General features: G+C 46.4%; 6 protein-coding genes and 4 long non-coding RNA genes across 14 annotated transcripts in view; 7 read left to right on the top strand and 3 right to left on the bottom strand.

Annotated features, from left to right (window-relative positions):
- LOC118160305 (cell surface glycoprotein CD200 receptor 1-A-like) overlaps positions 1-3,660 on the bottom strand; it is a 21,292-nt gene extending 17,632 nt beyond the window's left edge. Inside the window, exon 1 of the mRNA XM_035314908.1 lies at positions 3,313-3,660. Within this exon, the coding sequence (XP_035170799.1) occupies positions 3,313-3,400 (88 nt within the window). The 5' untranslated portion in view covers positions 3,401-3,660. The remainder of the gene's footprint in view (positions 1-3,312) is intronic.
- A 13,319-nt stretch (positions 3,661-16,979) lies between these two features.
- LOC118160309 lies at positions 16,980-36,877 on the top strand. Its single transcript, XR_004747413.1, has 3 exons — positions 16,980-16,991; positions 18,715-18,717; positions 36,358-36,877. It is a non-coding gene; the product is annotated as an uncharacterized LOC118160309 (long non-coding RNA).
- LOC118160308 lies at positions 23,654-35,197 on the top strand. 2 transcript variants are annotated; one of them, XR_004747412.1, is made up of 3 exons: positions 23,654-23,899; positions 32,957-33,055; positions 34,561-35,197. It is a non-coding gene; the product is annotated as an uncharacterized LOC118160308 (long non-coding RNA). The 2 variants fall into 2 exon arrangements; XR_004747411.1 differs by lacking the exon at positions 34,561-35,197 and adding an exon at positions 33,142-33,183.
- On the bottom strand, positions 32,726-37,351 carry LOC118160306 (cell surface glycoprotein CD200 receptor 1-B-like). The gene is made up of 6 exons (XM_035314909.1): positions 37,213-37,351; positions 36,460-36,667; positions 35,237-35,542; positions 34,235-34,483; positions 33,765-33,867; positions 32,726-33,032 (listed from the first exon to the last, which is right to left on the bottom strand). Exons 1-6 carry the CDS (start codon positions 37,252-37,254, stop codon positions 33,017-33,019), a joined length of 924 nt encoding a protein of 307 aa, XP_035170800.1. The 5' UTR covers positions 37,255-37,351; the 3' UTR covers positions 32,726-33,016.
- Positions 37,352-40,336: 2,985 nt separating this feature from the next.
- Positions 40,337-43,851, top strand: GTPBP8 (GTP binding protein 8 (putative)). The gene is made up of 7 exons (XM_035314911.1): positions 40,337-40,666; positions 40,755-40,853; positions 41,343-41,473; positions 41,735-41,834; positions 42,273-42,391; positions 42,813-42,937; positions 43,550-43,851. Exons 1-6 carry the CDS (start codon positions 40,337-40,339, stop codon positions 42,895-42,897), a joined length of 864 nt encoding a protein of 287 aa, XP_035170802.1. The 3' UTR covers positions 42,898-42,937; positions 43,550-43,851.
- A 2,433-nt stretch (positions 43,852-46,284) lies between these two features.
- Positions 46,285-48,217, top strand: TAF13 (TATA-box binding protein associated factor 13). The gene is made up of 4 exons (XM_035314907.1): positions 46,285-46,380; positions 46,479-46,557; positions 46,680-46,777; positions 47,602-48,217. Exons 1-4 carry the CDS (start codon positions 46,354-46,356, stop codon positions 47,770-47,772), a joined length of 375 nt encoding a protein of 124 aa, XP_035170798.1. The 5' UTR covers positions 46,285-46,353; the 3' UTR covers positions 47,773-48,217.
- A 125-nt stretch (positions 48,218-48,342) lies between these two features.
- Positions 48,343-53,866, bottom strand: NEPRO (nucleolus and neural progenitor protein). 3 transcript variants are annotated; one of them, XM_035314904.1, is made up of 9 exons: positions 53,614-53,866; positions 53,373-53,575; positions 52,354-52,430; positions 52,113-52,244; positions 51,690-51,767; positions 50,690-51,045; positions 50,356-50,417; positions 50,003-50,253; positions 48,343-49,554 (listed from the first exon to the last, which is right to left on the bottom strand). In XM_035314904.1, exons 1-9 carry the CDS (start codon positions 53,726-53,728, stop codon positions 49,176-49,178), a joined length of 1,653 nt encoding a protein of 550 aa, XP_035170795.1. In that variant the 5' UTR covers positions 53,729-53,866; the 3' UTR covers positions 48,343-49,175. The 3 variants fall into 3 exon arrangements, with proteins under 3 accessions (XP_035170795.1, XP_035170796.1, XP_035170797.1); XM_035314905.1 differs by having other exon boundaries at positions 53,373-53,527; positions 53,638-53,866; XM_035314906.1 differs by lacking the exon at positions 53,614-53,866 and having other exon boundaries at positions 53,373-53,527; positions 53,561-53,574.
- A 146-nt stretch (positions 53,867-54,012) lies between these two features.
- Positions 54,013-70,669, top strand: LOC118160718 (protein spire homolog 1-like). Of its 2 annotated transcripts, XM_035315650.1 has the most exons (16): positions 54,013-54,336; positions 55,130-55,161; positions 55,646-55,810; positions 56,564-56,689; positions 56,972-57,037; positions 59,706-59,867; positions 61,529-61,597; positions 62,124-62,253; positions 62,662-62,786; positions 64,075-64,150; positions 64,706-64,857; positions 65,889-66,020; positions 67,192-67,256; positions 68,060-68,087; positions 68,494-68,636; positions 69,793-70,669. In XM_035315650.1, exons 1-16 carry the CDS (start codon positions 54,096-54,098, stop codon positions 69,977-69,979), a joined length of 1,899 nt encoding a protein of 632 aa, XP_035171541.1. In that variant the 5' UTR covers positions 54,013-54,095; the 3' UTR covers positions 69,980-70,669. The 2 variants fall into 2 exon arrangements, 1 of the variants encoding a protein (XP_035171541.1); XR_004747644.1 differs by lacking the exon at positions 68,060-68,087 and having other exon boundaries at positions 69,793-69,931.
- Positions 70,670-89,905: 19,236 nt separating this feature from the next.
- Positions 89,906-91,350, top strand: LOC118160928. The gene is made up of 3 exons (XR_004747765.1): positions 89,906-89,953; positions 90,073-90,153; positions 90,271-91,350. It is a non-coding gene; the product is annotated as an uncharacterized LOC118160928 (long non-coding RNA).
- Positions 91,351-115,691: 24,341 nt separating this feature from the next.
- Positions 115,692-117,222, top strand: LOC118155797. Its single transcript, XR_004746029.1, has 3 exons — positions 115,692-115,731; positions 116,339-116,574; positions 116,680-117,222. It is a non-coding gene; the product is annotated as an uncharacterized LOC118155797 (long non-coding RNA).
- Positions 117,223-117,239: the final 17 nt, after the last annotated feature.

The following is a 117,239-nucleotide window of genomic DNA, read 5'->3' as shown; positions in this document are numbered from 1 at the left end:
TTTTAACTTTTAACTTTTTAACTTTTCTAACGATAGAAAAGTTAGAATCTTGAGCTGATGGATTTCAACGGACACAGCCACACCTTGCTTAGTGTTCAGCTTTAGCGTTGTAATTTTTTTTCTAACATTTTCTTACTCAATAGAAAGATAAGGCAGCATAAGAAGATTCCCTATGCTTTATACTTATGCAAGATTGTACCTCTATATACAAAATATATCAGCTGTATTAAGTAGAATGTACATCTGTAAGTGCATTACCAATTAAAGAAAATCTGCTTTATAGTCATAGAGTATGCGGTGTACTTGCAAAACTGAACTTCCCCGTTTCTGGGGTTTTGAAACTAGACACCTTTAGACATCGTGTTTGGACCATATCAAAGTAAAATGTTATGTCACATGAACATGCTTTGAAGATTGTATTAGGGCAATTTAGATGACTTCTGATTTTTTTATTATTATTATTATTTTTTTTTTTTTTGCTTAATTTAATAATATGGAGTTCTGTTTTAAGCGTTTGTGTAAGAAAAACAGGCTGTTGTGATTCAGGTGTTTTTAGTATAAAAGGAGACAAAATAATTCTAGCACGTAGAACCAAAGGAGCAGCAGAGCAATAGTGAAATAGAGACAAATGTATATTTATCAAAATTGTTTTTAGCCTATCATTTTTGTATCAGGAGCAAGATTACAGAGTAAACTAGAATAGGAGGCAACAGAGACAAGAGCACTAAAACACCCAAAGATAGCGGAAATGAGAAGGCAGTAAAACACACTAGTCTACTAACACTAGTGAAGGAGAAATTAAAAGTTTGTTGTTGTTGTTTGTTTTGTTTTGTTTCATTTTTTTTAAGGGAAGAAGCTAAGTGAAAGCAGTTGCATTCAAAAAAGTTAGGTATCTGGTTGAAATTGTACTATAGACAGGTTGCTCTGAAGTTCTAATTCACTGTTACTCACCTCATACACTCTAATTTCAGCATTGAGGCAATGCCATTGTTTTCAGTTTTTTACTCTTGGTAAAATTGAGCTAACATAGAAAATCGCATCTCATTATTGACATCAGATTTCTTTGTGCTTCCTCTGAAGCACACTGTCATATCTGTTGTCACGGGATAGTACTACAGATCCAGGACTTACACAGCTGAACATTGCAAATGTTACTCCGATAAAAAGAGTTTAATTGTATGAACCTCATATGGAAAAACTTGCCCTCCCTTATCCTCCTTCCTTTGGAGCATGTACACAACCACGAGGTGTCTTATTTGTTTAGTTAAACTAAGAAAAGTCTTCAAAGTTTTACCTAAAAAAAATAATTCTGAGTCTTTTCCACTGCTGCTCCTATGAGGATTCTTATAGAAGGGTTGGTAGTGCAGATCATGCACCAGCAGCTTCGATAGCATGCTACCCAGCTCTGCTTGGGGACAGATCTAGACACGACAGTCATGAAGTTGCTGCTCCTTCCTCAGTCGTAAAAACTGACCAAGGCACATGAGGCAACATATTAAAAATATGTTAAGGAAAACATTAACACAGGTAAAGCCTGGTTATGCACAAGAGTTTTTGCATGACCTTATTTCATTTAGGGTAGCTTGCTCTGGTCTTCAGAAGGGGAGCATAGTTCCTTCGAGCTTCATACAGCATTAAACTTCTCTGGATAGAGAACACACGCTAACTAGATCATCTTAACACATTTGGCCTGTGATCTCTAAGGGAAAAACCTCGTCACTACACCTTGCTGAGAACCGTCACAATAATATTGAAGGAAACATGTTTAAAAACAGCCTTATCTAAGAACTTCCCATCAAAACTATGCTGTTTGTTTTGGAGGGGGGAGGTTCAGACATGAAGTTAGATTTTAATGCATCTTTTTTGTGTGTTCTTTGAAGGGGAATATCATTGATTCAAGACACCAAGAGGTTAAAATCCAGTTGTCTTCTGGATGAAAAAGAGAACTTTTTTGGCATTAGATTTTTGTAATATTTCCAGCAAAGTCCCATTTTAAAAAGAAATTTTACCAGTAGGATTCTCCTTTGTCTCCCCGATTTTCTTCAACATTTTGTGACATGTCCATACTCGTTTACTTTTTGAGCGGCTGTACTCAAAAGCATAGACTGTCTCTGACGCTACCATAACCTGTGTGTATGACCTTGAGATGGTTCCTCAGTATTCTTCTGAGATAATTTCTTTACTGGAAGAATGGGGACATGGGAAGGGAATGTTTATTTGTTTGTTTTAACCTCGAATGTGCCTGTTGTGGGTTTACTAATGCAGAGTTTAATAAAAGTGTGTGAAGATTTCAATTTTTTTTCAGTGGGTGGCACTGAGGTTATCATTTTGGATCCCTCGTTTGATCTGCCAAACGCACTACAGGCAGGTGTTCCCTCACTGACAACAATAACTGTATCCATTTTGCTTTAAAATATCTGTATCTTTTAATATCTTTAAGGATAGTATCTTCTTTTCTGGCCAAGTGGAATGTAATATACATGTCCGTGCAGCTTAAATCTACCTGTCCGTAATAGTAATGGACATAAGCACGTTACATGTTATTCAGAGATATCCCTAGCTGGCAGTTTAGGTTTCTGGAACTGCTGCTCAAATTACTGAGCAAGTCCCTGGACTGCTGCATGGCATCTGAAAGAGCACAAGCTCTAGAAATGCAAATGAACAATATCTAGGAGACGTTAACTGTCATAGCTAGAATGTATTAAAACCAAGTCAACTACACTAATATAGAGAGTTAGAAAGGGTTAGGAATGTCACTATCTTTGGCACCAAAGCCCTGCCCATGCTTGATAGCAATCATTCCCATTAGCCTCAGAATGAAATTGCAGAAACTGCTCCTGGCTGTCAGCACACCAGTGATCTTCCACTCCTAAGAAAGACACAAGAGATCCCTGCCCTATTCCATAGTGCACCTCTCCTCAGCAGAAACCTCATGGCCAAAAGCTTCACGTTCACAAACACTTTCCTGGGCATATTTTTAATAGGTCAAATAGATCAGTTTCTCAGAGGATGTGGATTTAGTGTTCTTAGTAAAAAGGCTATCTGTGACTAGCGGTACATTATAGCTACGAGTCACTAAATAATTGCTTGTATGGAAGTCACGGGGATAATGACTGGCAGCCTTGTGACCACTGAGAAAAGAAAAGCAGGAGTAGATATTTGGGAAGCATGTTTTAATTGTGCTCCATAATTTTTAACAACTAAAGAAAGTCATAACATGACACATAGCCCTTACGGGAAGAAAAGATCTGTGCACATTTCCCTTTCTTCCACCCTGACCACTGATCAGTCCCAGAGAACAGTTAGACTCACCCGTTATTCTTGTGAGCTTGGTAATGGTGAGCAGCACGAAAATACACGCAGCCTTTCCAGCAATCTTCATGTCAGCTCCTTTTTTCATGGTTCAGTCGGCTCCGTCACTCCATCCGTCCCACTGCCAACCTAGTTGTGGTCATGGGGCATATTTCTTGCCTGCCAGTGCATCCTCAGCAGCCACGACGAGTGTTTTCTCTTCCCCCCCTTCCCCACACTTCTCCTGACTGCCTGGCTCCTCAAAGCTGGAGAGGTTCCTCCTTCTGACTTTTGAGAGCACTAGGCTTCCTGTGCTGAGAGCCTAGGCGAACGCTGAGGAAACAGACTGAACAGCTCTGCCTTCCGTTCATTGGCTCTCCTCAGGAGGCTGATGAGTGAAGATAAGCCCTGCAGCACAGCTGAGATGGGGTAGCAGTGGAGAAGATTATTTAAGCCTGAGTTTAATATCAAAAAGAAAATCTTCATTTTGTGGTGCTAGAGAGAAACTTTTTCTTCATCCTTGCCACTACTGCTATTCTGCATCTTCAGCACTTCTTTGTCACTACCTCAAAGAAAAATCCTTCCTCCTGTCTTAATGATTTTTCCCTTCAGGAGCTACTGACAGCTTTGCTTCCACCTTGAACACCAAAGCTTTCCAGACCCTGGGAAGAGAGACTGAGTGAGAGAAAAGAAATACTATTTTACATACTTTTCAGCAGAAATCATAGAAAATCAAGCTGGCCCACATCTTTCAATTAAAACTTTTTTTCTTCAGGATACTGTGGTTATTTGGTTTTGTTGTTAGTTTTTTGTTGTTAGTTTTTGTTGTTGTTGTTGTTGTTGTTGTTAGCACTGTACCTGTTTCTCTACTTCCTCACTTTAGTCTTTTCAGATTCAGAGCTTTCTTTTCCTTTCTTAAGCCACAGCACTTCCCTGGCACAATTTTGTGGGCCAGCAGTAGAGGTGGTTTCAGCTGTTAAAAGCTAAAAATCAGAATAATTACCACCAAGGACAGAGACAAAAACAGTAAAGACAGAAAACAGATCAAAGTCAACAAGAAATGGAGGTGTTCAGGAGCTAGGACAGCACAGCACATTTAGACATCGACAGGCTGCAGTGATGACAGTAGTCTGATGTTCTGGTAATTTTGTTGGATCAGACTAGTGTTCAAAAACGGTCTGCATTAATGTTCACTGGAGCAAGGGAATATGAATTAAGGTCTCATGTAAATAAGTAAAAAGACTGATAAGGAACATATAAAGAAAATCAGGCAAGGCAGAAAGAAATTCAATCTTCTTGGTCCTAGAGTCTTATTATTGACTGCAGTTTTGTGTGGAGAGGAGTACTGTACATTTGTCCCACTTAATTTTTAAGTTAAGTTTAACGTTTTGATGCTTCTCAGCAGTATTCTGAGGTTTTCAGTGTGCTATCCACAGTAACATTCTGGTTTATTTTTTGAGTAATTACTGTTGATCTAGGAATTAGTGATGTGTGTGAATAGATAACAGGTGTATTTTAGACAAGGACGTGAAGAGGAAAAAGTGTTTGTGTAAAGGAAAGAATTAGGCAACGTGTAAGCAGTATGAGGCCTTGGATGTGTAAGAAATGGTGCTCAGACTTGACACAAAGGCCAAATGAAACTAAGTGGGTGTAAATGTGCAGATATTTGGCAGACTGGGTGATTGCTGCATGAACTAAGAGTCTTGAAAAACTGAAGATGCAATGGGGTAGAAGAGATTTAAGAAGAGATATTATTATCTTGTTAATAATAAAAATGCTACTTTAAATTGTCAGAATTACAGGTGTCTGACATTCCTACAGGAATTCCTTCAGAACCAGAAACTGGACAGCAGGATTCTTTTGCTAGGCAAATCTCATTTAAGATGTTATTAAGAAGCCTTGTGAGCAACTTACGACTTGAAGCCTGGGTGTCCAGAAAAAAGGGGGCTCATATAAGAAGGTAGGACAGAAATCTGAGGATGCCTGAGAATGGGAAGTACTGCCACAGTGCTTCTTTTTACCTTTTTGAAAATACTACTACAGACAATGGAATTTAGGAAGCGAGACATGCAGTCTGTGGCGGGACATTACTGAAAACATAAATTTACCACAAGTAGTAGTGAATCTTTGTTTCTTCTTCCTGTCCTCTCAGTTACACATTGAGAACCAGGATCCCATAACAGAGGAACTGACCCTGAGAAAGGCCAGATTGTGACAGAGGATGACCTAGATGGAGAAATAATGCATGGAGACGGGAAAGGTGTCAGGGTTTGCTGCCTGCATCAGTCAGAAATGTGATGTGCATTTGGTGGAAATGAGGAGAAAGAGAAGGATAAACTGATTGTGAGAGCTGAGTCTGTAAGCCTGAGACATAGCTGAGGAAGAAGAAGTTGCCAACAAGGTGCAATTAAAGGCATTTTCAGTGAGTGCATATTTCTACACAGCAGCAGAGAAAACCCAAAGCCATTGCCATCTTTCTGGAGCCTGAACTTTCCCTGTCTTCTGTGTACAGAGAGCACAGATCTGGGCTTTGCCTGTGGTTTTCAGTGTGGGTGATTGCAGACCCATTTCATGTTAATTATCATAATGTCATCAGATATTATTTGACAAAGACACAGTCTGTGATCTGCTCTGTTTGAAGTGGTTTTACTCAGCCTTAAAGTCCTTGCTGACAGCAGATTCCATGCTAATAACTTGTTCAATAAGAAGTGAAGGAGTATAAGGCTGGCTTTTAACTACCAAGGTGCAGACAGAAATTATTTTTCTTCAGGAACTTCATTTCCAATGATTACATAAATAGCAGCGTGCTGTAACCTCAGCTGGTATAAACTCATAACCTCGCCTGAGTCTGTTGACTTCTCACAGAGCTGCCATGATTTTGTCCACATGAGAATCCTCCCTGCTGTGTCTCATTCTGTGTCAGCTGAGGACCCTAAATCTTGGGACCATACACCTAGCAGAACAGGCTGCACATCTATGAGAAAATCCAATTATCTCTGGAGCTGAGAATGGTTCTGGAAAAGTGTTGTGATTCTCTGTGCTACTGAGAGATGTGTTTTACTCACAGAATAAGTGCACACCCTAGTAATGAAATAAATAAATTGGCAGGTAAATGGAATTAAGGCTGGATTACATTATTTAACAGTCTTGCCCGATGTATAGAGCATTAAAAACACTTGAATTCTTTCAGAGACAGTGGTGTGTGTCACACTTGTAAGTGAATTTCCTGCCTTGTGATCTTAGAGCCAAGAACTTGTTACATTCACAGTGAAGGAAAAATAATTTCATAAGTTTTATTTGCATCCTTTGTAACAAAATACATTAATTTTGCATATGGGGGTACGTGACAGAGAAAGCAAAAGTACTGAATAGCCTCACTTCTTGTGTGGGCAGATGCAAAACTTCTCCTACATCTACCTTGCAAACACACTTTACTGTGACTGGCTGTTCCTCCTACTGTTTTAGTTCAGAACTGTAACAGAGTTCATCCAGTCTCCCTGGAAAATGACTGACAGGTCTGCCCAAAATATGATTGTCTGAATGTTTGCAGTTGCAGGCTCTGTAATTTCAGCTCTTGCTTTCAGCATGCCGTGAAGGACAGGGCACAGCAGACATTTCTTGGCCCGTCACATGGCAAGTCCCCTAGCAGAATGGCACAATGTGGTAGGCTGGCTCTGGAGATAAAATTTATAAACTTTGCAGCAGTAAAGTGGCATGATATGCTTATAAAGCCGCTTCCTGGTTGTTCTGTGGTTGAGTGTTGTTTATTCCTGGAAACACCCACACACCTGAAAGTCCTGATGCGAATACGGTTTCTTTCACCTAACTCCTACTGGAGGGTAGGTAAGCCTGAGGTGAAGCCCACATTCCCAGAGTCCTTCTCCCTTCAGGGAAGCTTGCGTTTAATAGCAAGACTGAAACAGGAGGACCTGACTTTGGGTTCAGAGCTGTTGTGCACCTTTTATTGACGTGTAGGTAAATAAAATACCTGTGTTTCAAAGTATTCCTGGGGGGGTGTTGTGTGGTAGGCTTAATGCACTAAACATTTCCCTGCGTCGTAGTCTGAAATTCTGCTCCCCATGCCTCCTTGGATTCCTGCCTCAAAACCTTCTGCAGGCCGTGTCCATGCTGTGCAGTTGCTGAGAGTGCAAAGCTCCCCGAGCTGGCTTTGAGCTAGCTTCAGAAATGGCAGTGGTATGCTCAGAACAGCACAGCACAGCACCTAGCCAGGGCATAGCAGCCTGTTTGTGCACCTAACTGCTGCCCTGTGGGGATGAACGTTTCCACCCAGTACAACGCAATGGCATATCGGCTTACTTGGAGCTAGTTCTGAAGTCACTAACATAGGCGAAAGGCACAGTTTCTGCTGGTATGAAATGGTGTGGCTCTTTCAAAATCAGCCTTAACATCACTAAAACGCGTGATGTTGGCCTGCTCTGAGCTCCTGCATTGGCCACAAAACTTAGGAGTTACACCCTGTGATATGCTGTGTTTATGTTCTAGCCTACCTCCCAGTAAGGCTTCCCTTGAACCATGCTCCAGATTGTGCAAAAAAGACTGGGCTTACTTGGAGAAGTGCACTGAGGGCGTATGATGAAAAGTGGGGAGGAAGTGACTCAGAGCACCGGATGAGCTGAGACAGATGTTTGGTGAGAGGGAAGGAGTGGGAACTTGCAGATGAGCCCTAGCTCCCCTCCGTGCTGGAGTTCCAAAGTGTTGGAGTCAGCCCTTCTTTGCTTTGGTCAGGAGGAAAATCTTGCAAGACGTTGCACTGAAATAAGTAATTGTTAAGGCTCTGCTTTCTCAATAGGAAGATGTTTCACTTCTCTGATTCCTTAAAGTGCTGAAATCCTTGGTTTGATGGAAGCAACAGGATATAGAGACATTTCCAGGGTGTTTTCTTACTTCAGCAATAGCTGTTAGGTACAGAGGCCCACAGCCCGCCCATATATGCAGTGAATGAAGTTACTTCATTTTCTTAGCTTGAAGTTGGTATGAGAAATGGTCAAGCCTCCTGCCATTCTTGCATTATAGAATGATGAAACTAATTTCTAGTCCTAATAATATTTATTAATTATTCTTATTAATTATTAATTAGTTAGTTAATAGGACTAATTAATAATAATAATTAGCTAACCAAGCTTGGCTTCTAATCCTTCTGCCTTTCTAAAAACTGTATGGTTGTTTTTTTCCAGGCTACATTTCACTTCACCTTCAATTTCCATTTTTCCCTCTCTGATTACCTATTTGAATCAGGGCTTCATCCTCAATGTCACAAAAATTGCAGGCCTCTGATGAACTTGTGGAATTGCCTCCTGTCTGAAGAGGTTTTGGTACAGCAAGATGTTTTGCTTGTCTGCCACAACCTTTTGCCACAATAAGAGCCCCCTTTAGAACTAAGAGCTTTTTGGGGGGTGAGGCATGTCTGAAGGGCAAGTTGGTCAAACCGCTACAGTGTGGGTTTTTTTTTCTATTTAGTGCAGCTGCTGAGATTCACATTCTGTCTGTACCTTGGTTTCCATCTGTTAAATGAGAATGGCAACAGTCAGTCACCTGTTTCACAGGGAAGCTCGGTGGGTGCCATGATGACAATCCTACCCTCAGGCAAATGAGGCTGCTGTCACCAGATAGCCGTCTTTTTAAGAAAATCCTGCATGCAGGCAGGATATGAGTTTCTGTGTAATCCTGTGGTGGACAGAGTGATGAAAAGTAAATATTACAGTCGTGTGGTTGCAGTGTGGGAAGTCTTTGATTAAAGGTGTGATCATGGGGAGAATGACACTTGATGTTTTCTGTTCCTTAGGTGAGAAAAACGTAAGAGGCAATTTCTGGATTTCTCACAGGTAGTTTTCCTACTGCTCTTTAATTTGCAAGCCACTTTATTAAAACCTGTTTTGGAATCCAGAAATCCACATACACAAAGCATGAAAAATATCTGGTTGTTAACTTCTTAACACAGGAAAACTGAGGGCAGGCATGTGTTCTTTATCTCCCTCCAGCTGCAGAAGGGCTAGTGTTGGAGGTTGTAGTAAGAGAAGCATAGATCAGAGATCAACAGATTGAAGAAAGAGACAAATGCCATGGTCTGGTAGATTCTGGCATGTTAATTTGAAGCTGTAGTCTCTGTGAGAGTGATGAGATCAATGGCCACATAAATAAAGTGGGGAAAGGTGACCAAAAGGTGCCAATTGTTTTTCAGTCTTGCACTTCCTCTAGATTCATCAAGAGAGCTTGCCAAAGACAGCTCTACTGCCACAGAGAGTTAGCAAGACTCAGGTTTGCCATTTGGAATGGTTGCCACAGAACAAGATGAAAGAGAGTGAGGGAGAGATGGCATCCCAATTCCACAGCTGGGATATTGAGGTGAGAGACAAGAGAGGATGAGTGGAGCACATGGTGAGCCACTGTGCGCAGAGCAAGGCACCAAGACAGAGTTGTAGGTACTGTGACACTGCATTAATGTCAGCAGCTAACAGGTGTAACTGGGACATAGTTGTACTGTGCACCTGTTTGCCAACAGTATCATGTGTAGTTTTCTGGAATTTGGTGGAGTGGTTGGACTAGCAATGGGAAAGAAAGCCTTTCTTTATAGGATCACCACCATCAAATTAACCAATAGCGTTCATTGATATTTCTCATCCTGAAAAGGCCAAACTTCACAAGCTATACAGGAACAATTTCATCAGTTTTAGTGGAATTTTTGTCTAAGGTTTGAAGCAAACTCTGTGAAATAAACTGACAGGTTATTTTGGCTTGTACACTTCCATATCCTCAAATAAGAAATGCCTATCAGGAAGCTCTAATCCTTTAGTTAGATAGCTATAACAGCTAAAAACATATAAATGGAAACACAGGAGATTAAGATGTGGTCTGATCACAACATGCAAATATGTGGGAAACATGCACAAAGGAAAATGCAGGTGGTAAAGGACCTTTTCACTGACTGAAAAAGATGCAACACCCACCAAGTTACAGCAAGTCTAATTTAAACTGTAAATCAGGCATGTATTTTTAACAGTGAACATGACCAAGTGTTTGAACAAAGTACCATAGGAAGTGATGATTACCATGTCTTGATGCCATCAGATTAAAAACTAGCAGCCTTCTTAGAAAAGTCCTCTACTCAACCCTGGGTTTTCTCACAAGAGAATGTGTACTAGCGGTACCTCTATTGCGATGAAGAATAGGCTAAATGTGACATTTGAAACACCTATTCGCTCCACTTTAACACCCTAGTAAACTGTATATCAGTGATGAACCTAATCTGTAAATAATTAAGGGAAGGTATGTGTTGTCAGCTTTAGGTTTTTACCCTGCACTATTCTTCATTTTCCAGTGAAAGACAAAGAGCTATAGTGGGAAAGAAAGACTGCATTTAAAAATAATAAGAAACTCATGATTTCTTCAAGGCTATGAAAGACCTGAATTAGGATATCATCACTGAATCTTGTCCCATGCTTTTCCTCACCTCATCTCTGGGTGTCTCTTTCTCAAGGGTGCTGGTACAAGTAACCCACTATAAACTGAAACAGAGGACAGTATCCATTGTCTCTGTTGCAGCAGAGTACATATTACTTTCTGAATAAAATGTTATTCCATGCAATAGGGTTTTTCTAGCAAAGGATGTACGTTGTGATCCAGGTCACACTGAAATTAGTATCTTCAGATTCAGTTGTCAGCCACAGATCTGGGAGGTCTGGAAACTTTACATTATTCAGATATGTTATTCAGAAGTATTATTCAGATAATGTCTGTGCCTTCTTTTATCTCTAATATGATCAGCTCCTGTGTCACCTACACTTTCAGAAAAAGGACACAATTTATACTTCATACTTAAAATTGTGATCTGGCTGAAAAATATTCAGTATTTGAGGAGCTCCCCCGAATCGGAATTTTCCTTATTTTTCAATACTGGGTGTAAGTGGCAAGGTTTGGTAGTGGGGGTGCTACAGGGGTGGACTCTGTGAGAAGAGGCCAGGGGCTTTCCTGTGCCATACACAGCCAGCTCCAGATGGGACCAAAATGCAGCAGAGGAATTGCTGGGTACCAACTGTAACCTTGCATCCCCCTGGGCCTCTGTGGGAGGCAGAGGTATTGGGAATGAAGTTGAGCATAGGAAAGTGGGGAGGAAAGTTGTTATTTAATGTCTGTCTTCTTGTTTCCCACTACACAAATAACTAATTAAATGGTTCTTTTAATTGTTAATGAATTATTTTTGCCCAAGTCGAGTCTGTTTTGTCCACGATGATAATTGGTATGCAGTCACTTTGTTTCTATCTTGACTCATGAGATTTCTTGTTCTTTCCAGTTTCTCCCCCTGTCCCACATAGGCTGAGGGGACTAGGTAAGCAGCCGGGTAGGCATTTATTAGTTAGCCAAGTCTAATCCACAACAGTTGTGTTATAGGCATAAAATAATTCAGTTATAATTGGTTTAATTAAGATGTGCAGACTCTAAATGAGTCTCTGTTGTAACTCCAGAAAGACCAGTTTATTTATTTATTGAATGATTTTTCTTGATAATATCAATGTTTTTAGTTTGTAGGATGGAATTTCCTGATTTCAATGTGCTGTTCCTTACACTTTCTGAGAAAGGGAAGAGACTTGATCTGGGGGGATTGGACAGGCAGGAATTAAAGATGTTTTTTCCAGTTCTGGCACTGGTTAATTCTGGTTCTTTTCTTTTTAGAAGTGAATTTTTAAAATGACTTGTGTCAGCAGAGAAGCTCAACTCCCCAGGCTACATGTGTTGTATGCATATCATGCTTATGTAGTGATGTGAATGCATGTACTGGAAATCTACAACAAGTGGGCTTCTTTTATGTAAGCAGACTTGCTAAACTAAAGAATTATTTTTTTTTTCTGATACAGATATATGACTAGGAATCAGCCCTGCTCCTTAGACCGGAACAAACAAGGCCTGTCTGGCATGGGGAAATAACAGCCTACGGCTGTTAGCAATATAGGGCTAAGAGCACAAGGGGTACATCATCTGTATGAATCTGGAAGAGAAAGTTCTGCCAGTCCTGAAGACTGAAAAATCATTTCTCAACCCATTGGCCACAAATCATATGACTACAAAAGAAATGCATTTGCTTCGGTGTTTTTGCTCTGTAACAATAATGGCTAGAATATGACATTTTAAAGAACTGTGTGATTCCAAAAGCTGAGGCAGAAGTACTATAAACATCACTTAATTTGGGAACTTGGCAATACTGAGAACACTTCCAGTGAAGAAAACAACAAGATGGAAAAATTCTGGTAGTAACAATGCAATTGGCTTTTTATGTTTTAATCAGGCCAGATTTTCTAAACTACATACTGGTGAATATAAGTGGTGACTTGAAATTTGAATCTCTCCAGTGCTGGGCAAGCTTGTCTGAGCAGCAACAAGAAAGAAGCAGTGAGTTAAAAGCTCAAAAATAGTAATTTGTGCACTAGCAATGACATGTTTTCTCACACAGCTCTGTTCTTTAGAAACTGCTGCTGCAGCTACTTAGGATGAAAATGCTAAAATCCTTACGTAGAATGAAACAGCGCTAAAATCCAGGAAATACTGCAACTTCAATTTTGATGAGACAAAAGGGTGGTATTTAGCTTCCCACTTTGGGATTGTTTTTGAAACCTTGTGCTCTTTGATTATGATAGCAAATTATGTCTGAAACTCTGAAAAGAGCAGCTGTTTACCCTGATAAAAGCTATAAATTCCAACAGCAGCTTACTAATGAATGTGTTACATTAGTCAGTAAGGGTGCAGCAGAAGTACAGCAGTTTTCTTCCCAAAAAATCATTTTGTTTATATATTGTTGTGATTCAAATCACTGCTTAAACTGAGTAAAACTTTAGATTAAATCTTCTGTGATTAAATATTCTGCTTGTTTTCAAGGTAGGTTGGATGCACATACTGTTTACGTCATTATTTAGAATACCTGAAGTTTCCTAATTCTCTCTGCAGTGACTTGTTTCAATACTACTGTCTAGAACTAAAATGGTATATACAGCTAATGCCTTGAATCACAGAGGCTTTTTAGCATAGGTTAATGTTTGATTTCTGTGAGAATCAAAATCTACATCTAAATCCAGAAGGATCTGCATTAATGTTCAGAACAAACTAAAAAAGGCAATGGAGAACACTGCAATGTGGAGTTCAGCCCAGGTTCTGCACCCTACATATATCTCAGATCTTTTCACTGGTATTGTCTTTATGTGTAAAAATAATTATCTGAGAACTCAAATCTTGTGACCACTTTGAAAATAACTATCCATCAGATAGCAGAAGTAACTAAGATTTCCTGCATTGCTATCCACATTCAGCATGGACTTTTTACCTGATAGAGTTGGCCATCCATACCATCTGTGAGAATAATTCTTCTGCAAACCTACCAGCCTTCTTTTCTCCCTGGCTTGGTTTCTCTACACGTAAACATGTCACAAGGTCCTGTTTCACCAAAAATACTGAAAGACCAGAAGTGACTTTACAAGGAATACCTCATATGTGGTATCTACTGTATCTACTTATATTCCACCCTACTTTTTCAGCTACCTTGGCAGTAAGATCTAAAAGACTGGTGTTATATCTACTCCTGCGGAGAAAACTGTCTCTTTTTCTCCATTCTACCCCAAAGGTTTATTTAGAATTCACAGCGAGCTGGATCGTTGTTTTATCTCTTTCCTAGATGTCTCAAAACATAGCATCAGATAGTCCTATTTGTTTTTCTCATTGTCCAGTCTGTAAAACTAGACAATTTTGATACTGTACATTTGACCTGTGGGTAACTTCAATAGATTAAAAACACTCTAACAGAAAACACTCTAATTGCGCTTTCATTTTTACCTTGTGGTCAAACAAGATGATACTTCTCTCTTTCAGAAATACATTTTAGGATGGGATGAAACATGTTATTCAACCCAAAGTAAAAGATTAAATTTGTTCAAGGGAGTGGGATTTGTATTTTTAAAAGTATTTTTGAAGGTCTACTTTCTGTGAAACTTTAGGAGAAAGTCTGCACTAGTGTATGATTTTTTATTGAATGTAATGACTTGAACAGATATAGCATAATGATTGGTCATCATTATTTTAGGTTTATTTAAAAATATTTCAATCAAAAAGTTTAATTTAGACTGCTGCATTTAAGACTCCTGCAAAGATTCATCTTTGTCTAAGAAATGTAATATCATTCTTCTATATATTTGACAACAAGATAAACAGAAAAAAAAATCCTCATTAAATGGAAAAAGAAAATTAACATGATGAAAATTGCTGCTTGTTCCCATGGCACAAAACATGAAATAAGCAGAACTGAGTTCCCTGCAAGGATGTACTTGTATTACCTTGAAAGTACTTGACAGCTGTGATTTAACTCCCTATTCTCAAAGATGACAGTAGACTAAGTTTGCAGTTGCTCTCAATGCAGTGTGTACAAATGGGCCGTGTGTTTACCCAGTTCTATGGAATAGTAAGACATTTTCTTGCTCAGGTGGTTTGTAGCCCATGTGCCAGTGAATATGAGCAATCCTGACACTGTATTTGTCTCCCTGTCTGTAATTTCTTGCTCTACTCAGTACAGTGATCCTGAAAAGAACCAAAGCTATTTGTCTGGAGTAAAATGCATGAGGTTATGATAACTAGGCAGTGAAGCTCCTCAAATGGTGAACAGTAGGCTGCTGATAGATCACAGAAAGTGAGCAGGTGGAAAAGCCTTACCAATACCTATTTTACACATAATCTTACATTGCTTTTTATGGGCTCTCAACATTTCACATTCAAGTTCTTCCCACACATTTTTCTTTCTCTTGCAAAGATACTCTCATACACATACACTGAAAACCCATGTGGTTTTCAAGTCCATCTCTGAGGCACAGCTTTTACTGTGACATTGTATTCATAGAAGTTTCATAGAAGTTACATAATTATGTATTTGTCTGGGTGTAATGGGCTACCCCCTTGCAAAACTTGAGATTCACTGGTTTAGAGGGTTGTTTGTACTTGTCCTGTCTCATAACGTGTTCCATTTTGATGACACTATCAGCAATATATGAAATGAACAAATTCTTCGTGATGCAGTTTAAGATAACCTTCTGATGCACAGATTTTAAGCAAATCACTTAATAGGAAAAAGTTAGTATGCATGAGTGGAAATACCACATGAGTAAAAATTAGCAAGGGCTGTCCAGTCTTTTGATGGAAGACAGATAGTAGTAAGTGAAGATTAGGCAGGCCCTACTTATTTTTCCATAGTTACACTGGCTGCATTGTGAATATTTGCAACTTCGTCCTGCAGATTTGCCACTGGACAGTCCCCCATCGCTGAAATCATGCCAGCTAGGTGGTCCTTTTGCACTGTTGATCAGATTAGAAGTTGTAGATTTTGAATTCCTTCTGCACAGAGATGTGTAGGGATCTCTCCAGGCTCATTGTTATCTATAGTGAAGGACAAATGAGTACATGCAAGAACCAATTTTGGTTGTGAATGAAGGTCTGGATGCAAGCAAACTGTAGATGAAGCATTATGTTCAGTTTAAGCACGACCATCCAGACCAAGGTGTTTTTGCTCAGTGGTAGTTACAAGTGACATACAACCTGTTTTACAGTCCTACAAGAAGCAATCAATTTTGTGGCTACTGCAGTGATGCAGGACTCACACCATCTACTCTCTTCCCTGCCTGTAGATATGCCCGCCCTTAGCTCCTCCCAGTTGTGCCTGCGCAATGTAGCCTGGTGGTCGCGGGAAGGGGTCTTTCAGGATGAATGCAATGAGGAAGAGAAGGTTAAACTTTTTACCTTTCTGGACTTCCACCTTCTGTTGGACAGTATTTAGGAGTTTTTTGCTTATCTCTGACTTGTTTCCTGCCAACAAGTTGTTCATCCTTCCCTAACAAGTTCTTCTTCATTTCCTCATCCTTGAGCAATATCTTCCTTTTTACACCTGCTTCTCATAAGGTTCTCATCTACGTCCCCAAAAATTAAGATATTTTTAGGTTCTCATCTACATCCCCGATAATTAGGATATTTTACCATATACGTAGCTAAATGTTAATTCAGATAAGTTTTAGTATCTTCCATATCTGATCAGGACCAGACTTATCACCGTGAACTTGATGATCTGGGCTCTTGGCTACTGTCCCCAGGACTGCTCTGCTCACCTCACTCAGGTAGTGTGGGATGGGCCCTGGCTTTTGCTCTGCCAGCCTCACTGTCCTTCTGTCTCCCTGTCCCTTGGGGAGCAGCTGACTCTTGTTGCTCTGTGACACCTCTGCTCTTTAAATTCCTTGTCCTCAGCCAGCACAGGGATCCCACAGTATAGTGGCAGGCAGAGTTTTTTCCTGAATTCCTCAGTCTCTTTTCATTCTTCAGAAGGTGATGTGACCAATTGCCCTAATTTAAAATAATCATGATTTTATTTCCTTGAATGTGCAAATATCTATTTTGTGGAGTGTTATTTTTTATTTTTGGCAATATACTCCCTTGCCTCAAGAGAAATGAAACTGTATCTCTCTCCCCTTATGGTGATTTATTGGTATATTTCAGCATGCTCTGAATATCATACTCCATAGCAATCTGTATGTCAATATACCTGGTATATATTTCAACATGTTTCATATTTATTTTATCCTCAAATGACAATAGTAAACATAATCCATTAGTAGCCTTGAGTGAGGTTAAAATCTAGTTAACAATTGCTCCTCAACTTCCTTCTCCTAGTCATCCAATAGAACTGGTGGTTCTCTCTAGAGCAACATTTCCAGGATTCCTGGGATGTCTGATCAAATGACAACATTCAGTGCCATATTTATGAAATCTCTATTGTAGGGAAGCATTTCAAGGGGGTTGTTCAGTATACCATGTATCTTGTTTCCCCCTGTTCCCTTAAAAAATGGAAGGAAACACAACATATTGAGATAAATACTAAATTCCTTAATATATTCTTTTGGGAAAGGAGGAGAAATAAACATAGGTCATGAAGAAGAGAGTGAGAAAATGGTTGAGGTATTTTCTGTCCACATCCAATGTACTGTTCTATGTTGGCCCTCAACTCTGCAGTGTCAGGTAGGTATGAAGTCAATCCCACGGGGAAAGGAAGGAGTAACATTGCAGAACATATCTGACTACTGCAGTCCACCCCTGATGCTGCATAGCACTTATTGGGTAAAGAAGCTGACATATCTCATTCTCACAGGAAATTGTCTTTGCTGTTTCCCCTGCCAGTTTCCCGTCATACTTTATTCATGCCTCCTGTCTGTGGTGTTACTTCGTATGTTCTAGCAGCTTGGCAGAATTTGGAGTGTGTCACAGCAGAATGCCATAAACGCCCTTCCCTCCAGGCAGAGTAATGTGGGGGGGCTGACAGGGACACTTACTGCAGGATCATCTCTTGGACAGATTAGGGTGGTTCAGTCTTTCTAGTCCACCTCAGCTCATAGCCATGAAAGTAATATATTTAAGCATTAGTCAAATTGAAAAAGTGGTTATTTTTCCATGTAAAATGTAGGAGGAATTCTGCTCTTTTGCTTTGCTCTATGTAGGAACTCTGACTCCAACAGTGCTATCGGGTTTGCAATCTCATAACTGAGAGAAATCTGAAAGAAGGCATGTCTGCAAACCCTGGTAGATACCTCATAACCATATGTTTGTCTTGCTCATCTGAACATTAGAAAAAATATCTTTTTACTGATACTGTAATCTTCATTGATGACGGGAAGCATTTTTATATCATGATTTCCTTAGCATAACTTTTTATTGCATCTAAATCACTGATAATACAAGAGCAAGTTCAGTATTCTGCACCTGGGACAGGGCAACCTGGGCTATGCGTTCAGACTGGGGGTGAGAGGCTAGGGAGCAGCCTCGCAGAAAGGAATTTGAGAGTTCTGGCTGATAGCATGCTGAATATAAGCCAGCAGTGTGCACGGGCAGCCAGGAGGGCCAGCCCTACCCTGGGGTGCATCAGGCATAGCACTGCTAGCGGGTTGAGGGAAGGGATTGTCCCACTCTGCTCTGGTGTGGCCTCACCTCAAGCACTGTATGCAGTTCTGGGTACCACAATATAAGAATGACATAAAACTGTCAGTGTCCAAAGGAGGGCTACAAAGATGGTGAGGGGTACAGAGGGAAAAACATATGAGGAGCGGCTGAAATAACTTGGTTATATAATAATAACATTGCTGAGTGATGTTGTCTATTTGTGTATAAATATTATATTCAGAAAAACTTGTAACATATTCAGCACTGAACAGAAGAGATATTCCAAAAGGATGCAGAAAAATTGCCTGCATGCTTTGGAATATTTAGTTGGTATTTAGTTTTCATAAGTTTGATATTTTGTTCATAAGTTTTGTAAGTTTGATACTTATTTTTCATACTATTTTTCTCCTCCCTGAAAGTTTGTTACGTTAATGTCAGCAAGAGGATGGCTAAATTCCAGAGGACGTAGGTCTCTGGGCAGCTTTTCCTGGCATACCATCCAATTATCCTGGAGCACATTTAGCCTCGGAAGAGTGGTTCTGCATTGTGACTACTGTCAATAATATATCGGGTTAATGCAGCACATATTCCGATGTGAATCAGAACAGACATTTCAGCTGTGTCATTTCAGAAAGTAATGTGACTCTTCTTCAACTGCCCTCCACAATTTCCGCTTCCCTTCCTACATCTTGATGCCTCATTTGAACACCTGGGATTCTGACCTGTTCTCTGATGTAATCTGGTGTCTGGCCAAGACCATGGCAAAGTTAGAAAGAAACAGCCTGGGCACAGAGCCCTGGCCCTGGTGTGTAAAAGCACTGTTCTCCAAAGAACAGTCTGATCCATCCCTTGCACACATGGTTTGTTCACACAAGGCACGGGCAGTTCTTGCAGCAGTATTTGAGCCCACTCTTGCCTCAGTGTCTCAGGTTTTCTGTTCACTCTGGCTTGTGCCAGACTCCTGTTGTGTCAGTACATTTTCCGCAGAGTTACTGCTCCCTCTTCACTTCTGTGCCGTGCTGTGACTCCCCAGGCTTCTGGTGGACCAGGTCCTTGAAGCTGGAGGGCTTCCACCCTCTGCCTTTTTAAAGAGCTGGGTTTCCTGTACCTTGGCTCTGCCTTTCCTCACGGGGCTGATTTGCAGCTGATAAACCCCACAGCAGATGGGGTAGGAGTCTTTTCTTGTATATTTCCTATCAGAGAGAATTACTGTTCTGAACTAGTGGAAGAAACAAGTTCCTCATTTAGCAATAAAAAAGCTCAATTTTTACCAGCCCCTCCCCAAGCATTCTGCAAAGTGCTAACAATATGAGCCTTTCTACGTTTGCATTGCTGATGCGTTTTCCAGTGCAGAGGTGCTCAGCCTGGGGAGTAGCTAGCAAGTATTGATGATTAGAGTAGTAATAATGAATGAGTCTGTAGTCAGGTGTTTGCTGTTTCCTAGGTAAATCTATTTGTGTTCATGTAAGTCTTGAAACTTGTTGACTAGACATTTTTGGTAGGGGAAAACTTAAGGCAATTTCTGGATCTCTCAGGGAAAAGTCTGCTATTCATTTCTCTTACAGCTTGTCTAGACACCATTTTAACCAATTTCAGGAAACCTAAGTAGTAAATAGAATGAACATAAAAAACAACACTAGTGGCTAAAATCCAAATATGGCTGGTACTCGGAGGAAGTTGCTGACAAAGTATCTCTCTGAAAGTAAAATATATTTCTCTGATAATATCTGAAACCATGGCAAGGCCCACAGTCTCATGAGTGAGGATGCTGAAGAATGATATCCACAAAATATGCAGTATACCCTTTGTACCCCCAGAGTACTAGTTTTGTAACTTGTCTCAGAGAGGCGTAAGTAGGTCTTGAAGCATAAACTGCTTCTGTTACCAGGGAATGGCTCCCCCTCTGCATGAGCAATGCTAGGTGTGCATCTGCTGCGTGAGTGAATGTGAGCTCAGGTCGTTCTGATGAAAAAAAAAAAAAAAAAAAAAAAAGAAAAGAAAAGAAAAAAAAAAGGATCTGTAATCTGTAATAACCAAGCACGTTTCAACTGCAGCAGGATCACTTTGATGGCATGAACTTGATTTTCATGATAATATAAAATATATATTCAGGCTAGTGTAGCTTTCTGCTGCTGAATTCTTTGTGGCTTTCAGTTATGCAGTTATATTACCACAAGAACTAATATCAACCCCAGTTTAGTCATGTGAAGTGCTTATTGTGCTGCTTCTCACTTTTCAGCACAAAAGGAAAAAGTTTTTTCGGACCAGTGGCTTATTTACACTATATTTTTGCTTTGTATAAAGACCATGTAGAAACTGTACTGCCTACAGAGGCACACACAAATAAACTTGTATGTCTAGGTACCTCTCAGTAGGTTTAACTTATTTTTCTTAAAAAAAAAAAAAAGTGGACATGGCTTTTGTCTGTTCAAAACTTATGGTCAAAATTACTGACTTATGAGGTTGAAATCTGACTCATACCTATGTTCTCCAGCTAAACTGCTGACAAGAGAGTGGCTGTGAGGGAAAGAGAGCATGAGAAAATGTTTGGAGGACAGAGAATATCAGAACCTTCAAAATCAGACCAAATTCTTTAAGCCTCTACCTCTTGCTGGTCATGGTCATGGACAATGATCATTCTCCTGCCCATTAGAGGATAAGAGCTTGGTATGTCAGAGCATATGACTATACTGGGCAAAGAGAACAAAACAAACGTTTTTATCTAGAGCAGCCATATAACAGTTTATGTGGAAATTCCCAACACTGTTTGCAACGTCACGCATCTCAATGGTGTTCAACAGAATACAAGTGGGAAGAAACCTCTCCATGCTCTAACTTTTCCCATACCTGTAGTATCTGCTTGTTCCCAAATAATATATTAATTTACTTATGTCCCAGAGGAATGAACAACTGTGGAATTTCTCTGTAGAATACCTCTTTACAATTTCTCCCTTCTGGAAGGACTTACTGTGACTGATATAAGGCCTCCCAGACACTGAAGAAAATACTACATACTTAAGAAAATGGAATTATTTTCTATTTTGCACGCAGGTAATTCCAGCTCTGAACCTGGCAGTAGCTGCGTCTGCTACATAGTGGTGTTGATGTAGCTAGAGCTGAAAAGGAGAAAGGCTGGTCCATGACTTTGTTCTTCAGTCACTGGCTCTGCTGTCTTTGGCCCATTTTCTGAGCGATCTCTGTACCTGGATTGCTTCTGTAAATGGAACCCAAGGATTCAGGTCCCACAGAGGACAGTTATTCACCCACACAGGGCAGCCAAAAGTTAGGCTTGGTTATCGCAGTGCTTCACCCTTCTGATCTTCATGGTTTACAGTTTTATCTTTCAGCGTAGGATGAAGTACTAAAAGATTTTTCAGACAGGTTTCTAAACCAAGCTCTTTCTTAGAAACTTCATAGAGAATAGAGACTAAGGTGACTTGTCTATCATCCTCAGTTTCCTTGTCCCTCCTCAGCAGTCATTTGAATTTGGATTGGTCATGGTTATAGGTTTCTTTTTTAGGTCATTTCTCGTCTGCTGGACTTTTCCTCTGAACCCCAGAGACTTACCGCATTTTCCTGTCATGATAACTCTAGCAATCCTAAATCCCCCTGACTTAAATACAAAAACTGTTCCTCTCTGTCCAGATTTACAAAGGGCTGTGTTACACTCACTCCATTTCCCTTTTCTGAAACAGCAGGCCCAGCCCTTTTTTATTCTGTTCATACTTGTAAGATTAGAATTGTTTTGAATTCATACAGATACATTCACCTGTCTTTAGAAATACTGTTTCAAAATATATAATTTTCCTTTGCAAGGCCTTTAGGGTCTGGGCTTGCACTCACATTTTTTGTGAATAAAGACTTGCAGCGGCACTGGGCTGCACTTTCATCCTCTGGAACTCCTACATGTTCATTTGGGATTAAAGAGTCAGTGAACAGAGCAGTGCACGTATGAATTGTACATTTACAAAGTCTAGTCCCATGATTAATTTGGACCAGGCCTTTGTAGGACTCAGCGCTGCACGTCATTAACAGAAAGGTAAATGCTGACATGTATTTACCCCCTGATCTAAATCACTGCTACAGCTTTTTCAAATAAAAGCCTGTCCACACTTTCTGGTATGAGCAAAAGGTTCTTGGAGGTTATTGACCTAAGCTAAAAAGTAAAGGAATAAAATCAAATATCATGCTGAGGCAGACATCTACCACAGATAATTCAGCATAAACGTTTAGCAATATAATAAACTGTAGGAAACATTCTTATAATGGAACTGTCACACATTCTTAAGGGCTGACCTTATCACTCCTGCTTACAAGCACCCACACATCCTTCTGCACAGTACTTGTGTTAAAGATTACTTGTAAAAAAATAATAAAAACCACAACAGCAAAGACAAACAAACACAACAATATAGTTAGTTCAAAGTAAAAAGCTTTGCCGACTACTCATATTTCAGGAGGTTCATTTTTTGATAAATGATTAAATTCTATTTTGCCTCTTCTTTTTATCTAATCCTTTGCCAAAGTGAGACCTTAGCAGAATGTCCCTAAGCCATTTCATTGCCTTCCACTAGTCATATTTCATGAAAGAAGAGGCCTAGGGACCAAGGTACCATGCTCTCTGTAGCATAACCTCAGCTCAGCTTTGTTCCAGACTTCAGACTTCCTGTTTGCTGTTGAGCAGGTAACTGCTTGTAATTTCCTAGCTATAAGCACATACATATTCACAGGGCTGTTGTGTGAGTAAACACGTGGAAGATGAAGGGGTGCTTACGTAGCAAGGTACTGCTAACTTGAGATAGGTAGAACCGAGGTCACGGGGGAGCTCACATGCTGAGAAGATGTAGGTGGATTTTCATAATCCTCTGATGGACAGATACACTGAGTAAAAAATAAAGAATGTGTGGTCACAGATTTGCTGTTTTGCAACTAAGCATGTGTGGCAGAGGAAGACTTGAAACTTACTGATCTCAGTTTGTTTTGGTAATGGAAAGTTAGAAGTAATGGTTGGTTTTCTCACAAAAAGCTCTTCCCACTTCTTGCTCACTTTATAGCACTAACATAAATATATTACATCAAGAAGTAAAGCAGATAGAAAAAGGGCAAAAAAAAATAAATAAAAATGAAAATTATGTTTAAAACACATTATTAGGGGCTTGAAAACTAAGCAAATGGAAGATGTAAGAAAAGGTCCAAACAATCTACAAATGTAGCATATGTGCATTATTTTACAGTCTGTAATTCATGACAATGTGACATGAACACGGACCAAAGGGAAAGGCTATCCAGAAGCAATTAATGAGGGGTGTCATTATTTTGCTCAGCTGTGGCTGGGCAGTTGCTTGCATGGATGACAGCTGAGATTAATTGGGTCTGTAGGAGAGAAGAAACTGTGGGGGGAACAACTTTGTTAGAAGTGCTGGTGATAGCTTTCTAGGGTTGTTTGTTGTTCCTTGCTTGATGCTAGAGGCACTTTGCTGGAACTCAGAGTGGCATCTGTTGCTCTGGATTCTGCTCTTTTTTTCTCCTCCAAAATGAGTTCAAGTGTGAATTATCTGCAAGTTGTGGGAACTTCTGTTTTGCTTGTGGTATCCAGAATGCAATGCTGAGTCTGGTTAGCCCTGAGGGGAGTGAAACCTGTGGCTGGGTATGTAGAAAGAAAATGTTAAATGAGATGCTGACTCTTTCTTTTCTGTTGTGCTCTGGCTGGACTCCTGTAAAAGTATAGTAAGGTTACTGCTTCAATATAGCCTGGCAGGAAGTGGTGGAGAGTTATCAGAGCAACTTTATTGTGGCACTTAAGAAATTTTGACCCAACCTAGCGGTGATACCTGGCTGTAGAGTCTTGCTTGGTCTCATAAAGTTGACTGAGACCTAAGTATGCCTGTTGGTGAGGTATGTCCTGACAAGTGCATGCAAAGCTCACCTGATTCAGGTCAGCTGAGTGCCTTCCATTGTAGCCAGCTTGTTTTATTGTGGCACCTTGCTCACTAGCGTGAGAACAAACGTGAGCTGGGTCAGTGTGGTTTTCTGTGCCTAGGTGTCTTGCAGCTTTCAGCAATACAGGTTGCTTATCGTGACACAATAACAGAACCATAAGAGACGTTTGAAATTAAGTCATTTTTTATGCCTATGGTTTATTTGCATGTTTTTCCCGATCCATAAGATTGAAATGATTTGATGGTTCAAGTAACTTTGCCCAAGTATACAACACAGAAATCCATGTTCACAGTCAGTCTTAAGTTGTACAAGTCTAATGAGGGATTTTCTGGTGCTAAATACAACAAGTTTTTGTGGAGACCAGTAGAGTTGTGGGATATAGAACTTTTCTTCCCCTGATAACTGCTTCCAACTCAACCCATCTCAGAAACAGCTATTTGAAGAAAAACTTTCTGCTAGCGTGAGTGAGAATAAAGGTGTTCTCCCCAGTGAAGTGCAACTTGTTAGAAAAAGTTTAGTGCTGAAATTTTGAAGGTCCGTTTATGAATAAAAGGTGCATGTCTTCACCTCATTCCTAATTCCATCATGGCTGGGCACTGGTTTAATTCCTTTGCTCTGTTGAAAAGTTCATGTCTGAAAACTAGTTCTTTTGACAAAGATTTAATTATTTAAAATCTATCAAAGCCCTCTAAGATGAAATACTAGGTGCTGAAGGAGTCTTCTCTGAGAAATATATACTGTCCATTAATGTCAGGAAGTCGTAGCCAAGCAAATTCTAACAGGAAAACAGGTACAGATTTATTTTCCCTAAAGCTTGCTCTAATAGTAATTTTTGCCAACACACCTGCTCTTATGGGGAGGATTGTTCCTACTGAATCTCTCTGAAGAAGATAGGTTTGGTCGTCTCCTGTCATGAAGGATAATGGCTGCTATCCCTACTACAGGAGGATCTGAGGCAAAACCCATACTTTTCTTTCAGGACAATGTTTCCAAAAGACATGCTAATGAAGAATTACAGTTAAAATGCATTGTAGTAGGAGAAACTTACTTACCTTCTAGCACATGAGCCATGGTTTCTTTTATTTCTGCAAATAAGTGTGAAGAAAGACTTGGGTTATATGAAGAGACAAAAAGCAAAGACTGATTAAAATCAGCTCTCAGATTCTGGAGTTACGTGGCAACGTCAGGTGCCTCAGGTCTCAGAGGCTATACTGTTCTTCAGAGCTTCGGAAATGACTACAGACCTAGAGCAGTAATTCACACAGGACTCTGTTCACCAGCATAATGCCCGATGTTACGTTAATACAATGCCTTACTGCTATGTCATGAGCAGATGTGCAGAATAATTAAACATCTAGGTGAATGTGAAGGGAGCAGGGGAGAACCTGTCCTCTTCAGCTCCAGCTTTTTGGCTGAGGGTGCAGGACCATGTGCAGGCAACTCTAATACCTGACTGTGGTGTTTGCCTCCCAGGTCTCATCCTCAAGGTGTTATTGCGCTTGTATAAATGTGGACTGCTATGAAAATGCTATTTTTTTCATACATTCCCATGTGAATACACTTCTTGATATACCTCCAGATATTTTTAAATCTATATTTTTTTCCTTCATATCTCGGAAAGATATACTTTCTGATGTGTAATTTCTAATATACTTTCTCATGTACTTGTTTTGTGTAAAACCAAGGTAACAGTTCCAAAATATACTATCTGCTCTTTAATCTCCATCTTACACATCAAGCAAGTAGTAAAACTTAACTTTTAGGGTAGAATAAGAGTTTTCACTGAGCCAAAACAGCACTTGATTCATTGTGAGGATTTCCTGTGCATCTTTTTTGGTTGTTGTTAAATATCAGTCATGACTTAGTTTTCTACACATCAAATCTAAATGTTTAATTCTGAGGCTTTTTTGGCTGAAACAAATTGAAGTATTCAGAAATTCAACAACCATCATAAATATATTCCCAGCTCTGTCTTTGGTACAGAATTCTTCTCCAAACTCTTCTGCGCTGTTTTCTATTTGTGTTTTTCCTTTAATTTTAACTCAGAATGGATTTTCAGTGGGCAAATATCTGCTTTATCTGGTGCCCTGAGGTTTTTGTGCATGGATGGAGCATTGCAACAGATGTATAAGCATAGCTGTGGAAACCACAGTGCGCACACAGTTTCTCATTAGCTATTCCCCTCCAAACACAGGAGCAATCTAACTGCTAGATATGTGGGGTTCAGTGGTTTTCTTCTGTGATGTTGTTGTTTGGCAATCATGATGACAAGTGCTGTTTTAAGTGCTTTAAGGAAGGTAGCAAGCACAATTGTCTTTACTTAACGTGTTTGTTTTCCTAACCCAGAAAGTGTTTGTCCTGGATAATGTCCAGTTCTGGTACGCCTCATGAAGGGACCTTGGTGGCTATGCCTCGGCCTGTGCCTTGATGGGCCGGGCAGCCACTTGTATCTGCTGTCTACTCCAAGACAACCTCCTGTTGTCAGTCTTACGTGTCACAAAAAAGCATGCGTTGATGCATACTCCTCTGAGTAGGTTCAATAGTGAGTTACCATCAAAGGATTTTCCCTTAAAAATCTGTCTGAAGTGTTTTGAAGAGAGCCTGAACCCAGGGGAAATACCAGTTTGTATCAACCAACAAAAAGCCCTGTGAAAGCCACTGGCATGTGTTGATGTATAGTTTGGAATCTCTAGATTGGGATTTTTTTTTCCTGACAAAAGTTAAACATCTATGTTGTTCCCTGCCTCCTCTCTCCCACACATGCCCCCCAACCCCTCAAAACCCACCAAAGCTCACTACCTTCACCATTTCCTCCCTCTCTGTCCAGCAGCAGACCAGGAAAGGCCATTTGGATGCTTTCTCAGCTGTGAGTTTGCTGTGTGGCCTCATGACAAGGAAACTTGGGGAGCACACTTGCTTGGTCCCATTTTTCTGAAAGACTTCCTGCTGGGGGGGGGGAGACACAAGGTACTGCATTTATATTGTAGCTCCTGCAGTGAATTATCTTCTGTCCTTTTTCCATCCAGCTGCTGATCAGTACCCTGTTCCTGATGTGAGCATGCTATCTAGCCATGGGTGCAAAGCTAAGGAGCAATTGGTGCACGTTCTCCTGAGCTCCAGCATCAATAACTGCTTGCACCTGAAGGCAGTCTGCCTTGGTTGTTGCTCCAGTAGCAAGCAGTGTCAAGGCTCAGGCAATCTTCCAACAGAACTCCTGCCAACAAACTTTGCTCTCAGTGCTCAAGTGGATGAGTTGCTCAGCTGAGTAGGAAGACCTTGTTGCTGTGCTCTCAGTAGTCAGCATTGCTATTTGCTGTGCCAGATCACCCAGACCAGGCTGCTCCCAAATGATCTGCTTATTGGAGCTGGAGATTCCTCTTCACAGCACCAAGCTTCCTGTGCTGACAGTCTGGGAAGGCATGTGGAAATAGATATAGTGACTGTGACTTATGTTTGTCCCCCCTTCTCACACAGCCGGGTGAAGATAAATTTTGCATTAAATATCACAGAGCTGGAGGAAACCAGCTTTTCCTTACAGTGTGATCTTCTGCCAGTGCCTGAACATGTCCAAAGACAGAAAAGTAGTGACAGAGTTTTCAAAACCACTTTTGGAGAAGGTGGCTGTGCCAGAATGGGGGAGACTGACTAGCAGGGTTAAGTAGAAATGTCTGTTGTTTATCCATCTTTAGGCACAATAAGATTTCTTTAAAATGAGTAGCCATGTCTTCCCTTTCAGTCTGCTTTGCAGTTTCTTTACCTCTGTAGAGATATTGCCTCTAACTGGAACAACAATTTCACTCTTGTGCTGGAGCACCACCAGTGTTTGAGAGGACTAAGCAGCTGCTGCTGTTTAAGCAGATGTCTTCACCTGCCCTGCCACCTCCCTTATGGCAGTCTTGGGGTAGATCAGACCTCAAAGCTGGCTCGTTTTTGCCTGCTGAGTTGCCTAACTGTTCATTGATGAGATACATAAGCTGGTACCATTTTCAGTGAAGGGACACTGGAGATGGGAATAAGCTGCTAGCAGTAGGGTGGGTGGGGGAATTTGGGGACCATTTTCTTATGGCATACAACCAAGGAGCAACAGTGTTTTGCACCTATCCTGTCAATACTACAAATCTTAGATCAAAAGAGGGGGCTGGGATGTCTCTTGCTTTAATCTCTAGCTCTGGCTCCTTTAGTACCTTTTTCCTTTTGAGTTGCTTTCTTGGCTTAAAGTGAGGATTTCTGGCAGCCACCCCAAAAACACCTGGAAGGAGAGGCCTATTTTTCCCAGTGTTCTGTCAATTTGGTCACTCTTGCACCCAGGTTACTTCTACGCAGATCTGGGAGATGGAAGCAGGGATACAAAAGCTTCATAAGATTTTCTGAAGTAATCCAATCTTACACTACTTGCAATGAGAAACACGTGCCATTTTCTGTATCATTGTTCACATATTTATACATGAAATGGGAAGTCGCTGTGAGAATCACACTTTTCTGTTCATTTTATCTTGCTTTTTTCCAGCTGTACAAATCATAGCAGGTAGAAGAAAAGCAGGGTAGTCTACAGGTTGGTGTGAGAGCTCGTCAGGGGACTGACATGGGTGCGTATGCTTGTACCGAGCTTCAGAAATACTCTGTGGAAGTGAGAACGTCTTTCAGTCTCTGTGTTCCTGTTTACTGTGCTCAGACAGCACTGGGGGGATATGAGGAGAATTGTACTAGGGATTTGTGACTACTAATGTGGAAGAGATGCAGCTGGCAATGCTGGAGAGCTCTGAGTGAATTCCGCAAAAGAACAGGATGTGAGAGGGGTTTTATGTAATACTCTGGGGCAAGCTCACCAAGCAACAAAAAAAATAAGACTCTGTGGTCTCTCAGTTGTGCGAACATGATGGCAAAGGACTGAAACTTAGAGAAGTCAGTTCTTACTTAGGGGTGGAGGTGGGGGAGAAAAACTGGTGCAGTCTGAGTTTGTTAGAACTTTTTCCTCCTTTGTTTTTTTTGTTTGCTTGTTTTTTTTTGAGGAGGGCAAGAATAGTGTAAAACTGATATATTAAAATAACCCAATGAAAGCTAAAAAAAGAAAAAGACAAGCAATCTTTTCCTGCCAAAGCTCTTTATGCAGTGAACACACTGAGAGGATGGGGCATCCAGTGAGAGAAAGGAAGAAGCATTCTCAGTTGCTCCTGTAGTTGCCCAGGAGACTGGGCTGAAACTCAGACTGTAGAAAGCCTAGGTTGCTTTATCCTCTGTCCTGCAGAAGGATTTGTGATGGCTTTGAGAGTAAATAGACCAAGGAATAGGGGCAAGGCTGGTCACACAATCATGTGGACTCTGCTGTGCGAGTTTGATCTCCTTCATCCCTGAAGGAGGATAGAAGAAGCCTGAGCCATTTGAATGGAAATGGCGACAAAGAATGTAAGTTATTTTTCTTTCTGGCTAGTCTTGAGCAGTCTGGAGAAAAGGAAGAGAAGTACAGTAAGTTAGCCCCAAACAAGAGGTACAGCAAGTCTCAGATTCATGTCTGTGGTGTTTTTACTGTGCTAGGCAGCTGAACACCGCAACCGCTCTCTCACTCCCCCTCCTTAGATGAGGAGGTGAAGTAGTAAAGGAAAGAACAACTCACAGGTTGAGATAAGGATAATTTAATTAAAGGAAAAAAATGATTATTAAGGTAATATTATTAATTAAATAATTTAACAAAAGGAAAAGGGGAAAAGGGAGAGGGAAAGGGGAAAAAAAAACAAACAAACAAGCAAAGACTATGTGGAAGTGCAGAGGAAAGAAATTACTCTCTACTTCCCACAAATGAGCGATGCTTGACCACGTCTTTGAAGCAGGGCCTCAACGCATGTAGCCGGTGTTTGGGAGGAGGACAGACATTTTCGCAATGAGAGCCCACCCCTCCCCTCTTCTTCCTTTTTCCACCTTTTATTGCTGAGTGTGACATCATCTGGTATGGAATATCCCTTTAGGTGGTTTAGGTCAGCTGCCCTGGTGATGTTTCTTTCTCACTTTTTTTTTGCCCACCCCCTAGGAGGGTTAGAAAGAGTCCTGATGCTGTGCCAGCACTTCTCAGCAGCTGACACAACACCGGTGTGATACCACTGCTGTCCTAGCTACAAGTGCAGAGCGCAGCATTGTATGGGCTGCTGCGGGGAATGTTAACATCCCGGCCAGACCCAGTACAATGTCCTGAATACTACTGACACTGGTGGGCTATTGTTAACTTAGGGCATGTCTTTGGCATCTCTGAAATTTTGCCTGCCTATGGTTTGCAAAGAGAGATCTCTGCATACTCCCTTTGTCTGTAATATACTTAGTAAGAGTCAAGCAGGGTTGCAGCTTTCTAGATGGTCTTAATGTAAAATGCAGTTTTGGAGAAGCTGTGTGCTTGTGGGTAGGTTTGTATGTATGGGTGCTCAGAGCTTGCTCACCTGCTGCAGCAATGTGACTTAGCTGAGTATGATGTGCGTGCAGTCAGTCAGTTGATGTGTGCTGTGGAAAATCACTCTCCAGGATAACTACAAATATCTACTAAAGTCAGTGTGGTTTTCTGCTGGCCTTTGATAAGGCAGCTCAGTTACCACAAAGAACTAGCAGTCATTCAGTTAGCCATCCAGAGCATTTCTTTGTCTAGCTCTCATCTCCGAGTTCATTTGCATTGTGTGTCAGCTGTGCAGCATTTGAACCCGTGTGACCAAGCAGCTGTATGTGGCAGCACATGGGCACAACGGGGCCACGTCAGTGAGTGAAAGGAGTGGTTTCACTGCGCTCTGCCAGCAGAATCAGTCTGCATTTGTACGTTGTCATGGCCAGAAACACCCCTAAACAGCTGTTTATAGGAGTCTGTTGGCTGCACATGAAGAGCATGAGGAGAAGAAAGGTAGTGATGTGTAAGTTAGCTGTTCAGCTAGGAAGTGGAGGCCAAGCTGGTTTGCTACTCAGAGAGGAAACAAGACATTTTCCACATTATCAGGTTATGAGCAAGACTGTTAATAGACAAAAATAAGCATAAACCATCTTGAGACTCTCACTATGTAAATGTATTTGGCAGGCCTGATGCCTAAGGGAGGATGGGGACTGTCAGACAGCCATGCTGCTAGAAAAGCTGCATAAGGATAGAGGGTGGTGACATGGCATTTTGTGTTCTCTATAAAGCTAGATGACTATTCTGTATGTGCTGAGACTTACAAGCTCGCTCCTATCACTGAAGTTTATATGAGGTTTTGGTGCTGGCTCAGATATGAAATAAGGCTCACAAGGCTTGAGAAGTGGTCAGTCATGCATAGAATGTGAACATAGAACACAGTGAATGAAGAACACAGATCAAGATCATCTTCCAGATTTCTGAAATCCATGGAGTTCCCTGATCTCTGCCTTTTCCCCCCACTATGTAAGTTCAGGCTCAGCCCAGTCAGGTACTCTTCTGGTCAGGGGGTCCAGGCAATTGCCCTGTTTTGTCAGCCTTAAGCCTAGTGTTTGTACACAAGGTGCTAGAACAAAGTTAATAAATCTGGTTGAACTTCATCAATGCCCTCAAAACACCAGAGGTTTGTGGTCATTTGTGGAAAAAAGCCACTCTCCTTAAGAGCCTTCAAGGTCCAGGAAAGTTTAATAACTTAGTTTCTGTGTTTTACTTTCTCTGTAACATATTAATGTTCCAGTTTTAAGCCCAACTTGATGGCTGAGAGCTAGAGATCTGTGTAAATGATACCCCAAACAAATGCTTGAATAGCTGTTGATATGGGGGGGTGGGCAGGGGATGTGTAATTAACGTCATGTGGGATCAGAGTGGTTGTAAAGAGTATAGAGAGGCCTAACAGCTGCCAGAGGGAAAAGGCCTCCAGGTGTGTTAGTTTGGAACAGGGTCTTTTGTACAGTGATGCTGATGAGACCTGGATTTCTGCTGAGTTTGGAGAAATGAGGTGGGTCTGAAATACCTACTGTTTCTTTGAAATTTCAGGTGCATAGTAATACTCAGCTCTAGTCATGTCTACCCAAAATAGAAGTTCAGAAATGGTGAAGAGGCAGTTATGTTTAGAGGCTTAGAAGTGGCAGCCTGTCATCAACTGGAAGATTACACTCAAGGACTTCCTTGTGATAGGACCACTAAGATGTGTTTAAAGAAACTGGTTATTAGAGAGCTGTGTTGCGTGGGCTGCAGCTCTCTGGATGCAAAGAGGTACATGCAAGTATGAGGCTTAGATCTCAGGATTGTAATATCTTCTACGTTTCAGGTGGCATAACTGCTCAAGATCTTTTTTTTTTTTTTTGTAGGTCTTAGTGATGCATCTTTAAAACTCATATAGGGAAAATGAGAACGCTGCTCAAATTTAGCTTCAGTGCTGCATAACCATACCTGGAAAGCTACTTCTCATTAGTATGCAAGAAAAATTATTTTGATTTATCTTAACCAGTAAGATAGGATACTTAAATACTAGGATATAATCTATTTAAAACAGAGAGACTTCTTTTCATACATGCAATAAGAAATTAATTTGCCTTGTATGTTAGATTTGGTTTTATTTTTAAAAAAAATTATACATTTTTTAAGTATCAGCTTGTCGTCTGGGTGATAAAATCTACAGTTGCACTAGGGAAATGGTATAAAAAAGCTGACAAAGGTCAGATAGGATCTGCCCTGCATGCCATGTTTCTATGCAGTTACACTGGCTGCATTGTGGATGCTTGTTTCTTTTTCCTGCATGCTTTCGCACTGGTGAGTCCCTGCTGCATCTTGCAGTACTGATTGGGAGTTTCTTTCATCTCTCTTCAGGTGCTGTGTTACAAATAACTCCAGACACAGCTCTGCAGATGGAACGTGCCTTGGCTTTTACTAGTTCCTCGTTGTCCTAGGAAACGAGACATTAATACTGTAAGCATGAGGACTAGTCTCTTTCGTGAATGCAATTTTGAGCTCTAGGAACATTAAAACAGAATTCCTCCTCCTTATTTTGCTAGGGATCTCAGGAACAGAAGGCTTTTTATCTGAAATCTCACATTAGCATTACCAGAGCTGGCCAAGCAAGCCATGAACCCGAGTGAACAGGGAGCTTAAGTGAGTTGGACATGGCAGGTAGTAATGGTAACTCTGGGCAGCAACGGCACCTCGTGACAGAAAGGCTAGCTCTGATAAAGTAATTGGCCAAGCTGCCTGAACTCCAGAGCAGTTTCAAGAGCAGACCTGTTCCACTCTTGTACAATACTTCCTGCACTTCTACACTGCCCCTGCCTTCCATAGTTTCATTTGAGTAAGATACGATCATCCAAAAGTCTGGCTCCAACCTCAGAAAGGCAATTTGCTGCCTCGTATTCTTCATAGCCCAGCAATCCTTGTTCAGATCCATCAACCAGACAGATAAAATTAACCATTCCCTTTGTATTTCTGCTGCTGGAAGAAGTATGGCACCAGATCTCTAACACCACATGAATGGCTTTTAAGACTGGCTGTGCAAACTGGACTAGCTTGCTTGTGAAAGACTCTGAGGTGACTGCACATTATATGAAATAGACCTTCTAAAACCCTTCTAAACTTCCCTAGGACTGGCCAGAGGGGTATTGTGTGTGCTATGTCTTGAACATACCTGTTATCACAGAATTCGTAGAGGTGAAAAAGAGCAAAAAGGAAAAGGAGGCTCAGCAGACAACCAAGGATGATGACACAGTGAAGAAACCATGCAACGCTGTCTGAAGAGAAACAGTTCTTTTAGGTACGTTTCACAGATCATTTACCCTGTACCTCTTTCAGGATCATACCTTCTAGACAACACTCTCTGTTGTGTACATTTGAATAATCCTGTCTTCACAGCTTTATCTGTGGGAGGGAAGACTACAAAAATCTCTCTTTCTGACTAAAATTTCACAGAGCACTTTTCAATTCTCACAGCATTTTTGTTTATCTTTCCCTGCCCCCCAACAAATTTCTCCCTGGAAACTTCAGCTCAGCTGCGTGGTTCCTGCTGCAATCTTCCTAGTGTCACTGATGCCTGTCATAGTGCTTGAATAGAAGGCTAGACAGGATTTTTGAATGCTGAACACACAAGGGGGAGCTTACGTGAGGAGCAGGCTATGGATTTGGTCTCATTCAGAGTTGCGTGGTACACAATGCAGGTTACAGTCTTCCTGTTGGTGCTGTGTGCTGTGAACCTGCTGAGCACGGTCACTGTCCCGTTATCGTGGCTGTCTGTTCTGGTCATGGAGTTGTTCTCTGGAACCCACGAGATCTCTGCAGCCGGCCTCCCCGCTGCTGCCTCACAGACGGCATTCCTGTGGTTGTCACAGTACAGGGACAGCCTTGGGGGGACTGCAAAGCATCAGGAAGGGGAGACGCATGTGGGTTGCTGCAGTTGGCAGAGGCTGTTCTTATTCTTTACCCAAAAGGAACGTCACAAAAAGAGGAGGGTCAGGTTGGAGGTGCCATCTTGTCACAGCAATGTGTGCCAAAGTGACAAAGATTTGTGTCTTTTTTTCATTTTGGACAGCTCTCCCACACTGAGGTGAGTTAGTGCAGCCATGTACCCTTAGAGGAGGCATCTCTGGATGTGGAGGTGGGGAATTACCCAGAATACAGGGCTGAATCAGGCTTTTGTCCTAGGCAGCCTTTATGCATGTGGCTTAAAATGGATTTGTATGCCAGGCTAGGAGGAAATTGGGCTGTTCTTCCTGCCTGGGTAACAACATCCCATCGTGGTTGAATAGCTCAGTACTCGTAGGTGTTGCCCTCCCATGTTTTTGTCATGTTAAAGTAGCATGTTAGTGAGTGACTACAGGAAAACAAGATGCACATGCAGACTCCTTCTTTAGTGTATTGGGGATTGCTTCACACCCGCCGCTTGTAACTCTGTGAGGGAGAAAGGGGCAGCAGAAGGGAGAAGGGTTTTGGCAAACGAGAGGGAAGGAACAGAGCTACTAAATGACCTGCTTGACCATCCGTGCCACTGAGAAAGCTCCTCTTCTCACTGCATGCTTCTTCCTGTGCAGGAGGAGAGGAGCTTTGTCTGTCTGGGGCTGGAGGTGGTCCTTTGGAGAAGAGAGAAATGAGGAAGGAGTCCCTTACCTAGCACAGTCAGCTGGTATGTCTGGTGGAAATTCCCTTCCTGATTTACCACTTCGCAGCTGTAATTTCCTTCATCAGCCATTCCCACTTGCCGTATCTCGAGGGCATAGGACTGTTCTGGTTGGAATTTACAGTTCACCCTGTCACTGCAGTTTGTTTTGTCTGTCTTGTTCTGATCAGCCCTGTATCCCAAGTTACAGGGGCCTCCCATCTTGGGGCTTATTTTCCACGTCACCATGGTTGCATCTGTTTTGGTAGGGCAGGTCATCACAGCGTTGTGACCCACTTGTGCTGCCATCCTGTTTCCTGGAGGAGACAAAGAAGGAGAAGGATGTGTGCAAAGGTGCCCAGGGATGTCACTCACAGGCTTGGAGTTCTGGTCTGTGCTTCGATGGGAAATGTCAGCACTGTTACACTCCAGAGGGAGGTCTGTGCCCACCCAAGAGCTGTATGTCTCCTTTTTTAGACAGAAATAGCCAAATTCATGGCTGTGTTTGCAAAAGTTGGTCCTTGGTTTTACTCTTCTGTAGAGTTCTCCTCCCTAATGCAATACATAAACAACATAACTGGGAAGCAAAGTCTGGCTGAGCTGCAGAGCCCACCTGTATGAGAAGATCTCTGGTTGCTTTTCTCTCCACATCACTGCCCAAAAGGAGAAAAATGAATGAAGACATCGACCCTACTTTTGTGCTGGATATGAGCAGCTGTCCTAATAAGGTCAAGCACAGATGGCAAATTTTGTCCTGTCACTCCAAAGTTTATATGAACCAATTTCCCTGGTTATAGTGCTGTCAAATGGAACAGTAGAAAATTAAGTTTGACGTTTAACTGGAAATAAAACACGTCTCCTTTCTGTCAGATGAAGAGATCCCTGATAGACTCATGATCACTGCCCCATGACCATCTCCCTTACCTGACCCCAATAAAAACAAATGTGAACTTGCATAGTTAATGTAGGGTAGGGATGAGAAAAGTTATCGCTGTATTTTCAGATCCCATTGTCTTTGGACTTTAAGTATTTAACTGAGTTTGTAAAGAAGAAAGAACCTTCACATTAAATCTTAAGTTCTTGCAGGTTTATTGCTTTTGCATCAGAAAAATCCATTCAGCACTTTCTAAAGATTTTTCCCCAAAGAAGCATTGAGAAAACATGACTGTGATGCATTGCCCCTTCCTCCTTACCCCTTAATAGATGCTTGGTCCCAAAGTACCGCCAGAACTACCTGTGGCTCCTGTGACTGCAGTGATGGTGAGCAGGACAACGGTGTACATGGTCTTCCTGATCTCTTCCAAGGCAGCTCTTGCATGTGTGGATGATGCAGGTTTCTTGCACCATACTGCTTGCTGTGAGATCCTCATTGTCCCCTGCCAGTGATCCTCAGCAGTCAGAGCCACTGCTCTTCCTAGGCTCCTGAAGGTTCCTGACTGCAGCTACAAATAGGTGGTTCTTCATAGCACAGAGCTTCTTCCTGTGCTGAGAACTGGTGAACGCAGAGGAAATGGTATTGATGTTTGCTTTCTGTACACTTCTCTTCTCACAGTAGCACCATGCAAGAAAATCTATGGCAGAACTTGCACACAGTATAAGCAGAGTGATTTTCATGCCTGGTTCTGATCTGATAGTGAGGATTTTATCAAAGAAAGTCACCTAACAGCTTAAGATCTTTCTTCTAGGAGATATTGTCAATCCCTCCTTCCCTCCAGGCAGGGAAGGTAGGTAGGTAGAATCTTTGTGTGATAATACTGCTGTCTTATACCAGCAAAGGTACCTTCTCTGGATAGAAGATGAACTTCCCTGGAAATTAATGCACTAAACTTAATTTTATCAGAACAGTGTTAGCATCCCCAAATTGTGAAGCCATGAGGATGACATGATGTGGTGCCTGTTTGCTTGTTCTATGAGACAAAACTCTTTCCCCACAGCAACAGGCACAGCTGATTTATGCATTTTTGTGGCCGTGTGGAAATGTGCCCACCTGGAAGGGCCTCTGTTCCCTGGCCAAATGGATGCAAGGCATCACTGATCCAGAGAATCACTGGAGGAAGGCAAACATCCCAGCCCCCCTCCAGGTAGTAGGTACAGGCTAACAAAGAAGAGGCAGAGCACCCATTGGGAACCCAAAGGTTAAAGCTTGGTAAGTTCTAAAGTAAAGTCAGGCATCCTGTGATCGCAATTCTTATATTTAGAGAAGCCAACAGCAGCGATATAATGAGATCCTCGTCTCTGCTGGCTGCTGTCGCTGCAGTTTTCTTTCCGAAACTCACTTTGACAATTTCAGCTATCTTGGTCAATGCAGCTTCTGCTTCTGCTGTGTGGTTTGGAGCATACATGCAACAAACGCTTCTCATGTTTAGAGGTGGGTCCTAGACACAAGGGTCACATTTGTCTCTGCAACAGAGATCCCTGCAGCACGGAAGGTACCGTAGCTTCAGCCATACCCATTGCTCAGCACTAGATGGTGGAGGCAGCAAAAAGCAAGTGGGAAGGTTGATCTGGCTGAGATCAGGTAGGGGTTGTCTGGTGTTTTGCATTTCTGGAACACCAAACTCTGTCTGCCTTTAGAGCTGGAGCCACATGGTGTGGTAATACTGTGGTAAGAGCATCACTGCTGTGTCCTGGGCAGCTGCTCCAAGCTTCTGGCCTTGTTGTCTGCCTCCAGCACAGCCCTGGAGCTGGTTTTAAGTGTCCTTCAATGTCAGATTGCTGCTGCCTCCTCTTCAGCTCAGAAGACATCTCCTCGAGGGGCTCCGTGCGTACACCCTGCCTCCAGCAGCGGGCCTTATCCTCCCCTGCTGCCCTCCCGGCCCCAATTTCTGATGTGCCAGGTGCAGTTTGGTCGGACTTCACCCTCCTAGCTGCCTCCTGGAAGAGGCCGCGCTCTGCTGCGCTCTCATCTCCATCTCCTGGGCGAGGCAGGCAATGGCACCTGCCTGGAGATGCTCCTTCCGGAGCGAGCAGCTGCTGGGTCCCGAACGAAGCCTGTCCTTTTGCTTTTAGGGATGGCCTGTGTTGCTCTCTAGCCTTACTACGCAGAGGAGTAGAGAATATTAGAGAATATGGTAATCTGAGCAACCGTGTCATAGATCTGCAAGGGGCTGGAGCCAACTCTTACAAAGGCAGTCTTGGAGCAGTCTCAGAGTTGTGGCCTGTGTGAGCCATCAGTACTGCTGAATTATGTTGTACGATGGCCTTTGGATGCCCTGACCACAAAAACTCCTGTATGCTGAAAAGGGCAGTCCTGAGCTAGTGCTTTCAGCTTGGCCTGGAGACCTACCTGGCTACAGAAGGGAAGGAAGCTGTCAGTAGCAGACCACAGTGAGAATGAATAGCTCAAACAAGGTCATTCCTTCACGCTCAAATGTGACCAGCCTTGATGGTCTAGGAGTACCATGGCCACACAAAGGGGGACGTGTTCGTCACCTGGGGTGCGTGCAGGTGAACGAGCCTTTAATGTGGCAGCTCTGTCTGTCTGCAAACCTTTGGGATGGCCCCTCAGGAATTCCCCATGGGGACTGCCAGCAGCAGTGAGCTGTGTGGGACTGTACTGGGTCTGGCTGGGATGTTAACTTTCCCTGCAGCAGCCCATACAGTGCTGCGCTCTGCACTTGTAGCTAGGACAGCAGTGGTATCACACCGGTGTTTTGTCTGCTGCTGAGCAGTGCTGGCACAGCATCAGGACTCTCTCTGACCCTCCTAGGGGGTGGGCAAAAAAGTGAGAAAGAAACATCAGCAGGGCAGCTGACCTAAACCACCCAAAGGGATATTCCATACCATACGATGTCACACTCAGCAATAAAAGGTGGAAAAAGGAAGAAGAGGGGAGGGGTGGGCTCTCGTTGCGAAAACGTCTGTCCTCCTCCCAAACACTGGCTACGTGCGTTGAGGCCCTGCTTCAAGGACGTGGTCAAGCATCGCTCATTTGTGGGAAGTAGAGAGTAATTTCTTTCCTCTGCACTTCCACACAGCCTTTGCTTGTTTGGTTTTGTTATTACTTTTTCCCCTTCCCCTTTTTTCCCTTTAGTTAAATTGTTTAATTAATAATATTTCCTTAATAATACTTTTTCCCTCTAATTAAATTATCCTTATCTCAACCCGTGAGTTGTTCTTTCCTTTACTTCTTCCCCTCCTCATCTGAGGAGGGGGAGTGAGAGAGCGGTTGCGGTGTTCAGCTGCCTAGCACAGTAAAAACACCACAGGGACGCTGGGGCAAAAATACCTAAAACCACCCACTCTGGTTCACATGTTACGGTTTGGCTTAAAAATGTGAAAATCTGCCTACCAGGATGGTTACAAACATAATCTTTGGCCAGGGTGGGTTTGCTGTTACTGGATTCACCGCAGGTTTTAATTAAGTTAGGTTGTTAAATTACCACAAAACATCAGTGGTGTACCTAAACTAGTTCTTGAGATGTTTATTCTTCTGCTTTTTATCTCTGTATTCATCTGTGATTTATTTACATCACTGGGGGTGACGGGAGAAAGGCGTGCTCTGTGTATATATATAAATTATACGTTTATTTGGTAGCACTTTAAGTATGCACGTAGCAGACAGCGATTGTGGTCTGCCTCGAGTTATATGCAGTAGAGCTCCGCCTTGCTGCAAAACGAAGCAGATTTTAAGTGGCTGTAATTCATGAGACCAGGATATATACAATACGGGTGTGTTGGTTTGTTTTTTACCCTAGGTTTTCATCCTTAGCCCACCTCTAGTCAGAAACTGGTCTCTTCAAGCAAAAAGCTGCATACTTTTCTGATTGTAAGATTGTGAAGAAGCTCATGCCTCTCCGCAGGAGCTTGTCCAATTACAGCAGGCTCACAGCCACCTCTGAGAAACACGCAGGCTGCCGGCTGCCCTTTTCTAGGGGGACACAAGCTCCCGCCTGATCGCTTTGTGACTGGGCTCGCTCACTCAGCCGCTGTCCTGTTTGTCATCTAGCGGGGCTTCCCGGCCTCAGGAGCTGCTCGCTGTGGTGTCCGAGCCGCGCAGCCCTACAGCGTCTCGTAGAAAAGCCGTGCCAACCACCACCTTTAGGGGCCAGCCCCCAGCCGGGTACCGCCGGCCCGTCCCGCCCCGCCCGCCCCCGTGCCGCGCCGCCGCCATGCTGCTGCTGCGGGCGGCCCGCGGCCGGGCCGGGAGCGGGTCGGGGCCGAGGCCGGGGCCGGGCCGCTGCCCCCCGCCGCCCCTCGCGGCTCTGTCGCAGGTGCTGCGGCTGGAGCGGAGCCGCCGCGCCGCCGTGGTGTTCCCGCTGCAGAGGCTGGCCCGCTGCCTGCTCCCCGGCGCCGAGGCGGCGGCCCTCAGCCTCTTCCAGCCCGGCCTGCCCGCCCTGCGGAGCGCCGAGCGGCTCTTCGCGGCCGGGCCCGGCCACGCCATCACCTACGTGAGCTCCGCCGTGCGCACGGAGCACGCCCCGCCGCCTGCCCTGCCCGAGGTCGGGGCCCGGGGGGGACGGGGACGGGATCCCCGCCGGCTGTGCGGGACGCAGCGTCACTGCCTGCCCTTCTGTCCTCCTGCCCCAGGTGTGCTTCGTCGGCCGAAGCAACGTGGGCAAGTCGTCGCTGATCCGGGCCCTGTTCTCGCTGTCGCCAGAAGTGGAGGTCAGAGTGTCGAAAACGCCGGTGAGCGCCGCGCTGCTTCCCTCCTCTTGGTCAAAAGCCGGTGCTAAGCCGGGCAGGAAGGGTGAAGGAAACAAGGGCTTGAGTAACGAGAAGTGACGGGAGTGTGCCAGCTCATAGCCATCACAGGCATGGCGTTTGCAAAGGGAAAGGTGGGAAGTGTCCAGCCTAGCACCTCAGCCAGGGCTGGCACACAGGGCAAGCAGCAAAGACTTGCAAGCCAAGCAGTTGTGATGTTAAGCTCTTTGGGAAGCACTAGGCACAGAGATGAGGGTAGGTATTTTTAGTCCATTATTTTAAGGATAGAGCCACATGGGTTTGCAAAAAGAAAAGGAGATAACAGCTTAAAGCAACAGCAGCATTTCTGCAGCATTCTCTGGGGCGTAGGGTATAGTATGGATATACCTTGCAGGGCATCTCCTACTCCACTGCTTAAAGCAACTTCTTAAACCTCCGTCTTAAACTTTTTCCTTTCTTAAATCCTCTCCCCAGGGTCACACAAAGAAGATGAATTTCTTCAAAGTCGGGAAGTACTTTACTCTTGTGGATATGCCAGGATATGGCTACCGTGCCCCACAAGACTTTGTGGAGATGGTGGAGGCCTACCTGCAGGAACGGCAGAAGTAAGGAACTTAACTGCACCTCCGTTCAGCAGTGAGAGCTGAACAACCAAAACACAGTGTTGTGTGGCTGGATGGAAAAATGCAGCAGAGGTGGCTGCTTTCAGTGCTAGTGCAGAAAAGATGGAGGTGCTGCTCCATGCTGGCCTCTCAGTTGCCACGCCTGGCCCAAATTCTACGTTACTTGTTCATGCTTACGAATTTGGAAGTAGCACGGTAGGATGATATAATGGTGGTGACTAATGTTGCCTGTATTCCTGACAGCTTGAAGAGGACTTTTCTATTAGTTGATGGTGTAGTAGGACTCCAGAAAACAGACCATATTGCAGTAGAGATGCTGGAAGAGTTTGGGATTCCTTATGTGGTAAGTGATGCTTTGTTTTCAAAACAGTGGAACAAAAACTTGTGTAAGTTTTATGCTAAAGGTAATCTGTAAAGCTATGTACCCTCTACCTGAACTTTTGCAAGTTGTCCTACCTAAGTAGAATACCTTCTACCCCACCTTTATTGTTAGTAACATAGGTCTAAAGTATGTCTGGAGGGAGTTGAAGGACTTTTTTGCTTGGTTTATTAAGTGAACACTTCTTTCAGTGCTTAGCTCAAGGAATGTGAAAAAGTCCACAGCTTATGCAGTTTATAGAAGTGTTTTCGTGAACTGTTACACCATTTTTCCCAATTAGACAAGACCTAGAGCTTTCAGCCTGCCTTGCAAGAAGTTCCAGGAATCTTTACATGTGTTCCAGGATAGCAGCAAAATAATCTTCTTTTCCTGTCTCAACCTTCCCTTTCTGTATCTGTGCAGATGGTGTTAACAAAAATTGACCGAGCTTCCAAGGGACTGTTGTTAAAGAATGTATTGGGGATCCAGGAGTTTGTGAAGGAGAAAACTCAAGGATGCTTTCCTCAGCTATTCCTGGTCAGGTAAAGCTCTTCTTCATCGCTGCTGTTGGCTTTCAGGTGATGATTTGCGCTGGACAACTACCTAAAATGGGTCTGTCTGCACTAGGGATGACACTTCCTTGTGCCCCAAGGATGGCGGGGGCTGCCTGCACTGGACTGCCCCTCCTTCTTCCCCATCCTCTACACCTGAGTTGAGTTCAGCTTTGAAGGCTTCTGAGAAGGGCAGCAGTACCTATGCTGCCTGATAGCAGGTTTTGTCACTTTGTTTGGAGCTGTTTTAACAGCAGCAAGCCATAATTGATTACACTGTAGAAGTGCTTACATCCCCCCCAGTGCAGTACAACCTTAAAGTAATTTACTACAGCCAGCGGCTGAGCTTGCTTGTAGTATGTGAAGATAACGCAGCATCAGGGACTGAATATAAGTGTCTTTGTTTCCACAGTTCTGTAGAGTTTTCAGGAATCCACTTGCTAAGGTGTTTTATAGCCCATGTTACTGGAAACCTGCCTACTGTAGAGGACAGCTGAAGACTGGCTCCTGATCTGCTCAGCTCATCCAGAACAAAAGGTACCAAAACTACAGGTCTAGATTTTCATTGTAAATAACCTGAAGCACTAAAATTTATTTCTGGATAAATTTGTATAAAATGTTGGATAAATTAATGTTTGTAAGGATAGGTTTTATGTTTAATAAACTCACCAATTCAGGAATTTTGCACTATGAATTAATCCAGGGTACTTTAAAACTTTTTTACAAACCTACGTGATTGTGCTGAGAAAAAAAAAAATCAGAACCTCCAAAGACAAGCTAGGTTTAATACAGCATTTCCTCTCCTTCCAGGTAAATGTTCAAAAAGCTACCACTGCATACATAAGCTCTGGTGTAGTTAGGATACCAGAGAGAGTCTAGTAATCTCATTTCTAAACTGAATGTCTTTGTATCAAAGAAAAACTAAAGGTCTAATACTAAGCAAACTATTCTTGTCACATTGAACTGAATGATACCCTCAGGTTTACACCTCTCAGCTTATGTAGCGGCGACTGAAAATGAGCAAGCAGGCACTCTGCCTGCTCTAAGGCTATGTCGAGTGGAAATAGCCAACACTGTTTGTGAGGGGCTTTGGGGGAACTTTTTGTAATTTTTTGCTGTTGTAACTCCTCTGCGTTGTGCATTCTGTAGGTTCAGCATTATGGCAAGCCCCGCTTGCATCCATCAAGTTGTCCCTGTTCCGGGTGAACGCAGGAAATGAAACATTTAATGGATCTGCCTCTTGGTTGCTGGTGGCTTGAAGCAATGCGATAGATGAATGACACCTAGGGGGAGCCTCTCCTGCCGTTACCATCAGTCAGCGCTGCGTCTACCTCCTGTTTTAAATCCTGTACTGAGTTCTGCAGCTGCACTCCAATGAGTTGCCAGAGATGAATCCATTCTCTGCAGCTGCCTTACCGTGGAAGCACAATACGGGGGTCCCACAGCAGCTGTACGTGGCTGTGAGCACCTGATGAGGGGCAGACCAGAAGTGGCTAGTTACAAGGTACAGAATCAGCAAAAAGGATTGCCATTAAATAGCAGCAGTTGTATGAGGGAATTTAGACCAAAGCTATTAAGTGCCTCTGTCAAACTCTGGCACTCTTCTTGTCCAGGCTTCAGATTGCCAACTGTGTGTATGCAGCTCTCAAAGTTACTTGCATTCAGTTCTCGAGAAGGGATAGTTCTGTAAACCACTGAGGGTTAGGAGGTGGGATTTCTAGTATTTTGTTACTTCACAGAATTTATTGTAATGCTCAGATTAGACCTGAAGGAAGTAAGGTCTGTTTCCAGTGCATACATATGAAGTGGCAGTGTGTGAGGAACGCAGGAGACAGCTGTGTATCTCTAGTTTCCACATCTGAGCAGAGGTTAAGCCTGTAGTTCTCTGATGTTTTACCTCTAATCCAAAAGTGTTCCACAGCAAATCAGCCTGCAGGATGTTTGATCCTAGGGGTAAATACGGTACTATGGAGGCAGGTGGAATTATGTGCAAGTCATAAAAACCAGTATCTCAAAACCAGTAGCTTTCAAAAGTATCAGTATAGTCAAGGCTATAATTTTCGAGGCCTCAGCCTTCACTGAGGAGCCTCTAAAAATAAGCCTGTACAGTTAATGGGTTCATGTAAAAGAAAGCACATTTCTGGTTTTAGTGTCTCTTAGAGCAAAGTCCATTACAATGCTAGGAAGTGTTTTATTAACTATTTAAATACATCAGGTATGTCTGGTAAGTCTGTTTGTAAAAATAAAAAGTGCTTTAAAGTGACAGCAGACTAAATGAGACCCTATGATCCTTGAGTGTGTGTAGGGTTGCTGTGAGGTGTCCATAGGGGCACCAACATGGAGCTAGATTACACAAGTTTATTAAAGCCATAAGTCAGTAGGCAGAGTCTTACCCTGAAAAAATAGCTTTACCTCTGGATATTTGGGGATTTTCTGCTGTGTTGGCCAAAAGATCCTCATTCAAGAATGCTTCAAATACTGCAAAAACTCTTGTATTTTGTTCAGCCGTTTGCAAGAGAGAACACACATCGGTTTGTTACATGTAGGAATCAGTGCCACTGCGGCAGGTAAGATACGTAAATAAAATCAAGTCCTCTGCTGGACTTTAATATTAAATCTTGGCAAGGTCCTTGGCCTTGTCTGTACCTGTTGCATATAGAAATGGTGTTTGAGTACTGGCTTCTGCGGAAAAGGATTTCACCTTGAGCATCCTCTGGTCTTTCAGCAGTACCTCTTGTTTTTCTTCCTCTACTGCATCAGCTCTAGGCTGTCACCACAAGTCTGGCACAGTAGTGTCTCTACATCAGATTCTTCCCTGATTTGAAAACACTGGCTTAATGAAGAATCTTTTGTCTGCCTTATGCTGTCTGCCCTCCTATACAAGTATACCAGAAGAGCCAGTAAAACTATACTGTTTTGCAGAAAGAGGGCTTGCTTTACCCTCTCATGACATCTAGAACATGCTTGGCACCCCCTTCACTATGGGGATGTGGATGGTGGGGCCCACTTCTGGACTAATGCAGATGGTAGTGAAGGATTTCTGCTCGGTCATTCAGGAGTAACACCCCTCACACAGATTTAAAAATTAAAAAAAAAAAAAAAAAAAAAAAAAAAAAAAAAAAACACTTTAACCTCCTGAGGTCCCTTCCAAGCCCAATTATCCTGTAATCTGACAGCCCCCTATTGAGGACCATATACAGATTTGGGAAGGGTCAGCAAATCTGCCCCAGAGTAGTTTATCTTCATCTTAAAAGTACACAGCTTGAATCTGGAAGAATTACAACACACAACACCTTTCTGGTTTTGTGGAATTGAAGTATGTTCACGGCATCCCTGCATCCACAGAATAGGAATTCACAGGCTTAAACACAATTGTCTTTGCGTTGGAAAGCTCTTTGCTTTAGTTAGCTATAGTCACTAGCACTGAACCAAGCCTTACTCTGGCTTCTCCATATAATCCCCAAACTCCCCTTCCAGGGCCAAGTTCCTGTGCAGCACAACTGAAACTCTTGTGTATGGCTTGGTTTCCCCGCTGACTACACAAGCACAGGGGCTGGTGTCACAGAGCAAGGATCTCTACCCCATTCCTTTCCACGCATCACACCACTTGTTGGGCAAGGAGGCTGAGGGTTTGCCTGCCCTGGGAGGCAGTTAGGCAAAGAGCTCTGATGAAGCAAGGAACTAAAACAAGAGCCCCGGTGCGCCCGTACAAGGGAGCGTACAGTTTCTCCACTGAATAAAGCACCCCCTGGCACCAAAGGGTCCAGAAAGGCTGCGGGCCTTGCAATCACCGTCTGCGGCCGGCTTTGCACCGCCGCAACCCCGTCACCAGCGGCACCTCCCGCCCGGACGGGGCCTGTGCGGCGCCCTCCGTACCGCGAGGTGGCGGCAGCCAGCGGGGGCGCGGCGGGGCGAGCGGAAGCTGCGCGGCGCGGCTGGAGGCGGCCGGAGCCATGGCTGACGAGGAGGAGGACGCGCCGGTGAGCGGGGCCGGGAGCGGGCGGGGGGCGGCCGGGGCCGGGGCCGGGTGCGGGTCCCCCCGCGCTGACGGCACCTCTCCCCCGCGGTGTGCGCCCAGTTCGAGGAGGACGCGGAGGAAGGCGGCGGAGGCCTGGACGGCGGGCAGGGCCGGAGGAAGCGGCTCTTCTCCAAAGAGCGTGAGTCGGGGCGGGGGGCGCCGCCTGTCCGCGGCTGGGGGCTCCTGCCCACCTCCTGCGGCCCCTGCCACGGGCAGGGAGCGTGACCGGGCGAGGCTGGCTCACGCCGCGTCTCCCCGCAGTGAGATGCATGATGTACGGCTTCGGGGACGACCAGAACCCCTACACGGAGTCCGTGGACATCCTCGAAGACCTGGTCATTGAGTTCATCACGGAGATGGTGAGTGGGCTGCGGGCAGCATGGCCAAGGCATCCTCGCTAAGGCCTCGGCCTCTGAAGGGTAGCGCCTCTGACGCGATTGTTGCGCTATCCCAGGCAGAAAACTCAGGGGCTGCTTGGAGAAAGCTAAACTCAGACTTTACTCTTCCACAGTTGAGACAAAAGTCGTGCATTTTGCTCCATGGGGGCTTAGAACAGTGCTGAAACTTTTAAGTAGCAGTTGGTGTCGTAGGGGGAAAAATCCACAGCTGACTGCAGTTGACTGTGGCATCACTACACACAAGGCTGACAAACGACAAAGCTCAGCTTCAGAAATGTATCTACTTAGGTTTTTTTTTCAATGTTTTACATAGTTGGAAAAGTAATTCCATGCAACAAAATAAATGCAGGTTTCTGGGGCCTGAAGCCGTTGCTGTTGAAGATATTTGGATACTGTCAGAAAGCTTGTGGTTTTAAAAAAGATAAATGAATATCTGTAGATCACCTTTCTCTTGAAAGGTTAGCCTTCCCTACCCCACTCAGAATGCCCTAAACTGCCTTCTGGCATACGTATTGCACACTGCATGCAAGTTCTGCTTGACGATGTTGTGCAAACGTGGTGTCCCCTCCTGCGTGTGACCTGGGTTTAGACTGATCTCATTACCATTACAGAGAGCAGTATGCAGAGCGGGACTGACAGCACTTAGCAGTTCTGTGACTAGGATGGTGGTGCCCAGATCCTGAAATTGCCAACTTCTTGATTATAAAAATGCCAGAGAATAAAGTAGCATTGAGAGCTGAAAAAAGCATCGGGGCAGAGGAAGGCTACTTTTGCTCTTCTTACAGACACACAAGGCCATGTCAATCGGACGGCAGGGGCGCGTACAGGTTGAAGACATTGTCTTTCTAATTCGCAAGGACCCCCGCAAGTTTGCCAGGGTTAAAGACCTCCTGACCATGAACGAAGAACTGAAACGAGCCAGAAAGGCCTTTGATGAAGCAAACTACGGATCCTGATTCTGTGCACAGGCTGCTCTGGGACATGTCTCGGGCACCTGCTGCCCAGCAGGAAGGAATGTCACGCGTTGTTTGGAGGGGTCACTCGGCATGGAGACCATCCCTGAGGGATACTGGCCCTGCCCCTTCTGAGAGGTATTCAGGCAGCTGAATGTTATCTGACTGGACGTGGTATAGTTTTTGTACCATTCTATCACTTAGAGAAATGAGCTGTAAAGATTCTTTGAAGGGGAAAATTCTGTTTGAAGTAGGACTGTGATGAATCAGACACCTAGAGGGTTAATAACTTGTTTTTTTCTCTGTTTTGGTTATCACTAGGTATTCTGTTTACAGGAAACGTAGAAAATGGATCTTGATTAATCAGACAAACCAAGTTATCTAGCCCAAACTCTGTTAAGTTCTGCTGTCTGTTCTGTATATACTTCTTGAATAAAATTTGAGTTTACACATACTCATTCTTCATAAAAACTTACATTGATCACTTCACACTGGGTGCATATTGCATTGTGTGTTTTTTAAAAGCATCTAAGTGGCTGTTGGACTTCTGTCCATGTAGACACAGCTCTCTCGTTTTTTTACCGGAAGTAAAATTAGGAAGCTGAAGTTAACCTGCTCTAGATTTACTTGCACTTAGACATCTTTTTTGCCCCTTCTGGGCAGTTATTCTAAAGCTGCTTAGTCTTTGTTCTGAGAATTTTTTCTATGTAGCTTCCTGGTGATGCTGATCCTGAGACTTAGGCTTTGGCTTGCAACTGATGGAAAGCACTGACCTCACTGCTTGTTCTAACGTTACTTCATAAGTATGTGGTGGAATAGCTCAACCTTACCTTGCCAAGCAGGCAGAAATTGCACACTGAGAAGACTTCAGGACAGTGGGAGGCAAGTTCATGGGTAAGTTTACTCTTACAGGCCCTGCCTGTGTTTTGCCCCATTTCTGGAACAGCATGATTCAGGTAACCCCATTTCAGGACGAGGACAATAAATACTGAACAGCAGTAATACTGCAAGACAAGGCTGTCACCTGCATGAGGCAGCAAAGGAGGAGTATAGTGACACTTTTCCAAGAAAGCTTTAACTTTTTGGTCCTAAGCAGCAGCAGCACGTGATCAGCTGCAGCCCTCTGCCTTAGGTGGTAATTATTTGCACTGCAGCTGATGGTGCAGCAACAGAGAAAGGACTTTAAATAAGAGGTAACACAAAGCTGCTGTTCCTGAAAAGTCTAGGTGAAAGGCGAAAGATTGCTCATCTGTTTTGAACATTGTTCCATTAAAAAAAAATGCTATTTTATAAAAATATACTAGTTATTTTCTTAGCAGAATTTAGCGTATGAGTTACCAAAACACTGTAAGTATTCTGAGAGTTTTACGTAGAAAAAAGACACCCCTCATCCTCTCAGTCCAGGATCAGACCCCCATTGCAGCAAAGATAGAATCAATATCCATGTTGTCAGAGTCTTCTTCCTGCATGGAGCCAGGGCTTTCTCTCAACGGCGGCCGCTTCGGGGTCCCTGCCACGCTCAGTTTGTCAGATGCTGTGCAAGCAATGGAAGGGCCAGCCTGACCTGAAGGCCCAGTGGTGAGTAAAGCCCCATTCTCACAGACTGCAAAAGGCTCAGGCTGGTTTTGCTGTGCAGTCCGAGTTCTCTTCAAGCGCTTGGACGATTTCATCTTCCTCTGCCAGAGCCGTGCCCCCAGGTACTGCCTCGGCCAGCGCGTGCTCTGTGAGCCATACAGGAGGTATTTGCAGACAGAGGTTTTGACACAGCACAACTTCTTCTGCAGGCTTAAGGGAAGGAAGGTGCACAAAGCAGAACTTTTAGTAGCTGTTAACAGTTACATTTGGTGTTTTCAGAGATCTAGTTATTGGCATTCTGTGCCACTTTACTTGTCACACCCATGAGATACAACAACAGCTTGTACAACAGTAGCCCGGGCTTTTTGAAGAAGCCTGGCACCTTTTACATCATCTAGCAGTAACCACTTATATGCTTGTGAAAATTGCATTTTCACTCTCCCTCTTTATTCTGTATTTGTGCATCTGTTAACCTTTTAAATCCTCTCACAAAAGAAACCAAACAGAATATTCGTATCAGAAGGTGTAGTGCCCTGAAATAGTGATCCTGTTTAAGCTCAAGGAAATAGGTTAGATCACTCCATTTATCTGCACTGCAGCAAAACACAACATTAAGATGTAGTGCCAGATCCAGAAACCCCCCACACGTGCAAAATACCTGCATCCTTGTGCCTCCACATGGTGTAGCCGGTTGCTTTTCAACAATTTGTTACGCAGAAAGTAAGCTGCTGGCTTGAGTTTGTTGCCTTTGCACCACAGAATAGCTTTTCTGAGTGCCTCTGACAGCTCCCCAAAAGACTCAGCTGTTTGAAACATCTGTATGAGAGACCCGGTGTGCTGTAATTTTGCCATATAACAGGAAAGCGATTCTGACATTGCTTTAAAAGGTGTTGATGTAATGTATCTATCCTGAAACAAAGAATAACAAATAGTTACCTTTTATAAGTTACACCAGCGTGTTAGGATCTTTAAAGTAAAAATAACAAATGTGTAAAATGGTGGCACACAAACCTCCTGTGTCGGAGGTCTGGATGGTCTAAGTAAGCTCTTCACATCAAGCCCCAGGTGCTTTCCTGAAGAAAGAGAGGAGAGTTCCTGTTATGAGGTTACGAGTTTTAAGTCTTTGCACACAGACACTAACGCTTTGCCCTGCTGAGCTCTCAGCTCTTCTGCAGCCTCAGCAGGCTCACTCCTGCACTCAACACTCTCCTCCTCTTCCAAGGACAGGAGAGGGGAGTTGTACTTGAAATGCCCCATGTGTAGTATAGTGCTCGGCTGTGTTGAGCAGAGGTTGCAGTCAGTCTCAGCTGTCAGAAAGCAGTGGCACCATGGTACAAGACCTTACCTCTGTTCTGTCTGGTCACCAGAACTGGCTCTCCAACATCCGTAGGGATGCTCGAGTTTTTCACGGCATTCACACAAGTCACAAAGCCTCTCTTTTTCCCGGCCTCTGACGCTGCCTTTGGCACGGCTGGGAAAAGCTTCTTCATCCAGCTGGTGGGTTGTTTAGCTGCTAGGATTTTAGCCTTTTGCTTCTTCACCTCAGAAGAAAGATCAGCTCCAAGAAAGTTTCTGATATCAGACGGGAAGGCAAACCCCTTAATATAAGGCATCTGCTGGGTCTCGGACACCAGGCGCAGTGATGTTGACAGCACACCGTACAAGGAAATGAGGCTCTGCAATATGCATCTGTACTGAATCCTGAGGAGAGAAGACAGATGTGAGTGTCCTCTAGCAAGACCTTGTGCTTATACTCACTGAAAAAGTCCTTCAGCTCGAGAGGAAAAGCTCATGTAAGAGATCCCAAGCTGCCCTTTCCCTCTACTCCCCCTCAATACAGTTTTTACCCTCCACCACCACGTTTTCCGTTAGTATCAGTCAGAGCTCCCCATGCTGACACACCTTCCCCCTTTCACGATCAGAGTGTAGGACTAGCAAAGAGGATTTCCCTGAAAAATTCAGCAGTGATGTAGAACAACTTTATCACAGCCCTTCTGTTTCAGCATGAGGCAGACTTACTGCTTGCTGCAGAGTATCAGATGCCAGTGTCTGTGGCAGGTTGGCATTAATGCTGTGATTTTACCAGCACCTCATAAAGTCTGCTATGAACCAAGAACAAAGCCTTCCAGAACAGCATGCAAAAAGTCGCTCTCCACTTACACAACTCTTCAGGTGCTAGAATCAAGTCCAAAAGGATCGAGGGATCTCTGATTCATAAGATCTTTTTCCCCTCTCCTCCCAGCTGAATAAAGCTCACTCAGCCACAAGACTTTAATGACAAGCCCTTCTCCCTGACAGGCATGACAAACAGACAGACAACAAACAAGACTCTTGACTACACAAACCATAGCCGGCTCAACAACCCCGAGGCCACGGTGTTCAAAAGTATGTATTCTTGTGAACAGAGGTGTTTAACGGACAAGCTGAAGATTACACCAGTTAAGGTTAAAAAATAAGCAGCCTGTAATGAAACTTCCTGAGCGCACCAACTAGAGGCAGCTCGCAAGGCAATATCCTAGATAACTTGGGGAGATGAGTATCACAACTTTGGGTTGCTCAAGGAGAGAGGAGCAGCCAGCCAACAGCCTGAGGTTCCTACACAATAACTTGAAAATGCGATGTTTGGCTATCAAAGAAACTTCAAGTTGCATACATGAATTGCACTGCTGAGTCCATCAGCAATACAGGTCCTACAGCAGACCTTATTTTGGTCTCATAAACTGCTGCTGGTGACCTGTAAAAGTGTTTACGTAGTGAGAAAAGGATACAGAAATGCTTTACAGCAACAGTCCAGTAGACGCAGAATGAGCTTGCAGCCTCCCAGTACCTTCACCGCCACCGTTTCCAGCATAGGCTGGCTGGGAACTAAGTACTCTGCATGGGCCTGGGATTTATTTTTCCTGTGGCAATACAAAGACAAGGAGATCGTTATGATCTAGCATCATCTTCTCGTTTAGCTCTGAAGACTTAGTCAATGGGCAATATAACACAGAGCATCATGATGCTTACCTGGGAATCAGTTCTGCCAGGGTTTCAATGCTGCCCACCAAGTTCATCTTCCACAGGCGCTTCAAGCATTGTTCCACCTGGAGAAAAGAAAATTCCTTCAAACTGGTGTTTTGAGATGTGAGTGCCTTGGTCTAAGAACTGTCACGATAATCACTTCTGTGAATAAGGAATTAGGTCAAGAGCTAGAGCAGGCCACTGTTAATAGGTACTGCATGGTTTTTCCTGCAGTACACAATGGCTTTTGGGATTTAACTAGTTTTTCAAAAATGAAAAAGTGCAATGAATGAAGAAGGTAAGAACTATTGTTGTTTCATTTCAACGTAGTTATCTGAAGATAGTGACAATCCCTTTACTGGAAAACTGGTAAGGAGTTCAGTTTTTGTCTTAAGTACCTGATGGAGTCGCCTGTGGTTGTTCCCCTCTCCCCCCCCCCTCCATTTTAATTAATTAAAATTCAAAGCCCTGTATGAGTCTTACATTCAAAGGCACAGTTGCACATGCTTCAGGTCTTGGTACAAGCAAAAGAGGGTTGACTACTAGTTATAGAAGTCTGGAAAAGTGCAAATTCATAGGATCCTGGAACCATTAACCTCCAAGATCATCTGGTCCAACCACCCCCTACCACCAATGTCACCCCCTAGACCCCCTAAGCACCAGGTCCAACCTTTCCTTGAACACCCCCAGGGACAGTGACGCCACCACCTCCCTGGGCAACCCATCCCAGTGCCTGACTGCTCCTTCTGAGGAGAAACATCTCCTACCTACAAATTGCACTGACTGTGGAGATCCTGGGAACCCAAACTGAACTGAACTGATGAGACTTAAGGTTGGTCAAAATGCACCTGATGGAGAAATCTGTTTTTGCGTGTGGGTGCATGGATTATTATTATTTATTTTTTTTTTTAATGTTTATCCCCACGATGTGCCACGTGCCCAGCTGTGCTCCCACAGCCTCCCCGGGACTGACCACGAGGCCCCGGGGCGCAGAAAGCCGCCGACCCCCCGCGCCCCCTCCTCACCTGCTGCAGGGCCAGGTATGGCCGGTGCCGGAGCAGCCTGCGGCGGTACACGTAGAGCAGGCCCCGCAGGACGCGTCCCTCGACGGCCGGGCCTCTCCCGGTCAGCCCCTGCACGGCCGCCCCGCAGCGGCGCCGCAGCGCCGGCAGGCCCCTCACTGCGGGCGGGAGGCACTCAGCAACCGCCGCAACCGCCATAACCGCCACGACCCGACCGCCTCCCCTCCCCTCCCTCCGTGCCCCAAGCCGCCCGCCCGTCCCCGGGGACCTGCGGGGTGCCGGGCCGCCAGGGGCACCGTGCGGCTGCCGGCCGGCCACGGCACGTCCAGCCGGTTCCACGCCGCCTCGGCCGCCGCCATCTTGTCGCTGTCAGGGCGGAGCGGGGCGGGACCCGCTGAGGGGAGCCGGGCACCCTCCAGCGGCTGCTGCGGCGCGTTGAAGGAATAAAGTTAAACTGAACGCCGCTCTCGCTAGTTTGTCTCTCTTTCGGAGTCTCCTTCGCTGTGTGCTTCCCGTTGTTTCTGTCAAAGTGGCGTCCCTTTAAAAAAAAATGTGGGGCAAAATTGGCGTTAACGATGGCACCTGTGGGGGAGAGAACGTGTTGGAGAGCAAAGCTGGGGGCAGAGCTGATAAAAGGCTGCTGCCCCAGCATCTGCTGTCCTGGGGATGGGGTGTTGAGTTCCTAGGCTGGGAGCACAGCCTGGGACATGAGGTGTGAAGGCGCAAATGGAGCCCCCGTGCTGTGAGCAGAAGGCTGCGAAGGTCTCTCTAGCTGAGGTCCTGAGGTGCTTCGAGCACCCCATAAGTGAGGAGCAAGCCTGGGCTATTTGCTTTCAGTGCTGCTGCAAAATGAAGCAATTGGCACAGGGGCTGTACTCATCGCTCCATTCTGTGTTCATAAAAGGCCCTGGGAGCATCTTTATCCATGCTGATGGTACTGCTTCCTTCAGGGTGTACCATAAGTCTGGTAAGAGCACGAGCAGCTGAAGATGCTAGGTGTTGTTACTGTAACTGGCTGAAATTTAGGGGCAAAGTGGGAGAAAATATTTTTTCTCTTTCCTCCTCTGTATGTTTTTCAGGGTGTTCTGACTTTATAGGCTGTTCTGCTGCCTATTTTTTATTTTAAAGGACTGTAGATGAGCGATGATGCAGAGGTATAGCCTGCTTTTTTTAAGTAATGCTTTAGTGAGTTACTTATTTCAAGGGAATAGCTGGAATTAAAGTTTGTTACAGCTTACATTGAAAGAAATTATTCAAAATAAAGCCTCAGATTGTTTTATGCCCAGTTCCATTCACCTTCTGAGCTATAGCTCCCTTGTATTAACTCTCACAGCAAATCTAAAACTGACTTTTTTATCACTGTGTGCAGCTAGCAGACAGCAACAAGCTTTGTCTTATGTAGTTGCACTACTGCAGAGTTCAGTGCTCTGAGGGGGCAAGAGTGTGTAGTAAAGAAAGAAGATAAACATCCCTGGCCTTCCTTGTGGTTAGATACCTCCAAGCAGACAAAAGGAAGTAACCAGCAGCAGTTAGTTTGGGGCTAATGCTCAGAGTAAATAAAGAGTATCTGGTATTGCTCTGCAGCAGTCTCAAAATGCAGACCTGGTTTCCTCCGGTAGGATTGACCTTACCAAGAAGGATTTGTTTCCTTACTACCAAGAACTCTCCCAATTTCTCTCTCTCAACAGGGATTCTAAAAGCTGTTTATCAATGTCTACGCAGCTATCTTCCCCTTACCTCCTCTCTTGTTTCCCTTTCAGATGTTGGCAGCATTCAGCAGTCAGAGGACAAGGTAAACCTGTCTCTTTGCCTTCATATGTGTGCAGATACAATTCTGCTGTAGTAGAAGGCCAGCCGGGGAGAGGCTGGTGTCTAAAACTGTCAAAGTGTTTATACTTGCTGAGCGTGGTGGGAGTCACTGTCCCCTGCAATCTGGAAAACAAAACAAAATGCTAGAAGTGAACTCAAGGAAAACAAAGAGTCTGTGAAACAAGGTGCACAGATGCTGCTTGCTGTGGAATAGCCTACAGACTTTTTGTCTTGGTAACAGATTGTTTAGAGGTGCTGGATAAATCATTTAAAAGCTTGAAATAGCTTATCTGGGGAGTGTTTCAGGTTACTTGATAAGCACCTAGTTGTTTTTTGAGCTCTTCTCACCCTAAGCGGTGTGCTCAGCAGTGAGGGGCAGCAGAGGGCCCCCCATGGCTGGGAATTGAGGGCTGTGAAGGTCATTCACAACAATACTTGGTGCTGCACTGCTTCCTCGGCCTCTGCAGCTGCTGGAGTACTTGGGAGTGGTGATCTATGAAGCCCTGGACTGGGGAATCGACAGCCAAGTGGAGCGAGAACTGAGTGAACCCCTGGAGAAGCTGCTCTGCCTCATGCTGAAACTGGATGACGAGGCAATGAAGCCAGCGGTCACCCTGCAGGATGTTATCAAGGTTTCTATCTTTCTGCTTAGTAAATACAGCAGCTTTGGAGGAGGTGAAGGTTAACAATGCTGTTAACCAAGATAATAGACCATTTTGTGGGAAAAGCTGGGTAGCTTGTGGGAGGACATAGAGGGAACATGTGGCTCTCCCATCAGAAGAGGAAGGCAAAAACATTTTAGGTGCACTCAGGTGCCTATGGAAAAGAACTAAGAAGGAAGACTGAGCATGGCTCTTGCAGCTCTGTTTTCTGTTAATAGTCACCAAAGGCCGTATTCAATACCTAGATGGCTGTGGACAAGTGACTTGTTTCAATATCCATAATATTTGGTCTCTGCAAGAGGACTCTGATGTCATAAATTAACAGCTTCCTCTCAGCCATAAATTAAGGGTACAAGGAACTTTTCATGCCCCAGTCTGATCAGGGTAGGGGAGCAAGGGGGAGAAAGAACATGAGAAGTGACTGCACCTGCTGTGTTTTGTATGTGTGTTGGAAGCTTTCCCTTCCAGGCACTTATTTCAAAGCACAAATTATGGAGAACAAGATAGATAAGTCACACACCGCTACTTAAGTTGTTGTACATATAAGATTAGGCATCTTGCTTCTTCGCTCCTCTGTATCTGCAAGAGAACAAACAAAAAGATACAAAGGAACTGAGGAAGATGACTTTTAACCATACATCAAGCAATTGAATTTTGCTTTCTTCCTGCCTTCCATTTTTTTTTCGTTTCAAAATCTCTTTTAAATAACTCCATTTCTTTCAGGCCTGTGAGGAGCACTTGTCCATGCCTTCTGAGGCAAAGAGCCATTATGAAATGACCTGTAGGAGTCTTTTTACTGAATTCATGGAACTTCAGAAGCTTGTCTCCATCATCCAGACCTCCAAAGAGGTATATTTGCAATCACCCCTTAGCTACTATCCTTTCTACCTGCATAAATTGATCTAATTATAAATTAATCTTCCCGTTGCACTAGAAACAGAATACCTAGCTGACGGTGTATTTTGATGACATTAATAGCTTCTGTCTCTGCATTGCAGTAGTAGTTTATTGTAGTTTTTGAATGTCTGGGTATTTGGGGCTTCTAAGCTTTTCAGTGTTAATAATTTATACTGGATAGATGGGAAAGCCCTGGACAGCACAATGTAACGACCTCATGTGCTTGCTTCTCAGAGTCTGAGAAAAATGGATGTTGAAGATTTGCTGGAAACCCCCCTGCAGAAAAAGGAAAAACAGTGGGTAAGGGATTTAATTCCTTCATTATGGTAGGTTGGGCTTTTTTTTTTTTTTTTTTTTTTTTGTCTACCCATGCTTCTGTGAGGTTTTCCAATGACTCTTTAAAAAACAAAGAAGGGAGCTTGAACACCAACAAAACTTCTTAGGTTATTCAAGAGCCTAAGTGGTTAAAGACTTGTCTGCCAAACAAGCTGGGAGTGAACTTGAAGTTAAATTATTTCATGTGTTTACCTCATGCGGACACTTATTCTGCACAAAGAGCCTCTTTGTGGTTCAATTTAAACCACTTCTAAAAGTGAAATTGGAGGCACTCTTTGGAATAAGTGTCCACAAGTAGTTACTCATGCTGTTTCTTCCTGAAAATGAGCCCCAAACTCCATATCTTGGCAGGAATTGATACCTGCCAAAAGCAGTCCGCTCCTTTCTGTAGCTGGATTGACAACTCCCAGAAATCTGATCTGTTGGTGGTAGGAGTAAGGTGGATGAGATCACTTTTAGTATGTGGGGTCTGTGCTGGTTCAGGGCTGGAGAGACTGAAGGCAGTTGGTAGCTCTGACCATCCTTTTGAGCTTCAGCGGCTAAAAAAAGGGCAGAAAATAGGGGGAGGCTGGAGATGTAGCTCCTACCTCCTGCTCATGTCCTTTCTTGTCCTCCATTCTGTCCTGGGGATCTTGGACTGTGTGTTCGGGGTGGAGAAAGCAACTCACTCTGTTCTTTTCAAGGCCCTACATAGTTAGGGCTCAATCAGAAACAAATAGCTCTTCTGGCTGGAGCTCTGCCCGGCATAAACAAATGCACTGTAGACTGGAGTCTGCGGAGACAAACGGCAAGCCCCGAGAGACTTGTGGACTCGCTCCCTTTGTCTAAATAGCACTTGCTTTGAAGCGTGCTCAAACTATTCGTATGAAAATGTTTGTGAAATGTGTGTTTGGGCATATTCTCAATTTTGTGATCTATTAAAATAAACTGGCAAGCTATCTCAAACCACAAACTCATCAACAGCAGTTGATGCTCTTTTCTGCAGGGAATACATGAATAAATACATGGGCTTTGCCGTGTGGCCTGAAGGCCAGTGTATTTGGCCTCTGCTCCTTCAGGAGACATAAATTCCAAAAGCAGGATGTCTGTTGCAAATCCTCTGCCTCTAGTTTCCAAGTCCCTATGCACCAGTTGCTTGCATCGTTCTGACACAATCTTGAGTTTAAAATAACCAGGGTGCCAACTTTGCTGGGATCCCACAGATTGGAGCTGATGCCTTGAGCGGTGCCAAGCAGTTAGTGCTGTCTGTGGACCAGGCTTTTCCATCCTGACTGCTCTGAAACAGGCCTTCCGAAACACAAGCCACAAGCTGATATCGTGCAGGGCTGTACCATCTCAGCAGAGCTTACCGTGTGTGTCAGAAGACACTCTTCACCTTGAAATCTAGGCACTGAGACCTCTTAGGAACAGCTATCTTCCCATTCATCTCTTGAACGGAATGAAATATGTTTAGTGTTGTACAGGAAGCAAACACTGATCAGTTTGCCCAGCTCTTTCTTCAGTAGGACTTGGAGACTTTTTTTTTTGTGTTCACCTAAACAATAATTATGTTAATCCAGGAGATGTGGCTAGTGTGTGGCTACTGTCTGACGGCTCTGCTTGTCTGGAGTTGAGATACAACTGTTCCAAAGCCTGGCTAAAACAGTCCAGCTAAGCTTCCTCCTTGAAGGCAGCCCATCAGTCAGAGCTTGCATAAGACTTTTCTGATATTATACCAAGATACCTGAAGGGGTAAGTTGAGAGAAGGTGCTTCATCCTGTAAGTGAAAGACGGAGAGGAATTCAAGTCAGGAGTTTTGTTCTGAGGCAGTTTTCTAAAATGTTTTGCTTCCCTTTCACTGTTTATAATACAATCACTCGTTCTTACTCAATTTGCCTTTGGGATCCAGATAAGCTGTTGACTTAGCACTTCCATTACAATGTTGTCTAAACAGGCTATTGAGTGGATTATGGTTTTTTTTTTCCTGTCTCAACTTTTGTTGGGTTATCCTGCATGCCTGAGCATCCTGTGGAAACAGGTATTAATACAGGAAGAGGATGAGCAGATGTCAGTGTTATCAGATTGTGTCTCCAGGCTGAAAAAGCTAACATAAGCAGCTGCAAAAGTGGAGATCTTTTTCCCTCTGTCTCTCTTCTTCTCTTTTTCTCTTTGGTCCGTGGGCCCTTCAGTCCTTGGTTCCTGAAAATTCAGAGGACTTTAATGGTAAGGTTTGGGATTTCATTCTCAGTATTTCCTAGGAGGTAATAAAATGGAGAAGGATGAAAAAACAGAACAACAAAAAAAAAATCGTCTAGCACCCGTAGTACTTCCAAGAAGTACTTATTCAAGAAAATGTGTCTAGGTACCTAGTAAGAGCAGCTGCTTTGCTGAAGTACGTTCATAAAGTTGATGACAAAATTCAGGAATGAGCTGGAGAGCCAGCTCACTTATTGTAAAGTGACTTCTGTAAAGAGAAGCAATTCTCCATCTTGGTACTGTGCCCTGCAAGTGGGTTGAAGGGGGCTGTTAAGGACGCATTTCTATCTTTCTGCAAGACCTCAGCTGCTAAGTGTGCCCTGTTACAGGGAGGGTGAGAATGCTGCTCTGTGTGTTTCTGCCTGCTCTTGACTTGTCCCTCCCTGGGCTCTCCTAGGCACCCCTGTGGCCCAGTGTCATCTGTGAGCTGCAGGGTGGTGTGAGGCTGCGCAAGGCCACCGAACGGCCACAGCACCCTGCTCCGCTCAAAGAGCGTGCCCGCTCCCCCTATGAATTACTTCTGGATGACATTCAGCACAAGAGGTACAACCTTCGGAAGGTGAGTGACTGACCGACTACAGTCCGTGGACAGCTTTGAAACCACCTGCTGTAATTACTTGGTTTCTAAACAATCCTTGCTGAAACCTGTTCCCCAAATCTTGTTTTAAAGTCTTTCTCAAAGGTACTCCTAGTCCAGAACTGTCCGGAGCTTCCTCTCAGCTCAATATTTGATCACCACATTTATCCATCTAAACACTTTATTTCCAGTACCGTTTTATTTCAGGAGTAGCCAGACTTTTATGAAGCTGGATGGTAAGCTTGTTCTCCCTCCAGGGCAGCAGCTCCATGAAACAGACGTTTGCCTGCTTATGCTTTCTTCCTCAGACGTTTGTCTTTACAGGCTACTAGAGCTGTACTGTCTGGCATTTCTTACTAGTTTTTCTTGCCTTTTCAGCTGCTGCGGGATGCATTAAAGTATAAAATCACTTTTGAGCGAGTGCTCTGCTCGGCCTCGGGCAGAGGCCTGTAGGCAGTGTATACAGGCTGCTGCAGGAATTTAGGCAAGGTTTAAAAAAAAAAAAAAAAAAAAAAAAAAAACTAAATCCAAACTGCTTCCAGGGGCTGTGGTGCTGACTCAAGAGGTAGGGGCTTCCAGCAATGTTGATGGTGCTGAAGATGCCCGGATACAAAACTGACTGAGTGCCTCTGAAGGTTTGGGATGCTGTTCACTTGCTGCAGCTTGAGCTGGGAGTGATGAGCAGATCTAAAACATTGGCATAAGGCTTTGTGGCATTGGCGTGCTTTGCAAACAGACATCTTGGCAGAAGATGAGACAACTCTACTTGTAATAAAGAGCAATATTTTAAAAAGTGCAAAGTTTGCTTACCATGCTAGACATCAGCTTTTTTTTCCCTCCTTGATGGTGCTCCTTGAGTGCAGAGGGTTAACAGCTGCAGCTAAACCATGCGCCCCTACAGAAGTTCTCACTTCTCTTGGCTGTGTCTCCAGCCTTCAGAAAAGGCTCTGGCATTTGTCTGGAGACTGATAATTTGTTCAATAAATAAATGGATAGTAGCAGAAGGGAGAAAATACATCACAACTACTTGCATTTTTTTGCAATGCACGACAGAATCATTGCACTGTGCAGTACAAAACTGTAGCTCCAGGTGGCAGGATGAACTGCCTTTTGATTTCTTTTTTTCTTCCCGGGGTTGATGAGAAGCACAAGCTTGAATCTGAAGTCACAAATGCTAGAAGAAAGCATGGAGTACTTACTACTTAGGCCTTTGTTTGTGAAAGCTCTTAAGCGAGGATTTCCCCATCCGCTACTTTAAACTTCTGTAGCGAACAGTGGTCTAATTTGCAAATGAATGAAAGCCCAGCTAGTGTGGGAAGCTGTTGTGTTGTTCTACCTGCACTCCCACGTGTTCTGCAGTTGTACACCGGGGGGGGGGGGGGGGGGGTGGTAAATAGCATAGCCTTCAAGTAAGAATAAGAGAAGTAGGTAGCTAAAGGTGTGCACGTACAGCTTGACTTCTTTTCTGCGGTGCTCCCCTCTGCAGCAAGCACCTCATCATTCTGTATTTCCCTGTGCCATTTTTTATGCCTTCCCCACATTCCCCATTCCCAAATCCTGACTATTCACTGTGCCACTGACTAGAAGGATGTACAAGGAGCAGAGAAAACCTTATTGCTGAAGCATAACTTCTGTTCTTTCAGGTGATCATCGAGCAAAAACGCAGGACCCCCAGTGATGATGTAGCTGCTCCCAAGCCTCATCTAAAACCTGTAGGTGACCTGGTGCTGCATCTAATGAGAGCAAAACAAGATGACCTCAGAGCTGACGGGATGTTTTCTAGTAATATGGAGTTAATGTCTTAGTTATTGGCTTGGGTTTGGGAGAGGCATTTATGAACCATGCTTAAATTCTGGGCAGACCCTCTGCCAACAGGCCGTGTTAGGAATATGGTAGGTGACAAATCTTCAGAGGAGAAAGCTGATCAGTCTCCCTATTTCTGTTGCTGTTTCTTCCATCTGGAACACTTTGTGGTCCTGAAAATACCCCATAATCTTTGATCAAGCTTTCTCTCTAATCTGGGAGTTGGTAAAGGTATTCTACAGGAAACACATTATCTAAAGCTTCTCACATGCTTCAAAAACCTAGAAAAAGGTATGGAAAGCACAAGTGTACAGGGCCCAGTGCCCTCTGTTAGTGAGAGGCAGCTGTAGAACAGTGCCATTGCTGAAGATGGAGTTGTCACCACTGGTCTCACTCTTTCTACTGGCTCTTTCTGGTGCTATGCTCTGCCTGCAGGTGCTGCAGAGGAAGCTGAAAGAGTGCGTGCCGCAGGAGTCCAGGAGGCACGAACAGCTCCTGGCAGAAATAAAACAACCACAGATGCTTTGGCCATCCACAGCAAGGGAAAGTGGGGGCAGGCCCAAAGGTACCTGATCCAAGTGAAGTCACGACTGACAAAAAATAATGGATGGCCTTTGAAATGAAAGCCCACTTTTTTTTTTTTCTCCCCCGTAGCATATAATACAAGGAAGATGGGAATGCAAAGTTTATGTTGATAAAGGTGATATGGCATAAGAATTTTCTAGAAAATCTGCTTGTGGCACATTAAGACTTGAAAATGTTTCAACTTATCCCTTTTTTAGGGGGTTCAAATTTGTCAGCTAAGTTAGAGAACAAGATTTTAACCATCACCTGAAACTAAAGGCTACCTAAGAGAACAAAGTCAAACCAAATACCAAATTCTGATACGCGGGTATAAAATCTGTTATTTTCTTGCCACAGCACAGTATCTTACTGTGTGTGTGTATTTTTCTTCCCCTCTCCCAACCCTCAGAAATGCCTCTGATGCCCAAAATCTCCTTGAGATCTCCAAGTGATTGTTTCTTAACATTTCAAGATGCCAGTACAGAGTTTAAAACTGTCAACGCTATAGCACAGCAGCTGGGACCAGAAGTTCAGGTAAGGCTTTAAATGAAAGGACTGGAGAGGTAAATAATCTGGTATAGGCTCTGGATCTGTACGCACACATCCTAGAACATGAGGTTTAAATCTTAGTGTGAGTAATCTTGCCCCTCTAAAGTGAATAAACATGATGTTATTAGGTTCACTGAAGTCCTTGCCTCTACAGAAGCTCATGTGATATTTAAACACTTCATTGTGGCATGACTGCAGCCTATAAAAACTAACTTCTGATCTGGTCTCTAAAGCTAGGGCTTGAGGAAGTCTTGATACGCACAGAAGTTTGACAAATATGGGCCAAAACTACTCTCACTTTACCTCACAGTGAGGCGATTGCTAGGAATACTTATTTGCACTTCACCTGATTTATTTTCTGGAACCAACTTTACTGGTGAATTCCCACTCTTCTGCCTGTGGAGCAACTAAGGGAGTATCATTCTTCAGTAAACTGGGATATGTGGTCCCTGGGTTCCTTAACTCCACAGACTACTCATGAAAAGCTTCACTGCTTGAGTCTGGGATTCAGTCTGAGCGTAGTCGGAAATTCTGTGGAACAGAATTTGAGCCCTAACACATCATGTCTAGCACAGATGCTCTGGCAAACAAACAGCAATCTGTTTTCTGTAAACATCTGCCTGGAATACAATTGCTTAACTGAGGAAAACGGATATGAATTAATAAAAGCAGAAAAATGTAGCTATATTTGCACAAGTCCGTGCTACTTGTAGGAGTGTTTGAGGAGCACGTGGTTGGTGTATTACTGTAAGCTGGAAGGACCTTCTTTATGGAGACTGCAATATGGTCGAATTGTGTTTCTACTTCTCTAGCAAAGCTAGGAAATGCTGTCTAGCCTACAGCATTAGGTTTAAACTGGGTTACTGGGGCATAGTTTTTTGTTCTCCAGTGTTGCTACGTGTGAGCCGGAGCCAAGGAAATGGCAAGGTACTCTGAAAGCTGTAAAGGAAGAATCTAGTGAATTTGGTTCCTGACCAGATAAAGTGAAAATCTGCATTGAGCTAAGTGAGGGAGATAACAGAGGAATCTGAAATTTCACCAGCTTGACCAGAGCTTCCTTGCTGGGGGGAATTAACTTGTAATTGCCTCTGGGAACACAAAGTTTCTAAATGTACTACTTTTTTTTTTTTTCTCCCCTCCACTTCTGACTGAGCCTTGGACTATATCTGTTCAGTTCTGGGTCCTGGGTTCTGTTTAGCAGCAGCACTTCTGAGCAAGTGGACTTGGTCTCTCTTGTATGCAGCTTAAGAACCCCTTGTCCTCTGATCTACAGGAACCTACTCCCAAGCTGTCTTCCAGCACCCACCTTGCCTCAGCCAGGTCATCAGTAGTGTCCGACAACAGCACAGGTCAGTATCCTTTTTGCTGCAAATTCAAACCAGGTGGTGATAAAGCACAGTCAGCATCAGTGCCTGCTGGGCTGCTAAAGCCTTAGGTTGGGGCTCACTGTGCTACACCTCTCTGCTCACCTAAAGACACTTGACAGGAGAAGCTCCAACACCAAGTAATGAATTTAAGGAGATGCACTTAGAAAACCATTCCTCCGCAGTTGACTAAAGCTTGTATGGCTCCTGCAGCTTCAAAACAATGATAGCGTGTCCCCAAAGGCATAACTGGAAATCACAGTAAAAGCTAAATGAACTGTTCAAATGTTCAAGAAGAAAGTGCACTGTGATCTTATTTAGCTAAATGGTGCTAACTATTGAAAACTCATCACTCTACTGACAACCGTAATTACTGTAACCTCTGCTTTTTGTGATCAGGGCAGATGGAGGTTGAGGGTGGGGGAAAGTAGGCCTTGCTGCTTTCAGAAGGAGGGGTCTTGAGCAGTCACCTTTTGGGGAGAATATTTAGAAGCTGCCACTCCTTTCTTCTGTAATCCAAAACTCTCTCTTCCTGCCCAGGTCTCACTGCAGATTGTACACATCCTCCCATGAGTGCACCCACGCTAGCAGGCATCAAATCTGACTGTTTCCTGAACACTGGCCAACAGCAGCTGCCTCCTTACAGAGGAAGATCCAAATCTTTAGAGAGTGGCCTTCAAAGCAGGGAACTTGTAAGTAGGGCATATCAGCTGGCAAGCTGTTCTGATGCATTCTGGAGTCACCACCAGATGTACCTTGAACCTTGTGCATGCAGTGATCACGTTACATTGGTTTTACTTAAGCCACATTGTGTGCTAATCTGAAGTTGGGATATTTATTGTTTCCTTGGAGATAGTGTAAAACAAGGATGTATGCTGTAGTGTCCTTGTGGGGTTTTCTTATAGTTCAGTTTGAATGATATGAAAGAGTCCTTGCTCATGTAAGACAAAAATGCAACTTCATTACTTGAAAGCATCTGTTAAGGCTTCCTCAAGCAGCCTGTGGTTGGCAGTGGGATGGTCGTGCATTCTCCATCTCCCCTCTGTCTAGACTTCTATACATTCACGAGCATCCTTTCAGCTGCATTAAGAGGAACCAAGTGGCTGACAACATGTAGATAGCAAAGCATCAGTGACTTCTAAATGTATGTAGTGTTGAAGTGATCAGACTTTAAATGTGGGAGTGATGCTGGGTTTGTGCTCTTTTGTGCCACCTTCTGAATCGTGGTCTAGCCCTGTTCTGCCCTGACAAATAAAAGCACTAGATAAAAGCACTTTTCTTTCCTGGTTGACAACCAAGCCATATCCCCCATTTGTGTGGGCTGACGGCTCTCTTGGGAAAGATAAGGCAAGAGCGTCACACTGAGGAAAGGGACGCTGTGCCTAGGTGAGGAGGGGCCAGGGTGCCACCTTTGCTGTGCTCTGTATCCCAGGAGAGAAGTCCCAAGAGACTGGCTGTGGAGATGGGATTAACTGCTATGGGGACCGAAGGACCTGCTTCAGGAAGCTGCCTGCATTCTTGTCTATAAGCTTAAAAACTACAGCAGGGCTCCCCGTAGTGTTCTTTACTAGTATTGTCAGTCAACGCCTACTGCCTATCGCTAGCAGAACTGCGTTTTGGGGACAAACGCTGCTGAGCCTCCTGGGACCCGATTTTGAAGATGACTTCCCCAAATACATGTGCCTTCAGCTTTCCCTGATGCTTAACTCCTGTCTTTGGATAGGACTGTCACCTTCCTAGGACGTGGACATCACCAACCATTGCTGAACTGATTGGAACCAGATATGCAATGAGAGTGCTGGAAGGGGAAGGCTTCTCCCAAGGAGGCAGTGATGGTGTCTCTTCAAGAGCAAAGGTAAGTTTCTTCTCCTTGTTGTTGAAATCTTTTAATATTTGTGCTGTGATGACTTCTAATCAAACATACGCTGTGTAAGTTGCCTAGGAAGTAACCCAGCCATTGCTAAATACTTCTTGACTGTTATTTCTGTGATCAGAACTGTTCCTGTTGGCCAGCTCTGAAATCACAAAAATATCGACTGGGATTTGGTACTTGGTGAAGCAAAGGCTGTTAACTCCCACAGCTGAGTTGTACTGATGTGAACCACCCTGCTGAGCAGTGGATGCAAAGGCTGAGGAGAGGAGGGGGCAGGGAACAACCTGCAGCACAGGACTGCTGGCTGCCCACTTGTTTGTTCACCCAGTCTGCTCTAGAGGGCTTGTTCCATCAAGCCCCCCTAGAGTAGATGTCTTCATTGCAAGCCCTTTGCATCACAGATGTGAAGAGGTTCATGAGGCTTGTTTTGAGGACCAGCTTCTTGCCCTCACTTTACTTAGCAGACAGTTCTGCTAGTGCAGCTCTGATATTTCCCCACCCTCTTTATCTCGTGCTCCTGGATCCGTTTTCTTCTCACCTTACTCGCCGACCCTGCTTTAACTTGCCTCTCTCTGCCTATGCTAAAATGGCTCTCTTACCCCCTTTGTGTTCTTGCTGCTGGAGTTTTTTTAGCTTTCTCAAGCTCTGTTTCTCAAGATAGTATCACTTCTGACTGCCAGCTGTGTGTGAATGTTCTTTTTTATAAAGTTCAAGCGACTCATCAGCTTCCTTATGACTCATTTTTTTTCTTGCTTCAGGATTGGATTCAAAGTTGCCCTGACTTAATCTCTTTGGGATTGCTGCAGTCTACCTCAAAGAATGTCTCTCTTCTTCCCTCTCTTAACTAGCTACTGTTACACTCTTGCACAATACAGCTATTGTTTGTTCAAGAGCCTTTTTTTAAACTCCTGTTGTCTGGCAGCTGCCCCAAACCTCTGCATCATAAAAACACAGGCTTACAAATAAGGCTCTTTTTGCCTTTTTAGCCGTTAATTCCTGTCTCTCCGCTATCCGTCATTGGATCTCTGTTTTTGTATGTGGATCTAAAGCCTTTAGAAGGTTAGTTTATATGCTTGCTCTTTGGCAGGCAGTGGATGCTGTTGGTAGGAAGATATTTCCCGTTGGCATTCACAAATAACTTTCCATTCCACAGATCTGTTTCAGCTGCCGTAAGCAGATGTTTCTTAAGTGGCCTTACAGCTGTTACCTCTGCAGCAGGTGAGCTGGTACAAAAGGACTGAATGAGGAGGGAGAAGAGTGAAAGAACAGTACTGAAATACTCAGTGTTCAAACAGTTGTAGCACTTGGATGGGAACGGGTTCCCTAGCCTTTCAGTTTTGCCTTACTACACAAGCCCGGCTGAAGTGTCTACAGCTGCAGAGAAGATGGAAAAGCTTGCCCCTGAAGTGGTACCAGTATTAACTCCTAGTATTAAGCTAGCAATAACTGAATTTACTGTGCTATCAGTAGACTTGATTCTTCTCAGCAATTACTCCATTCGTTTTACTCTGTAGGTTGCACTTCAGTCAAGGGCTTGAGAGGTTTTGCAGCAGAATCTTCCATTTAGGACTGGAAAAGCGAACTCCAGACCTTGTGACTGGGAAAGAAGTTGGACCAAATAGCGTCTACTTATTTGTCAGGGGTTTTCTCCTCATGGGAGAGAAGAATTTATTTCCTTCAGGCTCACTTAAATCTATGTGAAGCAGCAGCAAAGCACTGAACTGGTTTCAAGCAAACCACTGGGAGTTTAGTAACTGGTGTTAGTGCTGGGTGAAAAGCAGGGGGTACTTACAGACAATGCCTTCAAGCTATGAATGCTGATGTGCTTCAGCTGACTAAAACTACCATAAATAGGAGGGCTGGAAAACCAAATGGGGTGTTCTAGACTTGTTCGCTTTGCCATCAAGTGATTGTGCCACAATCACATGTTAAGGCCGCTTTGGGAAAGTCACCCTTAGCTACAGCATTGGTATCTGCTGAGCTTTACTCAAATGATAATGCTGGGAATTTTTTTCTCTTAGTGTCGTCTGCTGTGACTGCTGCATCAAGGCAAGTCTAGTCTTTAAAACAGCAAATCTTTTTTGTTTTCAGTTTTTTTTTTTTTTCATTTTCTGCACCTCACCTAGTCATAGGAAGCTTTCTTTCACCCCACTGATACCTCAAATCTACCCTCTAGCTTTTCTTTCTAAGAAAAGAAAAGAGGTCATAATACAAGGTGCAAAAGCAGCCAGGAAAGACAGACTATTCAGCTGAAACAGCTCTGGCTCCTCTTTCTTTGATCCTGTGTAAAGTGGTTGGGATTACTCCGTGCTCTATTTATACAAGGGTCAGGGAGTTCACTGCATTAATGTTTATCTTGTAAGTGCAGTAATAAATCAACTACATGCCATGCAAATTTTCTTGCTAAGAAGGAGGTTTTCCTTGAGAACTTGGGTGACTTGTGCTGTGATTGTAGATGTCCGTGCCCTTCAGAACGTGTCTTCATCTCCCACTCCACTTCTTAAAACTTGTGAGGCTCTCCAGAGAGGAAGACCCAGCTACTCAAGAGCAGAAGAACTCAGAGCTGCTGCATGAAGTAGAGCACTGGGAGTGTTCTAGGTAAGCCGGGACAAATATGGTTTCACCTTGAAAGGTGGTACCTGTTACTTGTATATGCAAATCAACAAACATGATAGCAACTGCCCTGTGTAGTCCTGTGCTGGTCAACTGAATGTTATGCTGGATGATTCATCTAGCTACTGGTCTAATGGATCTACAGTTCTCTGAAAGCATTATGGGTTGTAGATGACCAAAGGGAGGATGTGTAGGTGCTGTGAAATCCATTTTACTCTGTAGCTGTCAGGTTTCCAACACTGATTCGGCAGTGTCCATGTTAGCCAAGACATAAAATTACTTCTGATAGCTTAATTTGTATGATAATTTCCAGACTCCATTACATTCTATATCCATGATAGCTGTGGGTGTGTTACTACAACCCAGCAATAGCTTCTCTTTCCCTAGAACTAAAAATATGTGAATGGTCTCAGGTATAACTGAAGAGCAACACAACAAATGGTTTCCTTAGTCCTCCCACACACATACTAATATACCCTTTCCTTTCTGTCCCTGAAAAGGGAATTATAGCAAAATAAGCTTCTGACAGGTCTGAGTGGAAAAGGCAGACCTTGTGAGTATAAGTGTAATATCTAGGAGTAGAAACATACCTTCTGTTCTCTTCTTTCCAAATACATGTTTGTATATGTTCCACTGGGTGAACAGGTATCTTCTCTCTGAAACCGTTCTTTAACGTAATCAAAATAGCCACAGTGGTTTCTGGTTCAAATGCTCTCACCTCAGTGGCCAAAACTCAGGGCAGTATTTACTACCGACGTTATCACTGGCAGTCCTTTGCAGATGCTGCAGAAGAGGTCTGAGTGATGGTGTTACTGCCATCCTTCCAGATGTCAAAGAAACATCCTACAGCACATGCTGTAAGGATTCAGTCATAACCTTGTACCAATCACAGATAGCATTTCAGCTAAAGGGCTGATGGATGTGTTAGTCAACAGAGAGGTGTCAGTAAATGAAGCTGCTCTGGTGCTTAGTAGCTTCCCCAGGTGGAGCTGACTGCCCCACTGAACTCATGCATTTAATTAAATCACTTAATGTTGGATCAGGCCTGGGGGAAGGGTAGAAAAGCTCCATACCCTCTAATAGCTACCTAGGTCAGTTTTCCTGATTTATTTTTTTATTTTTTTTCCCTCTCCTGCTCCAGTGTGCCTGTTATTTTGGAGCCCCATTGCCTAGCACGGCCTCTGTGCTGTTACTCGAGGACCATGGCAGACTGGCTGACTGCAGACATCTGTACTCAGTGCGAGCAGTATCTGCTGAACGTGGCTTCCAACCAACAGCAGAACATCCCTCTCAGGAGAATTTCCCAGTCTTGGACTAAACTGGAATGACTCCGCCATACATTTCTCCTGCCACTTGTTCTGTACCTGAATAACTTAAACAGCTTTATGCACTTTCTGACATAAAGGCCTGAATAAGAGACTTCCCTGCTGCTTAGTCTAAGCAGGAAGCACAGTTAGTATTTATGTATTGTGAAGTATTATAAAACATTGTGGTTTTTAGAGCTGTTTTAATTCTTTTATGTGTCTTTGGGGAAAATAAATGTTGAAGCACTATCACGCCTCTAGCATTTCCTCCTTTGCACCTGCAGTTGTCATTTTGTGGCACTGTTTACATTCCTTGCTAAGCCGACTTTGCCCTATGCCGTGAATATAGGGAAACTTTTAAGCTAAAACCTCTATTTCATTTTGCAAACAGTTACTCTTCCATGATAACTCACTACAAAGCACCTGAACTCACTGCTGTGATGAATGTAACACTGTACTGAAGGCTGTCAGGCAGCCTGCTCCATCTGTTTGCTCAGGAATTGCTCTTGATTTCTTTCTTGTGTGTGTGTGAGCTGTGTTTTGCCAGCAGAGCTCTTCACAGCACTAATCTATCTCAGTGCCATCATCACCTGAGGGAGGGTGGCTGTTTTCTAGGGAATCTTGCTTTTTGTATTGGTCTACGGCTTTGCCCTAAGCTAAACTGGACTATTGCAACCTGTGTGACACTGGAACAATAAAGAACGTTTTGGTAAATTCTTTGTGTGGTTAAAAACAGAAATGAGATTCTTTGATAGTATGTCCCAGGAACTACCTATATGGAAGCGGTGTAGGTGCTCTGCTTTGTTTTCCACAGGATTCTCTGTGGTGTGGCTTGCAGGGCCTAGATAGACAGTGCTGAAGGATATAATGGACTTGTAGTTGGAATGAGTCATACTGAAGAAAATAATGACTGCAAAGGGAAGTGAAGAGCCAGTTTCCCCAGAGAGTGCAGAAGGGAAGAAAGGCATGTTTAAGCTGAGCTCAAGGTGTGCCTCCAAACTGCCAGAAGGGTCAATATCTCCAACTGACTTGTGCTAGCCTAACTCTGCTTCCTCTAAATTGCCTGTCTGCAAGCCGATGCCTACATGCACGTTTGGGCAAGCTCTGCAAGTCAATGAATGCAGGGAAGGCTGAAGCTTTTGCTTCCTTTTGGAGCAAGTTCAAGTGTTCTCCCTTCAGTCAATTAGGAGGGGTGCAGCCTGCCTGGGTCCTCTACTGCATGTGCTAATTGCTGGTGCTGCTGGGAGGCACATCCATATCAGGCAGGTGGGCTCCTTGCAGGCTGCAGGGAATGGCAGCCAAGCCACAGCTGTGCTTGCTGGCGCGAGATGGGCACGCAGAGTGGGGCCAGGGGCATGGGGTGCTCTTGGATTCCTGCTGAGTGAGGTAGTACAGACAGAGCAAGAAATGAGCTGAGATCAGCCTGTCTTGAGTAATCTGCAAGCCCAAAGAGCCTCTCAGAGCCTGGGTACAGTAGTATGCGGGGAAAAAGGTGTCTGTATTGTGCTGATGTAGATGATTTATCAGGATAGCGAAGGCAGCTATAAGTTCTGTCTATTGTGACTTTTTTTTTTACTACTTTGTGACCCACAAGTGGTGTGAAATATCCTCACAGCAGATCAAAAAGGCAAAGGAGGAGGTAGGATGATGCTAAGGGGAAGCTTGCCTCTACTGTTTATCCCTAATCTAGCAAGCTGTCTATGCTAGTGGTTGTTGGCCCCTAAGCAGGCCAGTAAAATCTCTGTCCCCTGTACTAGAGTGATTTCTTGAACTTTAGCTTTCAACCTCAAGGCACAAAGAGCAGCACCTTTGGGGGAGGTGGAGGAGACTGTGCAAAACCTGATCAGGTTTGGAGGAAAGCATTCCCTCTGCAAAGATGCAGCAGGATTTGATCTGTCTTCTAGGCTTTTGCTGATTCTTCTCGCTATACAGACCAGAGCTTTCCCTGCTCATAGATAACTGATCCTAGTTGTTAGTGTTATGTACTGGTGAAACTTACCTTTGGGAGTTGGGGGCCTCTTGGTATCCTCACACAACTGCAGGAAGTGTTTTGTGTCCAGGCTCTGGCCTTAGGTCCCTTCACACAGTCCCTTAAAGGACAGCTGCAGTCTTCAGAGCTATCCCAGTAGTGAATCATGGCTGAAATGTGGGAAAAGAAGTCTAATTACTACAACTGGCAATAGCGGGAAGCCCTTTTTTAAAGGGATAAAATATAATTGGCACTGAATATAACCACCCATTGAGGCACTGAGGAAAAACTTGTTAGGTTTCACAATATCTTCAAAAGCGCTCTGCCCAGAAGGGCACTGACTAGATGTCCCCATACCCAAAGGTGGGCTGGAGAGCCTGGTCTGCCAATGAGAGCTTACTTTTGCCTTCCTTTCCCCTCAGACCAGCTCTGTGGCCGCTTGTCCTTGAAGCCAGTGAGGGGCAGGAAGGGCTGGCTTCGGCTACCTTTAATTTCAGAGCGGGGCTTTGGAGGCCCGATCCTTGTGCCCGTCCCACCAAGCGCGGCCGCCCCATCCCTGCTCGGCGTCCCCCTGGGGAGGTGGCCGACCTCCGGGCAGCAGGACCTGGGGGACAGCCTGAGGTGGGAGCTCCCAAAGCCGGGCTGACGGCTCCCGGAGCTCCCAGCGGCTCCCCCGGGCCCGGCAGGGGGCAGCCACGGGCCACGGCGGGGCTGGGCCCGGCCCCGGGGCTGGCGGCGCTGGAGCTGCCCCGGGACCGGGCGGTGCTCGGTGTACGGCCGCCTGGCTTCGTCCCCGGCCCGGTGTTGGCCGTTTTCTGGGAAATAAAATATATATTTGTTATACGTAAACGGCCTCTTTGTTTTGTTTGTCACTGCTGCGTGGGGCAGCGGGAGGCGAGGGGCGGCCGGGCTGAGGGGTGATAGGGGAAGCACAGGTGTGCAAGGCCAAACTGCAGGGATGGAGATTTCTGAACAAAAAGGGGGTTTTAGGTGATGGCGAGCCAGCAGGAGAGGTCCTACTGCAGTAAGGTTGTGTGGATTTCAACATCTTTTCCTGTTTGATGCTATGAGGCAGCTGGGAAAACAGCGACTGACCCTTGTGGAAAGTAGGCACAAGCCCACTTTAACAACCTCACCTGGTGAGCCAGTGCCAGCTACTGCTCCTTCAAATGAAAGGTTGTTTTCAGTGGGCTTTCACCCTATGTTCAATTTAGACCTGCTTAATTTTTTCCTTCTCTTATTAACGTTAGGGGTGACATTTTATATCTGAAGTAAAACTGTGGATATATTGTTGGGCAGAATTAAATTTAAAAAATAAATTAGCCAAACTGGGGAAAGGGTCTGGAAGAAACAGGAGGCCATTCAATAAGGGTGAGTGGAAGGAAAGTCTTACACTTCGGCAGCAACATGAGCGCCGCAAAGACCAGCGAGGGAGTGGTGGGTTAACTAGCACTTCTTCAGAAAAAGTATCAAAAGCTGAATGCAAGTTGGCTATGTCATGGTGTTGAGGTGATGGAAAATGAGAAGAGATGTGGAGTAATTGGATCCAGCCCAAAGGAGAGCAAGGAGAACAACTGGAAGCCTAGAAACCATTACCTGCCAGGAAAGCTTGAAAGAACTGAAATTCACCATCCCAAAGGAGGAGAGAACTGAAGTCTTAAAGCACATAAAAGGACACAATCTTTACTCCTTGTCTGTGATGGAAAAAGAGAGAGAGAGAGAGAAAAAAAAAAAAAAAAAAAAAAAAAAAAAAAAAAGGCTGAAATCACAGCAGGAAAGACTCAATTTAGATGTTAGGAAAAACTTTTTCTAGTGACAGGGATAATAAAGAATAGACAGCCTGGGGAGTGGAGAGCTTTAAGATCAAGTTAGGCAACATCTGTCAGGGATGCCCGAGGTTTAGGTGATGCTGCCTTGGGTTAGAGGGATGGACTGGTCTGACCTTTTGAGGTCCCTTTCAGCCCTAATTTTTCAGTGGTTCTGCGGGCCGACATTAATCTTCTTAATGGTATTTAAACAGTCAGCAGCTTCTCTTAAGTAACTGCTAGCAAGTCTCTTCTCTTGCCTGCGGTTTAAAATTAGCTTAATTTCCATGCATCACTTTCACCCTCCAGCTCCTGAGTCCTGCACAGCCAACCAGCAGCTGAATTCCTTGACTGCCTGTCAGTACCTTGCTCGTGGCTCTGGAAATATCCAAAAAGAAGAAGAAGGGATAGAAATAATAAATATAGGTGGCTGTCTTCAGTGAGAGGGCGGCCTCATTTTATGCCTTTTTATGTAGGAGATACAGTCCCCTTTCTTGTAATGGCCTGAACTTGCATACAGTTGTTTCAGTGCCTCCCCTGCACCCCAGCGACCTGCCTTTCCACCCCACTGCAGCTTTCTGGGGGAGCTTCTCGTGCCCTACTCTGCCACTATGTGAGGAAAGAGCCACCTCAAGCAAAGGCTGGCCTCTTCCCTGCTGTTGGTTTGTCACAGGGCAAGTAGGGAGTGTCCAAGCCCAGAAGCTACCCAACATGTGTGGGCACTTACGTATAACAATGCTAAGGTGTGTGGCAGCAGGTGTTGGCATCAATACATTGTCCACAGGTGATCTCTGATCAAATGGCACAACACCTATAAAAAAAAAAAGAGTCTGTGGTATGGGGCTGGCCCTTTGTCTGGGAACATATTTTTCCATCCCTTGAAACTACAAATGAAGGTGAGTTGAGTTTTCCATCTGCTAGCAACAGAGTGAGGACTGGGGAGAAAATGGCAAGGCTCTGCAATCCTTGTCTGGTGGGCTCAATTCTTGGAAATCAAATGAGCTGGTGAGTGCATCTTGGAGACAGTGGTGTTTGCAAACTTGTTAGTTATTTGCTTAAAACAGAAAAGATGGTGTTTCCATAGCTGGGAAAAACTGCCCCTAACAAAAGGGGGAACCACAAGTATCTTATCTGCCCACAGACAACAGCTTTTTACCACTAATCTTCTGCAGTGGTTTTAACCAACTGAGATAATTGTGGGGCAGATATGCAGGCCTCCCCATTCTCTTTTGTTAACAGACCAGGAGCTGTGCTATCTCTCTGTGACTGTTAAATATTAAGAGTGTTATTTTATATGTGGGAGTAATGTACAAAGAAGTAAAGTGGCCACCGCAGTAGCAGCTTGGAACACAGGGTCTTTCACTCTCAGCCATGAGCACCTTCTTCCAGACTGTGTTGCCAGCTTGGAGACTTGGGAGCTTGTTATTTATATGCATAATAAAACACCACCTGAATGCAGCTGGAATCCTACCTTTGAGCACCATTAACACGCTAGTGACTTCATTTACAGTTATTTCACTTTGCCTCTCTTGGAATGAGAGTTTCAGGTGTGCTCTCCTTTAAAAAAATACTGTGAAATATGCATATTTTATGGTAGGCTGTGCTTTTGTAGAGTCTACACAGACTATATAATAGCCACTCTGTGCGTGAATTGTACAGTCAGTTCCACTGTCTGAACTATGACAGTTCGAAGCAGACTTTTTAAATGAGACCTCAAATTTTTAAGATACTTTTAGGAACAATACAAATACAACAAGCTCCTAAGTTCCTCACAAGATAAGGGTGAAGCAAACTTATTCTGCTGTGGCTTGGGAGAGTTTTTTAAAGCCTTTTTTTTAAGTGCTATAAAATTCATAAGCTTTCTTGAGGTATTCTGAACACTGCTGTCTTCCAGGTTTTGGGGGTAGGATGAGATTAGTCCCCCAAATGCAAGTTTATTTGAATGAAGTAATTTATATAAAACGCAGTGGGATATTTCATGGGAAGAGGAAATCAGGGCCTTTTTTATTTTCTGACCAGACACCACCACCACCTGGGGAACCTTGGTCCATTTCAGCTGAGCACCCTGCATTTTTGGGTGCTGCAGACTCAGAGGTTTTCCGTCTGAGTGTTGCTGCCAGCCACAGCGAGCTCGATCTCCGCGTAGCTCCAGAGCTGGAGCCAGACTGCACGCTAGCACAGAATGGCTGCAGGCCTTTTTGGTGTTTTTACTCTGTGGAGTTTTATGAGACCATATCTGTCAAACGTATGTGTGAAGATAAATCAAACAAGCACAGCCACGGCTATTAAATAAATGTGAAATCTGAGTGGCTTCCACCAGCCCCTCAGTCCCTCCCCCCCCAGCTGCCGTGTGTGCTGAGTGTTTTACAGAAACAGGAGGGTGAGGGATGGCTGGTTATGGGAAAGGGAAAGCAGAGGCGAGGCAGCTCCTGGGGAAGGGGCTGACTTCTTTGCAGGGGGGAGCAGAGCTACGAGATGGGTTTGGGGCTCATGCTGTCAAAAGATTTGGGTCTGGAAAGAGCTTGTTTGGGATTTTTTTATGACATTTGAAGAATGAGGGGCTCAAAGTATTCCATCAGGAATGCGGTCTGACTGTTCTCATGACATCCAAAGTGCAGTGAGGAAGGTTATCCAAGAAGTGCGATCAGTTGGCAGTCTCAGGCCATGTGTGGGCACCATGAGGTAGCTGTGCGGTGAATACCAAAGCCTGAGAAGGACACCCAGCTTCTACGCGCCTCACAGACTGTTCTCTCCTGTGGAATAAAATCATCTCAACCTGATCTCCACTCAATTTTTCTCCTGTTTCTTAAACTGTCCTTCCCCCAGGAGAAGGGTGGTCCTTCCAAGGTCAGGACTGAGGCTGCTGACAGGTCAGGGAGGGCAAGGTCAGCCTTGAAGCTGACTGTCTGTACCAAAGCTGTCCCACATAGGGAGAGGGCCTTGCAGTTTCCAAAGCCATCAATCTCCTCCCCACTTTCACCAGCTATTCACCTCTCCCAGTTTTAAGTGGAAGAAAATACAGCCAAGCTCTTCAAGCCCTTGTGTCGTGCCTCTGGGAGCTGCATTCTTGCCCTCGAGTGGTCAGTCAGTAAAACAGAATAGCCAATATATCACTCGCAGCGTCTTTATTTGAGGCTTGAATCTGGATCAATGTATCTGAAGGCTACTGTAACCGGGAAATGATTCTTCTGATTTCTGACAATGGGTCCTCTTCTGCCACTAAGGAAGCATTTGTCATGTTCCCCTGGCTGCACTGGGGTTTGGCTGAACGTGCTTATTTACCCCAGTGCTTTGTACACAGGGGGAGAGCATCTTTGGGGAGGAGATGGGGGCTGACACGAGCCAAGGCTAACAAATCACACAGTAACGCAGCGTGCCATGCCTGTGCCCAAGGTGAAGCAGGAGGGCAGTGCTGTGATGTTCTCTGGACATGGCCTGTAAGGCAGGAGCAGGAGACAGAGGGTATTTGACTTGGGTCCTACGTACATGAAACCATTGCACCTCTGTCGAATTGCAGTGCTGGTTTCTGCTGGCAGAGGATTTCACGCCAATACAGTCTGCTGTGTATAGTTTGTCGTGAAGTCTCCTGGACGATGTGGTCTGCATCTATCACCAGCGTTCAGCTGAAAGAAAATAAATATCAGAGATGCTTTTTGCCAGTAAAAACGTAAAAGGAAAGAGAAGGCTAACATACTAGCATACTACCATTTCTGCTGAGTTGCTAATGCAAGGCCAAAAGATTGTTAGTAATAATTAGCAATGAACGTGAGACTGCTGTTGAATGATTGATTAACACCTGGAAGGCTAGGAAAACACTTAAGACCAATCTTTCCTTGAAGGTAAGTCATCCAGATTGAACTGGATGGGCCTATAGGGCCAGGTTGCTCAGCTGATGTGTCTGTTCTTAGTTGGCATACTGGCACTGTTACCTTCAATGAAATCTAAATCAGACAACTTAGGTGAGCTGAAAAATCTTTATCCTCAGTTTTCTGTTGACTGTGGTTAATGTTAAATATTTAAGGGGCTAGCCTTTCATTCAGCATTGGGGATAGTTTTGTGGATTTATTTTTTGTTTGTTTTGGAAATGCAATTCCATTTACAATGGAAATGTAATTCCATTTACAAGTGCAGGTGTTTCATGGAACAGAAGTAACACAATGGTGAACCCAGCCCAGGATAACTTCTAATTCTCTGGCCCTCCATTTATTCTGCCTCTCTCTGCTTGTGGTCACCAGTAATCTTCTGTTTACATTACTGCCATGCAACCAGCAGCAGAACCTTGTTAAGATCACTCTAGCGATGTAGATTGGCTTCGACATAAAATGTTTTGAGGGGAAAAAAAAACAAAACCCTCCCACTGAGATCTGCAGCACGCGCTATGGTGCCCACAACATTGGCGCTTGCCTTGGGTGCCAGACTTGCAGCCTTTCCCTCCGCTTTGGCCAGAGGAGTCAGGCACTGTTTGCTGGGGAAGTGTGAAACCAAACCGTGGTTTTCTCACCTCCAGTGGGCATCAACCTCTGCTCCGATCACCGCTGGCAGTTGTGACTGCGGGGAGCCTCCTTTCTGAAGCAGCAAGAGCTGGTTCCCCACCAACAGCATCGGGAGCAGCAAGCCCTACTTTCCAGGGCTTTCAGTGCTCTTGGGTCGGGTCTGGCCCGGCCTCCTTCACCTCCCTGGGGTGGGGGAAGTCCAGGCTGGCCCTTGCTGCTCCTCAGATGTGCAAAAAGATCTGAGGCACTCACTGCAGACAAGTGACTGCAAGGGGAGAAAGTGCAGAGGGATAAGGGTGTTTTAGGAGGGCAGGCTGAGGAAGGGCAAGGAGAAATGCCTTGGCTACCTGCCCCACTGAATGCTCTTAGCAAGGCCCTCCATTTCAGGCGGACCCTTCCCAGCCCTCTCCCCAGCCTTCCCCAGAGGAGGCTCTGACAGCCGCCAGATCTATGTTCCCCCTCCAGAACCCCAAGGCAGGACACTTATGTCATTCCTGTCAGCTCTCCAGCCTGTTCTTCAAGCTCTCCCCTCACAGAGGCTTCACAGCTGGATACTTTATGTGTTTCTTCCATCTATTTGCCCTACTAGTTTTATAACATCAGGCCTGAATCTTTCTTACTGCAGTTTAAGCCTGTTACTGTATCCTAACCTCCCTTACAGGCAGGTAGACCTGACCAGTGCCTTTCTCCAATTGCAGCAAACTTTCATGAACTTGCAGACTTATTGTGCAAGTCTGCAAGTCTTGCAGACTACCTTGGCCTTCTTTTCTTAAGGCTAAACTTCAACAGTTCTTTCAGATTTTTCCCCAAGATCATGTTCTCTAGACATCTGATTATTCTTTTTTTTCTTTTCCTTTTTTTTTTTTTAATTTTTTTTTTCCTCTGGACTGTATCTAATTAGCCTACATCTTTTTTTGTCTATTCCAAGAGTATGGCACTGATGACAAACAGTTCGGTTTTTAATCTGCTCTAAACCTCAGCTCCAGTAGTTCCATATCCATATTTGTGCAGCCAGTTATTCCTCAGTGTGGAGTCTTGCATGGATTCCTACTGTGTCCTTTCTTTTTTTCCCCTGACTGTTTCTCTAATTCATCAAGCTGTTTTTAAAAAACTCTGTTCCTGCCTTCAGTGTGCTTGCAGAGCCTTCCAGCTTTGGACATCCTGCAAATTTAATCATCTTTCTTCTCGTTCAAAGTCAAGTCACTGACTGACTGGAGTCAGACCCAGAGAGAAACCCGTGGATCTCTCTTCAATGTGTTCCTGTATTTGGAGAGCAAAGTTCTGTTCACGACCTTCTGGGTACCAGTGCTGCGTCTGCTCCGCAGCAGATAGACCACACGTTCCTCGCTGGTTTAAGAGGATTTCATGCAAGCCAGTGTAAAAGAACTTAACTTAAGTAAAGATATTGACATCTGCTTCTTCTTACCAGCCCATGAGATCCATCTCCTTGTTTTAAAAGGGAATTAGATGGGTTTGTCAAGACTAGACTGTGAAGCTAATATTGGTTGTTACCCATCCCATTACATTCCAGTTCCTTACAAATAGTTTTTTTCATTACTCATTCCAGAATTTTTCCTGTAATTGAAATTAACTTCATTGGTCTATAACTTCCCAGTTCCATTTGTTTTTTTTTTTTTTTTTCCCAAAGATTTTCTGATTTGGACTGTCCCTGCTCTTGCTACACTTTTATATTAATTCTCAGGAAGCTAGCCTGGATTCCACTCTCTCTACACAGCCTCTTTCTTCTGCCTGAGTTTAACAGCAGCCAGTCTAGTCAAGCTGGTCTTTTCTTGTGCTCCTTTTCCTGTCTCTGAAATGGTGTAGACCTTGCTGCCTTCCAGGAACTGCTGTCCCAGGAACTTGCTGGGTGTAAAAAAATCTCCCACCACTCTCAAAGCCTGGGCTGTGGTTGGAATCAGCTGTAGCTTCCTGGCTTGTTGCCTTGCAGGAGACTTGTCGTCGTGATGAGGCCTAGATCTGGTGACCTGTAGGCCATCCTATGCAGTTGATACCCGTGTTCTCTACTTGCACTATATTAACTATAGCATTTCACCCGGTAGGTCTTCTGGGTGAGGGTTACCACTGAGCTGAGCCACCCACCTCAGCACTATCACTTCTTTTTTTGTTTTGTTTCGTCTTCTTAGAAATGCATGAATGAGATGGTCACATCCTCAGCAATGCCCAGCAGCTATCCATTGCAGCTACTCTGGAGGAGATGGAATCGATAGCAAGCACCACTGGCAAACTAGTTCCTCCCTTGCAATTACTTTTCTTAGCCTTTGAAGTGAAGGTTAGATCTGCATCGCTGTACTGGGAATGAAGTCCTAACTCAGGCCATCTTTTCATAATGTTTGCTCAGGTGTGATGTTGGAAGTGAAATCATCGCTGCCCCTTTCCCAGAAAAAATAGTCATTATTTGCCACATTTAATTAAGTTTTCTCCTCCATTCACACCCCCTCCCCCATCCAGATCTGAAGTTAGTTTTATAGTTTCCTCTCAGCCTTCTCCTTTGATCCTAAAGTAGCTGTCACCTCAGTACCTACAGCCATTCCTTTCTCACCTTGGCCAGCATAAAATGTGTTTGTGTGTTAATGGCTGTCTCCTCGGGGGCTGCTGACTCTCTTTACTAGTCAGCTGGATGCTAGATGAAATCATTCTCCCTGCTGTTGCAAGTATGTCACATATATATTTCCCCGCCTGTGCTTTATGTTCCGTCCCAAATTCGCTCATAGGAAATGACTCTGCTTTAGTTCATTTTGTTTTGGAAAGTGAATCTGTTGCCAGGGGAATGCAAGAGGTTTCCAGGCGCGGGGTCCAGGTTTGGTGCAGGAAGGTGCTGCGCAGACCTTGCCACACGCAGCCTGCTGCAGCTCCTCGCTCTTGCTCTGCGAGGAATTATTCCCTCCTCAGCGCTGGCCATGCTCAAACAAAAGTGTCCTAAGTTGTGTCAGATCTCTGCCTTGGTTGGCTGTGCATGTGACCTGCTCTCTCCACCTTGTCTGATTTGTGTCAGCTAACGTGCCCTGAACAAGAACTGAGGCTCGAGCTCCTTAGCTGTGGTATTGGGATGAAAACACAGGGCCCATCTCACGGGCATGGTGTACCGAGAGGGCTAATGGGGGACAGGGCCCATGTGGGGAGAGTCTGGAAGGGCAAATCTAGAAGGGAGGAGTGACAGCGTGAGTGAAATGCCAGCAAAGAGATGTGTGCAGCTCGATGCAGGGACCTCAATGTGCTCCCACGCCGCTCCTCAGAGGTGAAACCTTAAGCCCCTGTAATCAGTGACAGATGCCGGCTGCTGAACCAGAACCAGGAGAGGAAAGCGAAGACGAGGGTCATGCAGAGATGTGTGTTAGAGTGGCGTGTGAGGAACGATTGCAGATTATAGTCTCCAAAATGAACAAATGTTGTTCGCTAGCATTTGCTGAAGATTAACTTTTCTTTTAAACGACCCCCCCATTTGTAGAAAAGGTCTGTGACTTTTGCTCTCTTTTTTCCTGGCATATTGCTCTGTGAGTAAGCTTATTAAATCTTACTTCTGCAGATCATTTTCAAATTTATGCTTACATTATGACCCGAAAAAATGAAGGAAAAAGATACCTCCATCCAAAAAAATGGCTGGCAGAGGATGAAAAGAAGTCTGCTTTAGAAATGAACGCTGTCTCTCCCTCTCTAATTCATATGCACACATAGCCTTGGTGGGCAGACCAGTGCTGATCAAGGTTACTAACAAAAGTTAAAGCCAAATCTGGAACAAGGGAGAACTCTGAGTAGAAACAGCTCAGCAGATGCACATTTATTTATTACATTCACTGCAGCAGCAAAGGAGAAAAAAAAAAAAAAAAAAAGACAAAACAAAAATATTTCTTGGTGCCTGCGTCTGATTTGCCTGCGATGACCTCTCTTTCCTTCGAGCCAAATCCTTTCTTTCTGCAGATCTCCATGTATGGTTGGCATTCCACAATTAGGGAGGCGTCAATAAATCAGTGACAGGCAAGCAGGGACTTCAGCCTTCCCTAGGGTTTGCACTGCCAAAAGTTCATCCCCGAGTGCTCCCCCTTCGTTGCGAGCAGCAGTCAGCATGCCTGGGGTTTGCGAGCAGGAGCAGCATGGGCCCGAAGCTGGCCAAGCTCCGAAGCTGGAATCGGAGGGGGTGGGGACACGGATCACATTTGGGTTGAACTGAGTGCTGTTAGATATTGGGCTGCGCCCTGAGCCAAGAACTTGGGTGGTAGCTATTGTTGTGAATCACGATCGAGAAATGTTGTTGTTACATAGCGCTGTACAATGGGCTGGGGCCTGGTGCAGGCGGCGGGGATCCAGCTTTGCAGAACATAAAGACCTAAGAAAGGCTCAAGGGGCAAGAAAGGCTCGTGGGGCAAAGGGGTAGAAACGCCTGAGTGGTGGAGAAGGTGCTCTATGAAGTGCCAGTGGTGTGGTGCAGTTCCCCATGTGCCGTTTAAGGTAGCCACGGTGTGCCTGTCACAGAATGGTTCGTGTGGGATGGGGCCTCAGCAGGGCCCTAGCCTCAGCCCCCACAAAGTGCAAGGCTTCTCTCAAAGCTAGATCAAGTTGTCCAGGACCCTGTCCATCTCTGTTCCGAAAATCTCCAAGGATGAGGATTTCACAGTCTGTGAAACCTGGGCCAATGCTGAACCAGGTTTTTTTCCTTGGCTCCAACAAGCATTTCTCTTGTTGCAACCTGTGCCCATTGCCTCTCGTCCTCTCACTCTCCACCTCCAAGCAGAGCCTGGTTCTTGCCTTCTCTGTAACCTCCTTAAGGCAACTGAAGGCTGCAAGCAGATTCCCCCTTAGCCTTCTCTGCTCCAGGCTGAACAGGTCCATTTCTCTCAGCCTCTCCTGGCAGTCTCACTGTAGCCCTCAGTCCTATTAGTGGGAAGTAATCTTCCTCTGCCTTGTCTATTTAGACAGTAAGGTCTTTGGGATGGGTCTTGTTATTCAGTATACACGTGGCTATTTGAGACCCCCTGGATCTCTCTGCAGGGGTCTCAGAAATTCACTGCACATAAATAAATAACAGAGCACAAATCAGCTTTGGAAACCCTCTGAGAATCAGGTGTGCAGCGGGGCCTGGGGAGGTGATGAGTGAGAGTGGGGAGGCAAGGGCGATGGATGACCCCTTTATGGGACAGCTTTCTTCTGGGGGTCGCCCCATTCCCTTGCCTATTGGAAATCAGACAGGGGCTGCAAGAAAACCTGCAGGCTCATGTGGAGAGCAGGACAGGGAAGGAGTACGCTACTGGGCACTTGTTAATGGTCTCATAGATGTCTGCACCTAAACTGTACAGGTAAGGAGAGCCTACAGTATCTGTAACTGGCTCCAAAGCCTCCCCATTAGTGCTCAGCTGGCCTAAATCTATGCTGCAAACCCAGTTCTCCTCGTGCTCCTCCCTTGGACTCTAGTCTTTAGCACGAGACTCTATGTATTGAAAGCCTGTTATGTTCCCACTTAGTTTTCTCTTCACTAGACTAAACAAACTCAATTCTTTCAATCTCCCCTCGTAGATTGTTTTCTAAAGCTTTTATCATGCTTGCTGTTGCACCTCGGAGCGCTTCCCAGTTTGTTTACCCCACTGGAGATTGCTGCCACAGCGTCCTCGGTGCCAACTGCAGCACGGTTGTTTTCTCCCATTCCTGGCTTAGGAATCTCGTATTCATGCGTCCCATCGAGAGACTTGTCTGTTTTGAAACAGCATGACAGCATTGACTAGATTTTTGTCTGTGGTGCTGGGAGCCTGTCCTGCAGCCGTGCTTTTTATGCAATTAGTCCCCGCTTTGCGCCGCTGTCCCAGCACCTCGCTGTGGCATTCTGTGCTTGCTCTGGTGTGATTTCCATCCCGCTGATTTGAGACCAGCTCTCCAATTTATCCGGATTGTTTTGAAATCTGTTGCTGCCTTCCCCTCCACACACCCTGTGGATTCAACTCCTCCCAGCTCAGCGGTGTTCGTGAACGTGTTCGTGAATGCTATCCTCTTCTACAGCATCCCTGCAGTTGCTGTCCCCGTGATCCCTTCTCCTGCAGCCAGCCAAGCTGTTGAACCGTGTGGGGCCTGGGGCAGAGCCCTGCTTGCAGCAAAGGCAGTCACTAAACTTTGAGGGCAGCCTTACAGGGAGCTGCACACCTTCCTGTAGGGTGGTTTCACCTGGTGGTTTCTGAGGCAGTTCTGCACGCTGGTGGGCACCGTGCCTTGCTGGTGCTTGGTCTGCTGGGAGCAGCTTTGCAAAGGACCAGCCCCAAAAGCTACCTTGCAGTTCACAGCTGTGAGGATCTGAACTGTGGGGAAAAGAAAAAACAGAGGCAACTTGTAGGCAAGTGGGTGTACTGGAAGGTCAGGCAACAGTACCGTGAATACCTGAAGCACTTGGACTAGATGATCTTCAGAGGTCCCTTCCAACCCCATACATTTTGTGATTCTGTGAATGCCCCTGGGACCCTGCTGAGCCCACAGTGGGACCCACCTGTGCCTTGGGGTCTCCAGACTGGGCTGTGGGCTCTCATATTTTTTCCAGGCTGTTTCTCTGGGATCCCTGACAGCATTGCAAGCCCTAGTGTGTCTGCCCCCAGCTTGCACACAAAATACTCTGCGCAGGGTCAATCTGGCTGGCGTGCATGCTGGGGATGTGGCAGGGTAGGAGAACAGGGACAGACACTAAGCTGGCAGAGGCCAGGTCCCCCTGGCCACATGGTTGCCTCCTGCTGCTCCTCCAGCTCCTGGTGTGCCCCGTGTCATTTCTGCCACCAAACCATCCCCTCGCCCAGCAGCAACCTGCCCCCCACGCTTGGTGAAAGACCCCATTTCCCATCTGCAGCACTCACACGTTGAACTCCCAGCACTTTGCAGGGCTTGTTTTCCACACTGGCTGTGAGGCACCAGGCTGAGGAGCAAAGCATGGCTGGGGTGAGGGATCTGTGCCTTCCAGGAGCCCTGGTTTTACAGCTCAGCCCCTAGACACAAAGATAACAGGCTCAGGAAAAGCCAGTGGGTGAGAGAGAGTTTCGAGTTCAATTGCAACAGCATCCTCTAGACCTGTTAATGCTTTTGATTTAGGTATGACATTCCTGTGATGCATAACTGCGCATATGATGCTCAGGGGATTCATATGTCTGAGGGCGGTGTTTATAGCTTGCCTGTTGTCTTTGCTGGACCGCCATTTCAAAGTAAGTGTGGTTCTCAGAAACGCATCGGTTGTGAAATGGACATCTTCGGAAAGGGCTGCCGCAATGGTCCTTCCTGAAATGTGGGGCAAGCTTGAGGAGAGTTGCCTGCTTTCACACCAGAATTTACCTGCATGTCCTGCATATTTGGGTGTTTTTGAATATTATCTGCCCCAGAAATAAGGAGCTGGAAATCAGGAACAAAAATAAGGAACTCCATGCTTAGTGGAGAAAAAGTTATCTATACTAAAGGTAGAAAATGTGCAATAATTCGTGTTCCTTGCATGTATAATGTCTAAGAGCCCATCATCATGGGTGTTTAGCATGTATCCTAAATCATGTCCAGACCCTGACAATTTAAAGGGAATGAAGAGAGGCCAATTTTTTGTGTCTTCTAGACTGTTTGGAACAAGCATCCACACCCTAATTGGGACACCACACCTTGCAATGCCGAATGGGGTATCACAGCTGTTTTGGGAGTCTTCCTACAGGATGGCACATCAAGTTTCAGGGCGTATGAAAAATGAAGTGTCAAATGTTACTGTGCCTTCTTTAAAAAGTATGTTTCACTTCGTATTTTAAACAGAAAAGGCAAGAAAACATAACAATTTATGCATTTCTTGTCATTTGAAGCCATTCAGCCATAATTCCAACAGTAAGAGATGTAAAATATCACCACGCAGCTCTTTTTCTTTCCTCAGGTGGCTATGTAAGAGTCTGTCAGGTCGATGACTCCATCTTTGTGCACCAAGAAAGGCAGATGTTCATTCATCTACATTAAAGGCAGACTCATGGGCCAACCTCCTAAAAGGGATCGTTGTTCAAAGAGCTGCTCTTCTGTCTCACTTTGGTAACTTTTTCCATTCACTCTCCTCAGGTGTGAGGCCCTAATTTAGCAAGGTGTTTAAACACCTCTTTAAGCCTAGGATGAAGCAGAGCCCTTGAGCATGCCCTCAACCCCAGGCGTGAGTCACCCTGCAGTACAGCGAGCAATAAAGCAGGTGCGTGGCCGGAGCAGAGCCTGACTCCTTAGGTCCTTTGTCAGCAGCAGCATAAATCCTCCCGGTGACAGGGGTGGGAGTGGGGACGGATGCGTGCTGCTATCATCACCCCCTCTCCAAAGCTGGACTTGCTCCTGAAGGCTGCCTGCTGCCTTCCTCCCTCTGCTCCTCAGCAGCTGGGAAGCCATCACCTCTCTGAGAGGAGCAGTGACCTGCTACACACGTAAATTTACAGAATTTTTGGCAAGATCATCCTCCGTTTCACAAGAACGTGGGCTGATGGCAAGGAAGGGAGGCTGGGATCCCCCCAGGGCCAGCTCCTGGTGACCCGAGCAGGGTGATGATGGCAGGGCCGCCCCGGTTGACGCCTGCTGGGGACGTGAGGGGCAGTGAGGGAGGGAAAGGTTTTCTTTGGTTTTGTTTCTCCGAGCACGCGGGGGCTGGGAAGCCCTCCTGCAGCCGCCTCGTGGCTTGGAAAGCGGAGCACCATCTCTGTTTAATTTTAATGCAGCCCATTAACTAAGCTGCCTCGCTGCACTTTGTCCATCTGGGTCGCCCTGTGTGCGCCAGCGTTTCCCTTTCACATTATTCCCCCTTGTGAGGCTCACCCCCCTCTCCCAGCCCGTCCGCATTGTGCCGCTCGGGGCCGGAGCACAACCTGCTGCTGTTCCTGCACCGAAAGGTGCCGGCGTGTCCAAAGAGAAGCTGCGTGTGTATTGCAAGAAACTTTTAAAAAACACCCTTATTTCACAAGAAAGGGAATAAATGCAAAGCGTAGTTAACACTATGCACAGTTGTTAACCAGTAAAAAAAATAAAGGGGGAGGAGGAGGATGGAGGAAGTGGAGGCAAGGGAGGCAGCTAGGAAAGTGGAGTCTCTCCACTGCAGCCATCAATTACAGGGCTTGGAGCTTGGTAGCTGCTGTTGTTGGCAGTGTGGAGGGTTGTTTTCTCTCTCTCTTTTTACTTTTTTTGTGAGGTCTGGGCAAGGAGGGCGAGCAGCTGGGGGCGGGGAAGGAGGGTGAATGCGGGATTTTGCCCAACCCAGTGATTCTCAATGGAGGCTCCGGGCGATGCTCAAAGAAAGGCACCCGCGGGGCTGCGGCGTCCATTGCCGGTGGGATGCTGCGGAAATTTTGGCGCCCTCAGAGGCCCCCGAGCTCAGTCCGTGTGCTTGTGCTCCGCTGTAAAACCGAGGCGGGTAAATAAATAGGCTGTGCAGCACGGAGCTTTGGCTGGGGCGATGCTGGCCTGCGCCAGCTGGGGCTGTGTGTGCGTGTAAAGCTACACATACACATGCTCATATACATATATATATACACACACACACGTATATAACACATTCCTGTGCAGAGCGTGGGCTTTACGGCCATGGGCGGAGACTGCTGGGGCTCCCCCCCTCGCAGTTTGTGCAGTCCCCAGCTAGGTGATATCATCTCTTCCAGGAAAACATCTGGTCCTGATTTACCGGCTGCCCTTCTGGGTAATGTGCTCCTCGGATTAATTACTTTCACAGTTAAAAATGTGCACCTTGACTTCACAGTCTGAAGTTGTCCGGCCTCGGCTCCCCACAGCTGGTCCTCATCATGCCCCTTTTCTGCCAGATTAAAGGGTTCTTTGATATCGGGAATCCCTCTCCCCCTTGAAGTGCTGGTAGATCAAATCACTCCTCAGGCGCACCGAGGAGCCTGTCCTTTTTAAATTACACACAATAGGGCAGGTTGTCTGGCCTTCACGTCCCTCCTCCCCAGCCGCTCGTGCCGAAACCTTTCCAAATTGAGCTGCGCAGCGTTAAATACCCCGTGGCATCTGCACCTGCTCCTGCTCGCTCACCTGTGGCTGAGGCAGGCACGGTTACAGTCACGCCCTGGTTGGGCTGCTCCCGCAGTGTAAAAGGAGCAATGAAAATGAAATTCACTGTCCTTTTTTGCCAATGAGAAAGTCAGGGTACGCCAAGCAAGGGAGGCTGGCGGCCAGCACATTTTTTGCTACCGGTCTTTGAGGAACAGATTCTTCTCTTGGGTCAAAGGGTGTTTAGCCACAATAATTTATATTTGGGGAAAAAAAAAAAAAAAAGTTTATTTTTAGGAACCTTTTTCTTTTTTTGATTGTTGTTTTACAACATACTTTCAGATTTTATCTTGTCATCGTCGTGTGACACAAATGCAGCAAAGCTTTTCAATGAAGCCAAGTGTGAAGGTGTCTCCCCATCCAGCTTGCAGTAAACAGATGCCTGTGTCATAGAGGGGACCCTGGGAAAGCTCAGCTTGACTGAAACAGAAAGGAGAGCCACGTTGTATCCCCATATGTTGCATTTTATAGCTTTATTTTTTGTTCATAAGCTCTTCAGCACAGCATTGTTTCTGCTTTTATTAAGCTCAAGAATCACGCAGGACAGCATGTGGGTTTCCACCCAGATTTTAAACAGTTCTCTACTTTCAGCGTTCACCTATGTGGTCCTTGCTTCTGGCCCTGTCCTGTTTCAGTAAGTCTGGTTCCTTTCTCTGTGAGTTTGGCATAAATAGGAGTAACTCCATCTTGTTATAAGGAGTTGGCTGGGGAAGCTGTCCAGCTACAGCTGTATGGGGACCTAATCCTGCTCTTCTAGCTCAGCCTCCTCATCACTGAACCATCTCCCAGGTGGAGCCATTCCTCAAGAGCTTCAGATCAAGAAGAGAGAAGACCAGCTTGGGCAGCCTTTCCCACTAAATGGCATCTCTAAAACAAGGGATTTCTCTCTTGCAGTGTGTTTTATGCAGAACTACAAGTCTCAAGGTGAGGGCAAAGCAGACCTTTATTCCCCATCTTCTAAACTCAGGAGGTAAAGCCATGGGGTGTCCCACGGAGCACTGCAACAGCATAGTCCAACCCCTGGTAACTGCAGGCTGACAAACTTGTCTCCAAAGATGGATTAAAATTCATCTTTCAGAAAGATTGCCTTTCTTTTTACAGGCTCTGTGCGATCTCCAGTTGGGCCTCTACCTGCTGCAAATGAAAGCTAATTGAAAAAGTCTCTTCAAACTGCCCAAGCGAGCTGACTGAGGCCCTCCATCCCCACTGGTGTGCCGACTGGTGGGATATTTCCACCAGGCCCGTATCTCCATCAGCAAAAAAAGAGAGAGCAGTTGGCTCCTCAGACATCAAACCTCCTTCTTCCTGTGTGGTGCTCAGTGCTAATGGGAATGGAAAGGAGAAGAAAGATCTCCTTTCTTGCCTCAAATCCTCCTACCCCACGTCCCAGTCCCAGGGGTCCCGTGTGATACGAGATGTGTTTTCCTTTCGTCCCTGCTTGTGAAACTCATGTTTCTACATTAGCATGGAAGATGGAAGAGAGCCAGCAGTGCAGTGGGGCTGCTTTGGGAGGATTTCATCCTGGAGACCACTTTTACATTTTCCTTGCTGTCTCCCCAGCATTGCCTGCAGCAGGAAACTCCTGACAGCTTGTCGCCCGCTTGGTCCTGGAGGTGCTGAGCTGGGTCGCCTGACTCTGTTGGTGATTCACTTAGAAATGATGACAAGCATCTCTCACCGGAGCCTGTTTTCGGCAGCTCAGGTACAAGGTGCCCCATGGGGCTGGTGGTGAAGGAGTAGAGAGGGGAGGTGGCTCTTGTCTCACCTGGTGGAGGCTAAGGTGGCTACTTTGACTTTTCCTTCCCTGACACCCTTTGTCAGGTTTTCCACAGCCTGGTTAGGCCGTGTGTGACCAAACCGGCCTCCCCCTACTCCTCTCTTCATCGCCAGTCCCTTGCCCAGGTACCAGAGCAGGCTTTTATTAAGAATTACAAAACCTGCTTGTCCTGCAGCACAGTGTTCACTCATTGCAGTGTTGCTCTGTAGGGAAATGGTGAATATATTGTTCCTTTTTATGAGGCCTACAACTGCTTGCTGAGAGAGGAGCCCCAGAGGAATGCTTCCTACCCAGACATCAGCCAGACCTTAGCTGTGTGACCTTACGGCTTGTAGACAGCAGTTTTGCTAGCACATCCAAAACAAACCTGTCCTTTGTCCAGATGCAGAAACTGCACGGAGGCTGTTTCATTTAGAAGCCCTTCTTTGGACAGCTTATTCCTCTGGCGGCCCAGGAAGGCTGTCGGCCTCTCTTGTGAACTATTTGCCACCTCTGCCCTTTGTAATACCGAGACTTTGTGCTGCCTCGCTCTCTCCCTGGGACCAACAGCCTGAAAGCAACAGCGCACACCCAATCCAAGCTATGCGTGACTCCCCCAGCTCTGCCTTCATTATAAATAAGCCAGTTGGGCCTGGCCAGCCCTTCACGGACGTCCATGAATTTTTCCATTCCCAGTGAAGCAGGGACGCTTTAGGTTTCCTCTTTCCCACTGAAATAGCCCAGAGCTTGCTGTCTCAATCTGATTTTGAATGGGGCAGGGGTTCACGGTTCCGTACCGTCGCCAAGCCGTGGGTGGGAGCAGGGAGGAGAGTTTCTTTCCTAGGGACTTGAAATCTCTTCTTGCTCTGTTTCTGAAAGATTTCATCTCTCCAGGAAGCAGCGCTCTCCCGGGATGAGCTGTTTGTGCAAAGCTTGGCCCTGTGGGCTCTTGTTGAAGACTTCAGACATAGCCAAACCAAAAGCCTGCTCTTTTTCTGGGCTTGGTCCAGTCAGGATCCATATTTCAGGGGAGTCTTTCCATCCAAGAAACTGAATCTGAGCTGCTCATATCTCCAACTGGGAAGCGTTTCAGATGAAAGAATAGCTTTAGCCCAAAGAGGCATGTGGAACGCCGTCGCCCCGACTTAGCTTTCCCTCCAGGCAGGAGACAAAGCCGTGGGCTGGGGGGCTGCTCGTGACCGGGGTGGGCGGGCGATGAAGGGACTTGACAAAGGGCACACAAACAGGCTGCAGCAGCGACAGGGGAAAAAAAATGACGTGCCGTTTTGTTATCCCTCTCCGATCCGCAGGGACTGGTCTGCACAGCTGGGTGTGGGTCAGAGCCTCCATACTACCCGGACAAAAAAAAAAAAAAGATACTGAGATTGAGTTAGGAGCGAGCAGACCCCGTTTCTAAGGGGCTTTTAGCAGTGGTGCCAAGGCTGGGGGCCGTGTGAAACACACCCTGCTTTAGATCATGAAAGCCAGCACCTGGGGCAGATTTTCTTCCAGGGCTGAAAGCGTGGGAATGCCTTCTCTTGAGGTGTATCTTATTTCCGTGGTCTGGCTAAAGAGGTCCCTCGCTCCCAAACCGTCACAGCCTTTGTTTCTTTCCCAAACCTCCCAGCACAAATGTTTGCCTCAGGATCAGCTGCCACCTCCCTGCGCCGGTCCCTACTGTACCCGCCAGCCCAGTGTGTTTTATTTCAGACCGTACATCTCGGGATGAGCTGTGTTTCAGGTTGCATATACCCAGAGGAGCTGCATTTTGGAGGCTGTACGTCCTCGCACCCAGCAGCAGCATCCCTCCCCCTGTCCGAAAAGCCAGCCTGGGTGGAGGTGGCGGGGGGAAATAAGATGTCACTCTTGTCCTGGAAGGGAGACAGGGACTTGTCACTGGAGGTGGGGGCAGAGGGGGCTGGGGGAGAGGAAGAAGGTGCTGACAGCCCCTCCCCGAGATGTCCCTGACCCCTGCCCGGGCTTTCCTCATTGCCCCCATGCATGCTCTGGCCAGCGGCGCGGGGGGCCCTTAAAAAGCCTTGCTGAGAAAGGTATTTCTTGTGGGGGGCATTAAAAAAAAAAAAGCGGGAGGAGGTGGTAGGGGGGAGAAGAGAGAGGGCAGGCCCCTTCGCTCCCCACTGAGCCCATTTCTCCTGCTTTGCCGGAGCTGTCAGCCTTGAATCCCGGCGGCGTCCCGTAACGAATTGGCAGCAATGGGGGCTTTGGGAGCCGGGCGAGCGCGGGCGCGGGGGCTGCGCGGGCGGCGTTGGGGATAAAGGCGCCTGTCACCTCCTTTGTGCCTGCCCGCAGGGGCGTGCGCCCCTCGCTGCGGAGGGTTTGGCTGGGGGGTGAGGGGATGGAGATGGGGGCAGGAGGGAGCTACTCCCAAAGGGATGGGGGGCGCAGGGCTGCTCCTGTCACCCCCCACAAGGACGGAGCAGGATAGGGTTGCACTGCGATGCTGGGGAGATGGAGAGGCCAGCACCCCGTTTTCCATCCCACTGACGAGCCCTTGTTGCATCTGAGGGAAAATCTCCTGCCCCAGGTGAGAGCTGGGAGCTCTGTCCCTGCGCTCAGGTCTCCGTCTTCTGTTGGCAGAGGCTGGGGCTTCTCCTTTGTCACGGAGCCAGTTGCACAACCACGTCACAGCGTCGCAGACAAAATATTGTCCAGGCGATGTTTTTAATGGCTTGGGTTGACTCATGTAAAAATGCCTCACTGTCCGTGACATTTGCAGAGACAATCTGCTGATAAAAGGATTCGTGTGTTTGCAAATGGAAAGAAAAGAAAAATAACAATTGCATTTCTCAAGGGTCCTTCACAGTGGAATTTAATAACTGAAGCAACCAAAGAGGGACAAGTGTAGGAAAAACAGGCTCCTGAGGCAGTTGGGCAAGAGTACAGTCAGTGAGCACACACAGCACAGCGGTGCCTGTAGCGTGCGACATTTGTACTTTGTACCCAGTCTGCACCCAGCTTTTGGGACAGAAAATAAGTGAGAGATGGGCCATGCATTCATAGGTCTGAAGGCCAAAAGAGGTAATTAGACCATCTAGTCTGATTTTTTTTTTTCACAAAGACCACGGGATGACACCCAACTATCCTCATTTTGAGTTAAATGACTTGGATCTGACCAGTAGTTTTCTTTATCACAGTGTCTTGTCTCTGGAGCTTGAGTAGACCCTGCGTAAAAAAGTCTAGGCTCTTGGTAAAATGCATTTACTGTTCTGTGTTTGCCTCAACCTGGCTGGTGCCACTGCTGGAGCGAGCCAGTGCCACCATAAAGCAGCAGACCAGTCTGTTCTTAGAAAAGGAGAACATATCATCTGATGCATCCTTACATTTTGGAAATCAGCTCTTCATGGAATGATTTTTTAAAAAAGAAATAGAGAAATACATTAAAAATGCATAGTTCATATTTTTGAAGGCTTTCCGCTTTGTTTGCAGTTGCATGGATTGCCTTGTTGCTTCCTCCATGCCCCAAACATCCAAGGCTAACGCAGCTCTGTCCATGCTTGGTCCATCCAATGGCCACCAGCTCCAGTCCAAGGTCCCAAGGAGCTCTGTAAAGAGATTGACTCAGCTCAGAAAGAAACAAGACCCTGGTGCGTGCTCCAAACAGTTGTTCAGAAATGCCTGCATGGTCACAGGTTGCACTGGTGCTTTGCCACTTGTAATGGTTGCACCATGGGCTCTGTGGAGCACAGACCACCTTTATGCTTTGTGTTTGCAGAGCACCTCGCTCAGTACAACATTAATGTGTAATATTAATTACCCCAGCCCACGTTCAATGCCAAGGCTCTTCCGTGAGGGTGTGAGTGGGGCTGGCACCGCTTTTGCAGTGATTTTTCAGGAGCTGCACAGATGGGCATGCTGCCCGCAGCTGGGACTCTGTTGTGCCTGAGAAGAAGTGGTTCCTGGCAGAGGCATCAGCACAAGTTTCACATTTGCTCTCTCTCAACTGAGAGTAAAAAAAAATAATTCATTTTCAGGTAATACGGTGCTGTTCTTTCCATGTGGAAAAATTGGGAAGGTATGCTAGACTGTCACTCTTTTATTGTTCTTCTTGCTAATTGCGTTGATTTCTGCCTCCACATTCCCAGCTGCCGCTCCTCTCCAAGTTGCCCTTTTTGACTCCTCGATTAACTTCTTTGTCCACCCATTTACCACTAAGGACAAGGCGACCCTGGGATGTAAATCTGCACTGACGTCCCTGCCGCTTGCCTGCTTTCGTAGGTGCTGACATCTGCGAGACTCCTGGCAGCATCGAGCAGTGCCCTCCTCCCCAAGGGCTGCTGGCCCCTTCCCAAAGCCCAGCGCCTTGGTCCAAGACAAAAAGCCAGCAGCAAGCAGCCTGGGCAACTGCTGATGCTGGTCTCCAGCCGCCAGGTGCCATGTGAGCCTGGGTGTAGTCTATACCCTCTGGTTTCTGCTTGCTCACTTGCTCACCTTGCTTGCCATCACCTCCTCAAGCCATGGACTGTCTTTATTCATTGCATTAATTTGGGCAGACACTCTTGGTGAGACTTTGGTTAATGTGGTGCACAGACCAAACTTTCACAAGGTTTGCTTTGGAGCTAAACTGTGCTTTCAAGACAGCATCTTGGGAGTCACTTTTAGGGTGGAAACATGGGCAGCTGGGCACGGGCTTTGTTTTGAGCCATCATGACATACCAGAGTTGATTTTTGGGCAAAACAGAAACTTGCATGATGCCCCAGCCCACAGGTGATGCCCTTCATGGGGTGCTGGAGCCACTGTTATTTGAAATGGGAAGCTTGTTCATCTTAGCAGGAAGATGGAGAGGTTTGGGGGACACCTCCAGAGCCAAGACAATGTGTTTGCTCCTAATGTCACCTCAGGGTGAAACAGATCCTCCCTGCACAGCAAATCTCTGACAAGCCTCACAGCAGGAAGGGGGCCAGACATGGTGGCAGGCCCTGATGGTGCATCCCAGACCATACTAATAAGAAGGGTGTCCACAGCACTGTTTTCCAGGGCAGGACCCTATAACCTCCCAAAGGAGATGCACAGTTATTTCCCAAATGAGGTCTTAGGCTGTGATACAACAACATTATTTGCCCAGATGTGGGCTTTATTCTGTATTCAGTCTGACTCTTAAGGCCCGTTAGAGGCAAGCAAAGCACTTCTCCTGGAGCCCTGCAGCTGGCACCGCTGCTGCCAGGCGGAGGACAGGGCCTTTGCTGAAAGCCCTTCTGAGCCACTGAGGGAAATGGTCTCGTTGATGTTTATGCATTGAGCCCTTTTTCTTCTGCTCAGCATTATCCAAATCAAGCACGATGACTTTGTGGAGGTTAAAGTAAATGAGGTGTCCCCTTTGGTCCTATAGGCCCTAAAACTGGGCAAGCTAGGAATCCCAGCTTTGATACTCTTGGATCACGGCCTTCCTTGCTTCATCGGAGTGTGTCCTCTGATGATGTTGCTGTCCTGTGCCCAGCTGCTTGAAAGATTTCTTTTAATTACTTTCCTTTAACGTAGCTTCCCTTATCACGAAAGGAGCCATAAACATCGCAGCTGTGCAAAACGATGTGAAGCTGCAGTACAAACCTATGTGCTCAAGAGGCCCGTGAGCCTGACAGCATGCTGTAGGCAAATGGCTTTTAATGAAATCATATGCAAGTTGTGTTTCACCAGGGTTTTTATCTGTCTCTTCTTACTCAAGTGAAAGGAAATAAAGGGGCATACTCTTTAAAAAATGATTTTTAAGGTTTTAGAAAGAAGCAGAGAGAAAAGAGAGTGGGACTAACAGGTGGCCTGTGTTCTGCCCGGGGCTCTCCCATGGGCTAGCTGTATGGTTGTGTTCAGTTCCCACCACCGCTCTGCTCCTCTGCGTCCCCGTATGTGGGATGGGAAGAAAGACAACAAGTAGATAAGGAAAATGGGAGCACAGATAGGGATGAGTAGGTGGATAATGAGGGGAGAAGATTAAGAGGGTCATCAATTCTCATGCTGCAGGATTCAGCTCAATATTTATATACTGCCAGGAGGAAATCTGGGAGTTGTATGATACAACTGCTCCCAGCAAGATTTCTTGCACTTCCTCGTTATTCTTATTAGGGATGACTGGCTGGAAGGGCCCAGGCGAGTCTCCACCCCACCACGGCCCACAATGGGGCGATTACAAGGCAGCAAGTTAAGCGTGAGCTTCGGGGGCTGCTGGCTTGAGCTCTTCCAGCTCAGGCTCCCTCTGCTTTAGCAGAGGTCTGTGCTGTGGTGCCCTGGGAGGAAGGGTGCCGGCTCTGCCGTCCCCTCGCCCCTGGTGCTGTGGGAATGCGGCTGCGTGCCGAGGGGGTGCCGCACCGCCCCACGGGCCTGCCGAGCTGCAGCCGCTGCCCTGCCTCTGGGGCTGAGGGCTGGGGGGGAGCCGGTGGAGGGGGGGAAAGGAAGCAACTTTTTAAATAAAAAAAAAAAAAATAAGTGATGAATAGATCGGCTAATCCCGGGAAAGCTTGAGAATATAGAGCAGCGTCTGTGGGGCCTCCCTTTTTTCTTTTCTTTTTTTAATTTTCTTTTCTTTAATTTCGCTGCAGCACGTATAATCAATTATGGCCTGAATCGGGGATAAGGGGAGGGAAAGTACTTCAATTCATAAATCAATTTTATACGGTCATCAGTCAGGTTGTGAATGCAAATACCTCTGTCGGTTTAGGTTATTCAGAATTAATTGACTCCCACCGGGCTGGGCTGCAGATGGAGAGGAGCTTTCTCACAAAGTCTGCTCGGGCTCAGCATGGGGGCAGGCAGGCGGGCCGGCTTCCTCCTCCTCCTCCTCTTCCTCCACTTTCCTCTCCCGGAGCATTATGCTGCTGGCGCTGGGGAGAGTTTTGTGTGCGTGTGCGCGTCTGTGAGAGGGAGCGGGAGAGATGCTTGAAGAAAGAAAGGGATATGCAAAGATTAAAGTCACAAGCCCCCTCTTCAGCCCCGGCCTGCGCAGACACTTTTATGTGATTAGGAATGCTTTGCTTTCAAGGGTTTGCTTTTAAGCCTTGAGCTTCTCTTGAACTTCTCCAATAAGAAAACAAACAGCAGTGTCAAAGCCTCCCCCTGTGCCTGGAATTCGGGCGAGAATCGTGTCATTAAAAAGCCACTTTGCTACTGGGACTTTGGCATCTGAGCCACTGTTTCAAAGCCCGTCTGGGGCAGGAGAGATCGAAAGTCATTAAACATCTAGTGGTTGTTTTGGTGGCCTATTGAAAAATGAGTTTTGGAGGGTTTGGGGCCACTGGGAGGACGCAGGACACACGCTGCCACCTGGATCCCCCCTCCCTGCTCCTGGCTGTGCAGACCAGTGGCCAAATTATCTGGCGGAGAGGGGCTTTTTGGAGGGGGGCTTTTTGGAGGAAGCCCAAGGGATGGATTTGCTGTGAGGGTGAAGATGTATGTAGCCCATAGACTCTCTTTTCTGCCCACGTTAACACTGCCCTGCTTTGCTAGGACTTTGCAAACCCGGGCATCTCAGCTTCAAACCCCAGGAGAACTTCCTGTCAGCTCTCCAAACTCTAGAGAAGGAAGCCCTCAGATATGCACCAGTAAACAGCTAACTCATTCCATCAGCAGATACGAGATCAATTGCCAAGAGCAGTGGGCACATGTAACCCTCTTGTAAACATGGGTAAACTGAGGCAGTAATTATGTGGCTTGATCCAAAACATCACTCTTTAAAAAATGGCATAGCTGGAAATAAAGCCTAGGTCCTGTGATCTCCACTCCATTATCGTATCAGCCAGGGCACAGACAACAGATCACCAGAGAGCTAAACAAACACTTCTTCCTATTGTAAAGTAAAAGATAGGGCATGTCCATGCCTGTTTTGGGTTTTGGTGGGGCTGGAGGATCTGGTCTAAGCTCACATAAGGGAGCTGATCCACATGATCCTGTGGAGAATACAGGTCAGCAACTCTGAAAGCTCAGAAGACACCATGGAGACCTCCATCCCTGAGGTCTGGCTATGTTCAAAGTGCCCCGGGAGGAGGAGGCTGCAGAAGATGTCTGTAACTGTGTGCAGTTCAGTGGGGAGGCGGAAAGCTGCCTTGCAGGCCTTCAGCAGGAGGAGCGTGGTGCAGACCTTGGCAAGGGGAAACAAGAGGGAGCAGGAGAACAAAAGAGCCATGCACCTTCCCCTCAATGCCTCCCTCCATTTTGAGAAAATCTGCTATTACAGTGATAACCATAGAGCCAGGTGCACAGCCTGGTGGACAGCCTTTCACAAGGCTCTGCCAACTTCACAGCACCCCTTATCTTCAAAACCCTCTGCTATTTTTTACACGTGCAATTTTGCCAAAGCCTCAATTTTGTCAAATACCGTAGTCTAGAGAAGGCACAGGTTGGTTTGCTAACTCCAGCAATGACCTAAGAGCCCCAGGGAATTTACCACTGCTGCTGTATGTTCAAGTGCAACCTATGAGAAAGAACAGAATGGGTATTTGCAGGAGTGTTGAGTCCTTCAGGATGAAAATGAGAATTGTGTGGACACGTTCAGCTCCCTTCTGCTGGCGTTGGTGTGTCCGACTGTGTCTCCCTCCTCGGAGATCTTCAGGAACAACCTGGGCATGGTGCTGGGCAGCCTGCTCCCAGAGGCTGTACTCAAGCAGAGGGCTGGACCAGATGACCTCCAGGGGTTTCCTTCCTACCTCAGCCATTCTGGGCCCCTGTTACTCTGTTTGCTGTGGTCAGCATGGTTTCTCTGCTGCTCCTGCTCCTCACAGCAGGGGACCAGGAGGCAGGAGTGTTTGGTGTGTCCAGCTTGTGGTGCCACAGATGAACCTCAGCTGTGCGGCTCCTCGTGTAGCAGCCGGGTGCTCTTTCTTCCCATGCCCGGTGCCAGAAAACTCATGCCTTAGATAAAACATGACGTTGTGGCCCGTTTCGCTCCAACGCTCCACTCTTTGTGGACTTTGTCCGGGTCCCATCTTCCCGCTGGCCTGACAGGAACCAGGCCTGACTCTTCCTAAACACAGCCCCCTGGGGCCAGAAGCTGGGATATGTGCCGAGCCGGAGCCAAATCCCCAGGTTAGAAGCCCCTGAGATGATCTGCTTGGGATTTGCCAAGTTACAAAGTAGTTTAGAAAGCCTTTCAGCTCGCCAAGCGAATTTCATGTGCGAGAGCAAACCTACTTTAACGCCCCGCCGGCTCTCCCTGCATTCCCTCGCTGCTTCATCGTTCAGCGCCCGACAATGCTTCGTGTGTTTCTGTTTGCTCAGCATGCAGAGGGGAGGCCTCCCCCTCGCCGGAGCTTTCTTAGCATTTTTAATCATGTTTATAAAGTCAAATGCCTAAGTGACCAAGAGCTGCCGGAGCCGCTTCTCCACCCGGCGGGGTACCGAAATCTCTCCTTGAAGTCCGTGGGGAGAGCCACGCTCCACCGAAACGCCGACCAGAGCCGGGGCGCTCGCAGAGGGGAGGAGCGAGCCCCTTGTTCGACTACACAGCCCCTTTCACGGGGGCCCGGGGAAGGAGGGGGAAATCTTTACACCCGCGGTGGGACTTCTGAAGAATTTACAGTCGTCTTTCCTGGAGACACTAAAGATTTTACAGCCCTGGTACCAGCGGTTACAATGCCCTATGGAGCGCGGGGCTGAGCGTGTGCCAGGGACCCCTTCATCCCGCCAGAGGCTGGCCGGCGGCCAGGGTCTTCGAGCGGGGCCGTGCTTTTCAGCGAGGGAAGGGAGCGAGGCAGGAGCAGGGGGAGAGGCCGAGCAGAGGGGGCGAGGAGGGGAACAAAGGAGCGCGGGATGGGAGCGCTGCGGGAGGAGAGGAGGCGGCGAGGAGCGAAGGGAGGCAGAGGAAGGAGAGGAGGCAAGAGTGGAGGACAAGGAGGAGGGAGCCAGGGAGAAGGAGACGGAGTGAGGAACGAGAGGGAGGGAGAAGAAATGCGAAGGGCGGCAGAGGGAGGAAACGTGAGAAGAAGGAATAACAAAAAGGGAGCCAGGAAGAGGGAAAGGAAGGAATAGCAAATAAGAGCCGAGGAAAGTTATAAAGCAAAACAGGGTCTTCAAGCAGGTACAGTGAGGAGGCTCAGAAAGAGCTCACAGCCCAGTCCCCTGGGCAGCCCCAGCAGAGAAAAACAAGGCTTTGCAGGGACCCTCCCCAAACCTTTACACTCTCAGAGGAGCTGGGAGCTCTTCTGCATGCCCTGTTCTGCATAAAACCTGCACACCAGGTGCCTCTCTGGCAGATGCTTGCCACAACGAACACGCGGGTGTGCATACCTTTACACACACATGCAAGCGTGTCGCACACCCCGACATCTGACATCCGTGCTGTGCACCTGTTGTGCACTGGCAGGCTCTCCCCGTGCCTCCCCCTGCCCGTGCAGCACCCACACACAGAGCTCCAGCTCCACTCCCTCTTCAGCAGGCTGCAGAACAAGGCTTGTGCTCTGTGAAAAACGCTGAGGTTTGGCCATGTGTGTTCACTTCTTCTCTTTTTTCTTTTTTTCTTTTTTTTTTCTTTTTTTTTTTTTTTTTCCTTTCTTTTGAGGTAGGGGGGAAAGAATCCAGCAGAAAAATGAATACCTGGGGTAATTTCTGAATGCTGTGTGTGCTTGGTTTGCAAATGGGTCCCACGTGCTGGTACACCTCCTGCTAGCAGAGCCGTGGCAAATGTGTTGCTCTCAAGCCAAAAGGGACATACAGAGCTGCTGCCAACAGCGTGTACCTGATCCACTGTGTTTTTAAAGCATGATATGCCAACCTATCCTCACAGAGGGTCAGCCACAATCATAAAGGTCCCTTGTAGTGAACGTCATGCTCAACACATCTGTCTGGTTGTAACAGACAGAAAATGGCTCACAAAAGAGGTTTTCTAGACTTTTATATACATTGCCATAACCCAGAAAGGGTAGGGAACCAAAGGGTGAGAGGCATGGTAACTGCATGTTGGGATGAAGAAGCAAAAATGGTTTAATTTTCCATTAAAATCCCTCCCCATGAGCTGTGCAAACTTTCTCCTGCTAGAGAAATGCCATGCAAAGGGCAACACGTTGCTGGTGGCACTCTCCCACATGGACAAGAACCACAGGCCTAAGCTAGAGACCCAGCCAGCAGCCCACGGAGGTGGCTTTGTGCATGTGGGCTCCCTGGGAGCATGTCCTGACATCTGAGCACCATAGTGGAGCCACGAGGTCCTCGGGAGATCATCCTCCAGTGTCAGACCTCCTCTGTGGGCACCCCAGGGGACGCGACTCATTGTGAACAGCTGGAGAGACGGGTGCCATTATTTCAAGGCCTACCACACCGTGCATCTCCTTCAGCATGTAGACCAGCCTTTTGGGAATGCCTACCTAGTGCCACTGGCTGTTACCACCTCCTGCTGAAACATCACTGCTTCAGAAATGCCTGTCTCCTTTCTCCCCTTATTTTCCTTGAATCTTTTGACTTTCCCATAGAGCAACCAGAAAAGCGTAGGGTATGGTACACATGTTGAGGGGATATGCAAGGTGAAACAGAAAGGAAATGATGGGAGCACGCATTGGGCATGCTCTCTGGAACCAGCAGTGCAGTTGAATTTGCTTCATTTTTAGTCTTCAACACGTTCTTGTTTGGTCATCACAGGTGGCAGTAAAGCCGAGACGATGCTTTGGATACACACGGTCATTTTTGCTAGGAGAGATCAGTGGGGAGCTTACATGTCAGGGCAGGAGTGGAAAGTTGCTGGCTCTTCTGCCGAGACTTTCTTGTTAATCCAAGCAATTCACCCACAAAAAACCCTAATGACTTCAAACCGTAGTCCAGTGGGGCCCCAGCATCCTCCAGCCATAAACAGAAGAGAAAAATGGATCTGATAAAGAGCAGCTCGTCTGGTAGGCTTGGAGGAATGTTAAGTGCATAGTCCATGGGAGCTGGAACAGGCATGGCAGAGCACAGATCTTGGCTCTGGGGCTGATATACCACTGATTGTGTGCATCTTTCTCTCCTGCGGGTGAATAATTGTCCCTCCGGCTGGTGGGGAGCGGGTTCCTCCTCCAGCCTAACCTGGCCTTCAGCTACGTCTCACCGTCCAAACGTTTCCAGACTCCAGCAGCAGCCCGTACGAAGCGAAGGAGCTTGGCACCTTGGGAGGTGTGGCCCACGGCCTTCATTCCTGATGTTATTTGGTTCCCTAATTTTGGAAAGAGCAGTGGAAACAATTAGGTCTCTTAATTTCTCCGAGGCAAGATCCAAATACAGAAAAGAATACATCTCCCAGGCAGGGAGAAGCGGGGAATTAACTGCCTTTTTTTGGATGAGATCAGAGAAAGCTGATTTATGAAGCAAAGAGAAAGCAAAGTGCTTTTATGGGTAAAATGTTCCCTGCTTATTTCCTTTCTGTCAGACTACGTTCCTCCCACGCTTCTGGCTGCAAGCTTGCTCCTTGGAAGCCTGTTTAAGCATTTCAGCATGTGCTGATTTAACTGGGCAAGGATTCTGACAGATCTTTGCAGAAAACATCACAGGAGCTGCTGGAGGTGACTGCCTAATGCTGACCTGGGGCACACTGAAGAGGACCGGGCTGGTGAGCAGAGATGCAGCCAGCTTCATGCCCTTGCAGCTCCCACAGAGCATCAAGCTCTCAGGAGATGCTCCTCCTGCTCTGCTGGGTCGGGGTGTATCTCCCCACCTGCTTTTTCTCCTCTTGAGGAGTTAGAGGCGAGTCCAGTCTGTGGAGAGGGGGGCTGAAGCCTCTCTGAGACCGGGGGCGTTTTGTTCCAGCTCAGCCAGAGCGAGTGAAAGCAGAACGGGAGAGAAATTCAAGCGGGTGGGTGTGGAATGAGAAAGCTTGCGCGAGTGAGTTTCCACACACGGGGCTTTCAGCTCCTGCCAACATACACACGGGACGGATGAACTCAGGGGAACTCAGAGAGGCTTGTGTCTGCTCAGGGAGGCCGTAGCAAACATCTGACATTGAACTATGGGGTACCAGGGCTAAGGCTGGGGTATCTGAAATGCTAACAGTCTAACCGTGCTGCCGGCATGGTCCTTGTGACAAAGGTGTCTCTTCAGGGCCAGACTGAGCTGCAAAATTCATCTCTTATGCCCACCCATCCCAGCCATGCAAGCACAGCCCAGTTTTGACTTAGGTAGGTGCAGGCATCAGTGCAGGCATTGCTGGAGGGAACACGAACGGGGCTGTGCTGGTGCTTTATGGAGCGGGTCAGTGCAGCCTGGTTTGCACACACACCAGACTGTCCTGCAGGGGTGTGCAAAGGCCTTGTGGTGCCAGCAGCTGCCACCCCTGCTCAGGTACCACCTGCTGATGGTACCTGATTTCCCCCAGAAAGGACACCGCAAGGAGGCTGTAAGGGATAGGAGCAGCCCAACACCTGGCATACCCTCACAACATCAGATCAGCAGAGGGGGCGAAATGAAATTATCCCCCCGTGAAGTCAGGCAAAAGAGGAGAATATCGTTTAATAACAACCACAACGATGTCTAGAAGACCCCGTGCTCAGACCCCAAACTGCGGTAGGTTTACAGGGAGGAGGAGGGGGTAGGGAAGAGAAAGCCCCACGAATTGACCTCTCTCCCCCCTGCCCCCGCCTCTTTCTTTAAATCCCCACCTAGTCAGGAGTGCTCATTAAGGATGGCTCTCGTTTCCCTAATTAGGCTGCCCCCTTCTCTTCACGGGGCTCCAGACCTCTGCCATTCAGCAATAACAAGAATAACAAGAAACTCGTTATTTTACAACCTGGGCTGGGGAGGAGGGGCGAGGGGGAGAAGATGGGCTTTGTGATGGGCGGCTCGGAGGGAAGCCAGCTCAGAGAAACCTGGGGGCTGCGGGGAGGGCGTTTTTAAGTGCAAAGTGACATTTAGGCAAAGGGGACTCGGGTAAGGACAAAGCTACGCCAGCCCTGGAGGTGTGGCGAAGAGCTCACAGATCCCACCGAAGGACCAGGCAGAGATCTCCCCTCAGGTTGGCACATGCTTGGCATAGCATCCTGCCCCATGCTCAGCCACCATGACCCCACATGTGTTTAAGTGTTTCTCTGGATGAAGGGGGGAAAAAAAAATAAAAAACAAAAAGCCATGCTCGCCACCTTGCAAAATCAGACCCTCCCTGGCCATTTGGAATGAATTTTGTCAAGAACAGCTTATCATCTCCATAAATTGTCACAGATCCATGCTATTTTGCAGAGTTAAACATTTCAACATTTTATCCACATTACCAATTAAGCCATCTTTGCTCAATTTATGCCTCATTTAAATAACTTATTACATCAGATATAGCTTTTTTATAGTTTGGTTTTAAGTCTCTTTCTCATACTCTCTTTAAGACTTGTCTAAGTCTTTCAAGATGTTCTTTAAAGCCCTCAGACCAAATTAAAACATCATTCACTGGAGCTTCGGCACTTAGCAGTTTCTCACAGATCTGGCAGTTACCCTTTGAAATACCTCGGGAGCAGAACAAATGCCAAATGGTGTCTGCCTCAACTTATACAGGAACGTTTTCAAGCACGAACCTCGAGTTATGCCTCAAAATAGGTACAGGCGTGCAAGCCAGCAGCCCTGATTTTCCTGAGGTGACGAATGTCCTGCAACAGTGTCCTGAAGGATTTATGATATCAATTATTTGGATTTTGCCTCCGAGCCTTTCTTACAATGATGGGTCATATTGTTTTCTAAATTCATGTTCATGCCTTAACTCAGTTGCATCTGCTAAAGGGTTCAGATTGTCCTGATTGTAAATAGACAAGCAAATATGTATCTGCTGGGACAGAGATTGACTGTGCCAAACCCTCTGTAAGCCCTCTTCTTCCCACAAAGAAAGAAAAAAAGAAAAGAACCCCCCCACACCCCCACACCCCCCCCCCAAAAAAAAAAAAAAAAAAGAGCAAGGCAAACAGTTTTCTCATGGTAGGTTTTTTGAGCCACTCCCATGCCACCCCCAAAATTTGGGTCACCTGGAACATTTAGCACATTTACAAATTCTCCCACCAAGAAATGTTTGGGGAGAGCTCAGGCTGGAGAGGAGGCATCTTACAGCTTTGTGGACAGCCTGAGCTGGTGGAGCCTGCTCCAGCCTGTGGAGATGTTCAGCATGTTCAGGACTTCGCCTTTTCCTGATGGTAAAATACATTTTTTCTTTCCTGGTTGCTCTGGCCCCTCTGCCCAGAGGAGCACTTAATGTTGTGTCTGTGTTGGGGCTGGGAGATGTCTTGGCCACGGTGGGAAGGAAGAGAGTGCCTCGGATTGCGCATCTGGTTCTGCATCTCCTCTCGCTCCTCTGTTTCAAGCAGAAACGTGTGGCAGCTATCTTTACAAGTTCAGTATATCTGTGTTACACCAAGCGCATCTGCGTTGCACTTGGAGGGGAGCCCAGAAGCTGCTTTCCATGTCAGGCTTGCTGGCTGTACCAGCAGTGGATGTAGGAAGGTGGAAAGGTCCCTGTGTGCCCCAGCACACCCACTGCTGCCCCTGCCCTGCCAAGCTCATGCCTTGAGGTGAAGGTGGGGGAGATCTTGGCTTCAGGCAACTGAGTGGCTTCTCCAAGGAAGCAGAGAGCCATGTGTGATTGCTGTTGACTTGCACCTCAGGGACAGCACAGGCTCCTTTACTTGCTGAAAGGAGCAATGAAGGGAAAAGCCCTCTTTTCTTTCCCCCGCCCCACTCTGTCCCTGTTGCCCCGGGTGCATTGTCCCCTTTTGTCCCCGAGAAGCACGCGTGTCCGGTAGCACTGCAGTTATTTTTAGGACAGCTTGGCCAGCATCCACACTGGTGGTGGCTTTGGTGAGCCGGGAGAAGCCGACTTTTCTCTCTCTGCCTTTCAATGTTTGGAAACAGTGAGGCTGCCAAGGGAGCCTGTCTCCTGCTCTGCACTTCCAGCCTCTGGAAAGTGAGAGTGAGCCCTGAAAAGCCTGGCAGGATGGCTGGGCGAGCGTGCCAGGGAGCCGGCAGTGTGGTGCCAACACCATCGGCCCTTCTCTGTGACCGGCCAGAGAAAGACGGAGCTGGAGAGTGTGTGTGGGGGGGTGAACGGGAAGCAGGGGCGGAGGGAGAGGCTGGAAAAATTGCACAAGGCTCCTCCGGGGGAGGCTCTTCATTTCCTGCGCCTGGCCTTCTGCGTTGGGTATGAAGGCGGCTGGGGAGGGGGCCAGCACTGCAGGGCTCAGCCAGCACCGGCACGGAGGATGGAGCAGGGAGGTGGGGAAGGACAGCAGTACCAACAGGGCTTCCCAAAATGTGTTTCCTTGGCCTCCTGATGCCTGGTGAGAAGGGACAGAGGCATCCTTAAGCAGACGGGCAGTGAAGAGCTGGACACTGCAGTGCCAGGGGGTACTGGCACAGTGGACGCTTTATACCTGAGATGCTCCTGGTGGAGCAAGCGCTGTTTTTGCCCCAGCCACTCCAAATCTCACCTCTGAATGAAAGTGTATTTTCTTCTGGTGTTTAAAAAAATAATAATGAAGGAGCAGAAAGCATATCTTTGTACCAAAAGCATTGCGGATACCCTGTGCCATGCCAGGGAGCGCCCAGGCCACTGTGGCTGCTGGCACCAAGTCCTTCTGACAGGTTGGCACCTGCTTTGCTGCAGGGACACTGCCGTTGAGTCCATGCTGCCAGGTGGTGGGAGATAGGTCCCCTTCTTCTCCTGCAGCTCCATGCTGTGCTGCTGCTGCCAAAAAGGTGAAGGGCTCTGGCGTGCGAAGGGGAGGAGAGGAAGAGTAGGGAAAAGAGGAGACATAAGCGTGTGGGTGTGCTGCGGGAGATGGGCACGCTGGGGAAGAACAAGCCAGCTCTCAGGACAGGATCAGCACCCTCTCCAGCCTCTCGCTCGGTGTACGTGGTGTCTCTCGGTCTGAGCGGCAGCTCCTCTCATGCCGTTGTGTGCCCAACCCGCTTAAACCAGCGCTGTTGTTTTTGGCAGGGGCGGGCGAGCGTTTGCTGAAGATGCTGCTCCCCCTGCTCGCCCTCCTGCTCTTTCTCCCTCCCTCCTTCCCCTGCTGCCGCGGTTCGGTTCCCCCTCCCGCCCCGCTCTCCTCACACAGCGGGATTAATCCATCAGCCCGCGCCGCGGAGGAGGAGGGGCGAGGAGCCTGCACTCCAGTGAGCACTGGAGAGGCCCCCATTCATGGGTCAACAAAACCGGGGAAGACTCTTGGACTTAATCAGCCAAGGAGCGCTCCAGCCCTGCAGACAATTAACATCAAAGCAGGGCAGGAGGGAGAGGAGACGAGGCACAGGGGAAAGCCTGGAAACCCGTGTGTAAATCCCGAATGAAAGAGGGAGGAAGGGGTGAGAGGGAGGAGGCTGGGGCGGCGTGCAGGAGAAGTCCACCTGCGGCTGGCTCCAGGATGGGGAAGCTGAGGTGCGAGGCCGTGGCCTTGCTGGGGACAGCATCCCAGCTTCCTCACGCTCCTCCCCAAAACCTCTTGCTGGGGCCCTGCCTCGCTCAGAAGGCTATTTCCAACAGTCCTGTCACAGTCCATGTAAGCAGGGAAAAAATTGCTAATACTTTGGGAATAGAGAGCAGCTCCTGCTGCTGCGGTGGCGTGAGCACGGCGAACCCAAGGAGGGGGGTGACAGGCTTGCAAGGGGAAGGGGCTGGCGGAGGAGGCCACGGGGCCGTTTTCTGGCACTCGTGCTGCACGCTTCCCCCTCGGTGGGCCTCACTCTGCAGAGACCTTTCCGCACCTCAGGAGCACCATGAGGAAACGTGAGGCTGCTGGAGAGCCCTTTCAGTTGTGATTTACCATCTCCTGAGTTGCTGTGTGGGTACTGAATGGAAAATCGTATCCGTGCCACAGCTTGACAGCATATTCCTTCTCCTCTCCTCAGCCTCAGACTGTTCAGACTTCTCCTGCCCGGAGCTTCATGACAGGTATTGCTGCCACCAGCCTGCAGGTATAGTCGGTGCTGTGCTGAGATGCTACAGCCCACGTAACAGCTTCACCCTATGATGAGGGTGGTGTTACCATCATGTTATCTCTGCCAAAGTGCTGCTGCCAGCAGCTGGGTCTGTAGGACTTCCTCCTGCAGTGGCAGAGCACCAGTCCTTGCAGCTCAGGAGCTGGCACCACAGCTCTGCTTGTCTAAAATACATCTAGGGGTGTGTGCGCATCGTGGGGGTCAGGATGAACTCCTCATCTGGGGGAGCAGGGAGTTCTGGCTCATGCTTTTTGAGGAAACTAGAGACACAACTCCGTTACAGACTGTGAAAAGAAATCAGGGAAGATGGAGTACAAGACAAGGAAAAGGTCACAAAACTACTGCCAGTGTGAATTACCTCTCCTAGTTGATAGGTGACTTTCATATAAAAAAAAAAAAAGAAAATCTCTCGGAACTACTAGCTACCCCTATGAAACTCTGTTTCCATATCAGTATCCACCCCAGAGTGCACTGCCCAACTCAAAGTAACTTCTGGAGCATTTCTGGAGACACTTCTGACAAGCTTTCTGAAAAGCTTTTATCTTTTTCACTGTGAGAATGGTAGCTCTATCCCTCTGTGCATCCCAGGAGCTGATCACTGCAAGCCTCGCTGTTTGGGGACAGGCAGCTGACAAGCTCTCCTTTCTCCGTCAGTCCTGATGTTGGTCTCCAAGCTGTGAGTGGATAAGCAGGACAAGGACAGGGCTATGTGCATCCCTCAGAGAGCAGGACTCTAAGGATGGGCTCAAACTAAGGCCTGCTGCTCCAGGTTGGTTTGCAGCTCTGCACAGATGGGTTTGTGCCAGGGTGGGTATCTCAGTGTGGGTACATCAGCATCTGGCTGACAGGCACAGGAGCAGCTCTCAGGGTATCCATTACATCTTAATTGTGGCTGTCTGGCCACGAGAAAGGACGGGAAGGGGAGCGCAGGGCCAGCCTTGGCTTTTGTTTCATGCGCTGAAGTTTCAGGCGCCTCTTTCCTTTCTTCCACCCACCCGCTTTTGCTCAGATAGAGCCTCTCACACCATGCATACTCCCGTTTTGTCCCGACATGGCTCTTCTCCAAGAGCTGTTTCTTGGAAGAGGGGAGGGGGAGAAGGGGTTGCAATGAGGTAAAACAGCGTAATGCATTCCTTCACCTTCCTCCTCCTCTGCGGCGTCTCCTGAGCATCTCTCCTTCGTCCTCAGCAGGTACCTGTGAAAAGTGACCCTGTCAACAAAACCCCAGCAGGACCGGCCTTTGGTCTCGCTCAGGCAGCTGGTTCCCATTAAATGTTCTCAATCACGGAGAATTCTTTCTCTCATCTGAAATATTTTATTATTGCTTTTCCTTTCTCCCAGTTTCCTAAGGAGAAGGGAGGGAGTGTGAGTGCAGTGAACTAAAGAAAGGGAATTTAAAGCTTGATCTTATCACTCCCATGTGGAAGGCCTGTGAGCTAGCCAGCAGCTGGGACATGTATTCCCTCTCTTATGCGCAGTGTATTACTCAACTTTTCATCCCCCCACTACCTCACATAGGGTCAAAACAGACAAGAAAGGCCTCTGTTACCTGGAGCACAAGTCTCTCCCTCTGCTTGTGCTCAACTAAGTGAGCCCAGGAGTTAAAATGGGTTGGGTTACCCTTGGCAGGAGGCTGACAGGACCAAATATGAGCATCCTGGTTTTGCCCAGGTGCCGCTGCTTTTGGAGGAAGAGAGAAGTTCGGCTGGATAATTTGGTGGTACCCTCTCTCCTGGACCAACACCCTGTTTTTCTCCTTTTTGCTTCTCTACAGAAGATGAGGGTGAGGTGAAGGGTGTGGAAACAGCTCGAGAAAGGGAAGGAGAGCAGTAACAAGAAAGCACGTTTTTTGGCTGGATGGTAAACAAGTTGGGAGTGCTTCTCCTTGTGAAGAGAAAGAAGTGTATGACTGCATAAAACCATCATTTTGCTGGGACTGACTCCAGTGTTTAACAGCTGAGGTGATCCTAGGGCTTGCTGCAGAGCTGCCACGGCCCAGAATGACAGAAATGGGCACGTACACTTTTACAAGTCATTTTCCAACCTCTGTTGCCTTGGGAAGACAAAGAAGACATGAAGTCCCACGTTGTCCAAGGAAAAAATGCCTGTGCTTGGTCTTCTCCTGGAATTTCAGCCATTTGTCTCTGCTGTTCATTTCTATCCTGATGACTGACTGTGGCCTGGTGCGATGCCTGCAATGTTTCTCTTGGGACCAGAGACACGTTTCTCCTCACAGCTTGTTACTAAGAACCGTCATATCATCTTCAGCCATCTGAGAAAGTATCCTCATCTCCTTGCTTGCAACTGGCTTGCGAACAGCCTCCCCGTAGGGCTGGATGGCAAAGGATCCTGCAGCTCTCCTGCCTTAACATGGACACATGAGAACAAAATCAGTCCTGAGTGCTTCACAGTAGGGACGTAGAGCTGGAAGGGATCCCCTATTTTACCACGTCTCATCCCTTGCTATTGTCAGCAATCACATAATGCAATCATTCTCACAAATGCGAAGCTCCAAACAATCCTAACAAGTTTTGAGATTCTCCCACTACCCCAATTAGTAGGCTATTCCAGAACTTGACAGCTCTGAGGCTTAAGCCATTCTTCTTATTTCCAGTCTCAATTTATTCCTGGCTGGAGCATGCCCACTTGTTCTCCTGCCAACATTGTTCCAAAGCTTAAATAGCTCTGCTCCCTCCCTGGTGCTCATCCCTCTGATGTGTTTACCAAGAACAATCATATCCATTCTCAGCCTGCGTTTTGCTGGGTGAAATAAATCAACGGGCTCCTATCCTGTGATAGGCACCCTCTTCCCCTGACCATCCAGCTAGCCTTTGTCTGCATCTCCTCTGCTCTCAGCTCTCTTCTTTCCAGCACGGGTGGTGAGAACCACAGACCATTCTCCGCTATCTGTGCCTGGGGCAGGGACCCGAGTAGCTCTGGGATTTCTGATAGTGCCCTGGAGACCGAAGGTCCAAGCACGGGGCTTTTTATAGGCACAAACTGTTTTTCCCAGTGGATTTGGTTTTCAACCCACTAGTGCCATGGGATGCAACCCTATCTCAGGGTGGTTTCTCGACACTGCTATGGAGTCAGCAGTCCCGCTTGGCTCTGAACCTATTGTTGCTCAGCTTTCTATAAAGCAATACTTGCTTGCAGAACCATAGGTATAAAGTTACTCTTGAGGTTTTGACTCATTTGGTGGCACTAGCTGTTAAAGCTGGGTCTCCGATTTCCCAGTGTAGTGAGGCACCCTGAGTCGTATCACTGGATAGCTTTAGCAGAAGGTTTTGTTTATACATTTATTTATTCTTTACAGAGCAATAGGTTCACATACATATTTTTTTTCCTGCAATGCTTTCCTGGACAGTCTGAATTCCTGTCAACAGGATATTGAGAGGCCCAGATAAAATTATATAAGTGTGTGTGTGCTTTTCACGTAATTTAGTATGTATCTGACCCTCTACCTCTCCTGTAACACTTCATTTTTCTCTTGTGAAAGGTGTGCAGAGTGGAGATGACAGATTTTAGGCTGGGATACTCTGCAGCAGAAAGAAACAAAGAGATCTACTTTTCAGTTAAGCCAAACCTGGGCTTCAGGGGGGGGAAAAAAAAAAAAAGCCAATTTCAGCTTCCCAAAGTGTAGGAATCCAGCCATGCCCTCATTATTTTGCTCTGTGACTCATCCTTTACACACAGAGTACTCTCCTAGTACCATGCCCTTTAGGTCTGAGGAAGGCAAGCAGTTGTGCAAGTGCATTGCAATATTGTTTTAGGAACTGGAGTCAGAAGAAGTGACTAGGGAAATGTGCACAGGCTACAGTCCTCGGGGCACAAAGTCTGCCTCTGGGTGCCTCTCACCAGCTCGTAGTTGTATCTTCTTACATGTTATTATAAGGGTGCCATAAAGAAGTCTGGGTTTTGCCCTGTATATCGTATTTTTGGCCTGCAGTGGGCTTTTCTGGGTATGTCCTCAGGACTGTGAATTTATGCAGACATTTCACTGTGACTCCGGAGGTTCAGAAATAACAGTGCATGATACTGGGGGAGAGGTGCTGAAAAGCACCCTTCGCTCTGCACCCCTTCTTCCACCTGAGAAGCTCTGGGTCACAGAAGTCTGCCCTTACTGATAGCTGTCCATCACGTTCATTCACTTTTGTATGATCTGTAACACCACCGCTCGTCAGAATCCTATATTCTGACTTTCTTGGGACCCAAGATCTCAGCAAACACCATGCAACGTAGAAGCAGTCCAGCATGGACATCTGTCTCCTGATGGATTGGCTCTATGCTTGAGAAAATGGACTCTGTAAGCAAGAACCCATGGCCCAAACTTATCTGGGTTCTCCCTGGTGCTACACAAGTCCAGGTTTTGCACCATGGCAGGCCTTCTGTCTGCACAGGGAGGCTGAGGTATAACAGGAAACAAGTACTCAAAAACCTGAATCTTTTTCCTCCCTAAAGTCTTTTGTTCCTGAAGCCAAAGCACAGTAAATCAAGGGCTTCTGCCTTATATGCAATTAAAGTGGTCTTAAAAAAAAAAAAAAAATACAACCCCCAAAACTACCAAATCCCCAAGTCCCAGAAAGGAAGAGGAGGAGGAAAAGATGGGACCTCTGAGAGGCTTCATAAATCTCATTGCAACGGACCTGGTGCAGATGTTCCTGCGTTCAGCCCACCAAGCAAAGCGCAGCACCATAATGGGGCTGAACGGCCACATGTGAAAGCAGACAGAAGACAGCTGACTTGAAGGAGACGTGCTCTCTCTGGCACATATAACACATGCTCGGTCCCTGCCCTGGCCTCCCTCGGTCCCTCCTGCCAAAAAATAAACAAGCCAGATCAAACCTGTCATGGTCTGGAAGTCTTCAGCTATCCCTTTTATTGTAACGTGGTGTGCATGGTCTAGTTTCCCAGTGCTTAGCGCCTTGGCATAGCACTGAAAAAATGTCTAGGTCTCCAGTTCTGGGACTGTGGCTTCCCACCTGGATGTCCAGGCATCACCCAGGCCCAGGGCAGCAAGACTAGCAAGGAGGTGAAGGAAAGGGACGGGAATTTCTCCATAGCCAGACTTTTCCTATTTTTTTGTAGGTGGCAGGTGAAGTTTGAAGCCAGGTTTGTCTATGGGCAGCCTTGGAAAATGATGTGTCCTATTGCTCTGAAGGAGCCTGAAATGCTGCAGTTGTTAGAAACAGCCTCGGCAAGTTTGCTAGCGTTTCTCTCAGTGTCCTCTGGTGGGAACCCATAGCAAGAAGGTTGGAAAGAAACTAAAACTAGGTCTTACCTGGGCTGCACCTAGCTGCTCAGCGATTATGCTTTTGTTTTCGGTGTATCTGGGTACCCATCTGCTAGTATCTCAGGGCACCAGCAAGTGCAGAAACGGGCAGCCACCTTGTCTTTGTCCCCAGAGAGGCACAGAAGAAGACACACATCATGTGATGTGGGCATGCCAGTGGGGAGACGTAATTTTTCCCTGCCATTAATTTTTTTATTATTTGATTTGTCCTCATTTCAAGAAGCAGGAATCATTCTCGTTGGGTTTTGTCCTTTGTGTAAGGGAAGGAAAAGACACGTCGGGAATTCCAGCAGGCTTTGGGGCAGCCAGCACCTGGGTGGTGCATTGTCTTTAAAATGGTCTCCAAAAATAACCAGGACCGCAAAAGGGGAAAAATTAATAAGGATAATTAACTGGTTTCCATCTCCAAATGCTTTGGAGACATGAGCTAATCAGTCTGTAGACACATACAAACACACACAATGTCTGTAATTAGTTTGCCCTTCTACTTCCTTACCTCTTCCCCTAGCAGATTGCCCACCGAGATCCCTATCAGGCAGAACAGGTCTCTTTCTGCCCCCTTTGCAGAGGCCTGACAGTCTTGCCTCTGCTCATATTGCACCCTGTCTCTGTCAGTCTGTCTGTCTGACTGCTTCCCTCCCCTGCTGGCCAAGATCAGATTTCACCAAATGAATCACAGTCTAGTGGAAACTCCCTCAGATCTTTGCCAAGAATTGCAAAGTTGATGAAAATGGGACTCACAGCCAAAGGGAATTTAGCACGGTTCCTTACTGGTTCCAACCAACTGGGTTCCCACTGCCGTTGGTTGCTTCTGGTTGTCCCGTTTCCACGTTCAGCCTGGCACATCTCCTCCACCAGGAGCATCGTTCCCAGGATTATCAAGTTCATTACCAGATGCCGCACTACACCTCCGGGGCCCTCCTGGTAGCTGCAGACTGCTCAACTCTTCCCTTCCACCTGGGCGTTTCCTGCTTGCTTTTTTTTTTTTTTTTTTTTTTTTTTTGCAGTGAAGGGAACTCAATAAGACCAAGGTTTAAACATCTTCTCTATTCTGAGTAGGCTTTTTTTTTTTTTTTTTTTTTTTTAATCTGGTATAGCCCTTGAACCTTACTTCCCTCTCTGATGGCTTCATGGCTCTGCTGTTTTCAGCGCTTGGTCTAGCAGAGGAGGTAGCCTCTGGCTGAGAACCACAAGTCCCCTCCCAGATGGGGCTCACACTCCATGTGGGACCTTAGGCAAAGTTACTTTGCTTCTGACCCTCATCTTATCCACCAGTAAAATCAGTGTAATTACCTCATTTTTTATAAAATGATTTAAGGAAGACACTGGGTTTAGTGCTGGAGGGGTAACTCATGATGGAGAGAAACCACTGTGTGGTCTCCTGGGACCTTCAGCATACAGAAAGGAGGTTGTTTGATGCCACCCTCAAACCCCCAAACACCTAATAACAATCTTTTCCTCAGCCTCAGACTGTGATGCTGAAGTGGATGTCCTGGGGGCTGCAGCACTGGGGTCTTCAGATTCTCCATCCAGACAAAGCCAAGGTGGCAGATGATTGTAAACAGTTACTGAGAGAAAAGCCCCAATGCTTTCAGCCTTCGCATGCCATCTTTGTGATCACCAGGAATGTGCTGTGAAGTGCCACCAAGGCCCTGCACAAGAGGCCCTGTCATACTGCTGGCTGCTTTTGTGCTTTGCCCAAGTCTCCTTGGGCTGGTGTTGTCCCACGTGTCCAGAAACAAGCCTGCACCTCAGGTGGCTCCCGAGAAGCCACTGAAGAGGAAACCCTTAAAGTTTGGTGGTCAGTAGGAAGCTCTTCATCCCCTGGGCTCCCAGCTGCTCCAGCGTCTCCAGCCCCATGAGGCCCCGGTGTGCTGAAGCTCTGCCTCCATGAGCACGAGCCTTCCCTAGAGCAGGGAGCAGCTCCCGGGGCCAGTGTTGGTTTCCACCAGGAGAAGGCAATGCTCCTCTGCCACAGCCGCCTTGCCCAGGGAGAACTGCAGGCCCTTATCACGATCCAGCCCCTTGCTGCGAGGAGGAGCGATCATTTTCCTTTCTGGGTCTCCCTGCTCTCTCTCCAGCTCCCTGCTCTCTCTTTCCCTCTCATCTATTTCCTTTGACGCCAGGCCCAGGCCCACTGCCAAGTCTCAGATCCATTAGCGAGGTGCCTCGCTGACTGAAGCACAAATCAGGATGGATCCGGGTGCAATTAACAGCTTCTAGCACCTCATCTGGAAGGCATTAGCTTGGCTTTTGGGGGAGGGGGTTATGGGTTGGGAGAAGTGAGAAATAAGAGGGAATGGATATAGATGCCAAACAGAATAAATAAGCTATTTCTGCCCCTCTTAGGAACCACCATCCAGCATCTGACAGCAGCACACAAGCAGATGTGCAATCGCCATCAGCGGGGAGTGCAGTTACTGTACCGAGCCTGTGTACCCTATAGACCTTCCCTCCTGGGAGGATTCAGCTATTGGGTCCAAGAATGCACCACGATGGCATGGAGGTGTGCAGTCAGACACAGCTTACAAATGATGTCCCAAAGCAAGGTTTGTGGCCATGGGACCTGTAAGTACACTTCGGTCTACCTTGTTCTCATCTTCCTATGGTGTTCTATTCCGTCTAGCTCTCAGTGTACTAAAATCCGTAAAAGCATGATGCTCTGGTGTCTCTCTTGCACTTGGAGAGCCAAGACAGACCAGCATATATTGGTTATGGTGGCCCATAGGTGTGTTGTAGACCAAGAAACCACAGATAATACAGTTCTTGCTTGTACAAATACATTGGCCTTCACCCAGCCTTGTACATCCCATTGAGGAAACCTCTGGTATTGCTCTCAGCAGAGACAAAGGCCAGCCCCACTCCTCACCAGTTTGCTCCAGGGTGCACAAATGCACAGGTGTCTGTGGCTCTTGGGCAGCCTCAGCCCTAAAACTAAAGGGACAGGGCAAGTGTACTTGTAGTGCAGCCGTCACGCTCCCAGAAAGGGCATGATGTTTCCTGAAATGGTGTACACTGGGGGAAAACCAAACACCAGTTGCCCTCTCCTCATGTGGCAGAGCCTGCGAGCCTGCAAGGCAAGGGAGCCTGGCTTTTATTTACGCATCTGGGTGTGATCCCGGTGCCCAGGCGCCAGATCCCCCGTGCCACAGCTCACAAGCTTTTCCACTTCCAGGGCCACCTGCTGATGGCCAGAGGCTGAGGAAGCCAAGGCGTCCTCCGAGCCAGTGATCTCATGCTATTCCTGCACAGGCAGCAGCTGGAAGTAGCTGGAAACATCCCTCAGAGTAATTTTTCCTATGCCGGCTGTTGCCAAACGATGGTCTGTGGAGCCCTGCTGGTTGGTGAGCTCATGGAAAGCCATCTGCACCTGGGCTCGGGGGCCATCCAGCCGAAACGGTGGTGACATAGGTGCGGGACTGTGTGGGGGAAATGTGGAGGGCTGGTATTTGTTGGTTCAAGGAGCCTGGGACGTGTTGTTACAGCCGGTGCTCTCTGTCGTGTTCCTGCTGGCAGACACACGTACGGCAAGTGGATGCAGAGGGCAGCGAGGGGGAGTGGATGCGCTCGGCCGTGCCTTGCTGCCTGCAGAGGAGAACGCATGCTCACGCTCGGCCGGCGGCTGCCTGCACACATTCCCTTGTTTTCTCGGCTGGGATGGAGGGAGAAGGCCTGGTTTCGGTTAAGCCCTTGGTCACACAAAGATGCCTTTCCTATTACTCTTTTGTTTTCCCTTCCCAGTAATGTTCCCATTTAACTCTTTCAACTCTCCCCAGGGGTGCAGCTCACCCTTCCCGAGGGATGGCCCCAGGCAGGGGCAATTCAGGAGCAAAGGGCGGTTGTGGGGGTCCAGGGCTGGAGCCCCCCAACCCCACATACAGGCTTGGGGAAGCTGGTGCAGGGGAGGATGGCAGTGCCGGGAAGAGCTGGGGTGCCAGGAGGAAGATACTCCAACGCCACAGTGCTGAGCATGGTGGAAATACCTAAAGAGTCAGTCATGGTGTTATCATGGCTGAATTTGGCTCCAAACTTCAGATCTGCAAAGGGGGAGTGCTGGGGGGGGGGGGGGGGGGGGG

The sequence above is a fragment of the Oxyura jamaicensis genome, chromosome 1 (assembly GCF_011077185.1).
Source record: "Oxyura jamaicensis isolate SHBP4307 breed ruddy duck chromosome 1, BPBGC_Ojam_1.0, whole genome shotgun sequence".
Taxonomy (NCBI): domain Eukaryota; kingdom Metazoa; phylum Chordata; class Aves; order Anseriformes; family Anatidae; genus Oxyura; species Oxyura jamaicensis.
Note: the sequence above shows the minus strand (reverse complement) of the source record. Positions and strands in the feature narration are given on the sequence as shown.

Coding starts and splice junctions, on each gene's coding strand:
- TAF13 (XM_035314907.1), top strand. CDS start 46,354: ATGGCTGACGAGGAGGAGGACGCGCCG. Junction 46,381..46,478: donor ACGAGGAGGAGGACGCGCCG/GTGAGCGGGGCC, acceptor GTGTGCGCCCAG/TTCGAGGAGGACGCGGAGGA. Junction 46,558..46,679: donor GCGGCTCTTCTCCAAAGAGC/GTGAGTCGGGGC, acceptor GTCTCCCCGCAG/TGAGATGCATGATGTACGGC.
- NEPRO (XM_035314904.1), bottom strand. CDS start 53,728: ATGGCGGCGGCCGAGGCGGCGTGGAACCGGCTGGACGTGCCGTGGCCG. Junction 51,768..52,112: donor TGTTGCTGTAAAGCATTTCT/GTATCCTTTTCT, acceptor TGTAATCTTCAG/CTTGTCCGTTAAACACCTCT. Junction 50,254..50,355: donor CCAGACCTCCGACACAGGAG/GTTTGTGTGCCA, acceptor TCTTTGTTTCAG/GATAGATACATTACATCAAC.
- GTPBP8 (XM_035314911.1), top strand. CDS start 40,337: ATGCTGCTGCTGCGGGCGGCCCGCGGCCGGGCCGGGAGCGGGTCGGGG. Junction 40,667..40,754: donor CGCCGCCTGCCCTGCCCGAG/GTCGGGGCCCGG, acceptor CTCCTGCCCCAG/GTGTGCTTCGTCGGCCGAAG. Junction 40,854..41,342: donor TCAGAGTGTCGAAAACGCCG/GTGAGCGCCGCG, acceptor TCCTCTCCCCAG/GGTCACACAAAGAAGATGAA.
- LOC118160718 (XM_035315650.1), top strand. CDS start 54,096: ATGGAGCCCCCGTGCTGTGAGCAGAAGGCTGCGAAGGTCTCTCTAGCT. Junction 57,038..59,705: donor AGAAAAAGGAAAAACAGTGG/GTAAGGGATTTA, acceptor GGGCTCTCCTAG/GCACCCCTGTGGCCCAGTGT. Junction 68,637..69,792: donor GAGCACTGGGAGTGTTCTAG/GTAAGCCGGGAC, acceptor CTCCTGCTCCAG/TGTGCCTGTTATTTTGGAGC.
- LOC118160306 (XM_035314909.1), bottom strand. CDS start 37,254: ATGCCTTGCATCCATTTGGCCAGGGAACAGAGGCCCTTCCAG. Junction 36,668..37,212: donor GGGAACAGAGGCCCTTCCAG/GTGGGCACATTT, acceptor ACCTATTTGTAG/CTGCAGTCAGGAACCTTCAG. Junction 35,543..36,459: donor TGCAGTCACAGGAGCCACAG/GTAGTTCTGGCG, acceptor TGTCTCCTCCAG/GAAACAGGATGGCAGCACAA.